At 38.7% G+C, this 144,179-nt stretch overlaps 2 protein-coding genes across 3 annotated transcripts; one reads left to right on the top strand and one right to left on the bottom strand.

Moving 5' to 3' along the window:
* The first annotated feature begins 39,455 nt into the window (after window positions 1–39,455).
* Window positions 39,456–78,146, top strand: grin3a (glutamate receptor, ionotropic, N-methyl-D-aspartate 3A). Its single transcript, XM_068335142.1, has 10 exons — window positions 39,456–40,208; window positions 52,311–53,047; window positions 62,366–63,035; window positions 63,707–64,090; window positions 64,897–65,042; window positions 66,801–66,916; window positions 67,649–67,800; window positions 72,161–72,322; window positions 72,596–72,666; window positions 77,564–78,146. The coding sequence occupies exons 1-10, from the start codon at window positions 39,456–39,458 to the stop codon at window positions 78,144–78,146; spliced, it is 3,774 nt and encodes a 1,257-aa protein (XP_068191243.1).
* A 3,085-nt stretch (window positions 78,147–81,231) lies between these two features.
* On the bottom strand, window positions 81,232–128,609 carry plppr1 (phospholipid phosphatase related 1). 2 transcript variants are annotated; one of them, XM_068334794.1, is made up of 9 exons: window positions 128,474–128,609; window positions 114,245–114,324; window positions 113,367–113,476; window positions 102,408–102,596; window positions 94,151–94,283; window positions 90,756–91,006; window positions 89,085–89,261; window positions 83,138–83,269; window positions 81,232–82,573 (listed from the first exon to the last, which is right to left on the bottom strand). In XM_068334794.1, the coding sequence occupies exons 3-9, from the start codon at window positions 113,424–113,426 to the stop codon at window positions 82,541–82,543; spliced, it is 975 nt and encodes a 324-aa protein (XP_068190895.1). In that variant the 5' UTR covers window positions 113,427–113,476; window positions 114,245–114,324; window positions 128,474–128,609; the 3' UTR covers window positions 81,232–82,540. The 2 variants fall into 2 exon arrangements, with proteins under 2 accessions (XP_068190895.1, XP_068190894.1); XM_068334793.1 differs by lacking the exon at window positions 114,245–114,324.
* Between the last annotated feature and the right edge of the window lie 15,570 nt (window positions 128,610–144,179).

Here is a 144,179-nt window from a genome sequence, read left to right as displayed (position 1 = left end):
ACTATAATCAGTAGGAGAGAAGCATTTAAGAGAAGTTCATTTTTCAGCAGTGGTGTCACCAAAATGCATCAGGGCTTAATATTTATCATTACTCTGAGCAGGGAAACAATTTGCAATCATTTCAGGCTTCAAAACCATTTGGCCTTGTTTCAAATCACCAGAGCACCCAACACCTCCAAAAAAGTACTTCCACAGTTCATTAGCATTGGCATTTTTACATGGAATCCTCTTTGCTTTGCAAACCAAATCCCACTTTAATAATTTCAACAATACACAGTCTTTTCATTGAAGAGTATTCATACTTAACATTTATCTTACTCCATACACTCTCTGATTGTGACCAGATGTGACTAGAATTCAGAGGATTAATGTCTCTATTTACAAAAATACAGCTACTAAATACAAAAGATATCACATGGGCACAAATAACTTAAAACCAAGCTTGTTAGACTATGCAGGTTATGTAAGATATTCCTTCTTTTCAGTTTTACATCATTATTCTTTCTGCTCATCTTCATCAAAATGAGTAGTTTGTTTGAATAAAATTGAGAATAAATTTCAGTGGAGGTTGCCATAGAATCCCAAAAGGAGCATTTTTAATTAATGATCACATTTGAAACGTCCAATATTAAAAAAAAAAAATCTTCACAATTTTCTTGTTTTTTCAGGTGTGAACAAACTTCAGGAATGCTATGACTAGTTCTATATATTAATTTATTTTACACGGAAGACAGCTGTAACCCAACAGAGATGTTACAGTCTGTACCAAGTGTTTAGGCATGACTTGATTTGTGAGGGCAACACTATTGTATGTAACAAACCAGACCATGGCAGTTTTCTCTGATCATTGACATTTTCTCTCTTGAGAATACTGTACCTTCTAATTAAAACCCAGGATTCAAAAGGGGTGTCTAGACCAGGTAAATATGGCCTATATATGCATGTAATTGATTAATTGTGTGCTTGAGTGTGCCACTAATTTCCCTTAATGTTGATATGTTTCTTTGTATGTTCCAGATTTCTGAATGTGCTTCTATCCCATTCTCTTTACCTTTGTCATTGCCTGATTATTTGTTTATTCGTTGCATAAAGCAACGTCTAGCTTCTTGTTCTATCATTCACTCCCCTACACATTGTCAGTCTTATTTTCCTGCACAAACATCATTTTTATTTGACGGTTTCATTAATTTGCCTCATCTATCCACTAGGACAGGGACTCACCTTCATGGTCAGCCCACCATCTTTGTGTTGTCTTTTTAAATATCCCTGACATTGTTTTGCACATCTTCCACCTCCCCATCACCACACAGTCAAGATTCAACAACTTTATCATTCATCAGCTTCATCGAAATAATCAGCTGCCACCATCAGTGTCTAAACTCCAAAGAGGAATATACTGTATATGTTGCTACTGCTCAGAACAGAAGCCCTTTGATCTCAGTCCCCCTGAAGAACAAATGCCAAAGAGTTTCTGACAAAGACTTTCAAAAATACTAATTATTACATTTATTGTCTCTAATAACTATTTTTAATTACTGTGACCATCAGGATGCGTTTAGACTGCAGGCATAAGGGATACCAATCAGATTTACTTCCATATCTGCTTTTTGGGGCTGACTGTCCACTCTGTTTTCAGCAAGTATCCAAATGCGACCTGGCACTGTTCAGACAGGACAACATTAATGGCCGATCTGTCAGGTTGCCAAAGCAACGACATTGGGACGGAGGCGTCGTTCAGCGCATGTCGTGTGTGAGGTCATATAATTGTGACGGCAGCAACAACAACAACAACGACAAGCATAAAGTTTTGTTTCCTTAGTGTAGTGTCGGTATCACTGTCTGGTAGAGGTGGAGAAAATTTATGACACACCAGATTTTGTCAACTTCTGCTTCCATTTTTGCTGCTCCGTAATACGCAATGCTCTTCCTTCTGGCGACTTGCTCTTGTGTCGCATATATGATGTCACGTCCATCATATCCGATGTGTTTGGAGCTGTTCAGACTGAGACAAATCTGTCCATATCCAATATGAAACAAACTTTGGAATGTGGTTTCAATCCAAAATTGGACTTCATGTACAGTAGTATGGGACTGTTCAGACTACAAAAGAGACATTCAATATCAATCTGGATGGGCTAAAAATCGGCGACCACTTTGAACAATGCCTTATTCTCCCCTGATATAAGTCCCATTTGCCTAAATCCTTCAGAAAAATTAAAAAGCTATGCATTAAAGTTTTTTAGAAGTGACATCTTCAAATTGCTTTTCTCTTCAGACAAAATATGAAAATCTATATGACAGTATCTTGATTTTACTCTCTGGTTAATTTTTTTAAAAATTTCTTTCTCTTCCACTCACTTGTTCATTACTCATCTGCCAGTGACTGTTACTTACTCAGAAGTGAGGAAGAGTGAAACCTTTTAAATTTTGATTTTGCCTGGTTCCTCCTTTGTTTCTTCTTGGGTGAAGTCTCATTTTTTCATGTTTACTCTTGCTACTCCTTGTCTTCTTTATCCTCCAACAGTTTACTCTCGCTCTATTTTATCATGTATATATCGAGTAACTTGTCTGCTGCCATATTTTTTTCCTCTCTCTGTCACTGACACATCCAATCTCTGTTTTCATTTTCCCACATGGTGGGGTGAAGACATTATATTTCTTTTTCCTGGTTAGTTATGGTTGAACCAAAGCCAAAAGATTACAAAGTCCCAGTTCATACTTTCTTCACCATCTTAAGAGAAAGTGATTTCCTATGCAGAATATTCTTTTCAAGAACATACCTGCAGGGAATTGCTCAAATCTCATTATACTATGTATAGTGACAATAAAAGGCTTTCTATTCTATTTCTATTCTATACCTGATGTTTTTTGTGCCAGTACAACTGACATTTAAAGTAATATCAATTAGATTTAATCAAATGCTTGAGGGATAAAATGTCAATGTCAAAAGCTTGTTTGTGCTGCTTTTCAGATTAGATTTTTTTTCTCCACTCATTGGGAGGGCACTTTCTGAAATGTGGTGCTTTCAGCAAATGAAACATTTCTATATGAACATTATCACAGTGTACTCGTACAACGTGTGGGCCTGGGGCTCTAAGTACAACTCTTCTTAGAATCACAGGTACGTGTACTAACTTGCATTGCAGTTAATTCACTTGTTGAATATTTCAGTGCAGACCAACTAAAAGTTTCAGATGGACACACATTGCTTAGAATTTCAATGGAAGTGTATTATAAAAATCACTCTTCCCAACCAGCACCAATAGGTACATAGACACCCAGAGAATGGGAGGTGAATTGAATGGACAATTCAGTTACATTCAAAAGACAAATTCACAAATACACATGACAAAATATAAATATTCTCTGTTACTGTCAAACTCTCATACATTACTTCGGTAAAACTCAGAAAGTGTGGAAGCAAACTCAATGCTGTGACATATCTATGTGGGCCAAGGTGAACATAAAATGGGGTCTAAACAAAATAACAATGTGAAAATAATGAGTGTTGCTTATCTGCTTTTTATTAGAAAGGAAAACAACGTATAAGTTATCTTTGTTCTTGCTTTCAGAAGGCTGGTTGTTTGTTCTCCGTGGGTTCTTTCTGGGTTTTCACTTCCTCCCACCTCTAAAAACATACAATTTAGGTGAAATGGTCACTCCAAATCGTTCCTATGTGTGAACGTGTGCGTAAGTGGTTGTCTGTCTCTGTGTGGCCCCAGGATGCACTGGTGACACTTCCAGTTAGAGAGCAAGTTGAATAGTTGGGTGGGTCCAGGTGGATGAGGCCCAACAGGAGGTGACAGACTGCTGGTAGAGGCAGACTGTTCTTTTGTAGTTGTTTAGCATAGGAAGATTGGATTTAATAAGTTGGCACTGCATAATTTAGTAGAATTAGACTACAAATCATCACAATTTTTTCTTCGACCTTCTCTCTTGCCGAGCTTCCTCTGGCAGGAACACATTTAAAATTTTATCAGCATTGACTCCCTCGTTTCAACCTTGCATATCATCTTCGCCATTCTTGTGCTCCTTTCACCTACTTCCCATTCCCCTTACATTAATAACAATTTAGTTTTAAAGGATGATGTAATTGTTACTTTGTCATCACTGCTAGTGTCCAATGTCTGTCCATTTTTTCCCAGAAAAAAATAGACATTCCTTTTATTTCTACAATCTCTTTTCATCTCATTCAACTCAAGAGTCAGTCAGTCAGTCAGTTGATACTGTTGGGAATCTCGGATTAAGCTGTTTTACTTCATTATCACCTTTTTCATTTCCCTCTCTCCACACCTTTCATAATACCAACATTTGTTTTTATTTTTACTTGATTTTATTTTTAACCCTGTGTCGTCACCCTTCCATCCCTCCATGGTCTCTCCACCCTGTGTTTGAATTTCATTCGACCACAGCTGCCTCCTCCCCACTCCTCCCATCTCCCCCATCCTCCTACTCCATCCTGATAGTGCCGAACAATCAGTTTAGAGTCTTGGAGCAGTGATCAGTGGAGCAGTTTAAGTTTTATTGTCCATTGAGAATTAATCTGGTCGATATGGGTCAGCACTGAGATGAAGCTGATAGCTGTGAGTCAGGACTGAGTCCAAATCAATAAAGCTCTAAACTTTATTACACCATAAAGCTCATGAGTACACACAGATATGGAGTCGCACTCAAGCTTTGGTATGATAAGTAAATGAATAAATAAATACCTGAGAGATGTGACAACTGAAACTGATTTTACACACACACACACACACACACACACACACACACACACACACACACACACACACACACACACACACACACACACACACACACACACACACACACAAAGATATGTGCATGCAGACATTTAATTAAACAGTAACTCGTGACTCATCCCATGAATCCAGTTAGTTATCTATATTCAAGCAAACCCAAAAATGCAATATGCCAACATTTATTATATGCATCTAAACAATTATGCAGGCACCCACATACAGACACACACACATACACACACTTGCTTGAAAATATCCCCTTCAACTTGTCTGCTACTTGAATGTCTGGGAAGCAGTGTGACTACAGACTCTTGCACTTGGAGGAGGTTTTAAGGATTAACAAGAGAAACAGCTGCTGTCGTGCTGAGATGTGGGAGGAAGAGGGACAGAGGAGAGTGCAGGGTGGAGGAGTCTCAGGAGGTGTGGAGGGATAGAAGCATGCCTAACTGGAAAATGCACTTTTTTGTTTTAAACATGTCATCCTGGCAGCTCAGCGCTTGGGAACAATCGGATATTTTTGTTTGCTCTCCATCTCAATGTCTTTGCAGCTGTTTTTGAAGGACGGTAACTATATGTGTCACTCTTCTGTTTATTCTGTTTGCCTGCTTTGTCATCTCTGATTGTTGGCTTGTTGGTCTTTGTGAATCTCCCTTACTCTGAGTTTTTGTCTGGTAGAATAAGAGCCATTCTGCCTGAGTGACAGCTTGGTATTCACCACAGCATATTTGAACATAAAAGTTATTGAATGTAATCCATTCACTTACCGACAAACTCTGTGTTTTCACTTGTATTCTTTATGTGTTTGTTAGGTCAAGTGCACAGGGCCTTGACTTATGTACTGCAAGGAGTCAGAGAGATGTATGACCACACACTTCTGTTATGGCAGCTAGCAATGAAAAAACAACTTCCCAGCTAGAGACCACCAGCCATCCATTCATGTGTCAAGCAGCACTTCACTTACATAGAATACACAGCAGGGAAGAGAACTGGAGTGGTGTTGAGGACAAAGAATACAATAAAAGTTCACAATTTTTTAGACTTGTGGCGTCTCACTTAAGCCTGTGTGTTTCCGGTCCCTTTTAATATATACTCTCTAGCATGGTCATTTCATCAATTATAAAAGCTTTCAAATCTTCTTTTCCTTTCAGCTTTCCCCTTCAGGGGTCGCCACAGCGAATCAATTGCCTCCATCTAACCCTGTCCTTTGTATCCTCTTCTCTCACACCAACTACCTTCATGTCCTCTTTCACTACATCCATAAACCTCCTCTTTGGTCTTCCTCTAGGCCTCCTGCCTGGCAGTTCAAAACTCAGCATCCTTCTACCAATATATTCACTAACTCTCCTCTGGACATGTCCAAACCATCTCAGTCTGGCCTCTCTGACTTTATCTCCAAAACCTCTAACATGTCCCTCTGATGTACTCATTCCTGATCCTATCCTTCCTGGTCACTCCCAGAGAGAACCTCAGCATCTTCATCTCTACTACCTCCAGCTCTGTCTCCTGTCTTTTCCTCAGTGACACTGTCTCTAGACCAAACAACATCGCTGGTCTCACCACAGTTTTGTACACCTTTCCTTTCATTTTAGCTGAAACTCTTCTATCACACATCACACCTGACACTTTTCTCCACCCATTCCATCCTGCCTGTACACGCTTCTTCACCTCTTTTCCACACTCTCCATTGCTCTGGACTGTTGACCCTAAGTACTTTAAATTCTCCACCTTCTTGATCTCTTCTCCCTGTAACCTCACTCTTCCATTTGGGTCCCTCTCATTCACACACATGTACTCTGTCTTACTGCAGCTAACCTTCATTCCTCTCCTTTCCAGGACAAACCTCCACCTGTCTATCTTCTCCTCCACCTGTTCCCTGCTCTCACTGCAGATCACAATGTCATCTGCAAACATCATAGTCCATAGAGATTCCTGTCTAACCTCGTCTGTCAGCCTGTCCATCACCATAGCGAACAAGAAGGGGCTCAGAGCCGATCCCTGATGCAGTCCCACCTCCACCTTGAACTCCTCTGTCTCACCTACAGCACACCTCACCACTGTCTTACAGTCCTCATACATGTCCTGCACTGCTCTAACATAATTCTCTGCCACTCCAGACTTCCTCATACAATACTACAGTTCTTCTCTGGGCACCCTGTCATAAGCTTTCTCCAGATCTACAAAAACACAATGGAGCTCCGTTTGGCCTTCTCTGTACTTCTCTATCATTATAAAAGCTTTCAAATAACCACAGCAAATTCTCAGAGCAAGGAGAAAAGTCTTATTAGTTTGTGAATGTCTCACAAACCAAAATGGGCAAATAAATGTGACCTACTCTGGGATTGTAAACAGTTGCAGTTTCCCTTCCTCAGTTATATTTATGAATTCTCACCTCATTGTTAAAACAAAAAGAATCATCGGTGTATTTAAATGGTTACACTCACATTATTGATGGAGAAAGAACCACTCCATGTAGCTAACGCATGCAGACCCCCAAGTTCTTTCACACCAGGTCATCAAGATCAATTTTATTTCAAATTCAAAATTTCAGTTCACATTCTGAAATTATTTTGCCCAACATGGGTCTTGAACCGGTCCCCAGCCCAAGACTCAGTAGACTGAGCTACTGTCGCCCCTAAAAATACTGAAAATGCTCAAGCATCTGTAATGAATTTGTAAACTGCAAAAAATTTGAATAAATGTAAGTTACTTTCCTGAATATTTTTATATTTAATATTTGAATTCAGTCATTAAATATAAAAAGGGCTTGAGCTGAGGTAGCATCTCAAAAAAACTCTTTCCAGGTATGCTGATGCATGGAGAGCTGTATATTTCATTGAATCAACAAACTGATTTTAAACTTGTGTAATATTAGCAATGGTCAGCTGTTTGAGTTAACTTGTGATAAAAATGCAAAAAAATAAGTGATGGTAATTATGTGCCACCGTGCCGCTTGTGATAGTAATTAGTTGATCTAAAAATAAAGTATCTGAAATTACAACATGAGACCAATTTGAATTCTGATGATTGCTAAAGTGGTGGCACAGTAGCACAGTAGTTAGCGCTGTCGCCGCACAGCAAGGCAGTTTCAGGTTTGCATCCCACTCTGTTCTTTCCGCGTCTGTGTGGGTTCTCTCTGGGTTCTCCAGCTTCCTCCCATCTCCAAAAACATGCGCTTCAGGTTAACAGGCCAGGCCCAAATTGTCCTTAGGAATGAGTGTATGCGTGCGTATTTTTCTGTGTCTCTGTGTGACTCCACGGTGCACTGGCGTAATGCCCAGAGTTTACCCCCCTGATGAATGAATGAATGAATGCTAAGGTGAAAATAAAGAATCCTGTGTGTGATTCATGGCAACTCATCCCACATAGTGGATGCTGAGAGGTACTTCTCAAACCCATAATCACGAGAGTGCTGGTGATCCTCTCCAAAGTCCTGCGTCATCCTTTGGGTACCATTAATGTCTGTAGGGAACTTTATGGCAATCTATCAGATGATGAGATGTTTAATTGTGGACCAAAGTGGTAGAAAGAAGCCATTCCTTCTAAAAGGCCCTAAATAACGTTTTATAATCCTCCAAAACAAGCAAGTTCAGGCACAAAGAATGACATACACTTTAATTCTCTCTCACACACACAAAAACGTGGCGCTCTAATGTCATTGGAGAGGATTAGTCACACATGGCAAAAAGATCAGATTGATGGAGAATCGGGAGTGAAAAGCACTGGAAATAGAGGAGAGGCACAAAGTGCTGATAAACATCGGGGAGAATAGAGATGGAGATAGAGATGTGGCCTTTCTCAAAAGATGGACAAAGAGGAAATTTGACTGGGAGCATCACTCTGATCCAAGATTTGCCTGAGACAGAAAGCGTGAATAAGAAAAATAAAGATCTATGAAGTGACTGCATCAGCCATAACCTGCTTCCATATATGTTTGTAAAAGCAGAAGGTTGATAATAAGCTGGTGATGCATTTTAGTGTTAAAAGTGTTTAATGATGCTTTCAAGGAGTGCTCAAGCGATGAGAGAACACACACATCAAATGCAAAAGTGCTCCCCAGACACATGCAAGAAACAACGCACAAAATAAAGATGATAGAAGTGAGCAATATATTCAGTAATTTACTTTCGTATAAACATAGTCACCCTGGAAAGAGTAAGTCTGTGCATATTTAAATGTGCCCTTCGGATAATGCAACAGCAGGAAAAATATTGTACTCACATTATGGGTGGTCTCTTGTTAATATAAGTTTGACACTTCAAAACACTGTCAATCAAATTTGTGGTCCATCAGCAGTGTGAACACCTGATTTATCCATCCAGCCAGAATCCCTTTCTCTATCTAATTCTGCCTATTGTGTCAGAGGGTCATGGCTCTGATCTCACGTCTCTTTTCTCCCAAGTTTGTACAGCTGAACTGTAGACTGAATGCTTGAATAGTGTCATGGTCCCAACATCATCTTCATTCAAACATTGGATTCCTTTCTCCATCAACAACGAATATATTTCTCAGGTAGCACGTGTTTCATTAACGATGATGAGGAAAGAACATTTCAATAAAACAACAATGTTGAAAATTTGAAAGAGCCACCGGCCATTGATTTTGAACATGTTGCTGTTGCCTGGAGCGACAGGAGCCTCATAGGAAGTTCATCTGGTGCAGGTTCACTTTTAATGAGGACACAAACTAATGACTGCAGCATGAACCTCCTGCTGCACATAAACTGTTTTATAAAACTAGATATGGATGCAATGATCTCTCCTGTGAAGCTATCAAATAACACAGCCGTCAAAATAAAAAGATAAGATTATGTGCCAAGTGTTTGCTGTCCTAAAAACAAACAACACAAAGATTAGTACATGCATTGTGGGAAGGATATTTCCAAAGCCCTAAAGTAAAGCAGCAACTTCAAAAATCATATTTGTTCCAAAAGATTAAGATGTTTGATAGCTTTCTATGTCAGAACCCTTTTCCAAACACACTACGTATGTGAACACAAGCACCCTGACAGGCTGGCTTCATGGGTAGCCGGGATGAATGGCTCAGTGGTTCCGTATTGACAGCAGGATTGATGTTGTCTTATTCCCAGGTGACTCATTTGACCTCTTCTCAATGCTCCACCGACTTACTGTTAGTGTGTACGTGTGTGTGTGCGTGTGTGTCTGTGTGTGGTTGTGTGTGTGAGTGAGAGAATGCATAACATGCCATGATAAGCATTCACTTGGTTTATTAGGAGGAATAAAAAGAGAGAGAGGAAGAGAAAAGCACTGAGGAACCACTAAAAAAGAGTGAGGCATTAGGAAAGAAAACGGTGTCTGTTTCTGAGTGTATTGTAGAAAGCTTAATATTTCTTAATTTTTAAATTATTTATAACAGAGAAACTCCTGAAGTAATTGTTTGCCACTGCCATTAGATATCAGACCAGAGCCCAATAATTGGCTGAAACACTGTCAGAAGAGGATGTGCCTTTGTCAAAGCGTAATAACCCTCGTGTCTGCCGAGTTTATCTGCACAGCAGTGAAACAATGATCAAATAATTAATTTGATCCTTTAGATTAAAGCACCACTTAATACAGACAAATAATCTCTTTAACAGAGAAATGTGTGACAGAGATGTGAGAGTGTTTTTTTTTACTCTTGTCCACATACACTCACCAGTCATATACATTTTATCTTGTTTATCACCATGCAATTTCATTTTCATAGCGAAATCATCAACATAAAAGTCGGGTGTGTTTGTAGAACCTAATAAGCAAATAAAGAAGGTACTCGTGAAATTAATAATATAAACCAACCATGTGACAATGCTCGCCATGTGTTTATGTAATATTGCAACAGCGACTACAGTGCTGCTAGAAAATAAAGACTATGCATAATTGATGTGAGAGTCTCCGGTTGCTTCCTACATATTTTAAACTCCATCTGTTGGTATGATCGAAACCACTGGGATGTTGAGATTAACAAGCATCTCAATAGGCATATTGCATGTTTTGCATATATTATTTTTTTTCTTTATCATTTTCTGCATAACTGATATCTGGCGAGGAGTTTTTCTGTACAAAAATACACTAAAGTTATTATTTCAGCAGAAAGCAATGAAAGTAAAGCTGTATTGTTTTTATTTACATGTGAAAAAACTTAAGTCTTTCTCTCAGCTTGAAATCACCTCTCATGGCTCTAATAAATGCTGCCACCCTTTGACCATTATTTTCTTCAACTACATATAACATACTTCTATCCTCTAACAATAGTCTCTGTCAGTGTGGAAAATGATGTGAAAATGATCTCCAGTGTCTCTCAAGTGTGAGAGAACATGGCTACCTGTCAGGTATTGTACAGCAGAGCAGAGAACTTGTTAGCACCAAGAGACAATGCCCACATATTAAACCAACCTGTTAAGATAAAATATGATACTGTATATTCAAAAAGTGACTATATCCATGAGTTAAATATCCTGTGGGAACCAGTGGCGACAGTCTTTGCATTTGCATTAATGTTGTTTAAAATCCATTTCATACACTAAATTTCGAAATTGCCTCTGGCTTCCCAATAGTCTGACCAGGGTTTTTTTTTTAAACAAGCTTTTGTTCTCTTCCTTGTCATATTCATTTAGTCACCCCCTCTCTTTTATCATTTCCAGTTTTCTTCTGTTGTTGTACAGTATGTCTTCATTTTTTCATTCTTAGAGGAGCATCATGGGAAATTTCAGCTCTTTGGGTTACCTGGTGTGCCTTAAACCGTCTCTCCCAAATAACCTCTTGTCAACACTCCTGTGCTTTTCAATTTCACAATCTCATAAAGTATTAATTATTTGCTGTTTGAGGCATGTGATTTGTTAAATTAGACAGGGAGATTCCTGGGCATAATTCAGATAACTTTTTTGAGAATAGCCAGTTTATGCCAATGAAGGAGTTTAATTAAGGACTTAGTTTTTCTGAACACCTGATAATTAAACTCACCACAGCATGTAAGCAGTCTGCCCATACTGCCTGCTGGGTTTGGAGAAGAAATCCCCAGGTTTTCTTAATGTTTGGCCTCCGAAAGTGTGGTGCTGGTCGTCCAGTAATGGGAGACTGAACGTACATTACAAGTGCTGGATTTCTTTAATAGTGACAGTTATTAATACCTTATTGATCTGTAACCTCGGTAAAGAAAATGATCTTCATTCGATCAAAAGATGACTTGCAGGTCTCACCTATATTCTTTGTATGATGCCAGCCTCTTTTGTTGTTTACAAAGGTGCAGAAGGCTGGAGGGAGGAGGTAGGAAGTGCTACCGGCTCTCTTGTGAGTTGCCGACAGACTTTCATGACCAGAGCACCTGCAGCACTGTTGTAAAAGTGGTTGGATTAGGAGGATTAAATTATCAGTGGGAGTGATGGCAGCTGGCATCAATCAAAGCCAATCAGATCAGATGCTTTCATCCCTTTTAAATGCAGGGCACACCTTCCTGTGTGTGAGTCCAGCACAGACAGACCTTTAATTTGCTATGTGCAGCTGGTTCCCTCACAGGGGGATGAGGTGGAGGTAAAATTTTTAAAGTTAACTTTCACTATTCACACCAGTAAACACTGTATGTCTCAACCTTGAGGCTTTGTATGTCTGTTGACATACAAGCAGGGCTGGTTTTCCCACATTTTATAGGCCTCTGTTAGTATGTTCAACATTTCTTTAGACAACAAATAGGTGAATGATGGGGAATCATGGGCAACATTGTGAAATGCATCATCATCTCTTTGATGAAAAACATTTAAGTGTCCTGTATGTATGTGGGAGTAAAGATATACAGCACTGCAACCTGTCTTGTATGGCAGGATACTTTTTTGATATATTACATTTGAAGTAATATTGAGTAATGATTAAATGTCTAAATTTGTAGGTGAAAGTTAAGCCATTGTAATTCTTCCAAACTTTCCTTTTTAATTTTTACTTGGTACTGAAAAAAATACCAGCCGTCAGCATGAGGATAGGTGAATAAGGCTTTGCTCAAATGTATTTTTAGATTTCTTTTACATCTTGAACTAATGCTAGTGTAATTTAAAAAAAAACATTTTAAATAACTCATATGACTTGTATATTTTGGTAAAAGCAATGTCACAAATACCGAAAGATGTCTGCTTGCAGCAAAAGTTACCCATGTGCTGGCACAAGGTCGATGAGCTCAATTTCCTCTGCCATGACAACTGGATGAACGACTGTCACGGTTTGTTCCCATACATTAAAAAAATAAAAAAAAATAAAAATCATTTTAAATTTCTCTCTTTCTTTGCATGCCTGTGTCCATGCTTGCCTATAGTACAATAAAAAGCTTGCATATAATGTATAGACACGGGGCATGAGTGCCCTCTTCTTTTGTTCTGCTGATGAAAGTGTTTGCATCCAGCAGGTTGGGGGACCACATCTGACCTGGATCGAGCCTGAGTACAGGGGTACACTGGTTTACAGGGGTGAGGTTAAAACCTCATAAAATGTGAGGTCAGTTATTTCAATCTGCCAGGCCACAGCCATTCTATTGGAATTCATTACTAAACAAAGTCACCCCAGTGCACCCTTCCCGCTCCAGCCCTACCTATTATTCTTGCATGGGTTCATATTTTCACATTTACACTTGGAGATTTTTTAGTCTGCCACAAGACACTGACATTATTTCTACAACTGGGATGAGCACTAGGTCACACACCCATGCAGAGAACCCACACTCATGCTGTCATGATGGACTTATTCACATGACCATAATATTTGAGAGAATCTACTCAAACCACTTCTCTGTTAAAAATCATATTCGGGCCATGCGTCAACCTTGCCTTAGGACATTTACATAACACTACAGAGAGTTACCAGTAACTAATGAGTGATACAGACAGCCTCTCGCCACAGATTAGAGCCTCTGGTGACGAGAAAGGACACGTTGTGATGACATCAAACAGCTTCCTCGTGTCCCTCTGGCTCCTCCTCAGTGCCAGCCTGCCAGCCCTAAACACACACAGACGCTGACATATGCTGCAACACACACACACACACACACACACACACACACACACACACACACACACACACACAAAGTGAGAGTGAAGGTTATTTAAATTAATTCGTTTATGAACAATTAACACCTGTACGTCCTTATATCCATTTTTACTGTCCTCTTCATATGATCGTCTTTGACTTTAATCCACTCACACACAGATCGCCTGATGGAATGCGTCCAAGTGCTATGTCTCGGATATGTTGAAGGTTATGTAAATGTAAGTGGTCCTCAACATAGAGTCACAATTGTTTCAGAAAGGTTGTTTGCAAGTTGAATTGTTTGTTGTTACGGTGTAACCGTCAAGTACAAGGAGTGGAGCAGAGCAGAGCCTGAAGAAATGTGCAACAGAAAAAAGAGAACATCTCCATGAAGAAAACCAAGTCCTTTCAAAGTAAAAAGTGTGTTTAGCATTGAAAAGCATGTGGAAAGACCATTATTAACATTTTAATCTACCATCTGGTCAAGGTAAATGAAAAGAGTTTTTACTAAAGATATATTCATTATGGGGCAAAAATCACAAATGTACTCAACAATTTGCACTGCAGTGTGTCTGCCAGTGTGATCAGTTCTGAGGTAGGATTTTATTTTGAGTATATTAGATTAAAAAAAAAAAGCACATTATTACAGCTATAGAAACATGTTGAATCTGATTATATGGAAACAATTTTCTAATTGTAAGTTACTTCCCACAGCAGCTTTCACACTCAGGATAGTGTTTTATATCTACACTTAATAAAACCTACTAAAAACAGTACTTTCTCCACGGTGTGTAATTTCCAATAAAAGCTTACACCAAACACAGTCTTGCCAACTAACTTGGATTTTTTCCACACACCGATAAAGCTGACAAATCCTTAGATCTATAGGTTATCCTTGTATAACCTAAAGACAAGAAAGAGCTGTTTTTTACATCATAAAGACAGTAGTATAATTTCACTGTGCATCTGCGGCTGATACCATTTATCTCAGTGTTTTAATAGAAAGCCCTCAATGGTCCTAAAAGAATTCGAGCCCAAAAAAAAAAGTTTGATGATAAAAAAAAAACAAATAAAAACTGGAGTTTCAGTTCAAAATGGAAAAGGAAGATACAGGAGAGTCTGCAGCAGCCGGACGAAACTAACAGCAGGCAGGAGGGGGGACTTGGAAATGAGTGTTAAAATGGAGAAGGAAACACAGAATCCAGAGTGCCTGCAAGAGGAGTCATTGGGACAGTTGATGAGGGACGTGCAGAAAGCCCACGGGTGAAAAAGGAAAAGAAGCGGTAATGTAGACTGCTATACAGAAAGACAGAAACATACAGATGCAAGCAGACACAGGCAGCTGCTGCAGGATATTAAAAGAATGTAAAGGTACTGTGGACTGTGTGTCAGCAGAGTTGTAATTGCAATCTCATGGTGGACGGTCCATGTGGTGAAAATGATTATGGAGAAGGAAGAGAAGGGAGAGAATCTGACAAAGATAAGGACAAGAGCAAGGACAAGCAGGGTGGCATGTCCATCAAGATTACAATCTGTGCTTTCTGAGCACATATATGGATACTAGTGTATTTAAGAGTTCACACACACACACGCACGCACGCACGCACACACACACACACACACACACACACACACACACACACACACACAAGAAAGAGAGAGAGAAAGACAGAGAGACAGGCAGACAAATAGATAGATGGAAAGACAGATAGATAGATAGACGGATGATGATTAGTTGATGATTTAAAACTTCACTTCACTCCTCCCACCACACAGCTAACAAAGCAAACAAACAGCAAACTCACAATCAGGCACATTTTTGGTGTTCCATTTATTGTGCCTCCCAAAACCTTTGAGCAAATTTCACATTTCTCATCCCATCCTTACTGCCTTTATCATTGGCATCACAGCAAGCGAATATGTAAATGCTTTGAAGCAATCTGGATACATGATATTTATGCATTTCTTTTGGAACAGTATCTATCTATTGTTTATACCTCTGAAAGCAAAGCAAGAATTTCTTGTGTTTGTACCACTACCTTATACCGCTTCACTTTTGGATTGGTATAAGGTAAATCTAAAACATTTTGCTTCCAGGGCTGTCTGGAGGGCCACGCACCCACTACCCCTTGAAGGAGGGTAACTGAGAATGGGCCTTCATAGTTAATTCATTCATTGCACATCCAGCACGGTTATACAGTAATTATTAGTACAAGTGATCTTGCAGGATTGCGGTTCATTTTACTGTGCTTGAAATAAATTATGAGGACTTACAACTGGAGCATGAGGTTAAACATGTGAGTTCTATGACTATAGACGGTAGTTTTGCACAGTCAGCAGTTTGAGTCTGTAGATGCAAAGTAAAGTAATTGACTGTTATATACTGTATGTAAATGCTGTATCAAAAAGCTTTGTTCTGTTAACATTGAAGCCCTGGTGTCCCATCCTGGTGGTACGTGGAGTTGTGCTGGAGCTTTTGAATTGATGAAACTGGCCAAGAAACATCTGAACAGGGCCAGCAAAAATCTAGCCATAGCAAAGCATGTACTTGGAACAGATGGCTGGCTCAGTGGGAAGGGACAGAGCCATTTCTTCCATTCCCTTTCTGAAACCTAATTCATAGCATTTCATTCATATCTTTGTCATCTACCACTTGGCAGTGAAGGGAGAGAAGTTTGACTGGGGAGAGAGAAACAGATAAATTGAATATACATTTAATCAGTTGTATATGAGCACTGTAAAACATCATGGACACTTCTTGGTATGCATTCAAATTAATCGGGTCATAATTATTTTTCTCAAGTAGATTTATTCCCTTTTTAATGAACTGGTCAAGATAATGAGCAGGTCAAGTTACACATTCACATTTTAGCTGCAACTCTGAATTAAATACAGATTAAGTCTGCAAATAGATCAAGTCAATAGATCAAGAAAAGTTGCATTTCAATTAGTTACATTAAATTGCAAATAAGAATGCACCTATGACTTTCATTGATTTTATAAATATGTGTCTCCAAGTATACAGTTGAGTAACAGATACTCCACAAATTATTTTTCATCTCTGGTCTTATGTAAAAACCCATGTGGCTTGGTTCTAGGTAAAACTTTGAGAAGTATAATATAATGAGACCACTGGAAGACCTTTAATATTCCTGATTCCCAGGCCACATTCAAATTCCAAATCTTGGACAGTACCTTGTTCAGGGACACAAATATACATCATTTCTTCTTTCTGGCATTTTCCTCAGCATTATTAGCAAAAATAAAAAAATGAAATGAAATGATTATTATTATTATTATTATTATTATTATTATTATTATTATTATTATTAGTAGTAGTAGTAGTAGTAGTAGCAGTAGTAGTAGTAGTAATAGTATTAGTAGTAGTATCATTATGATTACTATTTCACACTCATCACTTTGCAGATTCCTAGTAGAGATGTTTATATGTTATATTATTGAAATGTAAAGTATGCATATTTTAGCAGTGAAATGTATTTTTCCCATTTGAGCCCTTCTCAAAACCTTTTTTTCATTCCTGTAGTGAACTGATGTTAGTTTCTGGATGGATGATTTTCTTGCACATAAACTATAGTGTATATATACTATACAACTTGCTGACCTACAGTATGTCATCTTGACTTCATGAATTTCAGGTCTGTGAATGTTTGAACACAGATTGCTGAACACGCCAGAAATTATGTTGGGTTCATAGAACTTTTATTCCCTTTTGTATTTTAGAACTGAACATGTATTGACTGAAAACATTTTTGTTTTTGTTCTCTGTATCAACGCTTTGTCTCCACTGATGCAGATTTGTCTCTCCAGGAAGGTCCCAGTGCTCTCATCTATGTCATTGCTTTTTTCTGAATAGAAGACAGTTTGAGTCAACATTTGTTGTGGCTTCAAAACCATTTTAATGCTATATTCACTTGCAGTGGAGCAATTTATGCAACTAACTTCAACTCTGAAAATCATTGCATAAACCATATTATTCCCTAATCTCCTGTGTTTTGTTGTTGCTTTTTTAATGTAGGTTTGGATTCACTGATTACAGCACACCTATACCCTTAAATAAATAAAGAAATCTTTAAATATTGATTCAGTGGAAAAAATATATTTCATGGAGAGAAACTTGACATACAGTATTTGAATCAGAAATGGCAGCACGGTGGTGTAGTGGGTAGCGCTGTCGCCAAACAGCAAGACAGTTCTGGGTTTGAGTCCCGCTCTGTGCGGAGTTTGCATGTTTCCCCCTTGTCTTCGTGGGTTCTCTGCGGGTTCTCCGGCTTCCTCCGACCTTCAAAAACATGTGCTTCAGGTTAATCGGCCGGTTCCAAATTGACCGTAGGTGTGAGTGTGTGTGCGTGCTTGTCTGTGTCTCTGTGTGATTCCGCAGCGCACTGCCATCGCACCCAGAGTTTCCGTCGTCTCACGCCCTAAGCTAGCTGGGATAGGCCCCAGCTCCCCGTGACCCACGACGGTGGATAAAGCGGTGAAAGAGAATTGAATGAATGATTCACAAATGCATTATTTGTTGCTGAAGTAACTGCTAACTGAGGTTACACTGAAAGACAATGTAGATAAAATTGCTACCGGGCATCAGAAAGAGAAGAGCACAGATGTTATCAATAAGTATGATGCAGATTCGTACTGGCAATGTGAATAACCACGGTATGTCAGTGGTATAAAATGGGATGCCACTGCAAGACCGTTGGCACATAAATTCCTTCCTAGGACACTCACCATATCCATTGCTCTGTTGAAGAGCTGTGCCTTTTTTTTTAGCCCTTTCATGGGAAGTTTTAGTGCAGTTTATGGAGGTTGAAATAAAATGCCTCATCAGCTTGAAGTGCTACATTGAACTGCCAATAGACACTTAACCACCTGACTCTCCCCAGAAACGAGAAGGGAATTAAACAGAAACTAAGTTATGACCACCATAAATGAATGAAAGTCACTCACAAAAAAACAAGGCAAATCAAGTCCCATTGTAGTCTTATTTGTGGATGGTAATCCTTTCCTTTTGGGGTAGGGGTGATTTGGGGTGAACGTAGAAATTGTATGTCACAGTCGAATTTTATACACAGTTAATTTGCAGAGTGCCTCAGTGGAACCCCTCGAGTCTGAGTGCATCTTATCATTTCTTATTTTCTGACTATTTTGGAGAAGATTCATGTACACAAGTCATAATTAATAGGGTTTTTTGTGTTGCAGGCTGTCAAGGGTTTGCAGCCTACTGATGCCAGCTTTGTTGGACTTCCCTCTGCCTTTTAGAGGAAGTGAAAAACCATGGCTGTCCGCCATCAGGGTTGTGTTGCTTCTGCAAAAGGTGCTGCAGCCTCTGTAATGTAAAAGCTAGCTAAGCACTCAACCATATAATTTCAAAAAAGCAATTGATAAGCCATTGAGACAACAGGGTCCTGAAAGATATGATGAGTTTAAAACCCACATTCTGACTCATTGAAATCTTGGGATGCATGCATTCTGGACATTGTTTCATTTCCAGCAGAAGCAATTTGACTTTGTAAAGTACAACAAGGCTGTTATTTGAATGCCATGGGGCAGAGACTGGAGTACAGATTTAAGTAAATCAAGTTAAATCTTGTTAGAACACGACAATTGTGCAAAATTAAAAAACAAACAAACTACAAACAATAATTGTCCACAAGATTATAGGTGACAAAGAGCACTTAGATAGATAGATAGATAGATAGATAGATAGATAGATAGATAGATAGATAGATAGATAGATAGATAGATAGATAGATAGATAGACAGACAGACAGACAGACAGACAGACAGACAGACAGACAGACAGACAGACAGACAGACAGACACACACACACACACACACACACACACACACACACACACACACACACACACATGTATAATAGTGTACAAATTCTGTAATGTATAGTATATGCCTTTCCTCGAAAGCCAAGTATTTCACTGTATGTAATTCAATCATTTTTATCGTTGTTTGCATTTTAGTTTGTCAGACCTGTTTGGCTGTTTCTTTGTTTCTTTGTTTCTTGTAATTGATTTTTTTTTTTATTCACTAAACTTATTAAATTAATGCAAAACTCAAAGTAATTGTCTCTCATGCTGTAACCTTTCTTTTATTTCACAAGTCTTGGATGATACTCTAATAGCCAGTGTGATGAACGGAACAGGGAATGAAACAGTGAAGTGAAATATGAAGGTTATCTGTATTCTGAATACATCTGAGGTCTGCGTTATTAGTAAACAACGCTTTGAAGAAGCGTTGATTTTGTGTGTGAAACTATTTGAACTTGAGTCATGTTTGGGGTTATGGAAGAGGGAAGCTGCATCTAAATGAGAAAGTTTTACTTTTGTCTGCAATCAATCGTACAAATTCTCAGATTTAAATTTAGGGTTAGGGTAATAATGGGGTCACCTGGAAAAGTAAGTAAATAGAACGCTGGCCAAACAACAACAACAACAACAACAATTATGGAAATTTCACTGCTGTTAAACCAGTGTTAGGCGTTTTTGGGCCTGAGCCTAATTGACCTTGACAGTCACGTGGTGAGTACTGGTAGTCTAGTGATCAGAGCACTGCATTGTCAGTGTTTAATTCCTGCATTTTCCTGCATGCAGTTTGGCAAAAATGATCTAAAAAAGATCTTAAAATGCATTTTTCTTTGAAATGCAGTCACACTCCATCCATTCCTAAGAAGGCAGCTGGATAATGAGGAGCCAGAGGAGACAGATGAGAGGGGAAGAGTTTGGCAGTCAACGACAAAAATGGATGTTAAGCAGATGATGATAAAGCAAATGAACAAAACAACTGACAGAGGACCATATGTATCATAGACAAAAAGAAAATGAAAGAGTGTGCAGATGAAAACTGCTGTGTTATCAGGGTGACCCAGCCTTGGCAAATGTAATGCTGCTGTAGAGTAATGTGCAGTATTGTGGGAACAGTTGAACTCATGGAGAGCCAAAGAGACCAGGAATGTTGGGGTTTCCATGTGTTGGTCCTTCTGAGGACTTGCCACACGCTGTCTGGAGAAAGAGTTTTGTGAATTAAGTGGTGACATAGAGCAATAAGACAAAACTAATTGAAAATTAGAAAGGGAATGTATACTGATGAGCTCTAAGTCCTGTGTTTTTACAAAAAAACCACACACGCACACACATAAAAAGTACCCACCAATCTTCATTTACTTCACGACTGAGAGAAGAATACAGTCTCACTGAGTAAATAAGGGCTGAGAGCTTACCAAAGTTTTCCCATTACTGCCTGAGCTCTCTGAGGGTTGTCTCTGATGTTAAGGATGAACAGGCTCTGAGAGCAAATTAATAGAAGATGGAGTGTAGCTTAGAGAAACCCAAAGGGTGTAGATGAAGAAAAAATGCTTCACATGTTAATATATTCAAAAGTCATAGTTAGCAGTGTGAGATGGAGACTGTAAAAACGGAGGATTGATACATGATACTCTTTAAAAGACATGAGACTAGACTTGGCCTTTTCCATCAGTATGATCAGTAAAATGATGATTGTTTTGTTAACTGCTGCATCCATTATGCAAAAATTCCATTTGCACCTACTGACGGTTAGAAAATATGTTTAGCTCAACATCAGCTATCTATCGTTTGCTTGGTAGCATTGTTAACTCAGTTAGATTGGTGTTTGATGAACATTTAAAAATGATTGGAGTCTGGTGTGTCAGCATCAGCAGCCCTCCTCCCTCTCTAACCTTTTCTTTCTCTACATTTGCATGTCTCCAGGATGTGGCAGACTGATACTCGACCCCCTTTCTCATTTGATTACCTGCAGCGAATCTTCTCATCCACTCAGTTTCCGTTTTACTCTGGAAGTCCTATCTGGCTGTTCTGCTCTCTGCCCAGTCAACCTGCTTATTGTGTGTCTACACATTTTTTATTTTATTTTTATACTATTATTACTCCTTTGTCCACAAAATCCCTGTTAAACTTTTCACCTCATCTCAGCGTCCTGTCTTTTAACAATTTGGATACTAATTTTTGGGGAAATGTTGTGGTTTTATCCTATTAGAACATTTGAACATGTAAAACCTAAACCATGGTATAACTGCCAACTAAAATATTTTTAATGACGTTTTTAATGAACTTTCTGACAAATTTGTGTAAAGAAATGCATATATGAGCCATAATATGTACAAGTTTTGCTATATTTGGGACCTTTGCACTTGTAAAATTTAATAGGTTGTATACATCTGTGTTTTTTTAGGAAAAAAATATCAGTTATAATGTAGAAGTCTCAAAATCCTAAAATGCTATGTTTTTAAATATGAGACATATATGACAATGCATTAAAGGGTTAAAGCATCACACATATGTTTCAATCATTATTGATTTGTTTCTGGTATGTATTGGAAGCCTTTGTGGTGGGGTGGTCTGGAAATTATTTTTACTGATTGTTAGAGTTTCAGTGACCCTGGTGATGGCAGAGGTATCAACTTTGTGATTCTCTCTTAGCTTTTTGGAGTAAAATACATTTTGCTGGAGAGTACTGAGCAATAAAATTAAGAAAACGAGTTGTCAGAAACTGCATTTAACTTCTCTTGGTGAGTTACACTTAATTGCAAATAAAAACATTATTTGACAGAAGTAACAAGATGTGAAATCAGTAATTACTCAAACAAAATGAAACAGTTGAAATGATAAATGAGGAATTTATATTGGGTTCACACACACACAAGCACGCATGCACGCACGCACACACACACACACACACACACACAAACACACACACACACACACACACACACACACACACACAAACACACACACACACACACACACACACACACACACACACACACACACACACATACACACACATACCGCACAGGCTGGTGGTTAATTGCTGCATCATTAAGTACCAGAAAGTTTTTGATGACTCCATTACTGAAATAGACACAATGGGGCAATCAAACAGCAAGAGTGGAGACACTAAATAAACCCTTGTTCTTTCTCCCCCTCTTTGTTATGCCCTATACTGTGTGTCTGTGGATACATGAATGCATGGATGCATAGATGGATGGTGGAGCAGAACATGGGCGGTATAAATAGCATAATGGTAAGGTTGGGAGGTGTTTTATGATCAGAGATCATAAAAGATTAAGATTTTAATGGGTAATAAAAGAAAAAATAAATGGCAGCATAAATTTTAGAGATGTACAGTGACAGAGAACAATACAAAATAAAGAAAAGTTGTTAAACCAAAAAATAAATAAGTTAAATTTTTTAAGCAAGAAAGCCCCCCACCGAGCCAGGAATCTTCAGTCTCTATGCAAAGCCAAATGTAGAGGGAATTCTGAATAATTTACTCAATGCTGACTTGACAGGGTAATAATAATAGTGGTTTATTCAGTGGATTTAATAGATATAGGCTGATTCTAATGGGTTTGATCAAAACACATTTCTAGGTCTTAGCTGTTAGTGTCAGTTTTCAACCACACTGTCACACGTATGTACTGTACAGACATGGAGAGCACTTGCAGGACAAACTTTTGTACACATTTACAATCCAAACAAAGTTTTGCTCAGAAAACAAATGATTCCTAAAAGAAAGGGGGACCTGATTAGATCTGATTAGAATGTAGAGCACTTTGTGACATAACCTTGAATATTAATTAAGTAAAAAATATTTTGTTGGCACTCTTGTAAGTGTTAACTGTTTTGTGATGTAGTTTGTGTAAATACAACTTCTATTTCCTGTAATTAACTCATTACCCATTTCCGTAAGTGGTTATACTCAATGCAGTGTATCAGTATTATAATGTGACACCAAGCAGTAAAAAAAACAACATACAGTTGCTCAAATGTGTGCTGTGGATATGCATTGCCACTTGTAAAACTAAAGGAGGCAAAGGAGATGCTGCGGGTGATTAATCTGTTTGAGATCACTGCCATTTCATGGATGATTAACATTTGCCCTAAATTACTTTCAGCACTGAGGTTTGCTGAGTGTCTTTAGAATTTTGTGATGTTTGTCCATGAATGTCAAACAAGTAATTAAAAACAAAAGTAACAGTACAGTATTTTGTTTTTACAATGTTCAAAGTTTCAAGGAGAGGAAGAAACTGACTTCAGGTAAATTCATTCAGACTTGTTCAAGAAATATATTCGACAAGGAAATGTCTCTTTGTGATGCAGCATCCTTCCATATATAAGCAGTATAGTCACAAGCGTTTGAGAAGGTATAAAATAAATCTAAGTCTGTGCTTACAATACAAACGTGCTACAATACGTACTATACAAACGCTTCCCAGCAACTCTCATAAGATGTGAATTATTACTGTTAAGATGTTGTGTGTATTAGGTCTGCATATTTTTTTGAATGAAGGTGTGTCTGATTATGTATTAAGTGAGTTTTCAGCAGATTGGTATTTTTAGACCCACTGCTGAATTAAAAACCTGATCACTGTATGCAGTAAAGTGTGACAAACATTGTGTGGCTAATCTTCTACTGACTCCATCTGTTCTGTTGACTGATAGCTACCTGGTGGAGTTGAGAAAAGAATAGCGTTACTCAGCTGAAAGTCAAGTGTTCTCCAACTCACAGCACACATCGAATAAGTGCTACAGCGACAATAGCAAACTGGTACATTGCATTCCCAGGGAACTAGTTTTAAAACAAGAGGCTTAAAACTCACTCCTGGGTTAAATTGTATTCATAACGTACTACTTGGTTTTCTGTTTTTCTTTCTGACCTCGGTAACAATGAATTATCAGTGTTAGATTATCGTTCAAAATAACTTGAGTCAGACCTCAGTAGGATCAAGTTACTGCGGACACTCCTTTCATTCTACAGTATGTTGGCATCATGAATGATGTCACTGAAACTAAAACTAAAAATATATTATAACAAATGAATGCTTTCCCAAATAGTTTGCAGTAAATTGTGTAAAAAGGAAATGTAATAGTATAGTCTTATTTTTGGAAATAAGCTGGAATAAGCTGACTAACTCCACAACACAGACTTTCACATTGCCATTCATTTAAATTTTATCCATTTATCAATTTAAAACAAGCTGTTGGTAATTTGGTTTGAAATATTTACAAAAAATGTCATATTTACAGTCTACGTAGGGCCTTCTGACTGAGGTCTGTGACTCTGCCTTTGTCCAGATCATCAGTAATGTCCTCTTTGGAGATGGCAGGAATGGAGAAAGCAAGTCTGAAGATCCATTCTGTTTCCTCTTCCAGCCCATCATCCTCATAAGGTTTAACAGAAATAAATTGTAGGTATAAGACAGGTAACAGTGAGGAAGACAGGCACGTTGAAAGAAACATCAGAACAAAAACATGTTATGCAGCCACCATGACCTTATATGGTCTCTTTAATAATTTAACAACAGTGTGTTAATATTGGTAGCAAGCCAGATGAGAGAGTCTTTAGGTCTGCTGGACACTAACCTAAACTCATCTGGCTATGGGCAAGAGGCAGGGTACACCCCGGATGAGACGGCAACTCATCACAGGCCCAGTATAAACTGCCACACTCACTCTCTCATTCATATTTTTGGTATTTGTTTAGGTCATGAATTGGACATTTAAATTCAGGAGACAATCATGCAAAACACTGACAGGAAGCACAAACATAATAACTTTTCCCCAATCTGATTAAGATCATCATCATTCAGAAAGTCATCAAATTCTCTACAGCATACAATTCAAAGCAACTTCAACACATAAAAAGTTACTTCCAGACTAAACACAAAACATGTTTCCTTGCATTTATTGCATGAAAAAATGGAAAATTATATGCTAAGATTTAAATGTTAAGGGTTAATATTCCATTCACACTTTGTTTTGTTTCCCTTCTGATCTGACAGAGCTAGAAGGCTGGCAATGCACCTTTCTTTCTATTTTTCACCTTGACACTGACTGTTTCTCACCCCTTTTTCCAGGATAGCAATATGGTATCAATCTCCCCGTCTTACTGAGTAATTTTCAACCTATTGTCTCTTCTGCACCTTTTCATACACCACATACTACCTCTACCTCTCACACTAAGAAAAAAAAAGGAAACGCACTCATGCATCCATCCACTTTTCTCCTCTGCTGTTCCTTTGTCTCTCAGAATATCTCTTATTCTGTTTGGAACTACGCTGAAAAAATCTTTGCAGCCGCAAATAAATTCAAATTGAATCACAGTTGAATGTAATAAAAGATGATGTTGGTCAATCTCATCCCATACTCAAATAGTGCATGAATTACCATGATACCAACTGATTTTCAGACATCCCATTTTAAACAGTATTCACAAGTCGGATGTGAGATGAGCCTCATTGTTTTCTGCTGCTCATTTTCCACTGAGCGTCTGTGTTTCTATCTTTCACGAAGAGTTTAGGGGTTACCCTCACCTGATATGATATGCTGTTTCAATATCCAGAACAGTTCATGATCTCCTGTTATAATATGAACATGTTTGCAGCACAGATGAATATGTTCTTCATTTAAATTACACCCTCTTCAGGTGACAAATAGAAAAAAGAAATTGTATCATCACACCTCGATGGCTAGACAGTTTGTGTGCTTTATTTAAATATGTGTTACAGCCACACTAAAAAAAAATTAATTATTGTACTGTAAAAATGTGCATGCTTTTCATATTTTTTTAATTAATTTTTTTTTTATTTTGGGGAGAAGTTTTTGTTTATTATGTTTCCTGTTTTGTTTACGCACCTTTTATTCTCTGTTGCTGTTAGATCAGACATTACAAGACATTTTCTGGTCAACATTCAAGTCTAGAAATAGCCACTCAACAATCTATACATCCTGTATCAACTGACCATAAAATATTCAGATGAGAATAAGTGACTAAGCACTGCTGCTAGCTTTTGAACATCAGTAATCATTATTAACATTTGGCGTTGTTGAAATTAATTCACTGTGTTTCTGCAGTTACATGAAGCACCATTAAATTATTCATCTCCTTACCTTGTTTCTTAGGAGCATGTGGTGAGGAGGATTTCCTCCCTGCTCTTAACCAAGCCAATGAGGTTGAAGTGGATTTGAACAAGGCCGGTGCCCATCCACTCGCTTGGAGCAATTTTCAATTTGTCTGTGGTCTGACACCAAGTATGGCCACCTGCTTGTTGAAGTTATGCTATCATTCTTCTGTTGTTGAATTCTAAAATATGGTAACCTCTCTGCTCATTTGATAATGGTAGTTGTGGTCATTGTGAGTGTATTGCTTCTAAAGTTTAGGAACACTCCTCTGGAAAACAGTCTCACAGTGCACTGTGTGTGGCACTGAGGCTGGTTTTACACAACTGCGCCGGTTACATAATACTCAACACTGCATCGCTTGAGCAGCGGTTGGTGTCTTGCTGAGATCTTTTACATACTTGAACCAAGAGGTTTCCCACAAGGCACACATTTGCCATGCTGAGATCTTAAAAAAAAAATCCCAAACCTCTTGCACATCTGGACTTGGATGCCTATGCTGATTGGCTTGAGAGACTGCTCAGTGTGTGTGTTGTGAGTCTGACTCATTCCACTGCCAAAGTAACATATTTATACAACTTAAAAAACTCTACTGCAATACTCTTTTAAACCACTACAATGTATGTAGTCCAGATGTCAGCCATGCATCCATGTTCCACACGTAGTCCAGATATATCAGCGGGTTGGTTGCTTACTTCTCAAATTCTTGTGGTATGCATGTGGGGTGTACCTTGCCACTGGCCCTTAGCCAGCTGGGATAGGATCAAGCAACAACCATGTTACGGCCAGCTCCTAGGCCGCAACAAATGAGGGAGATGTTAACAAAAATGTATTAAACAAGATACAAGGCAAAAGAAAAGAAGAAAACTGCATGGCGTTAGGAAGGAATGACAAGAACACATCAGTGATAACATTTGCAAGCCCAATGTCTGGTACTGGAAGTGCCGCACCCTGGTGAATGGGCAGACAGGTTTAAGTAGCCTGGGATACTGACCAGGTGTTCCCAGTTACTTGATGGTCCTGAAAAACAGAGAGAAATGCATCCTGGAAGGGTGAAGGCTCTGGCGACGTGACAACCTGTGACACACAAAGCAGATCAAACAGTTGAAGACGACAATTAATTTATGAAGGATTGTCGTTTCTGATGAACAGACGGTACCTTACATGGTGTCCTCTGGTATCACTGTTTAAACATTTTTCTGAATGGGTGAATGCTGGCTTATAGTAGAGTCAAATTAGAAAGGAACTATAAAAGTACAATCTATTTACCATTTACTGTACATTTCTTATCTTTCTTTAGGTACATGGTAGCAAATAAAACTACTCTGTCTGTTACATCCGTGCAGAACTGAACTGCAGATATATAAATACAGTGCACCCTCATGCATTTGCGCATCAACAATTGCAACTTCACCTCATCGTGGATTTTTGGTCGATTTTTGGTCGGTATCACGTGATACCGTACGCGCATTCTATTGGCTGATGGCATCCGGAAGTGCGTTACGTTCTGTGAGTCTCGGACTTCCATGAGACACAAAAGTGCTTCAAACAGTCAATCACAGTGTGGGAAAAGGTAATACAGATAGAAGGTGGTTTAATATCAGTATAGGGAGTGTTCATAAAAGATTAAATTACTGTAAATAATAATATAAAGAGTTTGTCACTCCATCGCGGAATTTGTCAATTGCGTGTGGTTCCTGGAATGCATTATCCTCGAGAAAAGAGGGCGCACTGTACAGCAGATCACCAGGGCACCCAGAGAACCCCAAACTGAGGAGGTGTTCAACATGCTCACAAAAGAGGCTCCAGAGACTTTTTATATTGGAATGATTCTGCACATTGCAACACAGCACACATTTATTTGATCAGTTAAAGTTAATCGGATATCACCATATTATTCCTGTTATCATCAATAATCAATCAAGGAGCGCAGAAGTTGCAGCACATTCAAGGACTCATTAGCTCCAAAAGTGAAGCTCCAAAGGCCAGAGAGGTTGATGTATTTCCTCATCTTCTTGCAGGTATAGTCACCAGAGTTGTCAAGGTCATTTAAACAGTGTGTGAACCCAGTTAGATAATGATGTCAAATAATTCATGACTGCCAGATATCTCAGGGACAAATGGGTCAGACATTGTGACAAAAGGATCAATGCAAGTTGGCGATTGCTCGATACTGATAAATGTAATCATTAGGATTTCTGTTTCTTTCTTCCTTGATTTTTGTGTAATACCTAATGGTTCATCTGGACACATTGTTTTGTATGGAGTTATTGAAGAACACTCTACAATGTTGTCATCATTTATGTCTTGTTTGCCAATATGTATTCTGGAAGATCTTTAATTTACAAATGGACTCCAAAAACACTGCCTTCAGGTAAATCCAGATCAATCTGTGGAGTGTCACTTGATTGCAGCTCAAATGTAAGAAGGAAGTGTCCAAATGAAAACATAAACTGCAAGACAATAGCAGGCAGGGGCTGAAAGCTCTGACACGGTTGTGCAGTGTTTACCTGCTGGTTTATCCAGCAGATAGACAAAAGCACCTTCATTTGTTGGTCTCTAACATAACTTATTTGTGATGACTGCCTGAAAATGATTACATTCTGTGCCAACTTCTCTACCCTCAGTCACGACAGACTGGTCGGCATTCTCTCTGTACTCCTCCTCACACCTTAACTAGCAGGACAGTGTGAGCCTTGCAGCTTTTTCCTGAGCTAGTTGAGGTTTATATAGATCTTTCATTTACACCTGACCAGACTGCTGAGCAACAATCTAGGTGAGACATTACTAATGCCTTTGTCAAAGCTTTAGAAGTTAAATTGTATATCCCGGTAAGATTATTCTGGTATGATTAAAGGAAAAATGCTTTCCAATTGGTTAATGTATTTGATGATTTTTTTGTTCTAATCTGAAACCTAATAACTTTTCATCTGAAGGCCAATACCCTTGTGTTTAAGTCCTCACATGGACACAGACTTTCTTGATACCCTTCAAATGACGCCTGAAACTTGGCACCTAAACATGTCCCTATATGAAGACAATACGTCAGATACTGAACAGTTGAACAATTGATAAAATAATCATATATGTAAATTTGCACTGCATACAACAACAATCTATGACACACAACGTAAACAGAGAGGGAAGCAAATAACTGTTGGTCAGTTGCCTGAAAATCTCTGTATTTTTAAACTTAAAACAGTTCTCCATCCTCAATCCCATTCTTTTGTTTTTTAGCAATGCCTCCATCTTTGAATAAAGACAAATCATTTGGCATACACCAATATTAATATTTGTCTGTTTACCTGCTACCTCATTCCCACATTGTTATTTTGCTTTCAAAGCCACAAGGCACCTGTGTGAATGACTCATGGCTTGAAACAGAAATAGAAATTAATTTTTTTGTCTTACGGAGGTGCTCTGGAAGCACCAAAACGATGGGTAAACAACAGGAAGGAGCTGTCGGACGATAAGCTGCATGTAAGCTGTGAAAGCTGTCTACGAGGCAGCTAAATTACTTCATTTTAATGAGACAAATGTGGGCGTAACATGCCATATTAACACAGCGTAAGGAAAACCTGACAACACATCGTGGAGTCAAGCGGTTATTTACAGATATATCAAGAAGACGTGTTTGAAGTCATTTAAATTTAATCTGCTGAATGCTCTGCACAGGGTATAATGATCTCTTGATATTTGGGTCATGCAATTAAATATTCCCCAACTACGGAGTGATTGCAGTTGTAGGTGTTTGTTGATTCTGTGGTTGCAGGAGCAACAGCGAATTTAAACCAAGACCGTCACCAGGAAGCCTTGCTTGGGTGATTTATTGTAGGAGTTTGAAAGGAAACTTTCTATCATTAATTACACTATATGATCAGCATTAAAATAAAGACTTTTACACTTAACTGAGCTGCTCATGAGTCAGTCAGCAAACAAGGCAAAGACAATTTCTTTTGTCGGAGTGCTTCACAATGTGAAGCAAGTGAGTGTTTCTCAATCTGTTCTCAGGCCAGTTGAGGCTTATCCGTCTAACTAGGCCCCGTTTAAAGTATTATTTTAAATTCATAAATATTTTAAATTCACACAGAATGCAAACCATGAAACCATAATTGTAGTCAACATCTTTATCTTGCACACTCAAGAACATCAAACAACATGCAAAAAGCAACCAAGTTCTCGTCATAAGTCTACCCGGGTCTATTGTTGATGACTTTCCTTCAGTTTCAATTAATTAATCTTGAATGCAAGCTGGCTGAACCTACATCTCAAGAAGATAATCGACGTACAGAACTGTATATGCATTTCATTCAAGAATATTGTTTGTGTGGTGATGTCCCATCTCTACCCAAACAAGTTCCTGTCTGACAGCAGTGACTCTAAAATGTAATACAGATAAATCAGGGAAAGCACGACCATAGCACAGAAAACACACAGCGACACTAAAGGTACTGCTGACAGATTTACATCAAAATCCAGTCAACACTAAAATGTAAAACCATAACGTCTGACATAGCAAACAAAGGTCGTTTAGAACGGGGGCAGAGACACAGTCCAAAGTATAGGCATTGAGTCCATACATGCATATCTAAAAACTGAAAGGTAAATCCAAGATGACATATCAGAAGGGACATTAACTAACGGGAACAGAAGTCAAAAATAAGACACATAGAATGTACAAGGAATGCCAGGAATATTATCACATTATCATTAACAAAATACAGTTTTCTGATGTTTCAAATGTAAATTTCATTAGATAAAATTATCCAATTAATTTTCGTTTGATATTTGTAATATATTGCTGCTGGAAGACCTCCTCATCCCAAGGACTTGAACCTTCCTTCTTTCATAATAAGACAAAAATCTTTTCAAATATGAATGAGGGATAGCAGTGATGTTGCCAGCGCCATAAAGTCTCCTGTGTCACCCTCTTCCCTGTTTATTTTGGCAATGACTCAGCCCATATGCCCATAAACTTCTGATCCCCGCCACGAGTCTGTACTCTGACATTTATTTTTTATTTTTTCAAAGTGACTGCCTCCCACTTCTGTGAGAGGAACTCTTGACTCCATAGATATTTTTAATCAACATTATACCAATTATTGCGGGGGCAAAATGAAATTTAAACTTTCTTTACCTCTCATCCAAGAGATGATAGGTGAAATCTTTTTACCTAGTCAGTAAAAAATGTGGGCGTCATTTTAGACTCTGAGCTGAATTTTATTCCACATATTAAAAATATGACAAAAATATGTTTTTATCACCTTAAGAACATAGTCAGAGTACAGCTGTTTTTCTCTCAGGCCAGTATAGTTTTATCTCCTCTCGCTTAGATTATTGTAATACCCCGCTCTCTGGTCTTCCCCAAAAGAGTGTTCATATTGTGTCATTTTGTGTGTGTGTGTGTGTGTGTGTGTGTGTGTGTGTGTGTGTGTGTAACAGGATTGAATAGAGGGGGTTACATGTGCGTGCGTGGGTGCATGCACACACATATTAGTAAAACATTTTCACTTTTTTTTTTTATCGTCAGCAATATCCTCATGAGATTGATATCACAGGCCTCGCTTCTTGTCTGCATTTCCCAGTCTCTGTTATTGTCATCTGCTCGATGAATTAAAATAGACATGAGCTGAGTAAGGATATTGATTAAGTATGACCGAAGTTTGCTCAAGAAATTACCTGATGGAGTGTGTATCATAACACGCATCCAAAGATGAGACTGTTGATTTTTTAGATGCTTTACTTGAACATTTGATTGATTGGAGAAAACAGAAAATTAACTGCAGCATGAGATCACACACAGACACACACACACACACACGCATGCACGCACAAAAGTAAATTAAAGTACACATCAGACTTTTTTCATGTCATACATTCACAGTAAAGATATCTGTACAAAGACCATTGTGTAGTTTGTAAATCACATACTGGGTGCCTTCCAATTGCTCTTAAGTTTAATAAGAATACCGCCTTCCTGAGAAGGAATAAATAAATAAATAAATAAAAAAGCTCCTGGCTCCACAAGACTAATATCAGTATGGTTTGGTTTGAAAAAAATCTATAAAAATGGATAAATGTGTGCATACCTTCATGTTGAAAGTCGTCCCCTGACCCCATTTACTCACATCCCCTATCAATCAATACATTCAGGAGAAAGGGGAACCATTGTAATTCAATTGAATATATCAAACTGGATATTGTTTGGTTTTTTTGAAACTATTGCTTAGGAATAATGCTTGAATCATGCTTCTCTGAGAAGAGAAGCTTTGTTACCTAAACAAATAGTACCCCCAGATTGCAAAAGAAGATGATTTGATTCAAGGAGGAGACACTTTGGAATGGAAGCAGAAACTATTAAAGATTAAAAGTAGCCCCAAGAGACACTGTTCCATTTTAAGTGTGAAGTGCAGTGCTGAGACATCTGTCTCTAAAGGGAGAGGTGAAACGAAAACAAGCAAAGTTTTTTGTGTCAGGTGCAGCAAAATCAGTGCAAGAAATGGGCTGAAGCTGAAAGGCCCTACACTGTGCTCCTTCTATTTTCACAGACAATCTTTGAATCCATTCAGGCACTCAAATATCCTTGCAGTGTGAATGGGACACGAATCATTGGGCTCGTTCTTATTTTGTGAAGGTCAACCACTTTGCTTCTGCAACAGCCAGAGGTACATGCATTACATCCTACCATTGTCCTATCAAACAGACTCAAACCACCACCAGCAACCTTGTAACTTGTGTTCCTGCACCATCTTTCTGTTTATAATGTTTCCGTAGAGTGTAGAATTACCCTCCACAGTCTGAGCAAGGACATATAGAAGCAGGATGTGTCCCATGTCCATCACTTCCTGTTTTCAGACCACAACTTAACATCTCAAAATCCATTATTTTCATCATTACAACTTAAAATTACAGTCATTTTGTGAGTAGGGCATGTCTCAGGTTAAGGTGTCCAGAATGTATGTCCAATATTTGTTTCTTAAAATTGTAAGTACATATTTTCCATTTACTGAAGAAATGTCATTGAGTGTTTTGGAACTTTTGAACACAACTTTTTTAAAATCAAATATGCAATTAAAAATAATTGGTGTTAACAGCTATTTGTAACTATCTTTCTGCAGCAAAATGTTGGATCCTGAGTCCTGCTTGTTTTTATGTCCAATCATTTGGATGCAGTATTTGTAATATGAAGACTTTTTGTTGTTGTCTTCTTCTACACAATCACATTCCAGGTAAATATGGGAGTAAAATTGATAAATAGTTTGGAGGTTACATTAAAATGTAGGGAGGCAGCAACAGACATGCCCCCACATGGTTAGATAACACAGCATATATATTGTTCTCTTCAGAGATAGAGGGAGAGAGAGAGAGAGAGAGAGAGAGAGAGAGAGAGAGAGAGAGAGAGAGAGAGAGAGAGAGAGAGAGAGAGGGAGAGAGAGAGAGAGAGAGAGAGAGAGAGAGATTTGATTTGATTTGATTTTTAAAATCATATTTATTCATGAAGTCGATATTACAAGATAGTTACAGTAACAACATCTAAGAGAGATTCACTCAAACATGAACACACACCTAAAAAAAAAAGTATGAAATGTGGCCAAAATATACTTGAATTAAACTAAACAGTTACTGAACATGAGTTCCTCATTTAACACAGAGCATAAGACACTTTTGACACACCAAAGGTTCGTAAAAGTGTCTGAATCATTCATGGCTCTGAAATAGTTAAAATCGATTCTGATTCTTGTTTGACACATTGAGATTGAGAGAGAACTAGTAATTTTGCACTTTTAACATTCTCTCATTGGCCATGACATGCTGACATCTGTTGCTGTTCCTGCTATATGTTTAAACCTCTATCATATTTGTACAATTTCCTCTGGGATTAATAAAGTATATATCTATCTATCATATTTTGCTCACCTAAATTACACAGTCTCAACCAAAAGATGAGTCAAAACAAACTGATGTTCATCTATGAAACAAAATACCAAGCATTCCAACCTGTCATTTTATATGTATGTCTTTACATATTTTACATACCTTTCCTCTATAGATACCATTAATCTAGTACAGAGAACCTTTTGTCATTACTGCATTAAACTACATATCAACTTATAACAATGGATAAAAGACATTTTTAAAAGCATGGATATGATGTTTCTGTTATGGCAGCCTCTTTCTTCATTCTGGTTTCCTTTCTTTCAAGGGAAAGTTGGTTTTTCAGAGAAACGGGGTGATAACCAATGCATTTGTTTATTTCCATGCATAAGTCTGACTTCTGAAAAATGGTTCTTTCTCCTAATGCACACCTAATTATCAGTTTTAGGACAAACACCAGAAATCTGTCTTTGTTTTGCTTTCAAGCAGCTGCTGCATTGCTTGACTAAATCACTACATTTGACACTTAAGGGGGAAAAACAAAATGAGAAACATAAAATGTGTGTTTAGGTCTGTAATGTATTACAGGATATTTAGATATTTGTCACAATATATATATCCTGATACTCCTCCTAACAAAAGTGGTATTTAATAGAATAAATGACACTAAAAAAGTCACTTAAAATCATATGGGAGCAGCTTAATGATGACGAGATCAATGTATTACATCAGTGTTTAATTCCTTTGTGTTATTATTCTGGTCTTTTTTTTTGTTGCCTTGGGTTTCCTCTGTTCACAAGCTCTGCTCTTCTGTGGAGGAACTGAACCATGCAGGATTTTGGCTGGCAGGTGTAAGGGCCAAAGAGGTCTGCAGCATCACTACAGTGACCAGACTAACTAATGGACAGGCAGGCAGTTGCACAATGATGCTGACACGGTATGAAAATGAAATAGTGGGCAGATCAGAAAGAAGGCAGACAGGCGAGGAAAACAGCCAGCAACTCATCCAACCACAGCAAACACACACGCATGGAAAATATGCAGTCTGACAAGAGTCAGACAGATACACAGACAGGGACAAAAGTCAGGACAGGATGAGAGGTGTTCTAAAAAGGTGGGCAGACAGTCAAACATGATGACACAACATGTAGGAGGACAGCTGGAGGGAATGCAGAGAACCCAGTAAACATTAAGTTCAATGAAAAAGTCCAAAGTGAATGGCAGGACTAATGAGCAGCAAAGATGGAATACATGAATGCAACGTAACCTAATCATATAATGTGTTTAAGTTGATTTTTAGTAGTGTTTCAATTATATCTATGCAAAAAAAATATTTAAAATTTAAGAAAGCACACTTTCTAAAGCCACAAATCAAACAATCTTCCAGAACATTTTATTTTTGTCTCAAGAAAGACTGAATCAAAATGTGTTTTATTATGGTGAGCAAGTGGCATAGTGGGACAGTGGAGAGTGCTGTTTCCTCACAGTAAGAAGGTTCCAGGTTTGATTTCTTTGCAGATTCTCTTCAGGTTCTCTGGCTGCCTCCTTCCTCCAACCAACCTAGTTGAACTGGTCAGACCAAATTGTCCATAGGTGTGAATGTGAGACGGGGTGGTTGTTTGTCTTTCATGTGGCCCCGCAGCAAGCTGACATCTTCTCGGGGGTGTTATCTTCCATTCTCTCATAGCCAGTTGGGATAGGGGAGACAGTGAACTACAAGGTGGATAAGTAGCTTTAGAGAAAGAAAGTGAATGGATGAAAGGATGGTGAGTATTTCTCAAAATTCCACACTTCCTTTCATCATTTACATCCACTCGGGGAGAATGAGGAGTCAAAGATTTTGACATTAAAAAAAAAAAATAGTGAAGGTAGAGGAGGTAGTGGTGACCAATGCAGCAAATAAATAGGAGCAAATGCAGATGACCTACGTGGTCTGTGAGGTGATTAAACACGTCATTAAATGACGTTTCAAATGATTTCCAGCTGTTCCGTTCTGTTAACGTTGCACATAAACAGGCTTTAAGCAGGATTCTTACATTACACTTACTTTGGTTTTACACAAAGTGATAAAATCTCCCTTTATATTTTGAGATGACTGACCTTGAACATCCTTCGTCGTGTTTCTTTACAGATCTCTGATCTCGAGAACAAGTTGTTGATGTGTGAAGCTCAACTTGAATTACAAGCATATCTCTAACAGGGAATTCACAATTTTTAATTGGAAAACAGGTAAAATAGGATGTCAAAAATGAGTGCTTACTGTGAGCATCCTTCACTGAGTGTGATTAAACTGTATTGTAATCAAGCATCCCTGCTCTTCAACCTGTTTAAAAGCCCTATACAACACATAACTGTCTTGAATTTCATATCTCCACACACTGCAAAATGCACAGACTACAACAGAATAGCTTTTATGACAACTTTGATAAAGGTTTCAAAGATTCACTCTTAAATCTCCCCTTGATTATTTTTATTGCTAGATTTATTCAAATTTGTCTTCCTCTGTTTTTGTTTCAACTCCAGCAAAATATATTTTCTTGCATTAATGATGTGAATGATTTTGTTGCTGAGGAAACCTATTATTTTTCATGACATTCTACACATTGTTCCTTCATTTACCTGCTCTTCTCTTACTTCCTCTTCTTTCCTTTCTACATCAACTTCACTCCTTTCCTTCCGTCTCTGTCTTATCCTCTTCATGTCCCGTTCATCAACCGACACATATTCTCCTCCCATCAATTCTTCGTTCCATGCACCATTGTGCTTCTCCATCATATCTGCCTTCCTTTCAACATTCTTCCACATTCTCCTGTTGTCATCACCTCATCGTGCTTTTCTTCTTTTCCTGTCAAAAGCCCTCCAATCAGTTTCTCCATTTTTTTGTTACTTGAATTTTACTTTTTTTAAAATTCCCTTTACTGTTCTTTGAGGTCATGCAGTATTCAATCAATCAGAATCATTGATCTCCCAATATCCTCGTAGGCAGGGTTTTCATTTCAAGACAAACCATCAGCCAACAATTAATCTAGATAAAACAATTAGCCAATCATTAATCTGGGTTGTTATTAAATGTGAGACAGATGATTGAGTCACTGATGACCTCTGGCCTGTGAGTTACCACAGCAACACAGGTCACATTTGTTAAATTCCTTGTTTTCAGCATCATTGGATCTCCTTAGTTATGGGTAAATATAACATAAAGAGCAGGTTAATATCTGGCTTTGCTTAAACCAAATGAACATACCCCCCTAACCCTCACCCTCCCAAATAAACCCTCCATACATGAGAAGAGATGCTGTGTGCTGTGTATTGTCTTTAAAACATAACATAATATGGCAAATAAAATTAGCATTTCACATTAGTAAATGCTTCAACAGCTGTTTAGTGAAGTTGTAGACATCAGATTATGTTTGCATGAGCATTAAATCCATTTCTCTGGAACACCTGGCAGAAAAGCAGGTGCACAACACACTAGTAAAAGCACTTGCATGAAAGCATTCATTCTTTAAAATGTCAATTTTGGAAATGTTTGTTCAGCTTTTGCAACAGAAACGGTTTTGTTTTTTCCTTTTCTTTTTTTATCTGCATTTATTTTGACATTGTCCGGAGTCAGGTTGCAATCAAATACACTGTCAGGTGGATCAGCACGCAATCTATTTAGATGCATCTTGCATGTTTATGCAAAAGAGATTACGGGTCCACTAATAAATCAACACGTCTCTGACATTATTTATTACAGAGTTGTAGTGAATTACTTATGATGTTAGGAGTTCATGGCCTGTCACGTTTTACTAGACGTGCAGCACAAGCAGTAACTGTAAATTCAGACACAGAAGATGTGTGGTTCTACACAAACGTAATTCTGACGGTGAAGTTCGAAGCTGTTGGAAATCAGACCATCATCCGGATCCGAGCTTTGAGAAAGGATTTCACAAGGTCTTGTTTTCCACCCTCTTAATTATTTAATCTTTTTGACAGTATCTTCACCTGTATGTTTATTAATGCGTTGGTGACTCTCTCTGTTTTGCTTTATGTAACTTAGTACTAATACGCTATTTATTCCCCAGACGATGTTGAAGGGGTAAAGTGGGGGTAAAGAGAGGACTGGTTATCACTGGAATGTGCGCAGACGACCGCGCTCTCTTGCCTGAGGTCTCGTTGGTACTGGTGTCCGATCCAAGCAGTGGGCGCGCTCTGAGAAGCCGGTACTCCAGCCTTCAATAAAAGGGAAAGAAGCATTTTCCCGTCTTCTTGTATCTTTGGTTTTCCTATCTGGATTATAAAGAGGAAGAAATGTTTTGTTTTGTTTTTACTCTGCGCTATTGAAAGATAACGGGTTGGTTTCGTTTCGAAACTATCAAATGTGCCCACTGGTGGATTTCGCTGTTTTGGAATGTGTTTGATGCGCACTAACCTGTTTTCGACATTTCCTGCTTTGGACTTGCCTTTACACTCTGATTCGTGTTTCATCTGTCACTGGATTATTTTAGTCTTTTTTTTTTTTTTTCATTTCCATCCCACTACCTGTTTAGTAGCCCAATTAAAAGGTTCGAATGATGAAAATCTTTTGAGATGAAATACAGCACTTTGGGGGATTTTTTTGCTTGTGTACGACTGGTGCCTGATCTCTCGCCTCTTCAGCAGCCTGTTGTGTGTGTCCGTGGAGAAACGCACAACTTTCCCGCAACCTGGAGCCGGAGCAGGTGCAGGAGCAGGAACGAAGGCTGCAGGTGTTCTGAGAGCCGCACCAGGGCGACGAGGGGCCAGGAGGGTGACCAACGGAGCGGCCCCGGTGTTCGGCCGTTCTGTGGTTGTACGCGCCATCCGGTGCAGCTGTGGAGCGCGGATGATGAAGACGGTGGTGATGATGACGAATGGCCCAGCAGTTAGATCAGGCACTGGGGTCTCGCCACCATTATGCGCACTTCTGTGCGCTCTTGTGTTTCTCCTGCCGTGCGCCCACTCGCACCCGCAGCCGTGCCAGGTGCTGAAACGGATCGGCCACACGGTTCGAGTTGGAGCTCTACACGTTCATTCTCGCTTGTTGTCCGCCTCCGCCAGCAGCCTTTCTGAAGGATGGGACACCGGCCGAGGTCTGAGTGGAGAACGACGGATGGAGTTGGAAAAGCAGGATAAAACAGGTGCCGGTGCGCATGGTTATGGAAGTCTCAGGACTAGAGGAGCTGTTAATAATCAGCGGGGATCCAACAGGAGTAAGAGCCAGGCACGACAGAGGGAGGAGAGCACCTCCAGGGATAATCGGATGTTCTCACCCCGAGAGTCGATCATCATGGCTGTCGAGGCGCTTAACCGGGCCGGATTGTTGCCATACAATTTATCCCTGGAGCTCGTCATGGCTGTTGGCTCCGGGCTCGGGGAGCTGCCCGCGTTCCCCTCCTCTTCTGCGGCTAGCCCAGAGGACGAAGACCCCTTATCATTTGTGGAGAGTGTGTGTCACACCGTGATCGTGCAGGGGGTTTCAGCCATGATCGCCTTCCCACGGAACCGGGACGAGTTCGTCAAGTTGGAGTTCGTCTCGCTTGCGCTTCGGGTGCCGGTAGTCAGCGTTGTACAGAGGGAGTTTACGCGTCAAAGTGAGGTAAACTTATAAAGTTATTTATGAGTTCTTTTGAAGTAGACCACTAATAACTGTTGATTGTTAAATGCTGCTTTTGATCATAACTGTACAGCAGAAACGTGTTATACAGATGTCAGGAAAAAAAATGGTTTAGAATACCTGTTACAGACTAAAGTCCTGAGTATCGTGATTTAAACTCAACTAAATAACGTTTAACATATCAAGAAAAAGATGACTTTGTAAGCATTTTCTAAGACGACATCCTTCAGCAGCAGCCCAAACGACAAGTAAAAACAAACTTATTTTCCTGATTTGATTTCTTTCCCCCTGCTCAATGTAGCTGTTTTTTTTTCTTAGTTAGTTTGTTTTGTTTTTTCTTCATATAAAACTAATATTATTTCCAAATTGCATATGACCCTGGCTCTGTCCATGGTGCTGAAATCTATTGAACTTACTGTGCCTTTATCTTTTCATGTTCCATCATGTGTGTGCGTGTGTGTGTGTGTGTGTGTGTGTGTGTGTGTGTGTGTGTGTGTGCGTGTGTGTGTGTGTGTGTGTGTGTGTGTGTGACATGTTGCCGTGATGTATGTGTAAACGACTTTTTTACTATCACCAGACTGTGTGTGCTTACAGTAAGTGATGGAAATACATTCCCACGGTAAACTGAAGGACAATAATCAAGTTGGAACAAGCTTTACTTCATTTTGACAACTTATGAGTCAAATCTATCTGCTCAAGCCAACTTCAGTCATGTTACCATGAATCCATATTGATCTAACTCCTATCCTTACATCAGATACTTGGTAAGCAGCCCCTCCTTCAACCGGACCACCTATAATTAGCATATTTAATCATATTTTATGTTAAAACCTCAATCACAAGACTAATGCAAATGACCCTGAGCTTGCAGGGAGCAGCGCCATCAATCTGAGTTAAACCTCTGACCAGACGTTGGCCTGCTATTATGTCTGTACAATGAAAACACATTTTGTATAGTCACCACTAAGTTCTAGCAATAGGGATTTTGGCATCTCGGCTATTCTGAAGGTGAACGCACTCACAATCTAGAAGTCCTCTTTTCTTCTAACTTTCCCATAACTACAGTCTTTATTTTACCTAACAATACTTGGCAGAAATAAATCAATGATATAGTTGTATTATGATATGTACGGTACAAATGTACCGTATATATCATAATATGCGCTGGAATTCCTCTTACTATAACCATAGTAAATAATTTACTTGCTTGAAAAGACTATCCGTAATTCATCAGTTGTAAGCATGAAATGTTTTTAAGACTCAGTAGACCTTTCCATGCCCAAAAAAACATTAAAATGAGCTGATGTTAGTGATTGTGAGTCATCCATGTTACTGCTGTTGCTGTCCAAAACAAAACGATTCAATATTTTACAGTTTGTCTCTTTTCTTGATTGATGATTAGATAGCTACAATAACATGGTTTGGCTTGGAGACAAAAATAATCCTAAGAGTTTTACAGGTTTGATTGAGTCAACAAGAATAAGTTAACACTGTGGGATGATTCAACAATAATCATTCTTTGTGCGTGTCTTTGAGTTTGCATGCGGAGGTATGGACAGGTAGAAATGGTCGACACATACACAAAATGATTAAGTGTAATTACACACTGTGAAAGTTTAATTAGGCGGCGTTATCTGGTCATTTGCTGCATATCAATGAGTGCTCACTACCAGTTAAGTTCTGGTGTGTGTTTAAGGGGTGGAGAATCACTGTTTTTGTCAATACACTCTCACATACACACACATGCATACACACCCACACACACACACACACACACACACACACACACACACACACACACACACACACACACACACACACACACACACACGTGCACACACATGTGCACACACTATCCATTATTTTAAATAATGGGACATATGCCCATATGCCACATACTGGAGTATGGTAACATACTGTATGTGTGTGTCTCTAAGGTAATATCTGATTTTGTGGTGGATACACAAGAAAAGCCTTTTCTTTAAGGACTCAGCAGGCATTTGAAATACAAACTCCTTAAAGGCAAAATAACAGGTGAATGTAAAGCAACCAATGAAGAGTCACTGATTAATTGATTGGTGCAGGAATGGGTACGTGAGTGTTCGGATAGACATATAGATGGATTGGTAGGGTGGATGGAAGGATGACCCAGCAGAAAAAAGCCTTGCAAACAGATTGTGCAGTGATTGTGTGTGACTTTTAGAGAAACTGTTTAGCTTTCCTCTGACTCTTGCTTTGCTTGCAAATCACAACTTGAAGGTTGACAGCAGTTTTTCAGAATGTGAAAACTTTTTGAAAGCTGTTGGAGAACTTTGAGTTGACCTGTGCTGTATTCATACCAATAAATTGTAATATAGTAATGAAGATTGGAGAAAGTTTAATGCTACAGATTGTATGATATAATAAATCAGTTGCTGAGCTTTTTGCAGTGTGATCTGCAGTTCTTCCTGTCAATAGTGAAATAATTTGAGGGCCACGTGATAATACGCAGCTGATGGACCGGAGAAGAGAGTCACTCCACAGTGAAGGCAGGAGGTGAACTGGATGGGAATAGCTAGGAGTTTTGGCAGCAGCACAGTTGTTGATTTAGCATATGAAAGTTAATGGACTGAGAGACACCTGGGAAAAGGAAACTCCCTGGGAATTACTGTTTGAAGAAATACTTCACGTGATGGCAAACAAAAGAAAAGAGGAATGGAAAATAGATATAGTGTCTTGCTGTTACATCCAGTTTTCTACAAATATATGCTCTATGCTGCATAAATTTCTATGACATCAAAGACTGCCTGCGTAGAACTGTACTAAGTAGGGAGCCTTAAGACTTGTGATGAAAGAGTCATTAGGTGTCCATATGTGCTTGATTGATTGCTGCCAGTATCTATCAATCTCTTTATCCAACTGTACATTTAATCATCTAACTATCCATAATGTGAAGTGTTCATTCATATGCCATCCATCTATGCATTTTCTTTTAGGGTCTAAGGTCTGCTGGCTACGGATGACAGCCCAGGTCATCTCGGGGCCATGCTCACACTCACAATAAGGACAATTTTTTTGTGATCGGTTCACCTAAACTGCACGGTTTTGGAGATGACAGGAAGCTGAAGAACCCAGAGAGAGCCTAGGTAGATATGGGAAGAACAAACAAATTCAGCACAGAAAGATATAACACACGGGACCTTCTTGCAGAGGGGCACTAGCGCTACCCACTGTACCACCATTCCACCTTTACTCATATGCAGTTGATTAATTACTTTTACATGTAGTTTCAATTCGATCAGTCAGGAAGTTTTCACTACTATAGTTTTATTTACCACAGATGTAAAACGTTTGGTCAGGTTCCAACGTGTTAATTCTTCATAGTTTTCTAGTATTCCCCTCTGAGCACAACATGGAACTGGTAGTGCCTGCAGCTGCTGTTCTACACTGGATCAGTTCAGCATATGTCTGACCTTTTGAGTTCCTTGAGACAAGCAGACACCATTACCTTGTCCAGCTGAACCTCTTGAGTATCGCTGCAGTTGGACGAGCATGAATAGGCCCTTATGGAACCACTTTAGCGCTGTCTTTGTTAAGTTAATTGAAATGGCGCTTAATCCCAGCTTTTCTTTGAGTAAGTTGCAGAGCATGGTCCAGGTATTGAAGAATGGTATTATTTTGAAAAACTTGTCAGTATGTAATAAATAACTGAATTCTTTGCACCTCACAATGAGTGTAAGCTCAGGAAAAGCAGCTCCAGGAACTGAAGCAAGACAGAAGTCAGGAAAGATTTCTGCCATGACATTTCTACTAATATTAAAAGGAAGATTGGATCAGTCCTCAAAGCCTCTATCCAGTGATAACACATGGATGATAGAGCATATGCTAGGGGTAGGGGGTCTGTACTGTCATAAATAACAATACAATAATAACAGTGACATAAGCAGGCCAGTAGAATGGATGGCTAAGGTTGGTCTTTGTGGAGATAAGGATTGAGGCCACAGGGACTTAAAGCTGTGAAATGAACCAAAGTACCTAAGTGAGACCCCGCCCCCACTGAGATTTTGCAGCATTCACATTACTGTATGTGTGTATGCATTTGCCACAAAATCTGTCTTCTATTATATATTGCAAGAAGAGAACAGTGTTGTATGATTGAACATGAAAGCTTTTATTAGCGTTAAAAAAAATGTGCACACATTTCTCCACTTTTTCCACGATGAATCACCCAATCAAGAATAAATCAATAACCAAGTCATTACTAGTTCATTGGAAAACCAGTGCCTCAACATTCTCCCAGCCTGCGGTTGTAAGACACAAGGCTTGCAATTTTTTTGGCATGAAAACACACAAGAGAGAGGACTAATGTTCATGATGACATTGGAGTGTGAAATTGTTGATGCATTGAAAGCAGCAGCGTTTATGAGAAAGAGCACATAATCATGCTTTCTAGCAAGACCGTCTGTTTATTTATATGAGGAACAAAGAGAGGGTTACCGATTTATGGTGATCACAAAAAGTGCTGCTGCAGAAAAATAAATCCTGCAATCCTCTGGAGGGATGAGAAGAGGTGAGGGTCTGATGCCCTGTTGAATGCATTACCATTTCTTTCCCTCCAACAGGACTTCTAAACCTGCATTAAAACATGTAGCACTGTTTTCATTTATACTTTTCTTCACATCTACAATCTGCTCCTGTGAATGCTATTAGCAGATGAAGCTGATTAATTGTATAAATTAAATTAAGTGATAGACTATTCTGGTAAACATTTAGTGCAAAGCCTGTTTGAAAGCTGTAAGGTCAAGTAAACAGAGTTGCTTAAAGATATTTAAGTGCATGTGGTTCTACATAGGTTATGAATGAAAATTTAAAAAATGCATGACTAATTGATTGCCTGGTTGACGTTATGGTGTCAAGCTAATAAGATCAGGTTTGACCTTTACCAATGTTATTACATGGATGAATGTTGGACAGTCTCCAAAGTTTTTTTCCTTTACTATGGAAAAGCAAGTTTGCTTCAACAACTTGCGTTGCAAAAAACAAACTGTGTTGCATTCCTCATTAACTTTTAATGATTAGCTGATGAGCTTAATTTAATCAGTGATTAAGGAAACACACACACACACACACACACACACACACACACACACACACACACACACACACACACACACACTCGAGTTCTCAGGTGACACAAACACCTGACATCTTAAGGATTTATATTTTTCCACTATCAAAAGAATATTTTATCCAATAATAATGTCAAACACACATTGTTGTTGCATTGCAGTAGAATCTCATGGTGTCTTTTTCTTATAAGAAAACTTCTGTAAAAACAGCACTGAAATTCCCCAAATCAAAGTTACCAAGGACCTACAGCTTGCAGCTGTCAGTGGCTTGACCTTAGTTCATCTGCTGATATGTTGTTCCCTAACATCTTAATCACTGGTCTGAAAGACGGCACAACTGATGTGGTTCACTGTCCTTCTGTGTTGTGCTTTGGGATACCTCCTTATTTTTTTATTCTATTTTTTGGTATACCTAAGAATCTATTTTGAATCTCCTTTTATTAACTATACATGTATGTGCTACCTCTAGGCTAAATCATGCATAGCTATTGTATTTATTTCTACTACTATGCTGATGAAATCCAATAATACATCCTGTTATATCCTAATACAATGACACTCTGAAACATGCCCGGTTTCAGTAATATCAAAAAAATATATATCCAGACATCCTCAGCATTAACTAGTCTAAGTCCAAGGTAATTATAACAACCCCCTGTGGCCCCAGCACTATGAATATTACTAATTACTCTGTAGTCTAGTTTCTGTGTCTAGTAATATTTGGCAGGAGAACCGAAACCTAGGAGTTTTGTTTTCCTGTGATTTGTGTTTTGACTCAAGCAGTGTAGTCCTGCCTTTCACCGTTGGGACAGCCAACAAAATGAAGAATTGCTGTCATCTTCAGACTTGGAGAAGAGTTTCAGTGCTTTCATTTCCTTGAGACTAAATTACTGTAGTGCACTTTATTCAGGTATTAGTGTTCAAAACATTAAAAGACTACAGATGATCGAAAACTCTTCTCCCAGGCTTCTGACATGCATTAAGATTTTACTGCTTGTTTTCAAGGCTTTGAAGGGTCTAGCTTTCTTTTATATCACCTACTACTAACTCTTTGCGATCCTGACCTCTACTTGAGATCCTTTGGCATGTTGCACCTGTTTGTTCAGTCTCAACATCTGTCCTTTGCCATCTGATCCCCGCCAGTTGAGAAATTTGTTTCCTGGAGATGTGAAAGGTGCTTTATAAATAATGTTTTTATTTTTCATTTTAGAATTGTTAAATGAATGAAGTACCCTTTTTGGTGCTTATAGACAACTCACAGAGACTGGGTTTGAATAGCAACTGCCCCAATCAGTAATATACTGTAAATCCCAATGGTCTCCGGACACTGGTGGTGGTGGCAGATGAATACACTGTATGTTGAGACTGATGAAGCTGATGAAATGATGAATTTTCTAAATGAAATGTGAGGTTGAATGTGTGCTTAAGTGCAGCATGAATGAACAAGAGACATAGACAAGGAATCATGTTCAAATGACAGTAGCAAGATAAAACCTTAGTTATGAAGGTGTGTCACTGCGGTATTGAAAAGTTATGACCAGCTGGTTTTTGGCCTGTTACATGGGTCCATGGGTGTGGATCCCTACCTCGTGAGCTGGATCACGGACTATCTAACAGACAGACCCCAGTACGTCCGTATGGGGAACTGTCTGTCATCAGTGGTGACCAGCAGCACCGGGGCCCCGCAGGGAACGGTACTCTCCCCCCTTCTCTTCACCCTCTACACAACAGACTTCCAACACAACTCGGGTACGTGCCACATGCAGAAGTTCTCTGATGACACTGCAATTGTGGCATGTATCAGGGGGGGTGATGAGAGGGAGTACAGGAGAGTGGTGACGGACTTTGTGGGGTGGTGTCAGCGGAACGAGCTTCAGCTGAACATCTCCAAAACCAAGGAGATGGTGCTGGATTTCCGGCGGGCACCACCCTCCCCACAGCCAGTAGTCATCGGGGGTAAGGAGGTGGACGTTGTGGGGACTTATAAGTACCTGGGGCTGCAGCTGGACAGTAGACTGGACTGGTCGCACAACCTGGACTGTGTATACAAGAAGGGTCAGAGTAGGTTGTACTTCTTGAGGAGGCTGGCCTCCTTCAACGTCAGCTCTAATCTGCTCAGACTGTTTTACCAGTCCATTGTGTCCAGTGTGCTGTTTCACGCCATTGTGTGTTGGGGTGGTGGTGCCAGGAAACGGGACACAGAGAGAATCCACAGGCTCATCCGGAGGGCTAGCTCTGTGATCGGTCAGGATCTGGACTCGATACAGACTGTCCTAGAGAGGAGGACTATGTCCAGGTTTAGGTCGATCCTGGGTAACACCACCCACCCCCTGCACACCACCATCACCCAGCAGAGGAGCTCCTTCAGTGGCAGACTGCTGTCACCAAGCTCCTCCACTGAGAGACTCAGGACCTCCTTTGTGCCTCGTGCCATCAGGGGGCACAACCACTCTCTCAGGAGGAGGGGGTCTGAAGCCGCAGGGTCATCAAGGTCGGGTGAGAAGGGATAGACGTGGGGGGTCTGGGACGCACTGTGGATGCGCTGTGGGACACTTTGTGGGGGTCCTTAACCAGTTAACAGCTCGGCTCATTCACGTGTTACTCATCACACTTCATCGACTCCCAAAGCTCTTTCTTCTCTTCTTCTCCCATTTGCCTATGCTTCCTTCCTTTTATTTTATTTTAGGCTATTCTTTTTCCTGTTGTTATAATTATGTAACAGCATGTATATAATGTTACTTATACTTTCTGTCATGTGTGTATTTATTGTATTTATTGTATCTCTTGCGAGCAGATGTCACCTGAATTTCCCTTGGGATCATTAAAGTATATATCTATCTATCTATCTATCTACTGTAGTGTAAGATAGATGCAGTGCGAGCTGATACTTCAGTTAACAGTCCGAGACCATGACAGCACAGAAAATGAAGACTGAGCATGTATGAAAAGTGTGAATTACACAATAGTGTGACAAATTATAGCCCAACGGGTAGCAATCTCCCTAAATGGGGATAATCTAGAAATTTTTATTTCAAGTTTTGAATTTCATATTTATGAAAAAGATGTGTTTTTAAATCTCTTGTGTGTATCTGGGATTATAGTGGGTTTGTCTCTAAATGAATGGTCAAATGTATTGTGTTATTGTATATAATTATTTATTTCTAAAATATTGATTATTGGAGTATTAAGTTATGATATTTTCTTTGTTTAAATTACAGAACATTAAAGTGCCCTGTATAAATTCTCAAAACAATGGGTTCATATGATCCCGTTTTCTTTTTCAATACCTGTACCTTGGTCTTCTGTTTGCAGCCTTACTCAAGGATAGCATTAACTGTGACCTTAAGAATAAAGAAAGGTAATGATCTTTTCACTGTGGATTAGCTATCTCATAGGCAATTTAACATACTGAAATTAAGTGAAATCAACTGGAGCCTGAAATGTAGGAATGCAATATTTCAAAGGTGTTCTATAGTTTGGGAAGTGGTCTGCAGTAATATGAATAAATCAGCTTGTGTCTGAGGCTGATATATGTAACACCGCCTTTACAGTCAATAAACAGATTACATTTTTGTTTTCTTCTGAAGGTGATCTCGGTCAATTTAAAATATCATCAACAGGAAGTATTTTTCAAAATTACAAATCAACACACAGCCTCCTAAATAACCAAGCTACAGATGAGAAATTTAAGCTTATTTATTATGGAGTTCTATCATTATGTATAGTCCATCAAGAAATAACATGTGACATCCATATTATCTTTATACATAAATGCATATTGAATTTCAAAACATGATATCATGATGCCCCTCTTTCCAGTATTAGTCATGTCCCGGATCATCACAGCAATGTCAGACCAGACAATTTATCATTTCTGGTTAAGGTCTTCATCACACGTCTCTGTGGTAGCCATTGATCTGTACAGCCCTCATCAATTAACTGATCATATCTATAAAATGCCTATCAGAAGTGTGAAGTACATTATGTGGATAGGGCAGCATGCAAAAGACCCCTTTGAAATAGCACCCAGATGAGTTTCTTCATGTTTGAGATGTTTAAAATACGATTACAAATGAACATTAAATGTGGTGTGTTTCTTATGAAGTGAATAATGATATTCATGGGTGCAGGTAAGTGGAGGCTGAAATCTATTATATCCAACAGACGGTGTTCTTGAGGAACAAATTAGATTTTGAGATTTAAAAAAACCAACCTATTTTGTACTGTTAGATTTATATCCTCTCTGGAAGAAGGAGAGGAGGAACGTGTGATCGTAGGAAGAGAGAGAAGAGGAACACCAAGAGTATAGGACTGAGAGTAGGGATGTTGAATGTTGTAACTATGACAGGAAAAGGTAGAGAGTTGGTTTACATGATGCAGAGGAGGAAGATAGACATACTGTGTGTACAGGAGACCAGGTGGAAAGGTAAGAAGTTAGAAGTTTAGGAGCAGGGTTCAAGTTGTTCTATCATGGTGTAGATAGGAGGAGAAATGGAGTAGGAGTTATCTTGAAGGCGGAGTTTGTTAGGAATGTCCTGGAGGTAAAAAGAGTGTCGGATAGAGTGATGAGTCGGAAGCTAGAAATCGAAGGTGTAATGTTCAATGTTGTCAGTGGGTATGCTCCACAGGTAGGATGTGAGCTGAAGGAGAAGGAGAAATTCTGGTTGGACTTTGATGAAGTGATGCAGAACATGCCTAGAAGTGAGAGTTGTCATTGGTGCAGGATTCAATGGACATGTTGGTGCAGGAAACAGAGGTGCTTCAAGATGACTGGACAACTATACTGTATATACTCGAGTAATCCCCGAAGGGAAATTAGTGGCACACTCTAGTTAGTCCAAATCAAATCACGTTAGTTAGCATGTTAGTTAGTGTGTACAGGCCCTGAACCCACACACTCACAAGGGGCCTGTACTCATGCAGAGGAAGTAGAGTGGTGGGCAGCTTCTGATTGGTGTGCCCCAAAGGAGCAACTTGTAAGGGGGACGGCGCCTTGCTCAAGGGCGCCTCGGCAGTGCTCCGGAGGTGAGCTGACACCTCCCACTGTCAGCTCACCTCCGGGTGTTTTGGGCAGGAACGGGAATTGATCCCCCGATTTCAGATCATTGGAAGACCCGCTCTACCGCGCGCTCTACCACTGAGCTACTGCCACCCCTACAGCCATAGTGAGCCATACAATTAAGTTATGGGAAATAGTAGTTGAAGCTAGACTAAGGGCAGAAGTATTTGTGAGCAGCAGTGTGGTTTCATCCCAAAAAAGAGTACTAAAGATGCAGTATTTGCTCTGAGGATGTTGATAGACAAGTACAGAGAAGGCCAGATGGAGCTGTGTTGTGTTTTTGTAGATCTGGAGAAAGCTTATGACAGGGTGCCCAGAGAAGAACTGTGGTATTGTATGAGGAACTCTGAAGTGGCAAAGAAGTATGTTAGAGCAGTGCAGGACATGTATGAGGACTGTAAGACAGTGGTGAGGTGTGCTGTAAGTGTGACAGAGGAGTTCAAGGTGGAGGTGGGACTGCAACAGGGATCAGCTCTGAGCCCCTTCTTGTTTGCTATGGTGATGGACAGGCTGACAGACGAGGTTAGACAGGAATCTCCATGGACTATGATGTTTGCAGATGACATTGTGATCTGACATTGTGAGCTGACATAATGAGCAGGGAACAGGTGGAGGAGAAGCTAGAGAGGTGGATGTTTGTCCTGGAAAGGAAAGGAAGGAAGGTTAGCCGCAGTAAGACAGAGCACATGCGTGTGAATGAGAGGGACCCAAGTGGAAGAGTGAGGTCACAGGGAGACGAGATCAAGAAGGTGGAGGATTTTAAGTACTTAGGGTCAACAGTCCAGAGCAATGGAGAGTGTGGAAAGGAGTTGAAGAAGCGTGTGCAGGCAGGATGGAACGGGTGGAGGAAAGTGTCAGGTGTGATGTGTGATAGAAGAGTTTAAGCTAAAATGAAAGGAAAGGTGTACAAAACTGGGGAGACCAGTGATGTTGTTTGGTCTAGAGACAGTGTCACTGAGGAAAAGACAGGAGACAGAGCTGGAGGTAGCAGAGATGAGGAGGCTAAGGTTCTCTTTGGGAGTGACCAGGATGGATAGGATCAGGAATGAGTACATCAGAGGGACAGCACATGTTAGAGTTTTTGGAGATAAAGTCAGAGAGGCCAGCCTGAGATGGTTTGAACAAGTCCAGAGGAGAGATAGTGAAAATATTGGGAGAAGGATGCTGAATTTTGAACTGCCAGGCAGGAGGCCTAGAGGAAGACCAAAGAGGAGGTTAATGGATGTAGTGAAAGAGGACATGAAGGTAGTTGGTGTGAGAGAAGAGGATGCAGAAGACAGGGTTAGATGGAGGCAACTGATTTGCTGTGGAAACCCCTGAAGGGAACGATCGAAAGGAGAAGATTTATATCCTCTCTAACCTTTTCTTTCATTTTTTGTTCTCTACTCTCCACTTCATATATTTTTCCTTCACTGTGCCCCATCTTTCAATTCTTATTCTTCTCTAACATTCTCCACTCCTTCTTAATATGACACCTTGCGTCCTCCTCCATCATGCTTCAGTTGCCTTTCTCCATCTCATTTCTCACTTCTATATCCTTTCTTGTAATCTTCCGTTCATTCTAAAAAAAAAGCCTGTAATCCCCCATTTCATCTTCCACTTGTGAAATCCAACTGAAACCTCACCAATCATTTTCCTTTCCATTTCTACTTGTTTATAACTCCCATCACCCTTACATTTTCATTCCGTCTCTTCACTCCTATTTCCTTGTGAAACTATTTCTGTCCCACCTTTTCCATTTGCTATCATGTCTCTTTCACCACTTTCTCTCAATTTTTGCATCTCATCACTTTATTTCCTTCTTTCCTCTGTAAGTATACCTGTTATCTCCTCTTTCCCTCCTATCTGAATTTCTTTCTTTCTCTTCATTTAAACCTTGTTCAACCAATCCTCTCCTCTTTTACCTACTCTCCACAGAATCCTCTGCATTTCCAAATGGCGATGCGCACCGTGGAGGCCCCACCATCCCATCTTCTGTACTCCTTGCTGATGATGAATGGCTGGTGGGATATCAACATTCTTCTCTGTCAGGAATGGGACATAAGCGACTTCCTTGTTCTCATCAAGAACAACACCCGTTTCCACCTGGGCACTCTGGTCAATCTTACAACTGCCTCAACCTTACACCAGTCTTCATCTTCATTATCACACTCAGGAGTGCCAATGGGCAACACGACAGGAGCGGAGTCATCATCATCTCTACCTTACACTTACCCGGCTGCTTCATCTTCCACTGCTTCTTCATCGACTCCTTCCTCCAAATCAGACCAGCAGCAAGCTCTCATGCGGCAGTTGGAGGCCCTGAGAGAGCCTCCTTCCACAACAGGAGTCGTGACATTCGGGTGTGAGATTCGTGAAGTGCGTCGTCTGTGGGCGATGGCCACACGGATGGTACTCCCGGAGTTTCACTGGGTTTTGGGAGACAGCCAAAATGTGGCCGAGCTGAGAACTGATGGGTTGCCCCTGGGTTTATTGGCACATGGAGTCATGGCATCACCCTCACTGGATCACTATGTCCATGACTCGGTGGCGTTCGTTGCACGAGCGGTGGGCAGAGCAGCCAAAGAGAATCCTGCGCTTGCACTCATACCTGGGAGTACGAACTGTATGGATGTACAAAATAACAATGGCAGCACGGCAGAGTTCTTGGCAAGGTAGGAAATCAATGTGGATCCCAAAGCAATAACTAGACCCACACATTCTTGTAGAATGAAATGCATTGATCATAACCTCTGAGTTGCATGTTGTCAACATGAATCGGTGTTGCTCAAACACATTTAACTAATGCTGTACAGACTTTAACAGTCATGATCTAAAATGACCCTTTTGTGGATAAATGTCTTGTTTGCTTCACGGTCAGGTATTAAAAGGTAAATTTCCATATCTCTCACTCTCTCACTCCACTGAGCAGTTCACCATACCATTCTGCTTCACCTGTCCCTTTCAGCTCTTTTATAAACCATTTGTGGTGTGACAATGCACATGTCTCAAAGATGCACATACATTGCATGATTCAACACACACTATATAGGCTATAATGTGATCCAATAATGACTGTGATAAATTCCACTTAGCAGTGACAGTGTAATCTTTGACTCAAACAGTATTTTGCGGAGATGTGAATTGTGTGACACCCCACACCAGTGCATTATAAGAAGTATTTGACCTTTCTTAGTGAGATCCTCCTTTGAAACATCCGAATCAGCAGAATGATCATTCCAGGAAGGTAATTATTTGAGCATGAAACGACTATAAGGGAGATTTATGATTGTGTTGAGATTTATTTCATTCATTTAAACTATCTAATGAATTGTTGATCAGTATATTTGTGTTTTACAAAGAGCAGATGTATGTGACCTTGTGAAAACTGGGAGTTTATTTTCTCCATATTTGATGTTGCATAAAATTTCAGGTGGTACACTCATCTGAGATTCAGATAAGTTGGCCGTAAGTTAGTCATGTGTTTAGTTCATGGAAATATGTAGGTAGTCCATATTAGTATATAGAGTATAATAATAGAGCTAGCTGTGAATGTTTAGGAAAAAATGATATAGGAAATTATATATATATATATATATATATATATATATATATATACACACACACACACACACACACACACACACACATATATATGTATACATATATGTATGTATGTATATATATGTATATGATATTTCTGTCACAACAGGTGCCTAACCAATGTCTAACAGTGCTTCTGAGACAACTGCTGTGTTACAGCCCAACAAGAGGACTTAGGAAATAACGAAACAACCCAGATTTTAAAAAGAGGGAACATAAAACATTTATTGTGATTCTGACTCTAATGTACATGTGTCTGAAGATTTCAATTAAATTTTGAAGTGGCACTTGGACAATGAATGAAATGGTCAGAGTTGATTAGATCTGGATGAAAGTGAGATTTTTTTTTTCTAGTTGTCTTCTATTTCTTGCGCTGGTGATCTATGACGCACACACCATCGACCACTGACGCATGTACACACACACACACACACACACACACACACACACACACACACACACACACACACACACACACACACACACACACACACACACACACACACATATATTTGAATCTAAAAGATGGTGAGTCAGATCAAATAAAGTGTATTTTGAAAGCAATTTGGACTTCCTTTGCCTCAAGGCTGTTGGACACTTTGACCTAAGAACAACACCTCAATGTGATATAATGACAGTTAAGTCTGAGTTCACCTGAGGATGAGAATGAGTTAGATGAAAGTTTTGAGAAACAGATTCAACAGATTTTAGAGACTTTCTAAGTACCTGTAATTTGGTGCTGTCGTATCTTTTCATTAAATATTTAAGCTTCAGACCAGTACAGTATTTTCTATAAGGCACACCTTCAATGAATGGCCTATTCTAAAACGGTTTTCATATATGAGGTGCACTGGATTAGAAGGTGCACTGTCAGTTGAGAAAATTAAAGTCTTTTAGGTGCACCCTATAGTGCGGATACTATGTGTTTACATCCCGCTTCAAAGCGGTGATGTATTGTAATGTCAGTGTTTGTGTGTTCGTCCGTCCTTCCGTTCGTCCGTCCATCTGTCCTTAGTCCACCGAATATCTTCACAATCGTTGCAGATAGGAAGATGAAACAAAAAGAAAAAAATAGATGATGACCTTGACTTCGAAAAAACCAGGTCAAGCTCAAATTTCAACTTTTTTCACACTCAGGAACCAGATATGATCGAAAGACGAGAAGGCCAATGTGAGTATAACCATAGATCCAAGCTAGTGCTTTGATCAATGACAGTAGGTCAGAGCACAAGCTGTGATCTATTACCTATGCAAGTAGGTCAGGATAAAATTATGAATTCAGGGGTGTCGCAGGATGTTGCAGTCTGTGACTGCCTTGTTTTAAATGCAGTGATTTTCCATATGATTGTAATTTTCTTTTACCTGTTTCAACTATTAAACAGAGATATACCTCAGATCATATTGATGAAATTCATATTTGTGTATGAATTTGATCACTCCACCCACTCCATAGTGGATGGAGTGGTTGCCCCAAAGCAACCTTTCTGTGGAGTTTGCATGTGTTTTTCTTGTCTGTGTGGGTTCTCTGGCTTGCTCCCAACACCAGCAACATGCAGTAAAGGTTAACTGACTCTAAACTGACCATTGGCATGAACATGAGTGTGAATGGTTGTCTTTCTGCATAGCTTCTGTAAAAAACTTTTATCAACTAGTCAACCAGAAAAGGCTCCAAATTTAAATATTAAAGGCATAAAATATTGTGATCAATCTACAATGTATTCAAAAGTTGGTAATGAAATAATATATAGTTAACAAGGTAAAAACATCAACCCATAGAATAACCTTAAACGCACATTTTCAAAAAAAATTAAAGTGTCAACATATAGAAGTGCATGATAGCTAAATATTATTGATATTTGTGCCAAGTTAAATGCTATATATAGTCTGCTGTTAAGACTCACCTTAAAAATCCGGTTTCCATGAAAATAGCAAAGTAATTAAATAATAATTTAGGATGATATGGAATTAGCATACCTTGTTTAGAGAAATAAACACATCATTGTTTTCCGCTGTGGGATATGGCCAGAGTTCAAAGGCTGAGGGATTCCCGTTGAAATTCAGAACTGGCAGAGACCAGAGAAAAGGAGAATTGGATGGAATGTTTCTGTCTAAACAAAACAACTGAAAAGAGGTGGCAGTAGTAGCAGGTGACAGATGTTCAGTACAATTTATGCGCCTTCCCCACAGACTTGTTTTACTTTATAGGTGCTCTGCTGGAGGAGTGTGTAGAGCAGCACACAAGGAATGAGTTACTGCAAGGCTTCAGTAACTTCCAAATCTCCACCTGTTATCAGCAAATTGCCATGGTAGCAAATGGCTAATGCAACAAAGAAAGGCCCTTAAGTAATTAGAAATCATTAGAAAATGATCAATCCTGTTTCTCAAGCGCCATGTGATTTTTATTTTTGCTACAATATACTGAAGTTCACTGTGGACACAGTTGATGACATATATTTTGTTAATTGCTCTTCGCTCAAAAGGCTTTACAAATTTACTGTATAAGGAAATACATTAAACTGGTCTTTTGTTATGCATTCATCCATCTTCTTGAATACAATACATAACTCAAAATATGGGTTGCAGGCTATATTAGTGTCTATCCAAGCTACGAGTGAGACGGAGGGTACATCCTGGGTGAGGCGCCAGTTCATTGCGAGGCTATATAAACAACAACTCAGGCATAGATTCACTCCTAAAGGCCATTACACTTAAGTTGCATGCTTTTGGTGGTGGGAGGAGGTAAAAAATCCCGTACAGAGAACCCAAGCAGACAATGGGAGAACATACAAACTCTGCCCCAGGTTGAATTGAACCCAGGACTTTCTTGTTGTAAGGCAACAGCATTGCACCACTGCACCATCATACTGTGTTTTATGTTTTGATTCAATAGAAATAGAAGGAGCAAAGTCTTGAAAAAAACAGGATATTATAAAAATTATGATAAACATGTAAAGGTTTCTGGCTTCTGACTCAAGCATTTTTGTAGAGAGCAACCCTGTTGAGGTGAATGCATCATAAATGCATCATGAATCACAATATAGCATTGCTGCTGCAGATTGCCATTTCTGTGAGGCACCCAGGTCATGTTGGCATCCCATCATGTGATGCATGCCAGGTTTTAGGTGAGAGATTTTTAATGGGGTTATATCGCTTGTGCTTTTTATGATTTGGCTGCAGGAGTTATAATTTGCTAAAGCTTAAACATAATCCATCCTTAAACACCACAGTTATACATAGAAAATCAGCTTTTTTTTCTTTGCTAATGATGAAACCTAATTTCACATTTCTCTCTCAATTTGTGATACATTCAGAATCTGGGCTTACACCCCTCAAAAAATTCCCCCATGTACATAAACTATTAAAGCAGCATTGAGAAATAGGCACAACCATAAGGGAATAAACAAGTGAAAAAGAAACTACCCATGAAAGTGGTCATCATTTCCAGTAATGTAGCTAAATTTAGTTTAACAGTGCGTGAGAGACTTTGTATCTGGTGTTTGGTAGATGAACTGACCTAGAGGGAAATGCTGTCCCCAGAACACCGTTGAAGCCAAAGAGATCTGACAGGTGTGCAACAGAGGGTAGTAGCTCTCAAGCTGGACGCTGAAATCCTCTACAGGGTATGCTGCATAATTATAATGGATTTCTTGCAGGCTAGAGTCACTGGCCAAGTAATCAAATAGCCACATGGGAAAAAGGCTGATGATATGTAGTAGTGTTTATCAATAGAAGACTGTCACTGTACAGCATCGTATCTGTAGGGACCACTGGCTGCATGCTAAATGGTGTAACGAAGCAAATTGTAAGTACCAACTGTTTTTTGTTGATGAGAAAAAGCCAGATTACTAAAGGTCTCAGCTTTATCATTCATGGTAATCAAACTGCAAACCTTGTTAACGTCGTTATTCAATATGTTAAATAGTGGAAATGAAAATCCATAATTGATTATAGTGATCAGAACTGTAATCAACAAATACAATTTTGGATCAGGGTATTAATGGTTTGGATTATCACACTAAGCAAAGACAGGTGACAAAGTTCAGAGTGAAAACAGGCTTAGTGTAACATTTGGTCTGATTCTAAGCCAGGTGTTTTCCTTCAGGCTATATGATCAAACAGTGGAGCAGGTGTCAGATAAGGGACTTTCATAGGCTTGGTGAATGTCTAACAGATTAGATGACTCTGACATTCTCACTTGAAAAAAAAAAGGGTTATTCTCATTAATTTAAAAAAAAGTGTCAATACATGTTATTATATGAAAAAAATCAGTTTGTATCAGGCTCACTCACAAAAAAATAGAAAATACATAGGAAGAGACAAGTAAATGAAGTACAAATAAAGGTTAATGTAGCTCAAGATGTGAGCTATTTTCCAGTTATGTAAAAAGGTTTTGGCATTTGGATATTTTAAAACGATTGGGATAAACGGTCTGCAGCAGAAGACAAGACTGCCTCCCATGAGTTTCTATTCTGGTGGTGGTGGCTGATAACTTTGTCGAGACTGATGAAATGATTAATTTAGTGGTGGGAAGGCAGGGAACACATTATAGCAGCATATTAACTTGCGGTTCAGAGATTGTTGATGAAGTCATCAGTGAGATAATAGACTAATCATGAAGGTGTGTCACACTGCTCTTGGGTTGAAGGTGTGATGATTACAATCAGCTTGTCTATAAGAAGATGATTGAGAATGAAATAATGCGTCTTAGCCAGAGAAGGGGGCTTCATATTAAAGTTGTAACATTTTAAAGTCAAAATGTCATACCTAGAATGTGTTAAAAACATAAATTTTTCTTTGCAAGTACAATGTGCACATTTGAGTGCACATAGTACCTACAAATTCAAAATACCGTAGTTACTATGTTAATAGTACCTATTTTGAATTTAAAAATGCAAATTAACATTAATTTAAATATGTGATTGGTTGGCAGCCGGTTTTTAAATTTTCCTAGACATGATGCTTGTATAGTTTAAATACGATCCCTTTTTTTTTCCCTAAGACTAAAGACCAGGACAGTGCAGTGTTGGACTAAAGAATCTCTGTGCACACATGTGTAAGAGGGATTGACCAACCTGTATGAGGGATTGACAAGGGCACTGGACTGGGATGCTGAGGGACTAAAGTTACTGACTAGGTGGTAAAAGGTCATCAAAGCATCAGAGACAGTGCAGAACATAAGAAAAAAAAACACGCCGCAGACATACTAGGAAGCAATTCTTAGATATACTGTATATACATATTGATAAACAACAGGTGCAACCAGTCCTGTATTAACAGTAGCATACATTTTTGCAATTTATTTTTAGGATTGCTGGTAAAGACTTTTTCTCCTGATGCATGTAGCACAATGAAGTACCAGCCTTAAAAATATGACAAACTTAAAAGTGTATTTTGTAGGTTACATTGCATGTTCTATAGAAGACTGTTTTTGTTTAAAGAGGGAATTGTTGAATTAAACAGACTGCTGTTGTTAGACTCACTTAAGCTCCTTTTTGTGCCTCATAAGGTCATAACAGGAAGTAGCATGAAATAAGTTCCTGTCAAATTGGTGTATGTAGTCAGATGTTATCTTCACTTTCAAGGCCTTGTTTGACTAGCAACAACAAACATGCATGTCCTTACCCTTGCATCAAGTTGGTTATGGTTTTTGAAGCCTTTCAACAAACCTTTGATTCTTGCAACAAAAAAATAACAGTTGCAAAAAAAGCAAAAACAGACTGGGAGAAAGAAGTTACACAGCAGACATTTTCATAGCTGTCGTATGCTTTTATCATGTGCCTCATGGTAATTGCGGAATTTTCCTCTTTGTTAGTAGGGGTCGCAAACAGCTTGCAGTTGTATTACTGCCACCTACTAGTACTCAGGTTGCATTACTAACAGAAATCCTTTTTTCTTTCAAAACACATTTGTGTATAATAGTCCATGTTTTAAGGTAATTTATAGTCTGATGATGAAAATTGTATTTCATACTTTATATTTTTTTTAAATAATTCATAACAATTAACCTGGGTTCAAAGTTTTTTTAAAAAATCAATTACTTGAATTAGATTTTCAGTAATTAATGTGAATATAAACCTATGACTCAGTCAGGGAAAAAAGATATATTGCTCACAAATGACTGCATTAGTTTTCACAGGCTCCTAATTCTAGTGGCTATAAAAGATACTACTGTGCGAACTTTCACAAAAGCAACAAAAACAGCTTAACAGTTGTAAGAAACAAAGTGTTAGAAATGATTAAATAGTATTCCCTTACTTGATAATAGGGCTCTGACACTAAAACACTTTAACGTGTTATTTAAGTAGAAATTATTACTAAAGCTCCCTCATGGCTGTGTAGGTTCTCAGTCATCCAGGTCAAGAATATCAGGAAGCACAAAAAATAATCAACTGTACTTGCTTTAGGTTACTTGAAGACATTTCACCTCTCATCCAAGAGGCTTCTCCCATTCTGAACTGATCTTGCCTGACCATCACCGTTCAAAGTAATCTTTCCGCAACTTCAGATTTCAAATATGAAGCAGACCAATAAGCAACTGGTGTCATGTCTTATATGAAGTATTAATAAGTAATATCTTATTAAAACATGACATTTAAGCTTTAGCATGGAAAACATCTGTCTGGAATGTGTAAGAGCATGGCAAGTGCACAGGGAGCATGAAAGACAAAAAGACAATCTCTGACAGTAGCTTCAAAATCTACAAGCTTTTGCAAAGCCATTGACCTTCACGTAGACTAGTTCAGCTGTCAGCCTCACTTAACAGCAATTGAAGGTGTAGGAAAGTAGACAAAGTGATGGAAAGAGGAATTTTACAGCAAGCAAGGTAAGGTAGGATATTTCAGAAAAGGTCACATTATTTACATCATTACCTCCTGAAGGCATCTGGAAGAGGTGTGCATCTTCCTGCACAGAATGGATGCCTTCTTTTTTTTCACATCCCATTGTATCCATTCCAAAGGCAATTGTGCTTGTGAGAGTGTATGGGTCTACTCTGATAACTGACACCCTTCAGAAAGGATGGCTCAGAGAGAGAAGATAGTGTGATAACTCGACCATAGGCTCTTTGATTCTCACACATACATTCACATATGCATATACATTCAAAAGAACCACCAAGGTAATAAAGTAATCTCATATAAAACAATTGTTTCACATGTCATCTTTAAGAAGGAATATTATCTTTCATTACGCATAACGCGGCTATGAAACTGTCTTAACCTATACAACTTCAGCATTGTTAGCTTTCTTGCATTCAACAACTTATTTTTAAAAGTGCAAAAAGTTGGAAGCAGAGCAGCAATATGTCAAGTCTGTCAAGGTTGAGGCTCAGGTTACCCTAACTTGAGCTATAGGTCTGGTCAAAGGTTTCTGCCAGTTAAATTAGAGTGTTTATTTTCTCACCACTGTAACCTTACTCACAGGGCACTGAGTTTTTCGGATGAAGAATTTGGTCAATGGTCCTGTCAATTGAATAAGCAGTATCAAGTCTTTGACTTGATACTGTTAAAAAAATAATTTGAAAACAAATATCTATTTGACAATCAAACAGGGTTAGGGTTAGGGTTCAAATATGTTGATAAAATTCACCCTGCAAAAGAAGTCATGATCATGGCAATTGTGGACAACTAAAATTTAACCAAGGTATTTTCATGGCATCAGAAGTTCAACCATTCAAACTTTTTTCCACCTAATTCCAATACAATACAAGGGTGTTTTCTTAATCATACATTACTTTTGGCACTGGTAATTTTTCTTATATGGAGAATAGTAGAAAATACTGAGAAGAGTATTAAACCTCGCCTTTTGGTCTTTTTTTAAATCTTGTAAATAAAATAATTAGAAATTCCCTAACATTTCATTAATAATTGTGGAGGGTGTTCTTTGAGTGGGTTCCCTCTGGGTGCTTCAGCTGTCTCCAACAGTCCTAACACATGTAATATATGTGAATTAGTGATTCTAAACTACTCATAGGTATGATTGTAATGATGAATTATTGATTTTTCTCTGTATGTCACTGCTGGAGTGTCTTTCCCAGGATTTATCACATGTCTTGTCCCATGTGGCTTGAGCGTAAGCCATCTGACACTGCCAAGGAAGAGTAGTTAAAGAAAGTGGGTATTGTGGCATGTCTGCCAATCTAAAATGTCACCCTGTCAACTCTGCACAGGGAATATACAATATAAATAAATGCTGAAATCCGGATCCCAAGTTCAGCCTTTGCAAAGCAACATATGGACACCAAAAAAGGTTTTCTAAAGTTAATTAAGATAATGATTGTTTTGTGTTATAGGCTACTGTGTAGGTTTAACCTTTTTCATCTATCTTTCTCAGTCTATCTCCTCTCCATATCCGTGTCCTTTTCCCATAATTATTTCTTCTCTCCCATACAGATTTCTGTCCAACACATCTTTTGAGGGCCAGAGTGGTTTTATATCCAGGAACATTGACAGCCAGAATGTGATCTCAGAAGTCCACCACTACATCTGGTCCCTCCAGCTGGACCCCCTTGGTCAGCCAACCTGGACCCGCTTGGGACGCTGGCGCAGGGGGAAAGTTCTGATGGACCAGGGGGCCTGGCCAAGTCACCAGGGCTCTGCCGCAGGTGGTGACTGGCATAGATCAACACGGTTGCACATGCGTGTGGTGACACTTGTGGAGCACCCATTTGTATTTACCCGTGAGGTGGATGGGGATGGCTTGTGCCCCGCAGGTCAGTTATGCCTGGATCCACTCACCAATGAATCTTTGGTTTTGGAAAGACTTTTCCAGAACCTTGCAGCACCCAATGTTTCAGTTCCCACAGACTACAAGAAATGTTGTTATGGTTACTGTATTGACCTGCTTGAGAAACTGGCAGAGGACATGGATTTCACGTTCGACCTCTATATCGTGGGTGATGGGAAGTATGGGGGGTTCAAGAATGGTCGCTGGACAGGATTGGTTGGTGATCTGCTCAGTGGCGCCGCACATCTGGCAGTGACATCTTTTAGCATTAATTCAGCCAGAAGTCAAGTTATTGACTTCACATCACCCTTCTTTTCCACCAGCCTGGGAATTTTGGTCAGTGCTTCTCTTTTTCTTGTTCTTGTCATTTTTCCATATTTTATATTCTTTTATTTTTTTTACTAATTGTATATCTGACTTTAGTTATTCTTTGACCCATCCTTCCTTGTGTCAGTGGTCTTACTTCAACTCTTATGCTTTGCATGCTGGTCATCACAATCAATATGTCAGCCTTTTATGACTACAAGTCCTGCTTTATTGAATTGTAATGCAACTCCCTGTCTCTGGCTGCTAGACTGGTGACCGTATATGGTATCAACATATTGCTGCCATTAGTACACTGAGTCATCTGTCAGATGGTAGTAATCATTCTCTCCTCTCGCCATCCTCTCCGTTAAGCTTTGCAATAGGGATGTTTTGTTTTATTTACATGTCTGTCTCATTTATTATTTTTCCCATCTCCCATTTCACTATTTTCAACATTTTTTTCAACATATGCTGTTGTTGCAAAAAAAAAAAAATCCCACCTTTTTTTATATGACATTGAAACAATAGTACACTCTCAGCAACATGATGAATTTGTTTGTCAAATTAGTGCTATCAAAGTTTTGGCTTTCCACAACGTTGATTGTATTACCTGGTTTGGATTGCAAATATCAAAAAAAGTGAAAGATTAGAATTTCTCAATTTTATCATGTAATTTACAGAGATTTTCTAATCATGCCCAGGTTCGTACTCGTGACACAGCTGCACCCATTGGTGCCTTCATGTGGCCACTCCACTGGTCCATGTGGCTCGGCATCTTCGTTTCCCTCCATGTTACTGCCATCTTCCTCACCTTGTATGAGTGGCACAGTCCATTTGGTATGACGCCACGTGGACGCAACCGCGACCGGGTATTCTCCTTCTCCTCAGCGCTCAACGTATGCTACGCTATTCTCTTCGGGAGGACAGTGGCAATCAAACCACCAAAGTGCTGGACAGGTCGACTTCTGATGAACCTCTGGGCCATCTTTTGTCTGTTCTGTCTGTCAACCTACACCGCTAACTTAGCAGCTGTCATGGTTGGGGAGAAGACCTATGAACAACTGTCAGGGATACATGACCCAAAGGTACGCAAGCTTTCAGGGTTTGCCTACATGACAACAGTTTATCTCATATTAGTGTGTTCTCTGTATTGTGTTTGATTTTTTTTTTTTTTTTGTACATCATCATTGGTTAAAAGTGGGTAAGTCTCTTGAACTAAGGGGTAATGTCACATGAGTTTTTTTCACCCATCAGGATCTGGCATTCGCATTTTGGGTGGCTGTGTATCAAATCAAAACAAACAACACTCCCACTGTCCTGTTTGTGAGTTATAGAGAATTACACTTTTAATAATTGCAGAACGTAAGTTTTACCTTAGCATGTGATAAACATGTTATTTAAAGATGTTATTTAAAGTAGTATTTATTTTCCCTTGAGCACTTAAGACATTTTGGGACATATTCATGTTTTACGATTTTTGTGTTTTAAAGTTCATGATAACTAAAATAATTATGTAGCAATAAAATATGCCGACAATCTTTACTTGAAAAAACTTTCTTTCTTTTTTTTCCAATTTTTACAAGAGCCTCTCCCGTGAAAAGAACAATTTCTTAAGCATTAAGTCAGCAGGTTTAATCATTAATTAAACACTTTTAAGAGTAATTAATGTTTTCTCGTCATCCTCCTAACTGTTTTAAATTACAAAAGCACAGGAGTATTGATAATCTTTACAGAAAAGAAAAGAAAAAAGAAAAGAAAAAGTAAACAGGGATAAAGTTTCAGTCTTCTTTAATTTTAAAAAAAACATTTGACAAAGAGAAAATTATCAGTACTACTAAATGTTTCAGCTTTCAGAAGCCATTCTAAGCTGCAGCATCTTGCTTTCTTTCAGTTGCACCATCCCTCTCAGGGATTCCGATTTGCCACAGTCAGAGAAAGCAGCGCAGAGGACTATGTCAAGAAGAGTTTCCCCGAGATGCACGAGTACATGAGAAGATACAATGTCCCAGCAACGCCAGATGGCATACATCATCTAAAGTAAGACCGTGTTTTAAAAATGCAGCGTCTGCATGCATCGTAATCACTCATTAAATCATTCAACTAGGTTCCATTGTCATTTTTCCACTAATATTCCATAACTGGTCTTCACGTTTCCCTTTTTTTTTTGGTCTTGAATGTCGGCCTTTTTTTTCTACATAAAAGATAAAATGAGTGTTGAATGTCCAAGTAAAATCTAAATTTAAAGAAAAGAATTCCTGTCATTCTCCATTATTCTCTGCCTGCTGTTTGCATTCAAATGTCATCCTCCTCCGTACCGGGTTGTTGTGCCTCTGCTGTCAATCCAAACTGCCTCAACATTCAGCCAGCATCCCAGTGTAACACAGTACGGTGAGGAAAAGCAACTGGAATGACAGCCTAGATAGTGCAGTTGTCTATACATTTTATTTTACTGTGCTAAAATATTGATAATAGATTATAGGGTAAAATTTCATCTTTCAAAAACTAGGGAATTGGAACAACGTGGGACTAACCTGAACAACCCGCATATTCAGATAAAGTTTTTGCAACATGGAACTAAGATTTAGTTAATTTAATAGAAGACCGTCATTAATCTGTTAATAGATTTCTTTCCTTGGATGGATTTACTGTCATCAATCCAAAATCCATTCCATCATGAATGACTTTTTTTATTCATGTCATTAGGATGCATAAACATGATTCAGCTAGTTTAACTAGTATTGTTTATTGTTCAATGTCACGGCAGGGTAATCATTATAAAACACACAAATGCAATGCCACACAATAGCAGATGTAAACTGCAACCTCATGCAACCTGTAGTTTGAACTGCAACATTTCAAGAAGCTTAATAATAGAGATACCAGTGCCTGCAGCTGTCATAAAGACCTATTGAGTTGATTTATAAAAAGTTTCTGGGAGAGTGCTGCTCTCTAATGTTTTTACCTCTGTTGAACAGACCTGCAGCCAATACAAGAGGCTGTCACTTGACTGGCATATGGCCACTAAATGTATTGAAAAACCACAGCAAAAGCTTTCCTGAAGAAAAAAAATAAATAAAAAAAAAAATATATATATATATATATATATATATATATATATATATATATATATATATATATATGTGTGTGTGATTCAAACAAAGTAAAAGATGACAGATTTATTCAATCATTTGCATCCCGCTTTCAATGATTGATAACAATGACTGAAAGGCAAACAAGCTCAAAACAGAAGCACTTTTTCATCCATGCACCAAATGTGTTTCTATCTATTTCATAAAAAGACATCTAGCATATAAACCCTTGGGTTTTCTTCACACTCGTACTGTCTGTTCAGAGATGCAACACCAGGACAACACTGCCCTGTAGTGAGATGACAAAGTACCGTAATGTTCATTAAATGCCTGAAGAGATGGAAAAATTACATTTTTCATGCGAGGTTTGGAGGGATACTTTAAAATTGTATTGTCTCGGGTGGTTTTGCAGAATTTCTTTGTAATAACCATATGGGTATATTTGTCACCACAGTACATTTAAAAGAGTGGCCTATGGCTCCTTCTGTCTGTCATCCACAAAAACCATTTTAAAAATGCACGTATAATGAAATCAAACCTTCATCCTCGTTTCAGGCCACACTTGATCCCACACAATACCATGTATTGGTTGGTATTGTTAGTCTACACAACGCTTATAGTTGTATTTGGCAAATATAAGCTCTCACCATCCCAATAAGATCCCATCTTTGCCATAACACTGTCACTGCTTGGTGTGTTTTTGCAGGGCTGACCCTCAGAGGCTGGACGCATTCATCATGGACAAAGCTCTGCTGGACTATGAGGTCTCCATAGATGCAGACTGTAAAACACTAACAGTTGGAAAACCATTTGCCATCGAAGGTAACATCAAAACGCACTTTGTTTGATTCTTCAGGCCACAAAATTTGACCTATTTAAAATTTTCCGTATTGTCGGATTTATTGACATATTGATTATGAATTGACTGATATTTTGGCATTGCAACAACTTCTAAATATGTATAACTTTCTTATAACGATCACATTTTAAGAGGTCTTTCTGCTTGACTGCGGACAAACTAAGCATGAGAACTTAAGAAGGCCCTTGATATAAGGTTATTTAAATATAGTAGTAACCTAAGATTTGTACAGTATTTAATCTTTTGTCTTTCAACAGCTTAGATTCTTTACTGTTAATTTCTTGTCCATTTAGAAAGATCCTCCCTCCAACTATGAAAGTGTTCCCATGGTGGTACATTTCAGGCTACCATGTTCCCAGATTACACTGCTTTTAATTACTTAATGCACCCTTAAGCCTCCTGGATGCAATACAAATCAAACCGCATCTGTCCTACTGATACATGGTACTTCTATAATTGGCTATTGCTGGATTTGTCACACTTTAATGCCGTCTCAAGAATTTATGAGAATTACTTGTAATATTTATGCAACTGCTTCATTTTAGAGACACAGACATTATGTCTTTTTCCTACTTTCTCACACACATCTATAACCCAGAAAAAAGACTAGTGGTAGCACGTGGGGGATAGGTGAGAATGATTAAGCTATTGTATTGGATCAATAACAACTTTTCACCATGTGTTTCTACTGGCAGGATATGGGATTGGCCTCCCTCAGAACTCTCCGCTCACCTCCAACATTTCAGAGCTTGTTAGTCAGTACAAGTCAGACGGCTTCATGGACACGCTGCATGACAAATGGTACAAGGTTGTGCCCTGCGGGAAGCGCAGTTTCGCTGTGACTGAGGTAGGAGCAGAAGGACCTGTTACGCAGCAAAAGTTGACTGTGAGGAAGACTTTCAAATTAAATAGTTTTATTGCATTTTATGAGCAGCACCTTTGGCTGTATGAATATGTAATTTCTGGTTCAATATTTTAATTCTAACAAATCAAACGGCAATCCATAATGTGAAAATTCAGCTCAGTTCAGGTTAGTCGGCATCAATCAAATCATTATTTCTGTTTTCTGTACCACAACCCTTCTGTTTGCTCTTGGCCTGTCTGCGCCCGGGATGCTCTTATCGCTGCAGCAGCCAGATGTTTTTATGCTGCAGACAAACACTGGATAAGTCAACCAGCAACTGCTAGTTTGCTGGTTGCTGGTTTGACACAACTTTAGAAGCTGATGACACATCACTGCTGTACATACAGCTTATTCTACAAACAAAATAAAAAATGTCAGCAGAGTATTAAATTCAACTTCAATTAAACACAAAATGTATAAGAATCTTATGTCATATTCATAAAGAAAAATAAAATAAATGTATGCTTGCTTTTTAGTCCTCACAAATAAAACTAATGTTACCGCCACTTTATCAGCACATTTCTGTGCTCATGGGCTGATCATGAACTGATGATTTAAACTGTGCAAATACTGCACACACCACTAACCATCACAATCACTATCACCCTGTCACACACACACACACACACACACACACACACACACACACACACACATGCACAGACCACACATGCACAGACACAGAGGTTGCCACAATACTTAATCGACTCATCAGGAGTTAAAGCCACTCACATAAACAATTACACACCAATTGAACAGCCACTGAGATCATGTTGCTCTTATTTATTGCACCCAAGAACACTTCACCATGCAGACTATGTGAGTCGGCAGCCTTCAACTACTTGGACGGCCTTTATTATATATTCTGTTGAATTGTATACTTTACTGAAAATCAAAATATTTCTAATAATGTTTGTGCCTCAACAAATCTGGAGTTTAGACCATGACCCTCCAGCCCTCCAGCCTCTAACTGATAACAAAGCTCAGAAGAGCAGTTCTCTAAGCAGCTTGAATTCCATTTTCTTAAAAAACATATTTATTTGATAATTGTTTGAGGATTATAATGCACTCCATGTTTCTTTGAAAGACGCCCTATCTACTGACGTATAATTAAATGACCAACTTTCGCATTTAATTTGAGTGAGAGGATTAGACTACCATTTTCCCCTGTGTAGCAACTAGACAGTTGTCATGGTGGCACAGGCAATGTTGTCTCCCAGCAAAAAGGTTACAGGTTCAGTTCCTTTCTGTGGAGATTTTATGTTCTTCTTATGTCTGCAAGGGTTCTCTTAGGGTTCTCCAGCTTGGGTGAATTGGTTACACAAAATTGTATGTGAGTGATTGTTTGTGTTTTGCATGGCTCCCATGATGAACTGGCGTCTTATCAGGGAATACCCCACCTTTCATCTACAGCCAGAATAAAATCCATGATTAGTATTTTGCCTCATCTTTGAGTTATCTTAGAATAAAAATCATTTATTGCCAGTGCCGGTGTCACAGGACTATGGTCTGGGGAACATTTCAAAAATTCTATCATATCAACATCAAAGATGTTGTTGTGAAATTAGTAATGCATATCTGCATATTTAATGAATCTAAATTGAATGTCACTTGTACACACTGCTTCGTCACCCAAGTCTGAACATAAGCACTGTGTTTTGGCACAGTGACAGCATGCTGTCACAACATCTGCAGGAAGTTCAGGTGATATAAGCAATATGAATTACTGACTAGGCTGACTCAGATTTGTGCTGCTCAGCATTTCTTCAAGCAATCTTTTATTCAAATGAATGACTGCTGCACCCCCAGCAGCCGGCCTGGCATTCTAAAAAGATGAAATGTCTGATGGATCGACTCCAGTGAGCCGGGCTGGTGTTTGGCCAGCCCTCTGTCGTCCATGAAGAAGTCGATCCATTTAAAGTAATCAATACCAATAAATGACATACAGTATTATTCAATTACCTAACATTAAGAAGGCTGACCTTAACATTACCAAGAAATAATTAGTGATGAAAGACACCAACTTTAGAGTGCTGCTAACCTTTTTGAGGGTATTCATAGATTAGAAATATATGCAGGTGGTTTGCATAAGTGGTTGCACATAGAATGGAGACAAGAGATGTGCTTGTTGCCAAATCCTGGTGAAAAATAAGCTTAGAATGCATTAACTATGAGAAATGTTTGATTAGTCGATTGATGTACATTACCCTGCATATACACTGGAGCTGATATTGGATTGATGTCTCGGTTGTATTTCTGTTAAAGGATAATGCAGCTGTAGTTTCATCTTTATCTGGTAAAATCAATTCCCAGAGCCTTTAAAATGTCTCCCCCTGGAGACAGATTTGACAGTACTCTCTGAACTTTCACAACCAGCTTGCCAACTAACAATACTACAATAAAGAATTTAATCCATCATATCCTCCCAACACCCCCCCCCACACACACACACACACACACAACTTGACTTCATAATGCAATCACTGCAGCTGCAACTGTAGCAAACTGCTCCATAATCGACTGACAAAAGACTCACATCTGCAGAAGCTGCAACAGGTGCACGATTAAAAACATGTGGATTTGTGCAATATTAGATCTGCACACTTCTTCACAGTTACACATTAGAATTAGTGCAGTAAAATATCTATTGGTAAGGCAATTAAGGGCATTTTCTGAAGAAATCAGACAATAGTTAAAAGCCTCTCAGTAACATGAAACATGTTTTATTTTTCTTATAGACATATGATTTAATCTCTGCATCAATTTTTCTGTTTGCTTAAAGCTGTGTTGAAAGACCGTAAGTAGTGTACATGATTATTCAGTTTGGAGACTAGCCCTCCACTTCCCAGTCCGTTATGCTACTGTGTACTTGTGATAGGTGTTGAAAGTAAACCTGTGCCGTCGCCCCCACAGGCAATTTTTACTTATTTATTTTAAAGAAAGCTTTTGCGGCTGCATGTGTAGTGATTGTGGTGTCATAGAGTCAAGTTATGGAAAAAACAAAAAAATGCATAATGCATCAGGTTTGCTAATGCAGCGTTTTGCCTATGTGAGCTGTTTTTAGTTGAATTTTGACAACAATGGAAAGAGATGACTTATGGGATGTGGTTGGGCTTGCGGTGTTAAAAGACCCTACAGGGTTTTCTGGCTTTGGTGAATACATCAGTGAGTTTATGCATTTCATGAACAATAATGGCTAAAATAATACTAATATAATTATTCATGTTCTAGCACCAAAGTATTACCTGGAAAAATAATACACCCTAGCAAAAACTTCCTTGCTGGAAATCTGCTAGAGTAGGATAAGGTTTCAGTTATATTATTATTGTTTGTGTATTTATTATATATATATATATATATATATATATATATATATATATATATATATATATATATATATATATATATATATATATATATATATATATATATATATATATATACACATATATATACATATATATATATATTCATTTATTTATTTATTTATTTAAAACACAGAACATAGGTGAACAAGAAAATTTACTCACTGATTTTTAAACACAGTAAATAGTCTCTACACACACTCATTTGCAAATTAATTCCAAATGAACACACCCTCACCTCACAGGTACCTCAATTCATTCCACAACTGAGGCAACAGAGCAGGTGGTTTGAAGCTCTAGAATGACCAAATAACATGTTTCCAGCACAATCTCATTAAAAACCTGTGGGTAGATTGCGCATGAATGTGATAACATCAACGTCCCCCACAGACTCAGCAGCAGCTCCAGGCGTTTCTAAATAAACAGGATGACGACACTTGACCGGTTGTGCCAGTCCATGAGGAGAAGGATTACTGCCGCGGTTAAAGTTAAAGGGGGATACAATGATTACTGTGTAAATTGTTGTACACTCTGAACCCATCAGCTAAGATGTTTATCTCTCTTACATTTTTGGGGGTCGTTTAATCATGCTTTTTTTGTCTACTGATTAAATTAAGTAATAAGATGGAAGTTGAGAAAGAACAAAACAGCAGTTCCTTTAACCATATGATACAAACAACTCAAGCAATTTGAGTAGAAGCAAAAAGCAAATGTTAGAACACAATTATAGAGAATCCAGTGAATTTCCATGCTTTGTGTAAAGTGATGCATGTAGAAGTACATTGTTGTCTGTGCAAAACAATAGACCCAGGGGGACATATCATCATTTCTTATTATATTGTGAACAACTTCTTCCTTACTAACAACAGATGAATATTTTTGATTGTCTCTGATTATTATTTCTATCTTTCTTCCTTCTTTCCTGTCTTTCTTTGCAGACGCTACAGATGGGTATAAAGCATTTTTCCGGTCTGTTTGTGATGCTCTGTGTGGGCGTGGCCTTATCGCTTCTGACCACAATAGCAGAACACATCGTGTACAAGCTGGTGATCCCACGGGTTAAGGAGCCACGATTCAAATACTGGCTGCACACAAGCCAGGTACTCACACAAACATGCTCGCATAAAACACAAAACGGTCATGACATGGCGAAGAACCACACACACACACACACACACACACACACACACACACACACACACACACACACACACACACACATACACACACACACACACAGCACTCTAATCGTCATTAAACGCGGTCATTGAAACACACAGTTACTCAAATTCCCATTCTCCAACACACTTATCACAGAGGGAAAATAACTTACAGAAAGCATGTGACAGCTGGTGTGGTACTTGTTTTTCCAGAGATTACACCGGGCCCTCAACTCAGTCTTCACTGATGACAAACTTCAGACTGTTGCCAAGCCAGACAAAAGGTATCAAATTTGTTTATTATTTCAAGCATTTCTACTTCTCTTTCTTTATACTCAAGGTCAAATTGTTGTTTTTTTGTAGTATGTTGCTTGTTTACTATTTTAATTTTATTGTTACTCATCACAGGGTATTATCAAGCCACTCAAAACATTAGAATGTTCCACATATCGCATAGTGAAAATTTCATTTGCACAAAATAAGTAACTAAAGGGACGCCATTCCTTTATACTCAAATAACTCATCATTTAAATGTTCAAATTATAGTTAAGGAATCAGTTTTTATCAAGAAACTAAAGAGAAAAGTCAGAAAATAAATATCATAATCATCACCATCATTGTCATCGTCATTAATTATCAAAAGCTTTGACTATTGTTTAAGACAGCAGGTGAGTGGTAGATTTTGGGAACGATGAAACCATCTTATAGGTCACTTTCAATGTGATTTTAAAAGGTGAGGAAGCCAGATGATTATTACCTTCAGAGTCATTTAACACCACTATTATCATGGTTTTAAAGTGGGAGTTACAGAATATCCTCTTTTTTTTTTTTTTTTTACTTTATGGCTATTTGATTCCAGACATATTTCATTTCAAATGTCATCTTTTTTTTTATAAAAAGTGAGTTTTGTTTGACCATGAATGTCATATTATTACTTTTTTTGTAAGAAATATTCTTTAGCGTCCAGTTTCATATTTATTCCTACTAGGGAGTTCAGGTGAAGGAGACACTCGGGTGGAGCGCTCTAAGTAGGGATTAAACACACCTAATAATTACAGAGTGAAGGCCGTGCGAGTGATACCTATGGTAATGAGGATAGATTAAACTACCTACTGCTGCATAATAACGCTTATTCAATCAAGCTCTTATGCACCTTGCCAGCACACTGTCTAAAATTTGTGCCATCAAATTGTCAGTTTGCTGCAGAAACCCTGATCATTAGAACTGTCTACCTGATTTTGTGCTGAATGGTTCCAATTTGGACTTAGAGGAAAAATAAAACAAATACATTTTATGCATCTGGCATATCGTACAGAGAGTAACTCTATGCCTGTGTTTCATCATCATCATAAAAAAAGGCATTGTTTAACTGAAAGGAGCACAGGGGTAAAGATTTAATTGGCAAAATATGGTGATGGAACTATAACATATTTTATTTCCATACTAACAAGGTTGCAAAAGCCTAGAGGCAACAGTAAAGTGTTATGAGCTGTCTGTACGAAGCTGGAAAACTATCCAATTAAGATCTGTCATCCCATCAGGATCTTGTGATTTTGTATCAAAGGCAGTGTTAAGGTGGCATAGTTGGAGGAAATATGTTTAATATAATCTTCCCTTTGGTTCTTTGTCCGGAGAATTCCTCCATAGTTTAATATACGTGCTTTTTATGAATATACTGTATTAAACATGAAAAGTAGCTGCGACTTTTGATTTGGCTTTCCATGGAAAGATAGGGTAAAGGTCAGTCATCTTATTCATAGCATTTTTTTTCAAAAATCTATACAATAAGGGAGATGATTACTCTTGGTTTATTAATATTCCTAAATGTGTTCAATGTAAAACTAATATGTGACAGTTTTACATTATTTTTTGTACATAAGTTTTTGTATTTGTTTGTACACACCTTCTGTAATGGTTTTGGGTTACTTCGTCCTGTTTTCAAGAGAAGAATCATTCTCTCAATGTGCTTTATTCTTTTGTTTTATCTGCTACCTTAGTTGATTAGAATCCTGTTTGTTTAGTATTTGCATCTTCCTTCTTGAGGTATCAGTTTTTGTTGCCTGCATGTTTTTGTCTGCTGTGTGGCATTAAAGATTGCTTTTCAGTTCTGCATGCTTGCCTGTCCTTTGCCTTCACTGTGTGAACTGAACTTTATTTGAACTCACAACACATAGCAGATCCAGCAGAGTATTATTGTAAGATACTATGACGAGTAAATCATGCAATGTCTGGGATCTTTAGGAAACTAATATCGTCACTTACAGGGTACATGCATTTTCCCTATATGATTGAATTTTCTGGCCACAATAGAAACTCTGCAGGGTCGACAAAACTGGGAAAGATTTGGGCTTCCTGCCTCCCCTCACTCCAGCTGTGTAATTCTCCTTTAGCACCATCACTGCATTTTCAGGATAGTGTAATTACAACGGCTAGCAGTTACTGGAAAACAGCAAGGCGACCATATTTGAGGAAGGTGCTCAGGAGGTCATTTAATGCTACTCAGAGATGCATTTCCCCAAAAAGCTGGTGGGAAATATCTTACTCAAGGACACTTCAGGAGGGTGCGTATCTTTCTGGTGCACCTGTGTCATGCTTGTTTAAGAAAAGCTGTGATGTCTGGTGGCAACATCTGTATTGACAGACGGATTTGGGAAATACTGCTCAGCAGTGAAATATTTCATTCTATGGGTGTAGCATAAAGATCTGCTGCAGGTTAACACAAGCTATCCTGCCTTCAAAGGCTGTAGTGATTGACCCAGGACAAGAAAACCTTGTTGGACGTAAATAGTAAGAGCTAGGGATGAGCAAGTACACCACTTTCTGTATCTTTATCTGTATCTGTTCAACCATCTAAATTATCTGTATCCATATATGTACGGAATGGGCGGGACTTATACCGGAAGTGAGTGTATTTTGGCTGGAAATGGATGGGACTTAAATCGGTACATTATGTTAATTCTGAAATTGATATGGATTGATTGGATTGATAAGAAGTTGCTCTATTTATTTATTGTTTATTTTAAAACTATTTAACGAACAGCCTCAAAATTGAGCTTCCAATCGCTGTTTTTGATCACAAAAGTAAGAGAACTATTTACAGAACAAGTAAATTAACAGTCGGCCTCACAGAATTCTGCAAATTCTGAATTTTATGAAGTTTTATCAAGTTATCAAGTTATTATATCATGTATTTCATAAAAGAGATACAATACACAACTTTATAATAAAAAAATAATTGGAACAAATAGACTGGACAAGGCGTGCCTTTAGCAAAGCAAGCACACTAAACCCAGGATGACACCAGTGTTGTATAATATCCCCTATTTCATTTCAAATGCCACTTTCATTCTGCTTCCTTTCTGTTTTGTGCCGATGCTGTGCCGGGAAAAACACACTGCTTTGGGCAAGTCTTGATGTTACAGGTTTTTCTCATGGTCAGTGCATTCAAAGGGACGAATATGTCACCAAGTGGAACGACGCATTTCATAACCTTGTCTTTTTTAAAGTGTTAGTTGAAAATCTTTTGGAATACTTCTTTCTTCCGTACTTTGCTGTAAGTCTGCAGTACATGAAAAAATATTGTGCAGGATAGAATGACTAGAAGGAAGGACACCGATTGATGATCCGTCTTCTCTCCTGCCCAGCCCACAGCCCCACAAAGGGGATTTGTCAGGTGATGTATGTTTAAGCCTGCAGTAGAGACGACATTAGCGATGCTGTATCGAACTGACACCTCAATCCCCTGACCCATGTTACTGCAGCTAGTGCTCATTAGCTAAAGATGGAGGAAGACCTTTAGGTTGGATGGGAGAGGCTGTGGATTTCTGCTGGTACTGAAGTAAGCTAATTGAAACATGTTTCCCAGGGAGCCTTAGTTTCAATGTTTTTTTTTTAATACCTGATGTAAGTGCTGTTCATTAAAATAAATTAAAACACTTGCTCGATTTCAGTATTAAAGTGATTATGATTATATTAAGACAGAGCCCCTCCATCAATTTATCACTGGCTGCTTTACTGGTAGCCAAACACAATCCTGAACAAATGCTGCTCGATGATTCCTGAATGCACATCTTGCTCTTCAACTATGACCATTACCAACAAGGGAAGTTATTGTCTTGGCCATTAGGCATGGAAATAAAAATAGAAGAAAAACTGGGTGTGACAGCAAATAGTGATACTACTAACAAACACAACCATCTCAATCCATCAACATATCCATCTCAGTCCACCAGCTATTTATTAATCGATCTCCAAGCCCACATAAATAAAGATGTGCTGCTAATCTGATCATTATGGATGCCAAGACAATCGATAAAATAAATACATTAGTTCAACCCACATTAAATGCATTAGTTCAACCCTACCTAGTGCTGATTCCCTCACGAGGAAGGGAATCAGCACTAGGTAGGACTCATTACTCAAAAGACACAGTCATCACCATCCTTATGGACGAGTCACTTGTGTAGTTAAAATATAAAACATATCACACAATAGAGAGTAGAGCAATACACATTGGGACATATTTAAAGTTTTTTTTTTTTTTTTCATTTAATAAGACATTCAGGAAAAACACACACTTGTATTCCTCTAGGAAACTCAACATGACCTTCTTGACTGTAAAGTCTTGACCTTTTCCAACAAGCAGCTTGGGAAAATATTTAATTTGCAATTATTTTCCAGTTGTGTTTCTTCTTCCCTTTTGGTTTGACATACAGCAGGCATACCATTGTATTGTATGTGCAACAGAACTTACAGGGTTGACGTGATGTGTACGTGCAACAGTTCCAGAGGAAAACACGGCACTCAGAGACTGCAACATCCTGCGACATCATCACATTTTTGTGCCTCTGGCTTCCTGAAAATGTTGCGTTTGCTTTTGCGATTATATCTCATCAGGTTTTCGAGATGTGTACCTAAAAAGGTATAAAAGTGAAAATTTGAACTTGACCTAGTTTTTCAAGGTCAAGGTTGTGATTTCATTTTCATCCCATTAATAATAATGTAATGTGCTTTTTCTTTCATCTTTCTATCTGCAAAGGTTGTGAAGATATTTGGTGGACGGACACACAAACACTGACAATTACAATACATCACCACTTTGCGGGATGTAATAACCACTACTTTTAAAGACACACTATTTTCTTGAATTGACATTTGATGAAAACATTGTATTTTTTCTAGGTGCAATGAGGGAAGCAACCAGTCAGCATCCTGGAGTCCTTCAAAGTCCTCCCATTGCAACAGGCGCAGAGTCCTTCCAAAAGACATTCAGAATGACCTGGAATGTTCAACCTCCAGGAATCTTCCCTCTCAACCACCCTCATCTCCTTTGCCTCATCCACATACTCTTCCACTATTGGAGAAACACTTGCCCATTGTTACCAACTCTAATGGTCGCTCTGACCTGCTAGGGCGAGTTTTGGGCCGAGGCCTGGGACCAGAACATGGGGGTTCAGGGCAAGGTGTAACATCAGGACCGGGCCGGAGTTTGGATGCAGGTGACTGTGGCACCAGCCTGGGCATGGGCAGGATCCCGCTAGTACAGGAGCTGTCAGAACTGGAAGGTGAAATCCTTATAATAAAACAGCAACTGCAGTCAGCCATGAGGAGGAAGCGAGAGCTTGAACAGTTTCAATCAGAAAACCATCCAGCAAAACAGACAGAATCCAGCCAGCCCACAACACACCAGTCCAACCAGTTATCTCAGTATACCCAGCTCCACCAGCAAAATAACCAACATACAAACACACTCCCGGAGTACTGAACGTATTTCAGAAAAGGATGTCTGAGTTTTGAATCTTTACGAAGTTAAATCCTCCACTAATGCTCAGGCCTTCCTTTGAAAGTTAGACTGAAACACTATCAAAGACATCAAAGCCTGCTCTGTATTTCTGGAAGAGTATTACCTGATGTCTGGAACACGGGATTTACTCAGACAAGTGGTACTGGTCAACAGTGAACTGGTGATACTGAAGTAAATGTGTTCCCACCAGCTTGTTGCTGTCACTGAATACTGTACACGCCCTTAATTTCTTAACTTCCACTCTGTGATTCAGTCACCTCTTTTTCAACCCATCTTGTTCCCTTCATTGTTTCTTTTCACTTCCACTCCTGCTCCTCTCTAACCCTTCCTCCCCCCCCAGCCCCCACCTCTCTCATTGCTTTCTCTCTAATCCTTGTCTCTTCAAGGTTACAGGTTTGCTTGCCACGATGATAACTTTCATCACAGATATGAAGACTCTGGTATTTAAGCTTAATGGGCTAATTCACCTGGGTCTTACGCTGAGACTTACCAAGTGTAAATGACCTGGGGTTGAACCCAGCCAATCAAGTCTTTATGTCCTTGTATCTTGCTGAGATCTCATACCTTTAAGGTGGAATGTTAAAAAATGTGGCTGTTGTTGATGGGCTGGATACCAGTGACGACCTCATGTTTTTGGCCTTCGACAGTGCATTTATTTTGGCTCAGGTTATTTTTTTCTTTCTGGTGCACTTTTTGTGGATTGGTTGGGCAAATGTCACAAAAAAACAAAAAAAAAAAAAAGTAGAGAAACCTTCAGTAAGATACCTGTATATTTATCAAAAGATGTAGTTGGTGTCTGCTGGTGGATGATGGGGCAATTTCGGATATTTTGGTGATCACCATTTAATCTGTCCTGCCCTTCACAGATGCACTTGTAGTTTCTTAAAGAAAACTGCACCTTTAATTCATTGTTCAACTTGTCAGAGTTTGACTTGTGGTCTGTACATTTTTCTTCTTCATGATGTACTTGGGATTATAAATAACACAGGTTAGGAAAATATAAAACATCAAATGTCAATTTTTATCTTTTTTATTAAACCAAAACCTTCTTATGTCATACGAGAGAGAACCCACAGTGACGCCCGTGTAAACATGCCCATTAAATGTCCCTGTTCCATGTGGTCCACCTGGTTTGTGTTATAACCCACATAATTTTCTTTTAAGGATAAATAGGTGTGTGTTTTTATGGGTTAAAGACCTATTAATTATCACGTGATCTTGTAACACAAGACCTCCAGTTTCTAACAGAGGCCCGTTGCTGATATTAAATGTAACCATGAACCTAACACCACTTGTTGAACTCTGACATTTGATTTGAAATGATGATTCACAACAGAACACACTGAAGCAGTCCCTCTGTGATGAGACCTGTTTTCTTGCATCTTTTCTATTTGCATTTGGATGTGTTCCGTTATTAAAAAATGTACCTCTCTTCTTCGCACTTATTTCATTCTTTGTTTCAGTCTCCCAGAAGTGGTCTCAACCTAATATCAATAAATATTTTCGACAACATATTAGAGAGCATCACATTAGGTACTTTCTTTTAGTGTAAAATCCATTCCAGCTGTTAGCTAGGACCATTTTGAATTCTAAAAACTTTAATATTATTTAACAAAAGGATAAATTCAGTTGCTAACATCTGAATCTGACCGGCGGCTTTTTGAGTATACAATGCTCTTTGAGGCCAATCCCTCTATCTTTGAGGGATAGAGTTTGTTGCTTTCTAGAAAGACAAAAAATTAATAAATGAAACATGAGTAACAGATCGACTGACACTAAGGGGCACCAATGAAACTGTGCCTTAAGGATTTATCTATATTGTTAGCCACTTGACATTACTCATTTCCCTCCCAACTTTATGTACATACCGGTAATCACTCAGACAAATCTGTGCTGCACACCTTGTAACATTACAAGCCATTCACACACATATGCTTATACACAGACAACCTCACACACACAGAAGTTCCTATTTTTTTAACCACTGTGTCTGTACAAGTACAAGCTGTCACTACCAAAATGAACACCTAACAAAACACCTCGTAAAAGAGCAGAGTACTGGCTGAGCCATCAGCTTTCTTTATATGTGTACATATGTCTTGCTAAGTTATGATATATACATCAGCTATGCAACTGTATTCATCAAAGTATGAAACAACATTAAAAATTGATATGGCTCTGGTTTTACCATATTTCTAATCATTCTTATCACTTGTTCAGGTAACATGTCGTTCGACTGGGGTATTGTCTCATGAAGAAGTGAAATGCCTCTTTCCACGCATGTGGCACTGGCTACCTGGGACAAAAAAAATTACATTTTAGGGGGTGTCTTAACATTGGCTTATTCTAAAACACCATTAGTTCCTTACTTGTTCTTCCAGCATCATGCTTGAATATAGATGTGGGGGCCTTTCAAAGCTTTTTTATTATTCTCTTTAGAGAATCTGCTGAAACTTCTGTGGAAGCACTGATTTGTGATGTTTCTTAATGGTTAGGCCTTTTTATTTTCTGTTAGGACCTTATTCTAGTATCAGTCTACACACTGGTCGCATACATTTTACAGCTTATCTACACTCTGGTTAGTATTTATTTATATATTACTCATGCTGGAACCATGACATCACTTATAGGGCTGATTGCTATGGAGACTTTACTTTAACAGGGATCAACAGGGTCAATAACAGATAAGGAATAATTACTGCAGGATAAAGCTTAACTGAATGTAAAATAATAGCTCTTTAAATATTCAAACAAACCTGTTTTCCACTTCCAGGAAGTTAACTTTGAAAGACTAACTGTAAAGATGGGATCATACTTGGATCATAAATGAATTTCCCCAAGAGGGATAAATACAGTACAGATTATACTTTGAGCATTTTTAATTTGTAATTTAAAAAAAAAGACTTATTGTTTTTATGTATCTTACCTTGGGTGATTATTGACTTTAGTAGTGTTTTCAATTGTAAAGTTGTAATATAAAAAATCACGAAAAAGAACACATTGTCAATATTGACTAGTTAAGAAAGAAAAAAATTATGTAGCGTTTGAAATAATTTTTTTATTTCTTAAAGTAAAAGACAGTTATAATCACAATGATAATGAGTACAGTTCAAATCATGAACATCCATAAAACGTCTTGGCTTCTCTCTTCATGCTGGGTGTATCTTCCGATGGGAAATGGAGTCACAACATTTGCAGCACAATCCACTGGTGGGCTGGGGAGGGAGGAGGGATGCCTCGAGGAGGAAAAGTGAAGCAGGAGTCATCAGCCTGGTTCCCATTAAAAGGGCTAGCCAGGCTTTAATTGGGTCACTCAGATTCACTCCAAGAGCATGTCTGCTTCATTTTTTCCCCATTTATATTATAAATATTTTGACCACTGGGATATCACTTTCAGTATTTTTGTGAAACCTTAGCAGTGTAATCTTTTTCTAGATCTGGGACAGGCTAGCTACCCCCTTTTGGCCTCTTTATAGAAAAATCCCACTGAATCAGCGAACTGGGGTAAAATACACCCATTTTCAAAATTTCAATCAATTTCACTTTCACTACGGTGAATAAATCCACACGTTAAACCACGTCTTGTAACTTAGAGGATGTCACAGACTCCTCCTCGTTTCATCCAGAAGGGGGAGAGGGGTCATTCCCAGAAACACCTAAACTGATACCAAAACATATCCAGGTTTACAGCAGGCAAACAGGTCCAAACGGATCATAATAGTCATACAGATTGACAAAAATCTTTACAAAATATGACCTGACATGGTCGATTAATGTACAGACAGATAATAAAAAGAAGGATTCTGCCTTTTTTCTGTACAAATAACAAACACCACAGAACAACAACGTCAATATTTTTTTCCAAACCACATTTTTCAGACTGAGGCGCATAGATGTGGTTATCGATGAGGCAAGTCACCTGACAGGATGTGATATAGAACAGAGAGAGTCAGCTGACAGGGAGTGTGCAGGTTTAACACCGTCAGGGTGGACTACAGCACTCACTCATACAAAATGTACAAAACACTGTCCTCTAACTACAAATAGCACACCTTGGAGGGAAAAATGGTCCATGTTTCAAATGGTCTCAAGTATCTGGAGAAACAATCTGTGCTTAGGTTTGCCTTTTGATCATTTTGCAGGTGATGAAATCCGTGTGTGCGATGGCTGGTTGAATTGAGCATAGCCCAAATAGATGAGAACCATTGCAAACATGTATTTTGTCTCCTTGGTGAATTAAACAGATATTTCAGGAGTGCTTTTAGTAGGCATTCGGAGCCACGTGGCATGCGTCCTCGTCATTTTGTCTGGAAGTGCTGTGGAGACGCAAACGTGACCCGGTGCTGCCCCCTTAGTCATGTGACCTCCGTCATCGAAGCCGAGTGGTTCTGAAAATGGATGTGGGAGAAGGGATGGAGTGTGGTGTGGGGATTGAGAGGGATAACAAATAAACCAAAAGGAAAAGGGGAAAGAGAGCAAAAAGGTGTGGAAATAAAAAAGGTAGAGGAAATCATTGTCAGGCTATATCAGGAGTGTTCTTTGTGAGGTTCTGTCTTTATTTCTGTGCATTTATTGAGGAAGGAAGTGTTGCAGTGCAAAATAGCATGCCTATATGCTCTTTAGAACTGCTTCATGAAAGAAAGAAAGAAATTAAGAAAGAAAGATAATAAACTAAATATGTGGTTGGTAAACCCTGTCTTTAGATAGATAATGAATTTAATCTCATTCTCTATGGGGACACTGACAAATTACTTGCATACCAGGACATGAAAACATATTACAACATGTTACAGTCACAGCATATTACAGCACAAAACAAAATACAACAGTTGTCTGTAGGAAGATATCTGTTTTAAGTTCACAGTCTTTGGGGAGATCTGCCAGTTGCCAGTTATTGGAGAAAGATACTGTGCATTATTTTGTAGGATGCCGGGTTAAGTGTTTTAAGATACCTGTGCGCTGAGGGTCTCCAGGGGGCTCTCTACACGAGGGAAAGTCATCAGAGGCAGACCACGGTAGTCTTCAGTTTTCTGTTTAGTTGCTGAACCGTGGACCCCTTTGAAGTTGTTGACGACACAAACACCCTGTGCAGAATGAGGAATGTTCACAGTTAATGGGCTTCTTTCAAAAAGCAGGTTTAGTTGAAAACCTGGATAACTTAACCCTAAAATCAGGGAAAACCAGAGTTTTCAGTTTCACAAAGGGAGGTAACTTAACCCAGAGTTAAGAGCAGAATCCGTTAATGCTTCATTGGAGGCTAAATGTCACTCTGTATTGCACCAGAATGGGAACAGAACAATCAGTAACATACAATATTCGACCACATTTGTTTTCTTCAATTTCTTGTTAATTTCTTTTTCTTCTTATCAATTAGTAACTCCTGTGAGCGTCATGTGACTAAAACAGACAGAAAATAAAACCTGAAATACCTTAAAGCGGTTATAAGCAGTACAATGCCACAGATATTAATGTAAGAACTAAAGCAGTCTTTTGGCTATTATCAAGGAAAACATGCAAAAGAGCTAGGTGCCAGCTCTTGATTTCAGTTCTTACATAATATTGGTATATACAATGGTATGAATGTTCCTGTCAGCTGTTTTTGTACCGTGCATATATCGATTTACTGTTTAATTTACATAACATTCAAACGTTTCAATAGGTTTCATTATTTAACAGACATTGATATAGATGAGAGAACGGTTATGTGCGTGAAAAGAGCATTTTGTTGGCAAAAAAACAACTGTACAGTCGAACGTCCACTTAATATTTACTGTACAATATCAAACATAATGAGGAAGAAGAGGATCCCTAACGAGATGATGCAGAAGTCTGACCTCTGTGAACGATGTTTTTATATTTCATTCTCAGATGCTGACGTGCACTTCTCCCCCGCTGGATTGCACCTAAATAAAATGAATTAATAAACTATTATTCAAGCCGTTTACCTACGTAATTTTACCGTGAGTGCAACGGGCTACGTTTAAACTTAAGTAGTGACTTGAGCAGCATGTAATCTCCCTCTTCTTTGTAGCTGCAACGGTGTTCCTGTTTCTTCATAAAATGACCTCATAAGTCTTCATATGCATGAATTAAAATCTGTACTTCGACTGCCGTAAAGTGCTGCTGTGCACGTCTCGTCCGTCGTCATGGTGAATCGTCGAATCGGGTCTCCATTGATGATGGCGTTAAACTGCAGGTTAACTTACTCTGGGTTAACAAAACTAACCCTGAAAAGCGTTTGTGAAACCAAAATCCCAAGGTTTTCCGAGTTCAGTGTAAGTCAACCCAGAACCACAGGTTTACCTCAGGGTTGGTTAACCCTGCCTCTGTGAAACGGGCCCAATATCAAGGTAGGATCAAAATGACACAGGTCAACCATGCCCTGAGGCAACTGGTTCACTGATGGAGGATGATCAAGGATTTATTGTTCATGTTGCTTCATCGAGTGCTTCTCTAGTGCACCCAAAATCAAACACATGAATCATAACTGCTGAACAAGAATCCAAGTTACACAGTTTAACATGAACATAAGAATTCTTCAGAATAAAAAACAAACTGCTAACATTATATCAAGGGTGAGTTAAAATGTTCAAAATGTTAAACTTTTTTTGTTAGTTCTCCAAAGAGACTGTGTCGTTGTTCTCACATAGCTGCTCCTATTTTTTAAAGATACGTTTCACAAGGTTTCTGTTTTTCCCTAACTAATGTTTTTTTCCCAAAGACCATGGAAAACTGCTTCTTTTCCATTTTTATATCTGGTTACCCACGCAAACACAGACTCAGGCCAACCTGCCATCAATCGCTCGAGGTGACTAAAGCGAAATTTGCTCATTGCCATGGTGATGATGAAATCTATGTTAAAAGTCTTTTTGTGGTTGTTGTTGTGGTTGTCGTTGTTTGATTTAAAATTAAACACTGAAAAAATGTGTCTGGACTGAAGTGACTCAATCATTTTCTTGGTTTTCAGATCAGTGTAAAATGTCTTTTTACGTGACGAATTCTAAGTGCCTTAAAAGACTCAAAATAAATCTTCAACTCAAAAGAAATGTCACAAAAGCAGAGTTAGATCTTTGCTTAAAATTATTGTCTATTACAAACCCTTGCAAACTTTATGAAGCCCCCAGGTCAACCTCTGCAGTTTGTATTACATATTAAATCTGGTGTATGAAGCAACTAAAACATAGCAAAGAGTTTGGTTGGAAAATCAAACAAACAAAATGCTGCAGGTTTCAAGGGGCTGTGCTTCTGTAAGACTTCAGCATGATCCTTTACTTTGTCTTAGATCAAGTGGACCCTTCTGCGTCCTGTTAGGATTCGATCGCCTCTCCTTGACTGCACATAACACTGATTCCTCAATCTGCTGGCAGAGGACAAATCTCTTGTAAGGCCAAAGGCGGTTGCTCTTTGATGAGTCCATTCCAATCCCCTGTCTGTGCTCACTGATAGCACACGGATTTGAGCTATACCTGCTTTCTACTTGCCTTGTACCCATCTATTTCACTCATGATAGCAGTCCATCACATCTCCTCAGTCTTCAGATGACAACACCTTGATAGGCCTCCTCAGAATCGTTTGGTAAATGTGCAGTAGAGAGACTCAGGTCCTGCTTTGCTAGTAAGCAGCAGGAAAAGAGCAGGTTTGAAGCTGCCGTCACAATGATTAACTTTCTTCTTTTCATTTTTCCCTCGAGAGCACTGACTCAGTGCACGTCAGTTTTTATAGGTCGGTCATTATAAGCTTATATTCTTCATTAAGTGTTTCCTCCTCTGCGTCATGCACCAAGGACAACTTGCTTAATGTTGACCACCACTGGAGGCACATCAATGGCTTTTATCTTCAAGCCAAATACAAAAGCATACATATAATGGCAGCAGATCTCAGAAGACTAAACTTGCCATTATTTTCACCTCATTTGTAGTTCTGCTTTAACATTCAAATACTAACTATACAATATCTGGTCTCCTCCTTTCTACCCTGTAGAGCTGTCTGTGAACCTGTTTTCTATATCACTATTTATTGTTTCATCATTTCTGAACTCCTACTAGACAATATCATAACTAGTCATACGACACACTGGATATAGCCCATTTCTATGTTCAGGTTCCTTGTGAAGATAGAGAGGGTCTATCTTCAGAAGGAGCCTGAAGAAGCACAATGTTTGCTGCATCGTGCTTCATTGTTCACCTGTATCGCCAACCACAACGTCCCACAGAGCTGGGAAATGTGTGTCTCAGGGCTCCATTAGTGGCAACTGTTGTTAGAAGAGTTGTACCTTCATCCCAAAATCCTTGATGTGTGCAACTAGTTGGCTCACTACTGTGTGTTTTCCTTGAAGGCTGGTATTCAGCGCATTCAGATGTTATGTCAACCCAATAAAAAACCCAAGTCTGCCATCTATTCAGTGTTTGACAGTTGTTGCATCAATTTTCCCTTTACAGACAAAAACTGTCCAAGTTCCGCATTAAGAGAAAAAAATACCAGCACTGAGGTTTTCCTGCAGAGCCTTCTCACATCTCCACACTCAGTCTGTATTTGAGTCGTTTCAATTTCTCAACATGTCAGCTTTTGTATAGCTGTTTAGATGTATTAGCATGTAAAAGTATTAACAGTATTAGTATTATCAAGGAAACAATCTTATGCTAAATCAGGCAGACAGTTATTACAGACTTCCGAGTAAAATATTGTTAATTTCCGCTTTTCTTGGAAGCTGCTGTTTCAGTATCAAACTTCCAGTTGAAGGGTCAGAGCAAACATCATTCGCACAGCTAAGGGTGGGCTGCGAACAACTGCAGAGCTCCCTGGAGTGACGACCCCTCCCAAGCAAGTGTACCAGCGTCAGCAAGCACTGTGATTCGTCCATTATTCAAGTTTATGGCAGTTGACAGACTTGTTGCATGTACTGCATGCTCAATCTGTGTACTGTCTGGTGGGCAAAATATAACACATTTTTGGACATAAAGTAAGGGTTTTATAAAAACCAACCTCGGACCATAACTGGCCCGTGGACCTGACTGTGGTCTGTGGTCTAGACTTCCCTGGTCTACATTTACTGGCTCTAACTTTCAACCTGACCTACATTGTTGGCAGTCTCAATGTTCACCAACATCCCCATACACTTAAATACATTTAAGTTTACAGTGATTAGAATAAAAGAAAGACAAAACACTGCAGATGACCCGTCAACTGGAAAGCCATGTGAAAGCTGACGTCAGAGCAAACTGTTCACTTAGTCTTATATTTGTTGAGTTATTTGACATGACGTGAAATAATAGTCTATGAGATGTTAATGTGACACTGCTTGGTGGAGGTTGCAGCAGAAAGTGGAACTAAAGTATTCGGACATGGTGGCACGCGGTTGTTTGTATGTACAAATGTTCATAAGTCAGATGTTCATATCTTGAGGACTATCTGTGCTGGGTTTAGTTCTGTCTGCTTAACAATCCAGACCTGCCTGTGTCATCCACGGTAACTAGGAGAAAGTGTTTAGAATTTTTTATCCTGTATTTTTATTGTAAATATTATTTTTCTGTTTTTGTTACACTGAAAAAAGTTCAATATCCATATTAAATTTGTTATTTTCCAGATGACTTAGTTGTAGTTCAACCACATATGAGGTTTTGTTATCATGTATACTAGCATGTAGTGTGTCTGTCGCTGGTGTGAGCTCCAAAACAACCTTCAAATTTTTCACCATGTTTGATCACAGTAGTGAAAGTACATCTGAGGAGTTTCCATTTAAATGCATTTTTGCAAGGCAGTTTCTATTTGTGAGAATCAAAGGGCTATGAAATCAGTCACCAGCAGCCACTGAATGAATATCAATCCTTTCTTTCACACCCATTCCTGCTTTGAGGCTAGAGGCCCAGCGGAGATTACGTGTAATGAAGACTGTTGAATACATCTTATTTGATTTTTGGGAGTTTTTCTTCACCTTCCATTCTCCTTGGTAGACTTTCTGCCTCAGTCCCTAAAACCTCTAGGGGGTTCCATCTACAACATAACTTCAATCCCAGAAAAATCTGATGTTGATAAAACCATTTAACGCAGAGCCAGAATATCCTGTTGTTTATTTTAGTAAGACACAGACAAAGATTCCTACCGTTCCTTTGGAGACCAGAACTGTAGGTGACATTGTAACTGTGGTTCTCTGAGTGAAGAGACTATCTATCTACCCATTGACATATTCTGTGTGAACAGAGATCACCCCGATGTTTCCTGGCCTCCTTGTCGGCAGGGCCAGTGATGCTCTGATTAGCATCTTGTGGCCAAGCACACAGTGGTAGCTGATGGATTCCAGCCGACTCACCTCAGTCTCATGCTTGGGCGGGTTGTATGTATTGTATATTTGTAGGGAGTTTGATTCTGGCACAGACTGAAGACATTCCATGTTCTTGACGTCAGAGTCTAGATTCAATGGTGAACTGTAGGTTGCATTGCAACTGTTGCTCTCTGAGGGAAGAGACTCGCTCTCTCTCATCCTCAGGATCAGGTGTTAATCTTAGAAAAAATGTGTAATAAGACAAACCTGTGTCTTACATAGACTTTGTATGTGCCTAGAGCTACTGCAGCTGTTGCCAGTTAGCTAGGGGTGATACTTTTGTCAAAGGCCTACATGTATGTACTGTATATTGCTGGGTACACCTACGGTGTGAATTTATCAGAACACTGCTTCCTTTCTGTGGTTCTCTCCATTATTTCAGACAAAAACACAAACACCTGTTAAAACTAGTGTTTCCCTCAACTTGTCTCTAAATTTTGGTCCTTCCTCTCTGTGCTTGTTAATTATTAATTGGTGGATTGGATCAGTTCCAAAATAAAGTCTTGACCAGAATGGCCATAAATGAAACATTTTTTCTTCTCCACTCCTGCCTCTTAAACTTTTCACTCCATTTTTCTCACCAGAAACAGAGCGACGGCTGATCCCAGTATAAAACCAGCCACCACGTCTGAGCAGTGGTTTCGGTACTCTGACACTCGGTTGAGACCGGTGAGGAAAGCTGAACAGAGCGTTCCCAAACAGAGTACAGGCTTGGCCAGGCGACTGGACTTGGTCTTGATGGTGCTGGTGATGTACATCTGGAAGGGTGCACAGAAAGCATTTAAAATATAACCAGAAAACAATGCAAAGCCTAGTTCTTCTTTAGTGTCTCCCTAAGGTTTAGCAAAAGTCTATTTACTTCTCTTTAAGGAGACAAAATGATGCAATCTCATGCAGAGAAACTAGAGATGTTCCCACAGAAATTTTACATTTTCATGAAAGCAAAGAGGGTCCATTGCATACCAAAACATTTAAAGAAAGATGTCAAAAGGTTACATCATATGACTAACATAACCCTGAAGAACAGTTACTTTTCCCCCTAAAAGCTGAACCTAATAAAAGATTACCTATTTGAAAGTGAAAGTCTGTCAGTTTAATATACACTCTCAAATTGTTCTACAAATGTTCTTAATAACCTTGTACTTTCTTACAAGACAACCGAAGAGCTGTTTAGCATGTTTTTTCTATATTCATCTTCCTCCACTCCTCTCTGTCTTTCACAATTCTCATGAAAAAACCCCAAAAAACATTCTTATCAAACCCACAACACACTTTACAACACACTTTTAAATAGAAGGTGATACATGAATCCACTCTTGTAAAATTCTCAATTAAAGCCTAATGTAGCCACTCTCTACAACCATTATTCCTCCTTAATCATTTTTTTTAAAACTGCAAATCTAGTGAAAAACATTTAATCATTCCAGGTTAAAAAGGTCTATTTATCTTTAAGTGTGTGAGTGTCGTTTCCACCAAGATGTAAACAAATTACCTTCAATCCCAAAAGTAAGTCTGGTGCCAGAAGTACATTTAAAAATTGATTTCTAATTAACTGTGCTCGGGTTGAGTCGGAGAAAATCTGAAAATCTGTTTCAAAATGAGTTTCATTATTTGTTTTCTCAATCCATGTTTTAAAAAATATGTTTGCTGACGAAAATGCTATATTGAATATATTAAATACACACACGCACGCACTCATGCACGTACGCGCACACATCCATTTATTTTAATCAACATTGCCTGAAACCACCGGTTTAATACACAGATACCTGCCATCAGTAAAAAAATACAATTAACTGTTGCAGACAGACAACAACGTATATCATGTAAATGTGAGCAAAGACTTAACAATTAAAATTCAAATAGGTCTTAAACTCCATAAATGTGTAAATTGAAGGACCCATCTAAAGGGCCCCAAAATGCATGTGCGAAGATTAACTTAATTGCATACTATTTACCACTTTCTTTTAGATAGACTACACACTACACATGTAAAGAGAGGAAACATAACAACCTTGGCAGGGAATAAAAATGTCCTCATTCCTTGATTACTTATGTTAAGGCCTGATGTTACATAATGATAATTTCATAATAACATATGGTAACCAAACTATAGTCAAATGTCTTACAGTATACTGTATGATAACAGTGAATAAGAGTGGGGTTATGTGGTGTTTTGCCCATTGTTTACAGCTTATTACATGTCAGCACTGCGTAAATTGTGATCAGTTACCATGTATTATCAGTCTCACCGTTAGGTAAACAGCAGAGTAAACACTCAGTGAAGAGTCCTTGGACGGGAACGACCGGCGTGCATTCTCCACGATAACAGGGTTCCCAGTGCAGATGTTCCCATTGACAATAAATTGGCGATTTAAACGACACTCTGCACCAGTGTAGTTGGGCTTGCAGACAGACAGGAAGTAGGGCGAGAGACCTCCTGTCACTACCTGACCTGCGTTGACGAAGATGTCCGTGGCAAACAGGCCAAATGCAAACACACCTAGGGGTGAGGGTTCACAATGAGAATAAGAAACATCAGCAAAGAAAGCTTTACATGTTTAAATGTTGATGGCTACGCTGTCATCCATGATGGACAACGACTCAAACTGCCTGCAGGGCACTTTGACAGCATTGAAGAGCTCCTTCAGCATTTGGCTGCTTCCTTCAAAGTGTGTGAAGAAATGTTATTGTAGGTTATTCCTTCCTGCAGCTGTCAACTTCAAAGAATTTAAAATTCCTAATTTTAAAATTATGTACATTACTTCTCTACTTCTTATTATTATTTATCTTATTTGTTGAGTGTCCATCCTTCCATTTCTCTGTGAATATCTGTGGAAATTTCTGTTATCTTATCTTATCCTATCCTATCCTATCCTATCCTATCCTATCCTATCCTATCCTATGCTACCTTACCTTACCTTACCTTACCTTACCTTACCTTACTTTACCTTACCTCATCTCATCTAATCTCATCTCCTCATCTCATCTCATCTCATCTTATCTTATCTTATCTTATCCTATCCTATCCTATCTTATCTTACAATGGTCGGATCATCTTATATCGGTTGTTAAGGCAGGCTGCAGCTGTCCAGCACTGAAGGTCCCAACTGTCATTACGCTGAACTCCAGAATATGCAATTTTTCCATTAGTGGGAAACTACTTTGAATGCAAAGTCTATTGATTTTGTACTGCCATTATTTAACCCCTGCTTTTAATCCCAAATGACGGTTTACATAAATAAAAAACCCCCAAAACAAAACATACCCCGACCTTTTCCTTTTTTTGTACTTATCAATCTGATGTGATATCGACATGAGACAAAAACAAAAATATTGAAGTCATATTAAGTGAAATTGGAAGGACAAGGGCAAACAATCTAATATAAGCACAATGAGAAAAAAATGTTTTATATGAATGATTGCACTGACACTGTCAGCCCACCAAGCCAGACCCGTGTCTGCATCTGTATTCCTTTTTGCTGTCAAATATGGCTGCTGATTATCTGGCCTGCTTAGCCATGAAATTACTCTCCTTTGTATTTTCATTCAGAGAGGGGAGGGCTGCAGAGTCTTGGGGTGAGGGGGTTGGGTGTGGGGTTGCCCGTGAGGGTTAAAGGGATGCGATCGTGTGAAGGGCATTGAGGGGAACTAGAGGGAGGGAATTAGGGTGAGTGGTGGGGAGAATGGAGGCCGCAAGAGAGCAGGAAACTAAAAGCCTCAATGATCCTACCAATTTGCAAGGCTGTTCAGGAGCAGAAGGAAATATAAATCATGTGAACTGCCAAATGAATTCCTGATGAGTTCGCCATAAATTGAATGGATATTATTTAAAAATGTTCAATGTGGTTCTGATTGTGCCAGGAGAGTCCAGCACATGACCCTTTCTGCTGCTGATAGCTGATAGCTGGTCAGTTTGCCCAGGTCTAGTCAAGCCAAGTGGAAAAGGGAAAAGGATATAGATACTGTATATACAAATATATTTCCTGTCTGTCTGGTGTTAATTGAGTTATTCATTTTTTCTTCTCTCTTACATCTTACACTCAAGACTGAACCAACTGAAGTACATAAATGTCATTGTGAACAGAGATGTGATAACGCTCTCAAGTGATCCAGTTATCCGATTGCCCTAAACTGGGTGGAATGATCCCAGTTAAAAAAATGATTTTTCGATTGACTGCAGATACACGACGGAAGCATCAGTGGGTTGTATTGAATACATAGATAAACTGAAGATTGAAGTGCATGTAGATGACATGAAGTATGAGGACATCGGAGATGACAATATGTACACCAGTATTCTAAGGATGACCCCAATCCTAAAAAATATTTTCTTTTTTTTTCATTTTAATCAACTGTATCGATCCCTGTAAAGAAATTATTAGTCTACTCTAGTACAGACTGGTTATTAGTTACATGCAGTATATATAGTAGGTACACACAGGAGGCCTGTAGGCATGCAGGTGATGGGGAGGTAGAGTGACGGGCAGCTCCTTCGTCATGCACCCCCAATGAGAATCTTATAAGAGGTTTACCTCCCGAGCACCTTGACAGTGCTCGGGAGGTAAACTGACACCTCCCACTGTCAGTTCACACTCTAACTCCAACCCGACACGGATCTTGAACCGACGGCTACTGATCCCCAGTCCAAGACTTAGTGGACAGAGCTACTGCCGCCCAAAAAAACAACAGTTAGGTTCAACCAAGATTGGAAGTCAGATCGCTGGATTCAGAGTCCAGAGTGCTAACCATTATACCATGGAACTTGTTATTATACAGTATTTTTATAGGTGTTTTATTACTGAAGTTTGCAATTTCTCCAATTTCTATGATGACTTTACTGTGACAAAATGGGTTTAGAATGTCAAACCACTGCATATTGATTGTTTGATTAAAAGACTTAATTCTCTCTTACTGTACTTTAAAAAAAAAAAATTAAATTAAATTAAATTAAAAATAAAATTATATATATATATATATATATATATATATATATATATATATATATATATATATATATATATATATATATATATATATATATATATATATTTGTACATTTTTATTGCTGCCTGTCCCCACATTTATTGTCTAAGAACACTGCATTGTGTTGTAAATTATGACAGGTGGTTCTGCCTTTTTAACAGGGTCACCCTTGTAAAATAGATCCTTAATCTCAATGGGTTTTGGAAAGATAACAAAAAACATGATTATATGTATCGCAATAAACATAAAAGTGACAGTAATCTTGCAAAATAGGTTAATTATAGATTCTGAATTGACCATAGATGTGAATTAGGGTGAGAATGGATTTGCTGTTTTCAAGATGGGATATACCCAGGTCGTCATTGTAACTGAGAATTAGTTCACAATTGACTTGGTTAAAAGGTTAAATAAAATTGTGTATAATATTAAATTTAGAGAATATTAAATACCCAAATCAAAAATGTAATGAAAAAAAAAGAAACAGTTTGAAATCTGTCTGCTAATTGAGAACCAGCACAGATTGATTATCATCTTGCACATTTATACTGCTATTTTTTTCATAGTCTTGGTGGAAGTAATTTGTACAAACCTCAGTTGTATTAAGGCACTATGAGTAAGACAGAAAAAAAAACCAACATTAAGCCAAATAAAGCCTTCTTACCTATGAAGCGCACAATGCGGCGGATGAGAGGGTTGAGGTAACAACAGTCTCCTGTAAGAATAGTTTTCTCTTGGGCCAGGAGAGCTTCTCTCGTTGACTTCATCATATACATGGACACCTCTCCAATGAAAATCTACACATGTGCACAAATGCATACAGAAAAATTCAAACGAGAAAAAATAGAAGTCAAGAGACACAGACGAATAATGGAAACAAACCAAGAATGAGAGAAAAAGGACAAACAAGGACAAGAAAGTGGAGAAAATATAATGTTAGACATGAGAATTTAGGGCAGAGGACCATTTTCCCCCGTCTTCCTGTCTCTATAAACAACTGTGTCTTATTTCGAGATTTCTCCAGGCCCATTATAGTGTGGATATTACATCAGGTCTAATGGAAAAACTGCTGCTGGACACAAAAATGAAACTCATTGCCACCTGCCATAGGTGATAAGAAGCTGCCTCGAAAACATGTGACTGTGCGCAGTCCACGGGCATGTTAACATGCTGTTTTGATCATTATTTTGTTTGTATGTGTGTGTGTGCGCGCATGTGTGTATGTGTGTGTTTGTGTGTGACAAAACCCCTGTATTTTGGCATTGCCTGATGGTATGATGTTGGGAAAAAAAAGGGTGAATGACAAAAAGAAATAGAAACAGAAGTCCCACAAATCAGTGTTGAAGTCTTTTAAGGCTGTGCATTGGATTCAGTCAAGTTTAGATTTGTACTGTATGCATGAAGGAAAATAAATTAGGATTAAGAAACACTTTTTCCAAGGCATGATATATAAATAAGATGTGCAAATAGCAAAGGAAATGTCATTAAAGACATCATGACAGAAATATATAATTTCAGACACACAAGAAAAAAAAAAAAATAGACATCTATCTTCAAAGGAAAGAAAACAAAATGGAGCTTAATCTTCAAAAAGAAAACTGGAAAAATTTGGTTACACACTATCAGTTGTGAAAAATCAAAACAAATTTTGGAACAAGGATATAACAGTTTAGCATTGTGAATGTTAAATGAGATGACAGCCCACATGATGTAAATAGACCTCTGCTGCTCTGGAACACGTAGGCAGACCTATGTACCAATCAGTCTGTTATCAGCATCCATTTAGAGCAACTTGTTTAACTCAATTACTAGGTCCCTGACAGATAGCTCCTTATAGAACCTTTCCCTAATACGTGTCTTATATAATGACTATCATATTTTTTCACAAAACACTAATTGCCTTGAAGTATTTGTCCCCTGATGGTCTGCCTCAATAATGAAAAGGTTAGTTACCACTGACTGATTGCCTTCCTTCAACTCGTGCTGTGAACTTCACTTTCCTAAATAATAAAACTACTCTGTGGAGACTGAAAACAACAATTTCCAAATATATAGGTAGTCCTCAACCTATGAACACAACAGGTTCCGAGAGACTCTTTTTTTAAGTTGTTATTTATTAACTTTCAATCTGTAATCGCAATTTGGGGTCATTTAGTCACTTAGGACCAAACTCTGCATGTGACGCGCCAACAGGAAAGTTGAAAGGGCCACATGAAGACCAACATCAGAGCAAACTGTTCACTTCACCTTATATTTTAACATGGAATTTGCAGTCTTAATCTATGGGATGCTAATGTCACGCTGCTCGCCGTGGCTTTCGGCAGAAAGGGAACCACAGTTGTCAGATATGGTTTTTCGAATCTATGAATGTTTGTAAATTGAATGTTTGTATCTCCAGTACCATCTGTATCACATTTTAGAACTGAGAAACAACTAGGCATTAAACAGTGGCTATCATCTGAGCGGACACTAATACATTTATATCTTCAACAGGGAGCCTGCTTTTTCGAAACAATGTGCCTGATGTAAAATAATAAGAACAGATTCAAGTTCATCTGCTCTCATAAAACCACTGACCCATGACAGATTTATTAGAGCAATACCATTGAAAGTCCGTAAAACACGTCACCTGTGACATTGCAATGACAGATAGTAACTGTCCAGAGTATTTAGGAGTAGGTTTCTTGAATAATTTTCACCCTGTTCAACTTTTTTAATTCATGCTCTACCTGAGAAACCTGTCCTCTGTTGAAAATAATTCATTAGGCTGTTAATTAAATATGTAGAAGTGCAGAGTACCGCTTGGAAACTAATTAAGCATACACTTTGACTGCTAAAATCTTCAAGCTGGGGCAGTACGGTGGCGCACTGGGCATCGCTGTCGCCTCAAAGCTAGACGGTTCCGGGTTTGAATTCTTAATGTGCCGACTTTGTTTGTTTTCTTCGTGTAGTGTGGGTTCTCTCTTCCTCCCACCTCCAAAAAACATGCGACTTTGGTGAATTGATTCTTCCAAATTGCCTGTAGGTGTGCATGTGAGCGTGACTGGTTGTTTGTCCTTCGTGTGTCTCCACAGTGCACTAGCGTTGTACTAAAAGCGTCAGCTGCCTCTCGCCCGTAAATGAGCTGGGATCAGCTCCAGCAACCCTCGTGACCCTCAAAAAGCAGTAGAAGGGGTCAAGACGATGAGTGAATTTTTAAGCTGATTAAGCAGAAAACGCAATTTGTGGAAAAAACAAAAAACATCTTGCAAACAAAAGTGTTTGCCACCTTTACGTTATCCATCAGTCATCTACTTTCATTTGTTGATAAGTTTTTTTAACATCTTTTTCCCTTCTACCCCAAACAGTCTGAGTGCTGCCCACCTTAAATGTTGGATGTGCTCAAAGGTTTTTGCTCATAAAAGGAAGATCTTTTTAGTGCCGCAGTGGCTCAGTGGGTTGTGACTTGGGTTAGGAAACGAAAGGTTGGTTAAAGTTTTATCCCAGAAAAAAATACCAGTGTGGACTGGTGGCTGTACAGCAAGGTAATGACCTCCCAACCGCTCCAATAACGCCAACCATGGTGGTAACCTCACCCCTATGCTCTCTCCATGCATCTTTTCCCTTCCTCACCACTTTCATCAAGTGCCTGCTCATGGGGGATTGTTGGGTCTGTGCAATAAAGAGTTGACATAGGCCAGTTTTCTAAAATGCCTTGATATAACTTGCGGTGTGATCTCCTAACCTATATATTTGAATAAGCTCACTTGAAAACCTCACACTGTCACGCTTTTTAACTCCACCCACTACCTGTCAATCAAGCTCCCAACCAATCATGGTGCATCTGCCAGTAGGAATCATGTGAACAAAAGCTCCTGAATTTGAGAAACATCTGTCACCACAAAAAATTAAAAAAATATTTTCTGTTTAATGTGCATTTACATATAATGCAAACAGAGTTTTGGCCGGTGTCTACCCGGAAGTTCGGGTCGCTAGCTGAGTTAGCTCTGGTCTTAACATTTGTCCATGTCTCTCACTTAGGGAGCTGTTTTGGCCTTGTCAAACATAGCGGTTTATATTCTTTGATAATGACGGACCTCATGTTGTCGTATGGGGAACATCGGGGTTCCCCACACCAGGACCAAACTCACGAACCCGGCATCTACCCGAATGGCCGGACCGTAACACCGTAGCGGCCTTCTTCTTTGCTATCGTCCATCCCACACACATGGAGCCGTTACGGCTTTGTTGGACACAGGGGTTTGTGACAGCGAAGAAAATAAAGAAAAAAAACAAACTCTGATATTATTGTTTTATCGTAGAATTTCCACAGGTTTTATCCACAGTATTAATTAAAGGAAAAAAAGTATCAAATTACACTGAATTGTATTCCATCCAACAATAAGAAATGACCCATCTCAAGTTCCCAGAGAGACAATACTATCAATAACTCAAAGGTGATACATTTAGAATGATGGGAAATTGAAAAAAAACATTGTATTTATTTTTCTGATTATGTCATCGGAGAACCACAATCTGAAAGCTCAATTGTTATTAGGCAGTGAAAACCGCCCAACTCTCTGCACTTATCAATATTTGACTGAGTCTAATATGAAAAACAACAAACCCATAGAGAATTATCCAGCCATTCTTTGTTCAGCTTTAGTGTTTTTCAGCTCTATGATTTGGCCACCATATTACATTGGAATCTTTTGCTGCAGGAGGTAACTCTTTTCAAGACATGCTCTGCATGTTCCCAGCTTCACAATGAACGATTGACTGACGTTGATATTTAATATTTGAATATGAATATTTAACAGACAATGAGCCAGTTATTGCCCTTGGGAGTAATGATAAACAGGGGGCTAAAGGGGTAATAACAAATGACTAGGTGTCAACAAACACAATCCCAAATGAATCCTAAATCTTTTCCGTTTGGCACTAAAGAAGATTTTTTTTTTTTTTCATTTCCCCCATTTGGAAATTGTGTTTCTGCCTTTAACACATCACCGAGGAGCAGCTGTTCAGCAGATTGCAGGAGATGGGAGTCGACAGTCTGACAGTCCTGTAAGTGGATGACCGCTCCTCCACTGAGTCACTTTAAGTTCCTCAATGAGCACCTGTCTGCTGATGTCACGAGACAATAAATTGTAAAGATGTGTTTACAGCTTGTTCTAGAACCCGAAGAGGAAAAAAATGTCTTAATCAATGCTCCTCAAATATTTTCTTAATGAGATGGTTTTCACATCAATGCAAAGCCATAAACACAGTGAAGTAGAATTAACTATCAACAAAATTTTAGACTTGGATTCCACTTAAGAATTTTTTTCTTGGAGAATCTGTTCAGTCTTCACTACTGCTGATTTCCTACCCATGTGCCGCCATCTGTTACTGTTTGAACCAGACAAGACAAAACACAAATCTGTCAACATTTTGGATTAAAAATAAAGGATCCATCTATAGCCAAATGGTTCATAGTCCATTGCATGAATACCCCTCATCTAACCTCCACAGTCTCTTCAGCCATGAGGAGAATTCTGAACAAATGACTACCTCTTTGCTAATTTACTGGCATTCCATCCATGCCATCATTAATTCAGAGTAGCTTCTCCTCTGTTTTATGATGCATGTGTGCCATATACACCGTCAAATTTAAGCACCTGACACAGCACTCTCAAAAGGGACAATTAAAAAGTTTAGGGTAGCATATGGACCGATGGATAGAAAGAGACTGAAAAATAAAGGCCACACATGGGAAGGGACAGAGATAGAGAGATAGAGAGATGAGAGAGAGAGAGAGAGAGAGAGAGAGAGAGAGAGAGAGAGAGAGAGAGAGAGAGAGAGAGAGAGAGAGAGAGAGAGAGAGAGAGAGAGAGAGAGAGAGAGAGAGAGAGAGAGAGAGAGAGAGAGAGAGAGAGAGAGAGAGAGAGAGAGAGAGAGAGAGAGAGCAATTTCAGGAAATTTTATGTGAATTTACACACAAGAAATAAAACTATATGACAATAACAGGATAAAACTGATATTAAATGTTAATATGGAATGAACAAAAGATTATTTTATTTACTAGGAGTAAAAAAAACTACAAAGAAGACACACAAACATACAAATATTATAATTAATTATTACACAAATAATGTTGTGTAATAAGAATTATAAAAATGCTGGTATATACTGACACTTTTTTGTCGGTACATACTAACATTTCATTTTTTTTCCCCCTTCATTTGAAGTAACGCTAAAGGAAAGTTTTTCAAAAACACATCAGCTTTATGTAATACAAAATAATAATACAGTATAAGAAAAAATAAAACAAAATGAAACCCATTGATTTTATTTTATATATATGTGTGTGTTTGTGTGTGTGTGTGTGTGTGTGTGTGTGTGTGTGTGTGTGTGTGTGTTTGTGTGTGTGTGTGTGTGTGTGTGTGTGTGTGTGTGTGTGTGTGTGTGTGTGTGTGTGTGCACTCACATGTGTGTACAATACTGATGTGCTTCCACACTAATTAGCGACGGAAAGGAAGATGCAGTCTAAAGGTTGCAATTTATTTTTTCAATAAAAGCGACAATACCTCCACCCGAAAGCAAAAGAATGGAATGTCCAAAATTCTAAACACAAAACACAGGAGACACAAAGTCGCATAAGAGGCAGCAGAACAATAATATCTCATTGCAATTTAAAGCATGGCTTGTGTCCAGGAGAACAGAACAGGAAGATGTGTGTTTGGCAACAGATACAATGATGGGACACAGACCGGATACTGCAAAAGTCTTCATAGCATCCTATAGAGACAGCTTTAAATACAAAAATCCCAAAATGACATTTAGATCTTAAAGCATGTCATAGGCTGCTCTTCTGTTTCCCGTAGGATATGCCGGCACAAAAACTACCAAAATATGAGCGGCAATTCAGTATACACTCTTAAGTTTAAGTTTGCCAATCTGCACTAAAATACTTTACGATTTGGTATTTTTCAGTTGTTTTACTTATTTGGAGATTACATAATAACCCACATGACATTAGCAACAGTTAAAACTGTAATGAATCCTTTACAGCTAATCTTCATCGCAAAATTGCTGTGATGCACCTCAGCAGGGCTTGATTTATGAACAGCATACTGAAGTCTGTGTCTGACCATGAACAGACTATAGATGTGTCTCACTTCATCCTTGAAGGCTGTATCTGAAGGCGGAATGTCTCAAAGTGAAAAAAAACCCCACAAAAAAACAACAAAATAGATAGAACTTATCTTTCAAAACGCAGCACATGCCTTGATTCACTGCACACCAATTAATTTTTCTTTTTGCTAAATCAGTATACCAGACTATTTTCTAATGCAAATTATACTAACACCACTACTACTATTACCACCATCGCAACAGCTTTAATTACTGCTGTCGGCAGTACATTTCTGCTACTGCTCCTCCACTTCCATTACAGCAACTTCACAACCCCTTATCAACTAATCAACACCAGGCATCAGGGTTGGCACCTCACAATGAGCCTATAAGCCTAAAGGGAGGCGTTACAGTAGTCCTCATTAAAACTCTCCGTAGATCAGAATGCCTAGTTTGAAGCCACATTGGTGGCCTACAAAATCCCACCTCCACAGAGGTTCCCATATTTGGTACAGTGTATTAGTCTACTCTGGGATTGGCTGATTCATTCTTTCACATTTGGTCCATTTCAAATGTGAAAAAAAAAGTTAATTATAACATTAAGCAGATACGTGCTAGTACTCCTCATGAGGTGGAGTGAACATCTTGAGCATACATTTAATAATGAATAGAAACCAAAGGTCCAGAGACAAATGCTGTCTGATTAGCTCTGGTGGGGATAGAGTCCACAAACACGGAGTGACACTGACCCCTGCTGGTCATACAGCTTTATAACGCATTCAATGTCATACAGATTGTAGCTGTTTACTGAAAAAGTTGGAAAAAGTTGAACTGCAGGCAGGTCTTTTTACGAACCAGAATTGTTTAAAACATAACCATTCTTTTGCAATATATGTAGAATGTAGTTCAATATTGTCAAAAGGGACGGAAACCTTCCCTGATGATTGTTTTGACTTCCTTGGCAGAATATGTTGCTCTCTTGAATACATGGCTCAGTATTAATGCCAGCTTCCTAAAAATACATGTGACTCATGCCATATGCACTAATGCATCATCACACTATCACAGGTACCGGCTTTTGAACTGTGCACTGATAACATACCTCCTATTTATTACAAAGAAACAAACGAATAATCGGATGAACAAACAAATGTACTGGAATCATATTGCATTAAATATGATGTTCAAATATATTTCAAATCTTCTTCTTCTTTTCTTTTCGGCTTTTCCCTTCAGGGGTCCCCACAGCAAATCAGTTGCCTCCATCTAACCCTGTCTTTTGCATCCTCTTCTCTTACACCAAATCATTAATTTTTTTAAAGTGTTTTACAGAGCATTTTATCATTTTAGGAAATGGGGTTTATATCATCAGTCTGACAATGTTATGGTGCTTTTCTTTTCATCTAAATCTTTAAAAAGGCACAGTGGGAAGCCCTCTCACTTCACAGCTAGAAGGTACTCAGTTCAATCTTTTCTGTGGGAACTTTCTATGTTCTCCCCTTTGGTTTCCAGGTTCCTTGGCTTCCTCCCACATCCAAAAAAACACAGGTTAGGTGAAGTGGTTATTCCAAATTACCAAATTTTTATGGGGTGACAGTGGCAGTCGAGAAGTGGAATGAATGAATATAAAAACCTGTCTGTTGTGTAAATACGAAATATATTCTGATTGAGTTTCTGGCTCCAGGGTTGTTAGAATAAACACCATTGATACATTCTAACTGGACGAGTACTGCTTTTTATATTTAATCATATCACATAAAGTAAAAGAAAAGAATAAGTGTTTGAAACAATACTGTGAAATAAAGATGAAAAAGGTTTTTACTCACTACAGCGGTGGGAACAGCAGCTACCACACAGTACAGGATGAGAGGTGGTACGAAACTCGACTCCTCTGTCCCAGGGTATGGCTTCATCAGTTCCGCATCATTACAGAAGAAACCCTGCACATGCACACTGAACAAGTTTGTGCACTCCATGTAGTAGGCCAACAACACCGTGCCGGACATGATGACAAGCTGAAAGAAAAACATGATGGACCGAGACAGAGAAACAGAGTAGAGAAAGTTGGAAAAGAGGAGAAGGAGAAGAAAAATGAGAAGGGAATAGAGCGACTTGTGAGTTGTAAATCCAGTTCACTGAATGCTCTCTGACTAAATAAAGATGATTCCCTTGAACAAATTGTTTTGTGGCTGATCCCAGAACATCACATCACACCGTCTCTCATCTGTGACGTGTCTCATAGGTTTTAATACATGCTGCTGCATAAATCCCCTCAACCCCCCACCCCCTCTCTCTTTCTGTTTTATTCTCTCTCCCGCTCTTGTATACTCATCATGTTAAAGCAACCCCCCACCAGCACCAGCAACATCACTTACCACCTCCTCTCCTCTGTCATCCTTTAATGCCTCTAGCATCATCTTTTGTCTCTATCCTCCTTTCACTCTTCTTCTTGAAACAACTCTAGGCAATTTTGTTTATTGCAGTTTTGTTTATTGTTTATACTTTATATACACACACACACACACACACACACACACACACACACACACACACACACACACACACACACACACACACACAACCTTTAATGCGGCGCATCAGATGCTTTTTCTTATGCACTCACTAATGTGCATACACTCAATCTAGCCAACCAGCTGGCACAGATTCTTACATCAAAGGAAAGTGAAGAGATACTGGAGAAAGCTGCCAGATTAAATAAAGACCCTGTTAAGTCACCCTTACTGGGAAAAATTGGGATATCTTAGTCAGGAAAACATATCTGTGGATAAAATAAGCATGAGTCAGTACAATTTTCAACAGAGTGGTTGAGTTTCAGCTACTCAGTTATGTTTTGATCTCAGTGAACAGCCGTCTCTCTATGGGTTTGAAAGATGACTAAAATTAGATGTTTAACTGGCAGAAGTTGACAATTCAGACAGTTGTTTGACTCCTATTGTAATACTTATCTCTACCACCAGGTGTCCCTGTCCCACTGCAGCTGGATCCATGGTCGTTACTAACAAGTGATATACAGTACAGTACTAGAGATTCAGTGTGAAACGGAGATTATTAGATCACCAACAACTCCAGCCGTCAAATATCAAACATACATTTACATTCAAGATAGATATTTAGGTATATCAGCTCAACATAACTAAAATAACAAAAGCTTAAGCACTCTGGCTAGTGGTAAAACAATTCTTGTCAAAATTAAATTAGTATTTATATGGGTTATTCTACCCAATTTTTGCAAATTGCTGTCCCACAATAAAAAATAAAAAAAAACTTAACAAAGCAATTAAGAACTCAGACTTTTAATACTGTAACTAAATAGTAATTAAACTAAATATTTACAAAATCATCATTCATGCTAACTTCCTAGGTACTTTCTATTGAGAAGTAGTTGTCCCAATCTCCAATCCCTAAATTTCAAATCCCTGAAAATGATACTTGAAACGATTTTTTTCATTTTTAAAAAATACTAATGCAAGGCATTAATAAATGAAATCTGACTGCACCTTTTCTAGATATGTACCATAAAAACATGGCAAAATTTATGTATGGACAAGTTTTATGGGAAAAAAAACAACTAAAAATGTGTCTCCAACTCTGAACTTTCAAAAATTCGGTAGCATGGCCAATATACAAATATAACAAGCACCAGCTTTATAAAATTACAGTTTAAATGTGTCATTTATTTATTATAGTATGAAATAAATGAAACACATTTAAATATATTTCAGGCTACAGAAATATATTTTGATGACGGTTTGAGTTCTATTTTAGAGATACTTCATTCTAATTGTATGGGAGCACAGCTCAGACAGTTTTTTTGAGTGTGACATTGTATGTCGGTAGTAAATGCTGTCCAGTCCTATTGTTTAACCAATGCTCACTGTTTCACTGCAGAATACAGAGGGTATGTGAACACAGACTGGACAATATGGCCAACGGAATTCAGACAGTGAAGGCAGGCTGTGTTTACAGAGAGAAATGCTGGCAGCCCTCGTCCAGCCACAGATGGCCATGCTGGGATGTTAACTTTAGTGTGTGTGTGTGTGTGTGTGTGTGTGTGTGTGTGTGTGTGTGTGTGTGTGTGTGTGTGTGTGTGTGTGTGTGTGTGTGTGTGTGTGTGTGTGCGTGCGTGCGTGCGTGTGTGTGGTTTCTATGAGCTAGTTAGCAATATTTTTTCTTCACCTTTTTATTCCATAGGCTCCCTGCTGTGAAGCATTAATATGCACTTTATCTGGCCGCATACCACTTCACCACATTGTGGTTATTACAAAGTTAAAACATTCACAGGAAAATAAATGTCATTTTCTATGCTTCACATTCTCAAATCCTCCTGCTGCCATGTCTCAAACCTACTTCTTAGCAAGACAGAGAGAAAAAGAATAATTTAAGATTGTTCCACAAACAAATTCCAGCAGGATAATCTCCTAAATCATTATTCATACGTCTCCTTTGAAAACATGTTAATTCCTTCACTTGCTAAAATGCCATGTAATTCCTGGTGGGATCCCATATTTGAGGATGTCAGGCTTACGATGAAATAAAAACAGGCTCATGAATAAGAGGCGTGAACAAAAATGGCTAGATTCACACATCATCAATTTTTCCATTCATCCAATTTGCATTTGAAGGAAGGTTTACACGCTAAAAACAACCATGTTTGCTTGTTTGCCTGCCTGCATTGGCTTAAAATAGTTAAGACTGCAAGTAGCAACTTTTTAGTTGACTGGGAGAACCAAGTAGTCCTTCAACAACATCCCAATCAGAATCTCTATTGGGTTTATAGAAGTTCTTCTTGGCCTCACCCCACCATGCACCTTCTTCATGCTATAAATCATATAAAGCCACAAACAACCATTCGACATGGTCTGAGTAATCGGGCCATGGATAATCACCAAAACAGGTTATAAGACTCAAGCAAAGTCCCCGACTCCTCCTGTAGTCTATAACAAGCCTCACCATTTTATTAAGATGTCAGAGTGCGCCAACAAAGCACTGAAATTAATAGCATGGTGGAGAGTAATCCCCAGAGGTTGGCTTCCATTTCTGTGACTTCTCAAGCGCTGGCTTTTGTGTGACAGTTCTACACCTGGACAAATTTTCTTTTTCTGTAAAGCATAACTTGTGGCTCAATTACTTCCAATGCCCAGCCAGCGTCATGCAGCATTAGCAGTGTGAAGGGCAGACTGACAGGGCTGGCTGTCATAAAATGGTTCCGTGAAACTGGTGCAGCGTGGCATTGTCCTTCTCACACGGAGGGTGCAATTCACTTACTCTGGCAGGACATTCCAGTGCAGCCATCTTCATCTTTTGAGTTTTAATATGTCCTTGTATGAATCAATTATCTAGCGAGGTAAAATCTCCTTCTCTGAAGACCATACATAGTGTTCTCTGATTAACATTGTATCATAAGTGCTGCTGAACACAAAATGATCATCCAACTACTCTTCTCTTCTCCAATTAACCAACAGATTTATTTATGATCACTTGTCTGCCCTCAGCAACCTTCCTTTCATGTGCCAGCTGATTTAATCTCCAATGAGACTAAATGCAGACAACACATTTTATTTATGAAAATTACCAACTCCTCACAGCATTTGTATTGTCTTTAATGTGTTTCGCTGTTAATGACCAGATTCTTCTCTCTTCTGCTGTGGTGTTCCTAACATGGCTTGGCTGACAGGAACAGATTAAAAATAATTTATGAACAATAACCTGCCTATTCACAGAAAAAAATTGCTAGAATACAGGATCATATTTCACTATGTGCTTTGTCCATTATAAAAGCCCCGCACCCCCAACCCCCAAATAATAAAGCCCAGCAGAAACACCAGAGAATGAAGGATTTTTCATTTAAATGTTCATTCAGGTGGACAAAACATGGCTCCAACTGCATGTTAATATTGCTCAGTCTCTGCCTGAAAGTTTCATACAAGCCTCACAGATTCCTAACATCATACTTGTGAATGATTATAACTTTGTTTTTAATGCTTTTTAAAACAATGATGCAGTATCTAATCTCCATCCATCCATCCATCCATCCATCCATCCTTCCATCCATCCACCCATCCACCCATCCATCCACAGAGGCTAGCGTGAGCTACTGGCATGGAGAGACTGTCATACTGTTGAATCATTAAAATTGCAAAGTCTGCTGTTCACCAACTAGTAGTCAGCATTTGCTTGTGACCACAATGTCCACTGTTTATCAAAGTTACTGTAAGGTAGCCTGATTTCAGCTACCAAATTTCATTATAAATTTATGTAGGACAAAGAGTGACAGATATGAGCATGTTAGTCTGTCGTCTCAGGATTTTGATCATGCGATCAGACTTCAGCAATTAAATATTTCACACAAAGAGAAAGACTTGTTTCTGTTGTTTCTAACATTCAAAAAGCTGCTCACACTGACAGGCAGTCAACTGTTGACTTTGAACCTGGGCCCCAAAACGAGACATTACATTAGCACAGGAGCCAAAAGAAAAAGAAATACAGCTTTACCTAAAAAAACATCCTGCTGTGTTTAATCTCTTGACTGCAGCTCCTTATCGCCTTTAGAGGTCTTGTGTCATTAAAGGCTTTCAGGAAGGGCCATCCAGTGCATTTTCTAAGGATTTTGTGCGTGTTTTAGGACATAAATAGATACATCCAGTGAAATATAGAGAGTCTTTACTGTATAAGAAGAAAGATCTGATTAAAGTTGTTGTCTTCAAAAGTATTTGCAAAGACATTTAAGAGAATTAACAAAGAATGATTTAGTGGGTTCACACAACTTGAGACAACCAGTTTTTGAAATTTCCGCCTCTGGTAAACAGGCATCAGCAAAGAGAAAATGAGAATCACAAGCAAAGTTATGATGAGAAAAGGAATCTGATGAAAAAAATTTCCATCAGTAGAGATGTTGTGATTTTATTATCACATGGCACAATTACCAAGAGAGCTGTACGAAAAGGTGAGTGCTGAGTGGGAGTTGAGAGGAGTTCTGGATTGTTGCTTGTCAAGGCTGGATGCCGAAATGAAGCTCGCCAAAAGAAGTCCGTGATTGTCATCCTTGCCCACATTACACGACACCGGGGGTGTCACGGTATTAAATACAGTATAATTATAATAATTTGTAATATCCAATATTAGATCTTATGTAATCTAATTAATTAGACCAATATTACTGTTTTCTGAACCATTTTACATTCTAACTTAGTGAGTGCCAGGTGTCCAGCCAATGATGCGATAAAGGTCATTGACGTTATGCAGCCAATACATTGACGGTGCTGCATGTGCGCACTGCTACACTCACCATGCAGGATAGCTGGTTAACAACTGGAAATGAACAGGCAGCGACACACCCACTCACCAAGCCAAAGTAAGAAAGAAATGTGGTTCTTTTAAGAAGGAATGAGTGTCAGAGAACATATGTAGCTGCAAATAGAAGAACAAGCTGTGAAACAGGAAGCAGGCAAAGCTTTTAACCTGGACAAAGTGTACAACCACATGAAATAAAGTCAAATTAAGTCATACTTGTGCATATTCTAGTGACATTTATTAAGATTTTTTCATTAAATGCTGTTACTACTATATAATTTATGGTAGAAGAAACGCTAATAAAAAAGGAGTAATTGGATATTTTACAGACAAAGAATTAAGGGATTTACACTGCATCACAAGCAACAGCAAACATAATTGCGCAAAATGTGAATGTTTTCATGTGACCAAAATGTTATGTCTGAAAGGTGTATATGCATAATTTCTTCCAGAACAGAACCCTAAGCCAGGCCACAACTGGACCTCACCTCGGCCAAAGGAGCTATCTTCCAATGGTCAAAGCAGGACCCTCATTTATACCGGTAACAGACTACACATCTCATGAAGAACAAAATTTTTGTGTTTTTCATTTCAAGTGAGCCAAATCACTTATATTAAAGGTAAACTAATGAAAATTGCTACTTTAGTTTGATTCTTTTAATAAGCCATCTAACTTGCTATAATCCAAGGTTTTGAACAAGTGTGATACTGGTGTGAGGCCACAGCATGCACATCTGATGTTTCTCACAGTGGTCCTCAGTGGACTTGTGCGTTTGCCCAGGCATATGGAAAAATTAGAGGGAACTTTGTCAGTTACATTCCTTGGTTGTTCATTCCTTTTTGTCTTTCTTTATAACAATTATATTTTTCCAGAATAACTATAAAACAGGAAACAATAATAAAACAATTCATGTCACAAATTCACATTAAGCAATGCTGCAAACCAAAAAACACAAGTCTATTTAGATGATTGTTTTTATCTGGTGTGGGCCCACAACATCTCTCAATGTTAAAGAAACACAAAATCATTGCACATAAATAGGAGTCTCTCTCCTTGGCTTTCAAAATCTGTGTACAATCCCATGGTGCAAGTCTGTTTCCTGGCTAAACATAAATAAAACTATTAGGTTTAATTAGGAGTGTGTGTTGTCCCAAATCTGAATATAAAATACGATTTTGAGATAAAACCTGCTGTAAATAATTCCCAAGATGATGTCTAAAAACATCACTGCAGCCAAGACACAGAACAGCCTCAAAAAGACCAAGATACCAAGATGTTTCTTTATAGAAAACATTATTTATTGATTGATATTTTTGGCAATAAAGACAGCTTAGGATATTATTACTTCATACTGGTGAAAGACATTGTTGGTCAGAAGCAGTGTCAAAAGTTTGCTCAATCCTGCACACAGTGGTTCAGGTAATGTTTTTAAAAGACTTTTCTACAATTAAAGCAGCCAGGTTTACATTTTTATACACACAACCCCAAAAGTCTATCTAGTTTTATGTAGATTACTGTAAAACCACGGGACTCTGCATATTACATAACCTCATCCCCAGGGAGGTAGGGGATGGATTTATTCTCTCCTCTTTACATACTGTTCACCTCTACCACTCTACCTTTTTAATTACTATCTCAGCACTTTTGCAAGCCTTTTCTTCATCTTCTCTATTTCATCTTTCCTTCTCCACCCTTGTGTCCCATTTTCCTGTCACACTCCTTACCAGTATTCTCATCCGAGAACTATTTTTATTCCCTTTCATCCCATCATTCTGTTCAGTTTGTCAAATGGCAACAGCAACATGATCATCTTTAGGTTAAGTAAGGAATGAAATGAAGCAAAAGTTTTATGATTAAGAAAAATCAACATAAGTGATCCAAAATCCTCTGCATCGCGCTGCCTCTGGCACTGAACTATTGGCTTCACCCAGTTCACTTTGTTTCAGTCAGGTGGCAGTAATTCTAGAGGAGAATGAGAGAACGGGTGAAATGTGGGAAAAAGAAACAAACTAGAAAGGGGCAGTGTAATGGAGCCCTGCAGAGCAGAAGAAAGGAAGAAAGAGCTCCTGTGACACCATGAGAAATGTGAAGAGATGATGGAGAGAACGCAGTACAAGAGAGACAGACATCAAAGCTGAAGAGACAGGCAGAATGGGGAAAGGCAGACAGACAGCTGGAGGACAGAGTGCCTTTGAGAGCTGCATGTAAAGATGAGAGGAGTTTTCGAAAAAACACAAATGAAATGTAAAGAAAGCTTTGTCTGCTCTGCTGCATTACTGGGACAACATACATCATGTGACAGGGGAGTTTTGAAAGGAAAAACCTGAGTTAACTGAAATTTAAATTCAAAGTCAAACAAGGCAATCACAGACTGCAACATTCCGCGAAAGGTAAGTAAGGGTACCCTGAAAGTAGTATCTGACAAATGCATAGATTTGACCTTTCAGGGTCAAACCTATGCATGGATGGATGGATGGATGGATGGATGGATGGATGGATGGATGGATACTTTATTAATCCCGGAGGAAATTGTATATATCCACTGCTCAGGCATTACATAATACTGGATAAACACCAGGAGAAAAAGGAACACTGACATCACAGGACATACCGTGAGACATACACTACACTAACAGACACATGCAGCACTAACAGGACTTATATACTAAACTATAACTAAAATATAAACAGTATAAAATTAAAATATAAACAGTATAAAATTCAAATAAAAACAGTATAAAATTAAATTAAAATATAAAACAGTATAAAATTTAAAAATATAAACAGTATAAAATTATATTAAATTACATTAAATCCATTCAACCGCGTGCTGACCTCGCCACCTCCCCCCCGCTCCTTCTGAGAGAGTCATTGTACCCCCTGATGGTACCGTGCACGAAGGAGGACCTCAGCCTCTCTGTGGAGGCGCTGTGTGACAGCAGTCTGCTGCTGAAGGTGCTTCTCTGCTGGGAGAAGGTGGTGTGTAGGGGGTGGCTGGTGTTGTTCATGGTAGCCTAAACTTTAAACATGGTCCTGCTCTCCAGAAGCGTATCCACAGAGTCCAGGCTCAGCCCGACCACTGAGCCTGCTCTGTGGATGAGTCTGTTCAGACGGTCCATATCTCTTTTCCTGGGTAGGTCAAAGCTATGCACTAGCTTTGACCATATATCAAAGCTAGTGCACTAGCTTTGATCTATGGTCTTACTCACTCCAGCCTTCTCCCTCATCTTTCTATCTTATCTGGTTCCTGAGTGTACAAAAGTTGAAATTTGACCTTAACATAGGTTTTTCAAGGTCAAGGTCATCATTTCATTTTCATCCCTTTTGCTGTCCGAGTAATCTGCTTTTTGTTTCCCCTTTCTATCTGCAACGGTTGCAAAGATATTTGGTGGACATACAAATGATAATGTGTCTACCAGTCCAGAAAAGTGGAGATTATTACTGAACCACAATGGTGTTGTCAGTGTCTAATCATTTTGTTAAGCTGAGGGTTTTTTTTAAAATGCATGACTGTCTAATTTGGGTGGTAAAATAGGTTTTAAAACAAGATTGATATGTGGAATGTTCAGCTCACACTCAATTTTTATTTCATGTAAAATTACTAAAATCCAGCAGAATACACTGTGTATTCTTTAATATATTTTGCATTGCTGTGATTTTTAAAGCAACACACGTGTTACCTGTTCATTTGAAATTGTTACAGGGATTCTTGTGTACTGACTTTGAAACAGTGTCAAATTGAAATCTGCATGTGATCTGTTACCTGCTCAGTTATGTTTCTCTTTCTGCCCTTTGCGGTCATGTCAGTGTTGACTGATTAGTGTACAGTAATTTATATATGAATATTTCTAAAGAGGACTTTCTACAGCCTATAGGCATTTAAGACAATTTAATACATACTTAAGTTCTCAGCATCTGCCGGGGATGAAACCTGTGAGCTCTTTCAAGTGTAAAGTGAACTCGTGAATCCATAGAATAGGAATTACTGGTATGTATAAAGATCTGAAGTCCCACATGACATCATCAAACAGCCAAATCTCCTGATGGGCATTTATCAGTAAAAGCATTCCAGTTTAAGCAGCTTGATACACAGGTTCCTATGGGAACAGTAAAATCCCAAAGACGTTCAACAAGTCTGGAAAATTTAAACTTTTTTAACAAGATAATAATCATATCATATGATGATCAAATATGATGATCAAAATCTGAAATAATAACCGCATCTCTGGGAAAAAAATAGATAAAAATTAGATGATTGGCACATTCACAAAATTTAAATCAAAGAATTGATCTGTGTCCAGAAAGAAGCCAATGAGCCACCACACTCAGATCAGCTTGTTGATCTGTAGCCCTCACCAACATTAAAGAGTGCCACCCACTAAAACCCTCTTTAGATACACATTCTAATTAAAACTAATTGTACAGCCATGATTAAGCAATGTCCAACTGAGCATTTCCATGAGTTCCAGCCAAAACATGGGCAAATGGGCAAATTACTGAACAACAATGGCAAGCTGTGTGACAGATTGACTTTCTACAGAAGCCGTGATAATTGTGTGTCACAAACCAGAGCAGTGGGCGGTGATTGAAATTTGTCTGTGTTCAATATTGATTTGTTTTAATAGATGTAGTAGATGACCTGACTTAAAGCCTGGCTGTGTGGGAGTCAAAATGACATTTCAAGTGCTGCTGATGGTTTTAATTTAGGTTTGAAAATCATGACATATACTGTATATGTGGTTGATTTTGAAAAACAATAAGCACAGATTGTGTAAATGTTTTCAGCTCATTTCTTATATTATAATGTTAACGACTTTAACATTTTAATATCAAACAAAACATTTTTCAAAGCAAAGTTGAAGTCACACTCTACTTTTTCGATGACACAGAGCTCCATTTACATTACTGATATCTGACTGATCATGAACGGAATAGCCTTGAGTGAACACTGTGACACCACAGTATATAAAGCACAGTTAAATTATTCTTACATAAGAGGTATGGGGGCAAAAATAGACTGCAGCTTCTAATTCATCAAAGTTGAGAGTCAACTGGATGTAACACAGAATATTTCCTCTGAGTAGGGTGTTTGTGAGAGAGAGAGTTGAAAAGGAAAAGAGAAGAGAGAGCAATGTAAGGCGCCGTGAGACATCTTTCTGATTAAGGACTTTCAGCTGACTTGGTAATTAAATATGGAGGAGTGACACAAATTGTACACACACAGACACACACACACACACACACACACACACACACACACACACACACACACACACACACACACACACACACACACACACACACACACACACACACACACACACACACACACACACACACAGATGCACACACAAATGCACACACAAACTTCTAACTCATTCCATCATGATCTCTCTCACTCTGCATAATTTAACCAAAGAGGTAATTTGTTAATGATTAAATTGTCAACCCTGCACACACAGCCATCTCTCACCTCTACAAAGATGAAACATGGGATGATGGAGTAGCTGCGGAGAGTGTTGTTGGACGCCATCTTGTCTCCTGTCAGGAGACGTGTCCTCTCAGGATTTATGGCAGCTCACTCTGCAAAGACAATAACATCAAGTGTCAGAGTTCATCTGATGTTCACAAGAATGACCAGATACCATTTCTACCTAGGAGACTTTAGATCCATGTTGTTACCACGTGGGATGTTGGTATTGATGGATTAGCTATAGCTGCGAGGGTCAATAACCATCAGAGATTACTATGTTTGATTTAACAATATCTATACATCTTAAAATATCTATATCTTAAAATAAATAAAGAAGGATCATCTGATGTTTTCTTTATGATCACAGCCACATTAACACATTAGCTGTCATTTGCTCTGTACACAGAAAAAAAATATATTTTCTGTCATCAGTACATTTCAGAAGCGGAGTTTAAAAGTCAGCTTCTGGCCAATCATCCAACCATCCATACTTGAGCTGTTTTTCTTGTATCCCAGAGGCATACAGTACAAGGGTAAGCGGAGAAGCAAAAATGACCCAAGAACTCACAGAGCAGAAACAAAAGTTTTTGTGATGTGTTTTTGATCTTCTCTTGGGTCTCTTGGAAGGTAGAATCTGTCATGAGAATGGCCTGAGTAGACGTAAAGTCAAATGGTAAATGTCTCATAAAGTTCTTGTGGCCCGAAGTGATGTTTTCAAATCTCTTCACCAAAGATCCAAAACGAAACTCAATGATAATTTAAAAGTTCAAATCCCTCATTCCGAAGAGGTAATTTAAAAAATACTTTGGAAAAAGAAAGATTTGATATATTCATTCATTTACAAGTCAATGGACCAATCAGTAGACTTTACAACATACCTACGAACAACAATGTGGTAGGCAATTCCCTCTAGGAACCCCGCCTCCTCCCCTCATAAAGTCAGGGTCTTAGACGGAACCTGGGCACACACAAAGAGGAAGGAGGGAAACCAGGAGTATCGGACACAGACACCACCTAGATGAACTCAGTATCCACAAGGCTCACGAGACAAGGCATCCACAACTACATTGTCTCGTCCTTTAATGTGTACAATTGGAGAAACAGAGCCCGTCGAACGAGCCTTTGGTTGAGATTCTAAAATGAACTGAGGAAGGTCAAAGGATTACGATCAGTGAAGACCATGACAGGCACAGAAGGAACATACACGTTCAAATGTTGTAAGGCTAGAATCAAGGTCAGGGTCTCTTTCTCAATAACTGAGTAGTTCAACTGGTGTTCATTGAACTTCTTTTGAGAAGAAACACATAGGTTTATCCACCCCCAAATTGTCAGATCTGCAACAACACTGTGCCTGCCCCAACATGACTAGCATCGATCTCATGCTTGAGTGCCTTATCCCACTGTGGCACAGCCAAAACCAGGGCATTACAAGTCAACCTTTTAACAGTCTGAAAGGCTCTCAGTCTGGAGACCACACATACTTGACTTTAGTCTTCAACGAATCTGTGAGAAGGGCCACAACAGTAGAGGAATTCCTGCAAAAATATCTGCAGTATCCCACTAATCCCAAAACCCTCATGGGCGCCTTTTCAGTCGGTGGCAGAGCATACTCATAAATAGCCTGCACCTTAGTCAAACACTGGTCAAATACTACTTTGCCCTATCCCCACACAAGAAAAACAACCTAAAAATGTGATGGTGATAAACAGCTGCCGAATTTGGTCAAGGGGGTTATCCCAGTCATCTGAAAGCTTCACCACATCATCTAGGTACACCAAGCAGCCTTCCAAAACCCAGACAACTAAATTCATCAGACGCTGAAAAGTCGCTGATGAATTCCTCAATCCAAAAGACATCACTGTATATGAAAACAACCCATTGGAAGTAGTGAATGATGCTATCTTGCGAGTCCTGTCTGTCAGTGGGACTTGCCAATAGCCCTTTAACAGGTCAAACTTTATTAATATATTCATTAATTTGGCTGACCCAACCTCATCAACAAAATATTTTTTCATGATTTTATTTACCTATTTGCTGTCCCTGAATGTAATGCTGCTATTTGTTTTGAATAGTCATTGTTAAAATAAACTTTTTAATTTTCTGAGCCACCTGCTGTTCATCTCCCTTACTTTGTTAGGGTCTACGAGTCGGGCGTAACAGTTGAGAATCATCACACTCCATAAAAAAAATAACAGTTAAAATAATGTCCATCCAATGCCAACTGAAATGTTAGGGTCCAGGGTACTCAGCTGTGTATCATGTAAAATATGAAACAAACAATCAGGTTGCAATCTCAGGTCCTTAATGTTGGAGGACTTCCATATACAGCTGCGTCTTGAGATACGAGCTGCTTGACATATGAGTTGTCGCACTGTCCATATTTTTGTTTTACATACAGGCAAAATCTGAGACATGAGCTCTGATTCAGGACACCACAGCTATTTGGCGGATGGATACAACATCAGCTGAGACCAGATCTTGTTCTTTCCTTCTTGTTGGCGGATGGATACAACATCAGCTGTGACCGTATCTCATTCTCATTCGCAAAGACTTTTGACTTTTGCATTTCATTTCATACGTCATCATTATTAAGTAACATACATAATTAATTATTCACAGGTAGTATGCACAAGTATGCATGTCTATTTGTCATATGAATTCATGGTCAACTGATCGCTATTCACTTTCCACCTCAAGGACACCTCAAGAGGGTGTGTAGCTGTCAGACAAGGTTGAACTGAAGTTTGCAGTTGATGGATGGTCTCACAGTTCATTCAAAGTGTAGGCACTCATATGAAAAGTTTTACAGGGAATATAAAATTAATTGCTTTCAGTAAATCTTTAAAAAAAATCTGACTCAGGGTACAAGACAGGAGAATTGGCCTCCAGTGCCTCTCTATATTTTAATAATAAGGTGGGGAGTCACAGCTACAGAGAAGTGGAATATTTGTGCTTGTAATATGGTGGGGTGTAAATATGATGAGTAAAATAATAAAGACATAGCAATAAATCACATTCACAATCTCATACATCCAAAACTCCGAGATACATTAGGTGGTGTAATTTTTGAACCTCCCCTGAACCATCAAGCTAATCAATAATTTGTTGATACACTGAAATCTAATGTTACCAAGCCAGACAAATGGAAATATAGCCACTGTGATTTTTCTGTCAGATCAAAAATTCAATAGAAATAATTTGATGTAATAACCCGCACAATTCTCTGTACATAAAACAGTAATGAACAACAATTCTAAAAAAGGAGATTTGAAAACGGATCAAATCATTTTCTGTAAGGTTTAAAAGGTCCGCTGATATACCATACAGGAGGCACGAATGCTCTCAAAGTTGTGCACATACAAAAGAAAGTAGCATCTTGATGTGTTTCAAATATGGCTGTGGTGTGGAGTAAGAGCAACAGATCAAGACCTTTTTAGAAGACAGACAAGATTACAGAAAAACTCAAAAGCCAAACAGGTGTTGACCATTGTCAAGGAAGCAATAACTTTATGAAAAATTATATTATGTTTATACGTATTCTAATGCAATTCTTTGCCTTCATATCACTGGAAATTCAAGAAATGAAACAGAGGGTGAAAGAACAGGGGGAACAAAATCATCTACTAATTCACTGAACTTTCCTTTCCATGTTTATGGTGTTTGTGCCTGTTGTAGAATTTTTCAGACACATTTTGTTCAGATAATGGTTTGCTCAGTGACAACCTCTTTATCCATTTTTGAATCAGTTACGCCCTACATACATGATGTCAGCCGAAGCCACCACACTGAATTTTGCAGCCAGTCCTTAGAAACTTAAATATAGCCATCATTTAAACAAATTATATAAAGTTGAAAAATTGTGTATTTATCACTGGTTTAGTGCAATCATGGAGGCATATTATATTGCACTGATTCCATGAAGTTGTTTCAGTACAAGAAGACATCCTTCATTATGTAGTATATTACATGGAACGGTGACCTGAAATTTGCGTCAAATAACTTTTCAAGCATCTTTTGTCTTTTTGATAGTCAAAGTGGACTTCAGGCTCGATCTGTTTTCAGATATACAGTTAAGCTTTGTGAAAAATGCAGAAATTTACAGGCTAAGCTTGTATTTACATCCCGCGAAGCTGTGATGTATTGTAATTGTCAGTGTTTGTGTGTCTGCCTGTCCGTCCGTCCCTTCGTCTACCAAATATCTTCACAACCGATGCAGATTGAAAGATAAAACAATATGCACATTACTCGGGTGGTAAAGGGGATGAAAATCAGATGAAAGCCTTGACCTTGACCTTCAGGGTCAGATTTCAACTTTTGTACACTCAGGAACCGGATAAGATAGAAAGACTAGGGAGAAGGCCAGTCTGAGCACGACCATAGATCAATTAGATATTTTCTATCCTGAGATATTTTTACATCTATTTCAGAAACCTGATAAGATAGAAAGACGAAACAAAAGACATTATATGCAGGGAGGCAAGGAAAATTAGATCACAAACTTGACCTTGAAAAAATAGGTCAAGGTCACATTTTCACTTTCATACCTTTTTAGGTACACATATCTGAAACCTCGTGACAAATAAAATGCACCAGTTACATGTTGGATCATGGGTCTTTTATATGATCCTGACCTATGACAGTAGGTCAGGGTAAAATGTTGAATTGAGCGGTGTCATGAGATGTTGAAGTCTCTGACTGCTGTCTCTGTCTTGGTCTGTGGGAAACACATCTGACAAATGCTATTTGACAGTTGGACTAAGAGCTTACTGACTGACTGGAGGCTCTGTGACAGATGATTTGAATCAGAAGATATAAGGGTATTGCACTCAATTTCAAAGAGTTGACACTACTGTTCATTTGTTTCTCACTCAGCAGAACAGCCTTGCAGCTCTGAAGAGTCAGAGAATCCCAACAATTAAATTTAAGTCAAAGTAAAGTCTCAATGCACTTCCCCGTCTTCCTGAACCTAAGGACTTCATCATTTCAAAAGACCATAACCAAGGAGCATTTTCCTTACAGTTCAAGAGCCACTTAATTATCGTCAGATGAAAGGCGGATCATAAAACCAGCAGCCTATAGACCTAGTCAGGATTCATCAGCATCTCTTTCCACTATGTCATTTGGGAATGACTTTGTATGTATTTGGTTGTTCAGACTGTGATATAGTGCTGTGAAATGTTGACCCCAAAAATATCATCTGAACAGCCATCTCTTGCTTCCAGCTGACTTGTTCTGCCTGCCTGCGATGTCTGTCAGAATGTGGCTAAACTGTCAGAGTGACTGAGTTGGTGATAAAACTGGAAGTCAAAATGAAATATTCACTATCATGGCTAGCGAGGTAGTGATGCAGACCTGTGCCCTTCTCTTCTCTACACTTGACCAGACGGGCATTGGTTATTAAAGTCTGGGAAAATCTCAGTATTTTATAGCTGTATTTGTACTGTAATGGTTTGGAGCCTTTGACCGGAAATGGAAAGTTTACATGACAAAAAACTGAACATTGAACAGTGCATGATCTTTCCTTTCTTTTTTTTCTTTTTTTTGGGGTTTATTTAAGCACATCATGACGTCAGTCAAACAAACAAAAAAGGCCACAGATTTAGCTGGTCAACTCTTGTGTTTCAACAAAATGTGATGCTTTTTAATAAAACGACTGTATCCCTTTCATTTGGAAGCCTAATGTCACCTTCAGACTTCAAGCAACAAGCAGAGACTTGAGAGAGAATGTGTTCATGCCATTCCAAGAATTTGTCTTAAACATCCTTAAAAGACAACTTATTAGATAAAATGTTTAAGCTTGATCTCCATATTATTTTTTATACTTCCAACTGCATTCAGGCTTTACAGTATTAGCAGCATCCCAATGCTAATGATTGCTAAAAGTAGCTCTAATGTTAATGTGAAGAGTAGAGAGTGATGTTAGTCTTCTAATAACTCAACTTGGGAATGAATAGGCATTTAACAAAAATATCAAAGTAGTCTCTACTGCTTTGAGGAAAAAAAATCACAAGCTATAATAAATTACAACATGGGAAACTTCATATTATTTTGCAGAGACTAACTAGGGTGTTTTTGCATTGAAAAAAAAAAACTGTTTTGATGGAGTATTCTGAATCACCAACCACTCTCTGTGCAAACCTAACCTTTGAGTTTTCACATTTGCCAAATAACTTAAACTCATTTTCTTTCTTAAAACTAAGGATTTTCATCTCATTTTGAAGTCCTCATCTGCTGCATGCAAATTATTTTAGACTGAGCAAGAGTGGTCCCATTGCGACCACTCTTGCCAACAGTGCATCTTTGGTTCTATATATAGTCCGTGTTCAGTCATCCCTTGTGTCTCCTTAAAAGCTACAGTATTTATGAGAATGTTTCCTTCTTGTGCAGGGAACAAAAAATGGCTTTTCTCACAAAGCATTTGTTATTACATCAGTTCTGTCAATGGATAATAAGTGCATTCTCTCAATGTTAAAGAGTCTGAAGATCATGCCAGAGTGGAATCTTCCATTACATCACCTGTCAGGAAGTAACTTACTCTATCCTACACACACAGTTACAACTGTGTGTTAACATGAAGTAACATCATTCTTCCTCTCTCATCTCCTCTCAGAGTTCATTCTCAGACAAGACAGCAAGTCACAGCAGATAGAGTAGTAGGTATGACAGAGTGAGAAACAGCGAGGCAAAAAACACACAAGAAAGACAAACAGAGGAGAAGAAACCATAAGGTGAAGCTTAACTCATGTTTAAAAAGATGGTGCAGTGGGAAGAGAGTTCTTTCCCCTGTTCTGGGACATACTACTTGTCATTCTCACCAAGATTTGTAAGAAAGTCTTTCCCCTCTGTTGGATCACCGGCAACCACAGTTCTAAGAACTGTATTTCTTTTTTTCAAAAGAAAGCAATTCTCATATCAGTTAAGATTTATAGAATAATTAATTCATTTTCTTTACAAGCAAAATAAGGATTAAATTTCAAGAATTTTTTTTTCCCCTGAAGGACAGAAAAATACTCATCAATTTACTCTCTATGATGTGACTGAGCTTTTTCTTTTTACTTAATGAAAGCATTAGCGACATTCGGGATCACATCCAGTTAACTCTCTGTAAAGCCATCATTGATTCCCAAAACGACTCATGTTTAAATTGATCTTGCATTCCAAGAACAATTACTAACATCCATCATATGTGTAAGGTAAGTCTTAAGTGATCAGGTCCTGAGCGTCACAAGTCAGATAATAAAATAAATTGTCTACTCATGGAAGCATTGTGAGCAATATCCTGAACTTGAAGGTCACATCACAAGATACTTTAGAAATCAAAAAGAAGTCAAAGGCCATGATTGCTTAAAGACATTGACATAAATAACAATTGAGATTAATACAGTCAAACCTGGCCTAGTGACCAACTCCACAAGGCAATCCCCTGCTCACAAATCCATTTTCCATGAGCCACTTGAGTGGTCTTCTTAGACAGGTTTTACAGGATTTAATGCCTAAGTCGAAATAGTCAAATTTTTTGTTTAATTTTAAAATCTGTGTCCCAGTTACAGTACAAAATAACTTGTGATTTTGGGTAGATACTTGACTGAAAGTGCTAAAGAAATAATTATTTCCATTACCAATTCAAATGCAACTACATGTTTGGCATCAACAGATCATGTAGAGGATATGAAAATGCCAACTACAGAGGCAAATTAAGCTGAGACCAGAAACAGTGAAAAGTTGCGTGTAAACACACAGTTGTAACTGTGTGTGTAGATAGGAACTTCCAGAAGTTCTCAAACTACTGTAAGAAAAAAGTAACATTCCCGAGAGACAGATCTTATAATACATGAGAAAGAGAAGTCAGAACGTGGAGAAGCAGCAGAGGAGCTTAAGGAGCATTGCTTTTGTTCTTCTGATGGAGTTTCACCAATAGAGATAGTAGATATTTCAAACATGTCTCGTATCAAGGGTTTGATTTAACTGCTGGTCCAACTTTCATCTTCATGTTTTTTGCCGATGAAGCAAAGCGGTATTATCAGGGAAGCTCATTTTAGCTCAATCTGCAGCCTGGATTGTGTTGGGGGCTTTTTTTGCCTCTCAGATGGATTTTTTTGTCTCAAGATTCACCGTCAATAAAAATTTTGACATGAGATCTTAAAAAGGCGATTGCTTTTATTACATTTTCATTCGAGCATCATTTTCCATGCACACTGTTCTTTCTTGAATCCTAAGAGGTTTACGATCCAAAGACATCGAATTACATTTGTTTATTGTACATCTGCAATAATAGATGTCTATAATAGATTTCTAAAATATAAATAAAATAACTATCCTATTCAGAATAAACAACTGCATACAGCAGCAATGATGAATGCTCCATTTCATCACAACAAATGCCATTGGTGAACGACTGTAGATGCTCCAGGTATATCTGCATATGTACAAATGTAAATATCTACATTTCAAAAACGCTTTTACACAAATGCTCCAAGGTTTCTCTAAATGCATGTGTGCATGCGAGTGTATTCGATATTGACTGATGCTGTGCAAGTTGTTTTTTCTCTGCTGTCTTGTCACATCTCCAAATATTCAGTCTATTTTTATATCAAAGAAGCTGTGCTCTGAGTATTCAGATATTTTTCAGCCCAATAACAACCCTCAGAATCATCACAGCTCAATCCTCTAGATCCAGAAAGAGATAAAGAAATGTTTTATGTTCTTCTTATGCTCTGAAATAACAACTTTGTGGTACCTTTCATCAGTTCGAGTAGTCGTCAAGATATTAACATTCAACTTTCGAACATTTGTAAATACAAACAACCTCACACAATGTCTGACTACAGTAGTTCACCTTTCTGCCACAACCCACACCAAGCAGCATAACTTTAACACACAGATTAAGATTTCACATGTCATGGATTGTAAACACCTTTTACTGAGGAACAGCAGACTGCATCCCCCATTAGATTAGTCCCTTCATCTTGTTCGCCAACGATCTCTCATTGGCTCTGATGATTGTCGGAGAACACAGCTTTTATTATTTCCTTTCCATACTCACGCATAGTCTCCTCCACTTATTTCTTTCCCTTTGCAAGCACTGCGTTTTTCTCTACAAATATTCTGAGATGTTTACCGGTTTACCGGTCGTTTTCAATCCGATCAGCTAATTTAGTGTTCACACAGTTACGTCAGCCAACTGACAAAGTAGTTCCAAGATTACCGTAGACAAAGTAACAGTTGTATGATGAAAAATAAGAGTGAAAAATAAGAGAGAAATACATACTAACAAAGTTCCGAAAAGTAAAAGCGACCATATGTGTGTGCACAGTGACACATGTGCACCACATCAACGGGGTCATGTAGCAGGCGTTGACAGAGGGAGCTCACTAACATTTAATGGCCAGTCTGGGGAAAGAGAGAGTTCGCCAGGGAGTTCATTTTAGCATTTTTTAATAGAAAACTTTAAAGACAGATTAGGTTGGGGCATTCATTCATTCATTCCCGCTCCAGGGTTACTGGAGCATATCTCAGCGAACTTACGGTAGAGAGGCAGGGAGCACTCAGAGTGCGACGCCAGTGCACTGCAAAGCCACATGAAAGTCAAACAACCACTAACACACCACTCACATCTACAGATAAGTTGGAACAATCAGTTCACCTGAAGCGCATGTTTTTGGAGGTGGAAAGAAGCTGGAAAAGCAAAGAGAGAACCCACATAGGGAGAACAAACAAACTCCGCAGAGAAAGGGCCTGGTACCTTCTTGCAGTGCGGCAACAGCGCTATTAACTGTCCCACCGTGCCGCAGTGGGGGCAATATATTTCAAATACAGTGCAGTTAAAACATCTGGCAGCTGTGTGAAATTAATTAAAAGAGTATCATATTGGAAATTTAATATAATAAAACTGTTTAAGAGTTTTATCTTTTGACCCATTATTAATGTATCACCCTTATTTGTTCAAGTCTGCCTGAAATGACAAAGGTGAGGTCTTTTTACTTCTGAGAATGTGATGACAGAATGCTGAACACCGTACACAGTTCCAAAAAGATGACCAGTTGACCATGTATGTTGCTAGTATTTAAGAGCCCTAAAAAACAATCCATTAATTGTTACACCAGTGCACAACAACCACCAAGTCTGTGCCTTTTCCATGACAGAATTCACTTGAATTCAAAGAATTCACTGTCATCTGACATGTACTGTGATGTGGAAAAATAATTTCCTGTTTGGGTACAATAAATCTGTGTTTACACCCTATTTTTCTGATCAGCCTGATTGCCATGTCAGGCTTACATGTCCAGAAAGACTCAACAGGTCGAGCTAAAGTTTAGTAGTGTATTTATCAATCCGTATTAATTCAAAATTCTACAAAGATACCAGTGAGACTGATTCAAAATGACACTCTGAGATTGCATTCCTCTTATGTCACTCCACCTAAAATCTATAGTCCCTTGACATTCTGACCCTTACAAGATGACTCCTTGACCATGAAAACCTATCCCTAGAATTTGGAATAGCTTTGGTGTCAATAACAGTTTGAAAAGAAAAATATTTATTAATGGTGACTATCTTCAGCATCTTACTCAATTACTTTCGAAAATTCGCTGGCTCCAAACTGAATCACAGTCTCAGATACAATTTTATGTCAGCCTGTTGCATTATTTGTTATTGTTGTTCTTATGTATTTCCTGTTATTGTGAACCCTGCGGCTGAAACAACAATGCAGCTACTGTATAGATTTTTACAGGCTAACAGCCTCCAGGGGACACTTTAGCAAGGGGATGTTGGTTTTCTGCCATGTTAAACACACAGTTCTGTAAAAAATTAAAGATACAAATTTTCAAAATATTTCTGTGTACCATCTTTCTGTTTAAATATCTCATGTTACAACACCTCGACACCTGATGCTTATAGAGACGTGTGGCCTATATGCTGTATTTACAGTTTTTCTTTCCTCTTAAAATTTTGTTGGTGCAGCTTATATTCAGGTGCACTCATAGTCTGGAATTTACACACAAACGAACACGCAGAAACAGACAGACACAGACACAGACACACACACGCACACACACACACACACACACACACACACACACACACACACACACACACACACATACACACACACACACACACATACATGTATATACATCCGAGTAGTGCTTCAGGACACCCTCACTAGTTGGATACAACGTCAGCTGAGACCGGATCTTGTTCTCTTTCACGGAGGAAAGACAAAGTGTGTGTAAGTGTGTGTGCTTGTCACTTTACGTTTATTTTCTTACTTATATATGATTAATTGTGCACAATCAAAGTATGCATGTCTATTGATTAAAAAAATATTTTTTTACAAGGCCGGAATGAATTAAAATACTTTTAGGGGAAAACATTTTTGAGTTGTTTGAAGAGGTACTGCTGTGTATGTGAGTGTATGTTTTTTTTGTTTTGCTTTGTTCAAAATACACACACACTTACACACACACAAACAAACAAATAGACAAACAGACAAACAAACAAACAAACAAGCACACATACACACACACACAAACTCACACACACATACACATACACATACTCACTCACCACCCGATCTGGAATGTCTGAAAACATGTTGTATTGGCCCCATCCAACAACGAAAAAGAATACTTTCAAAAAAGCTGGCTCCAGATGCTGATCCAGATCACCACCAACATTTAACGTACCTCAACTCTCCAAACAATATGACCAAACTCCAGTCCGAATTTCTGGCTATAGTCATGCTAATAGACAAACACACTGCAAAAAATGCTAGTGGAAATGTAACCTACTTGAGAAACATAACAAATGTCAAACCTGCAATGTAATACTCTGCAGATTGCTAATGTACGATCACTCCTGACCAAAAAAAGAAAATACAATGTTTCCTGTTCTGAATAAACAAATACATTAGCAATCCAAATGACTCTTTATTAAGTCTTTTACCACGGATTTAAAGAAAAACATCGGGGGCTCTCAGCCAGCATTGATTTTTGGCAGCAATTTCAAGTATTCTCAATTAGCCCTCATTCCCATTATGACTAATTACATACACACAAGATTGGGTCGAGTAGTTAGAGCTGCATTCTGGCACACCACACATACTTGATGCATTTATGCGTTTGAGCCAACAACAACACAGTTACCTAATATTTCTAAATTATCTAAATACGGGCAGCCAAAGTAATTGTTCTGTGACTGTCTTGTCATTGGTGCTCCTCTCTAACATATCACCTGTATGCATCGTCCTTCTCAGAGATATGGAGGGAATGCTCAGCCTCCAAAGACAGAACTAATATCACCTCAGGGCTACTCACTCTCAGGAGATGCCATGATGACAAATCTATCTCCCAATCAGGATGCCCTCTGCTCCACTACTAGAGCTAATCAAATAGCTTCTGGTGCTGTGTATGGCAGTCTGAACACGTGTATGTCTGCATATGATCAACAAGGAGTCTCTAGTGCAGCAGAATGGCAGAGTTATATTTCAGACGTGAGGTCAGAGGTCAATCCTTCCTGTAGCCTCATTACTATAGGCCCATGTGGTGAGACATCTGCTGGCATCTCCCTGTGATTATTTGAATCTGTAATACAGTACATTTGAGAAAACCGGATCGTAGCTATGACTTTTTACTTTTTTTTCCCTGTTTGTCAAGAGGACAGAAGCAGCTTTTTGTGCAGCAAAAAAAATAAAAATAACTTCAGTGGGTCTATCCTCAACAGACAGAGATAACACAAGTTTGTGTATCCACTATATTAAGCACTCACTTACAGATGCTCTGGAGACACGCGACTTTCCACTTGCACGGTCATGATTTATTACTAGCTGTGTGAAGAGGTAATCATATATGAGGGTTCAATTTCAATTTGACAAATCTCACGGGATGCTCTGCTCCTTCACAAAAAAAATCTTCTCATCCTTCAGTCAGAGATCTAGGATGATAAAACAATTGTGTTTGTGCCGTAAAATCTTCCACGTTGCAGCTTTATTGTAAAATCTGGGTTTGTAAGGCGAAATGGAGATGAGCTACAACCACAAAGACAGAACAGAGATATAGCAGATACTGTATATCAAGCAGTCAACGACAGACAGCATATTCTTTGAAACAAAATAACAGTAATGATGAGAAATAGCTCAAAGAGCAGGTGAATACAGCAGGTTGGACATCTAGAGATGTCAGTTTTAGAATTAGACGGTGTGTACCACAATCTTAAACAGGTAAAGATGACAATCAGCCAATTATCCTGGAAATACATTTCTACAAGAATCCATGACTTATAATGAAATGTCATCAAGTGTAACAAAATACTATCAGCTGTTGTCAGCTAAAACCAAAATAAAATATTTCAACAGAATAAATGTTGACCCAAATTACAAAATAGTTATAATAAAAAGCTCTAGCTCTAAAACAAAAGTGATGTTTGATGAATATTGACAACAAAATCAATCCTGATTAGTTAAATCCACCACACTGCAAGAACTACCACATCATTACTCATGCAGCTCATTATATCAGGGGCTAACATCATCCTAACATCATTGGCAGGCATGATGATGTCATTGTGGCATCAGCCTGTTTTGACATTGCATTGGCTGGAAGTGACACATGTTTTTGAGAAAGGACAAAAACTTGCCTACTATAAAAATAAACAAACAAACCCACAAAAAAAAAAAAAGGTTCCAAGCATGAGCAACATAGAATTATAACTTTTACACATTCACTCGTGTGTGTGAGATGTAGTTCGAGAGTCACACCTGCAACATACACTCACAAACACGTTCTGGATTCACACTTATGTATAACAGCGTGGTGAACTAGCTCAAAACCAAGGAAAGGCTCACCTGATACCTAGCCACCTGCCACGTGTCCTTCTGCTGAATACACTGTTACTACAGAAACAGTCATGAACGCACATGCCTGATTTAAATAAACACACCAAAAAATAAAGGTTCCAAAGAGAAACATGCACATGGATTAACCAAAAACAATCAAAGCAATAACAGATATAAATGAGAAATAGGCCAACTAATACCAACTAATGGTGAGCAGATGCTTGAAAAGTATCAATAAATATATAAAGCATGGACTTGTTCCACACTGAGGGTCCAGAAAGCATTTGGTTTATGGAGTACAGTATTTCAGCTCCTCTGCCTCTTGACTTGCAGCAGCATCTTGGATCCAAGAGTAAGATTAGGCTCTATTCATCATGTATTTCTGACCCTAATAGATACCATAGCATCTGTTTCATTAGTAAGACATCATCCATTTAACACAAAGGACCCATACCTTGACACTTGCATCAAAAATAACTTGATGCAAGTGTCATCCATTATATTCTTATTGAGGTGGTTTATTCTATTCTATTTGGTTTTCTTTCTTCTATTCGACTCTCATCTTGAAGCCAAGGCCGTGGCTGTGAATCTATGCTGCCGTTTTCTGAGCAATGATGATAGGAGAAGCAATCCGGAGAAGATGATGACACTGCTGTGCAAAATTAATTTCAAGGTTACGCTAACTCTCATCAAGCCTCTTAATAAGCATGGGATTTCAGTCTTTCTGCGCCGTGCGTGTCTTAGTGACTGGTGGGGCAGCAATCCGCCCTCTGATATGGGGTGGGGGGGGACGGCAGGGGTGAATGGAGGGGTTTGGGGGGGGGGGTACATTTTTCTAGCAGGACTGAGATACGTTTTCTCAGCAACGAGGGCGCATTCATGCAGATCTTCACCTATTCAAAAATAAAAGGCGCACAACACTGACACATATAATATTTGCACAATTCTTATTTGTAGAGACGTAATTACGCGCCAGAGGGCGGTCACTGTTGCTAGTAGAGACAGGTGTCTGTCTTAAATGCCCATATCGATTCTTGACAATCATTATAAACACTAATTCTCCTCGCACTGGCTGTGAAATCCATCCATTGTTGTCTCCGCGATCACCGATTCCTTACGCGGAATGCGACCCCCGCGTTACGACTTTACGAAGGTCCGAACTTGCCTCAGCAGAAGACAATAGCTGCACAGTCCCGTTTATTTCTCCCAGGCGTCACACACACACAAACACACACACACACACACACACACACACACACACACATACACTCACCGTGATGGGATGGAGCAGAGCAACAGAGAAAAGGAGACTCCATGAAAGGAAGAGGAGCTGAAAGGGATCGAGAGGAAGCAGGGATCAGTCCCACTACTCCTCCTCCATCGGTTCGACGGAGCGGCCGTCGGTTTGTGATGAGGATCACGCAGCGTGTGAGAATGGATGCTGGGCTTTGTCAGGGGGGGGGGGGCGGGGGGGGGCGGGGACAAGACGCGTACTCAGGTCCAGTGGAGCGTACGAAATTTTGTGTAGGGATGTTGCGTTACAAGACGGCAGTCTAATAAAGTATCTGTCAGCTCCCTCTCTAGGCTGCTAGGTCTGACAGGATCTCTCCAGTTTCTGCTTTTACATCCCTCCAATCTTCAGCCCTGGTCCCGTCCGTGGAGCTCCATCCACGCGTTCCCGCGGAAGGATGACGCTTTGATGAGTTGAGGCTTCTGCTTTTGCAGATGATGATATAGGTGTGTGGAGATTCTTGTATTTGTAAAAGGCCAAATACGAATGCATTGTTCAAATACATTCGAATTTCGTCAGTCTATTTATTTAATATCTATCTATCTATCTATCTATCTATCTATCTATCTATCTATCTATCTATCTATCTATCTATCTATCTATCTATCTATCTATCTATCTATCTATATATCTATCTATTTATCTATCTATCTATCTATCTATCTATCTATCTATCTATCTATCTATCTATCTATCTATCTATCTATCTATCTATCTATCTATTTATCCATCCATCCATCCATCCATCCATCCATCCATCCATCCATCCATCCATCCATCCATCCATCCATCCATCCATCCATCCATCCATCCATCCATCCATCCATCCATCCATCCATCCATCCATCCATCCATCCATCCATCTGTAACAGACCTTAACTGGCCCGTTACATTTATAATGACAGCGACGGCTTTATGATTGTGGGGAATGGTTGCAGAACAGGAGGAGACGCAGAGCAGATTTTTTTCTTTCTTTCCTGTAACATAAAAAGTGGGGCACATCATGTGGGGGCTTGGGTAACACTGGCATCCCCCTCTCTCCAGACCTCCAGCACGAGGATCCCCTCAATCATTTTCCCACCGAAACACAACCAAATCGCTGAATCCCAAACAACGTAACAATGAAATTTGGGGGAAGTTCATTAAAAAAAAAAAAAAAAGTAAAAAAAATTATTTATAAACTGTTAGCAGCACTCAGCGGGTCGTCCAATGTTCCAAGATCGGCGGTTTGATTCCTGCTCCCGCCCAAAAACACCCAGAGTGTGAGCTGACAGTGGAAGGTATCAGCTCACCTCCAAAGCACTGCCAAGGGACCCTTGAGGAAGGCAAGCTCACAAGCTGCTCATTTGGGCGCTCCACAAAGGCGGCTGTCCGCCAGTCTACCTCCCATTGCATGTTTGTAGGACCCCTTTTGTGTGGTTGTGTGTATTACAGGGGCTTGTACACACTAATTTGTGATTGACTTAACATGTGCATTCTTAATGTCCCTTTGGGGATTATAACACCATATGAAATTAAAAATATATATAAATGTATGCTTTATGTATTCATCTATCTATTTTTTTTAAGTTTATCTAGGATTGTTCTTACTAAGGCGGTAAAGGTTCCATATTTAATATATCTGGGCCGAGTGTGTATTTCTTTATACAGTCTGGTGTAAACATTTCATTCTTTGTTTGCCATTAGCTTTGTACCATAAAGAAAAGACATAAGTAGGTTGACAAATAACAGGGAAGTTTTTTTTTCAAGCACAATGTGTACATCAATAAATAGGAAATGTATATACATAACTTCCATTTGAATTGACTTTAAAATGAAAGACATGACTTTAAAACAGGTAACCTATATCATTATTACGTATAGTACAACAGATGATGTACTGTATATAATTAGAAGATGTAGCGTATTAGTACAGTTTAAGATGGGAAAGCAGTCAGCTCAGCCACTGAGGTGAGGGCATCCTGAGATGAAGGACAGTTACTGCATTTTTTTTAAATTAATAATAATAATAATAAATAATAAATAAATAATAAAATATAAAAATAATAAAAATAATAAAATAAAATAATAAAAATAAATAAATAATAAATAATAATCTGTGGGCATATCTGTTTGTTTGTTTCTTTGTTTCATTATCTGCTAGTGATGTTTTGGATTGTGATAGACATATTTTACTACATGCAAAAAAATGGTATGCACATCTGTTATATAGATCTAATACCACACACATCTTATCTCAGAGATCTACGTCTACAGTCTGTCTTTTGTGACCCAAGAAGTTGTGTCTTCAGCACTGTGAGAGCACTGCTGCAAAAAATGGGGCAGACACTCTAAAGTGAAACCAGTGTGCCCAGCTTTCCTACAAGACATTACAGAAGCAACACTGGTGTGTTCAGTGATCTAGATTTATGGAGCACGCTACATTACACTCTGCACTCAGGCTCCCCCTCTTCAAATCCTGGGCACCTTCATCCCAGTTCTTTCCCTCTCGTTTTCCCTCATCTCTCATCTATAGCCCTCAGTCACATTAACCAAACAGCAGAAAAACTGATGTTACTGTGAAATCAAGATATGTCCACTCAGCATCATTTACAAGTGGTGATAGTGCTGAATGAGTGTGGAAATGAGGTGGATAATTGTTGTGGTAACTGCAGGGGCTTCCATCGGCTCTTAAAATCCCAGTGGTATCCCAGAGCACCTGGGCTAGGATTAGAAGGTTGTGGGGTATAAATGTAGTAATTGTCAAATGCAGGTTAAAAAGGTACCAAAGTACTGTTGAGCAACGCATTTAACTTCTGCTTATCCAGCCAATCTATGAAGTTGCTGGTGCTGTGATGGTGGTAACGTTTCTGTCAGTGCTGTATGCAGTATGTTATAATGACATTATAAGAGTAAGTATTCAATTTTAGTAAAGATAGAAAATCATTTTTGACATAAGCATCTTGTTATCTTTTCTGTATCTGTTTTATTTTATTCATTCACAAACATTTTCAATAGTCATTTTTGTGTTAATGATATACTGATAAGTTATTTTTTTTATAGATTAGTTTTCTCTTGATTCTACTTTTACCTTTTCCTCTGGACCTGACATGTGAGAACCAAGCCTGTTGTCTGAATTATTACTTGAGAGCATTATGGTGTCATAGTCTAGTCCATCAGCTAGAAACACTAGAATAATTTGAATTAATTATTAAGCAGCAGATAAGATTAACATCTTTTTTTTTTTCCTCTATCATATCATTTTTTCAATTGCTGAAGTGAAATTAAAAGAGAACCACTTTGACGAAATGAAATAGAACATCATCACTTGAATCGGTTTTGTTAGCATGGTGTTTTTTGACCATGTGGAAAATCCAAATGTGTCTGCTGGGAAGTAGTGATGATTTATGGAGGGGCTTCCATTATTCATTCTGCTCCCATTCTAACCACTAACAGTTTAGTCTGCTTGTGTGTCTTTCAGTGATGACTTATTGTTAGAGGTTTCTTTTTGATTCAAATTCTACTTGTGTTCGTGACAGATGTGATTGATGACAATTGTTCATGGTCAGTGTGCCTTGTGGTGTCAGATAAAAATCACTTTGTCCTGAGTTAGCTGTAAAGGTAGAGCAAATTCTTTGCATTATTACACCCATTTTACACTCTCAGTGTACTCCTGAAAAAAGCACACAAAAAACCCGTGATCATCATGCTGTTTGTTATTTCATAAAGTAAGAAATCTGTTCTTCACAACTCTGGCTACATTAACATAAATCTCAATGCTTGTTGAGTTTTATAAGGAATTCCACCGTATTCTATTTTTATGTCAGCACTGTTTAGTTTTTCTCAGAGAAGGAGCAGCAGTGAATGATGGCTCATCGGGGTCATGGAAGCAAAGTGTAGCTGCTCTAGCTCCCAAGATTCTTCTTCTTGAAAGTCTGTCATGGGAAACAGATGGAAATGAAGATGTAAATATGTTGTTCATATTTTACTTTCCTTACTGATATTAATGTTAAATATACACAATTAACAAGTTGGTAATAGATCTTAGAGGATATGAATGACAGTCGCCATTGCCAAAAGTGTGACATTTAAAGATGGGGTTCAGCGGTTATGACCTCAAGAGAAACGTGACATGCAGTGAAGCATTTAGTTCATTAAACTGAAGAATTACACTGAGCAGATAGGCAGCTTGTCAGTCGATCATATGTACATAGGCCCTCGGGTCTATATGTACTGTATGTAGATAGAGAGGAACTTTTGGTCTTTCATTACATCACACAACTTGCCATGCTTTGTTATTCTGTCACACAAACTTCACACAGACTCATTGATAATGTCAATTTTCCTCACAATATATTTACAACAAAATCATGTTGGGAAGGAAATGATCAGAGCAGCACAAACCAACATGTTTAATTATTGTTTCATGTGGTATACAGTAGTGACATGCGGTCAGGGGAGGCGGGTGAGGCACAGCCTCACTTGCCATCATAAAAAAAAAGGAAAATGGAAGACATAAATTAAATGATTATATTTATCCAGTGATGTGTACAATACAGTTATTTTCCATTCAATGGAATTTCAATTTAGATTATTTTTACTCAATATCACCAAATATTCATATTTACTGAGAAGAGACCTGTGTTGAGGCACCAGCCAGTCGAGCGTGGATTGCGTAATGACTTGGCTAGCTGTGCTGGTAGCTGAACAGTGAGACTGTAAGGCTATCTCTCTATATGTCGCTACTAAAATGTTCAAACACGTTTGCTCTCTGAAATAAATTTCAAGAGTTTAGTTAATGTAAAGTATATAATGTGCAGTGTTTTTTTTCCCAACAATTGTGTGTGTGTAACGTTTGACTTGAGTTGAGCGATTGAACTGAGTAAGACACGCAGTTCTCCCGCCTCAGGGTAGAGGGGGCTGGTGATCTCAGGGATTCTTCAGGACTCCTCAGACACACACACACACACACACACATGCATACATACATACAGTATATACACACACATATGTAAAATATTAAAATATTTTATATTCCGCGCATGATGACATTGATGAGAAGTGTCAATTCAAAATACCGGTACTTCAAAAAATGAATACTCCAATCATACATATCATTAAAGGATCTGGTGACAGATAGAATTAGCATGCAATTTTAAAAGTTGAAAGGATATTCTAGGAATTGTATGGACTACCGATAACATGAAAATAGCCAACAGTTTAACTGTGAGTTTTTTCCCTCATTATATCTGTTATAAAACTCACTGACAAAAATTATGATTCACCCAAAAATATCACTTTGAACTGATAAAATGTGTTTGGATTCCTGTGACAAACTGTTAAAAGTGATGTGTCACACTGTTCCCACACAATCGTATAAATGTCTGATAAAGGCAAACCCTACATTATTAATGCAGACGGTGTGTGCTCTGTCTTCCTGCCTGCCTGGTAATTTCACTACATTTCTACATTTTGCGAAGCGAGTCATACTCACACTCTAGACCTCCCTCTTCAGCAGATTCACAGCAGCCATGACTTCTGTCTGCAGCACTCTTTTAAGTGCCTCAGTGGGTTTCTAAAGACTCTTTCTCACTCATTCTCCTCACTATAGTCTATTTGAGTAAGTGGCAGTATTTGTGCCACCATCTACCTATTAATGGAGTTTCAGCTTTCTGCTGAGGCTGCTTCTCTCTCTGTGTGTGTGTGTGTGTGTGTGTGTGTGTGTGTGTGTGTGTGTGTGTGTGTGTGTGTGTGTGTGTGTGTGTGTGTGTGTGTGTGTGTGTGTGTGTGTGTGTGTGTGTGTGTGTGTGTGTGTGTGTGTGTGTGTGTGTGTGTGTGTGTGTGTGTGTGTGTGTGTGTGTGTGTGTGGTTGTGTGTTTGTGTCTGCGGCCCCATTATTAAAGGAGCTTATTGATCGGACGGTGTTTGGTTTCTCTGTGGCTCCTAAGTGGTGTGCTCGTTTCTATGGTAACATAACAGGCCATGAAGCATTAGCCTTGACTGATATCAGTTTTGATAAGTTTCAACCTGCCATTCACATACATTTAAACACACACACACAGCCTGAAGGTCAGACAATGGAGTCGTTTCAAATGCATTACTGTCTGTCTGTTCCAAAGCCGCCCAGAGAATCACACTTTAACTGGCAAGACTAAATGTGATGAACATGCTGACAAATGCAGCTTGAAGTGATCTCACCTTATTTCTCAAAATGTTCAGACTGACCTTACACATGTCACAGTACATTCTCTCGAAGGATAGTTTGAAGGATGTCACCGTAAGGAGCATCACAATAAAAGAATTTGGCCTTCGTCCTGGAATCTCATGCTTTCTTCATTAAAAAATAGAGAATCCACACCTTGGGATTTCAGTATGACAAAGGGTTTCATTCACATTGAATAGATAGGTCTGGTGTGTGTTAGGTTGGTGCAGGAGTAATTGTGGAGTGAGGATGTACGATTCCACTTAAAGAGGATACATTTGCCTCCTGGTAACATTTTTTTCGCCATGCTCCATGTTGTATCAATTTGGATGGTGTTTAAATGTTAGCCACAGATTTTAAGGAAGGGCAACAAAGTGGATGGAACTGTGGAAGAGCGTTCTGTGCAATCTGCCTTTCGGACCCGTGGTGCACTGGCGTTGTGCCCGGAGTTTCCCCCGCTTCACGCCCCCAGTCAACTGGGATAGGCTCCAGCTCCCCGCGACCCCCCACAGCAGATGAAGTGATAGAAAATGAATGAAAGAATGACTGTCTTTGGGGCTATGCAAAAATAATGGTCAGTAAATACCTCCAGAAAGACTTAGCATCTGTGATTTAATGTGATTAAATGCAGACATCTGGAAGTGGAAACATAATGAAGCATTAATTTAGATCCATTAATTAATATTTTTATGTAAGTTCATACATATGGTTGAGATTGAGCAAATGAGCACTAAAAACAGCAACAATTAGAAAAAAAATGTCCACACACAGCCTGTATTCGGTGGGAGTCAGGATGATCTGCTGCTATAAATAACTTGGCTCAGGAGGTTGTCGTGGCAACCAGCAAACTGATGCCAGAGTGAGAATGCTCAACTCCTTGAAGAGGAAAATGCATCCAATAGAGGGATGATGCAAAATACAGGATAGGACTAAGGCAGAAAAGGAGGAGAAATAATTATATTGAGGAATAATGTGAAGAGGAGTAAAGCATTAAATGATAAGATAGAAGAGTGAAGGTTTTGGTGCATAAATAAAAATCACCAGTAGTGATAAAATAAGAATGAAGGAAGTAAAGAAATGGGGTGAAAAAAGAATTAGAATAAAATCAAGGAGCATGGCTTGATGAGGGAAGGACCAACGAGGGGAAGGAGGGCATGCAGCAGTAGAATGGCTAAGGAGGACACAGGAAGGAAGAACAGAGGGGAAGATTGAGGGAAGATGATATGAAAAAGAAAAATGCACAGAGGCAGTATCCGTTACCTCCTGCCTTGTTTTGCTCAACGTTCTTCACACTGAATACACATGAAGCCAATAGTGTTAAATTTACTTTAATTGCGTTGCGGACGGTCCATGGCTCCATTGTGAAGCCTGTTAAAGAAATTTTTGGTGTCAAAGGACTTGACTGACTGGATATCTCCAAAACAAGTCTGATTGTCCAATATCAGCGGCCATTTACACTTATGCTTCGTTGACTGTTTGGCCATTTGCACAAGGTAAAGTGGATATGGTACAGTTTTGTCTCTGCAAGCAAGCTTTGCATGACCGATCAGTGGGTTTGTTATTAATTTATCAACTTCAGCTGATCACAGTCATGATGTTAAACCAGGGATGAAATCAGGTGAGGTAAGAAATTCTGCAAAAATATGGAAGTAAGAATACGCAACACCAATTTTTGTTTTGACTCAGAGTTATGTTTACTGACCGAAAGTATTTAGCTTTGGTCGTGTTTGAATTTGTAACTTTTAAATAATGTACAAATGTATTTAAAACCCAACAATGACATTCTCCTGAACAAAGTCATGGTAATTGATTTATTCAGCTGTTTAAATATGAGGATGCAAGTCCCTACAGTCAAGTGATAAATTATAGCAGCACATTAATCAAAATCTTGGACTTTGTGCCTGCATATTTTTTCTTGAAATGCTCTTAAGGGTTATCTACGATTATATTCATTTTATTAAAAAACAAAACAAAACAAAAATAAAAACAGTTTATATAAAAGCATCCTCTGACCCCTTGGTCAAGCTGGACTGATGCTCCATCAGCCTCCATCTCCTGGACTCCCTAAAAGGCTGTCTGGTGTAATATGTGGCACACTGCTGTGCGCATTGACACTAATGCTGACATGAAGCCTTAACAGGATCACAGGGAGAGGAGGAGGTGGGTCATGGCTGGGAAGCAAGAGAAAGCAGAGATTGGGATTGATGTGCGGAAGGGGGTGAAAGGGGAGAAGGAAACGTTCAAATGAGTGGAAAATATCACCGAGGAGAGGTGAGAGGGGATTGAAGGCCAGAAATAAGGTGCATTTGAAGGTAAAATAGAAGAAAAGGGAGATATGTGAGACAACAGAGGGATGGTGGGAAAACACAGACATCCAGGGAGGATGTGGGCTTGGTGAAGAAAGGGAACGGGGTGCTGGGTGGATTAGTGAGGCAAGACAAATGCCCAGTGTTGCAGACAGAACAGAAGCTTTTCATCTTTACCAGCCATAAATCATCCCTCCCTCTCGGCTGTTTTTTTTTTTCCCTCTCTGTCTTGCTTTATCCATTTGATCATAAACACAGTTGGTGGAAAATCCTCTCTGTTGTTGTTGCATCTGCTTATATATCTCTCTTCATCTGTCATTTTCTTTCCATTTCTTCAGCTACTCCTCAGCTTGTCTACAGCATCGCTTCGGCTCTCCACCTCCATCTTTTGTTGTATACATCCATTTGAAGATAGTGAAATGGGGATTCCCAAAACAGATCTCACAAGAATGAACAATGCAGAATTAGGCAGTGAACCTTGTTTCTATATCTGTTCAAACTTCTTGCTGAAGTGAAGTATGGGAACACGATGCTATTAAGTCTTCCCACTGGTTGCTAAACTTGCACTTCATCATAACGTAATGAGTCTGAGGGCAAAGCTGAGATCCCAGGGTGATATAATGTGAGCTACATCCTATGGGTGGTAGCTTCACATATGCAGACTGGTTTGGATTAAAGTTCAGTGTCCTTTTACAATATAAGTGATCACAAAAGCCATTAGCCATGCCACACACTGCAGTGCACACACAAGGATAACAAGTTAACTATGAGGAGAATTAGTTTCTGGAAAATATTCTCTTTAGATTGCAGCTTCATTACAGTTGCTGTGGATGGTGAATAAAAGACTAATTTGACACATAACAGCCAATTCTGAAACATGAATTCCAGTTTGTTGTGATGAGGGCACATTTTTAAACCTCACTAAATATCATACAAAATGAAATTGAGGATGCAGCCCATTTACATTCAGTTATACAAGAATACTGATGCTACAACCAGATGGGGCTTTCTTCACTGCCGAAGAAGTCCTCGAAATATAGAGAAATGGACTTTGTTTATTAATGCCTATTAAGGACTATGATGTGATTATTGGATGTAAAAGGGGACACTTGTTTCCTCATGAATTATTTTTGTCTTTTGCAGATTTTAGCCTCACAGACTCATTGACGAAGCTCCAGCATAAAAATTAAAGTGAGCACAAATTTTAAATACTATATAGTGAAGTATAGTGATGCACAAATAATGAACCCGACCCTTTTTCTGACCATCGTTATAACACAACTTGCCTTGATAAAAACAAAAATATGCATCAACCTAATTTCTACTCTTTAACATTAAGCAAGTTCATCATAATTCTAATCTCATCTGAAAACCTACAGCCTGACCTGAAAGCAAAAGGAGCACCAAAAAGGTCATCCAACCTTTTCCTAATGGGACTAAACAAGTAATATCAGCAATTTCTCATGCAGACCTGAGGGTGCACTCCGAGAAAGTCAGCTGTTGGCTGGCCTAAACATTTACAAGGAAACACACACGCGCGCACACAAACACACACACACACACACACACACACACACACACACACACACACACACACACACACACACACACACACACAAGCAAATATATACAGCATACAAACTGAACACAGACAAAGATGAGCTCAGCTGCTTATTTGTGTGATTAAGTCAGTTTAAGGTGAAGCAGCCAGAATTCATCTCCATTATACGTAGACTCAGAGGGCTAAAGCTGGAGGGAACACCGTGACTCAGACACACACACACACACACACACACACACACACACACACACACACACACACACACACACACACACACACACACACACACACACACACACACACACACACACACACACACACACACACAGGGGATGGAGAAAAACAAACATATAAGCAATGGAGTTCACTCAGGGCACGGAAGTGTCCAAAAGGAAAATATAAAAATTTCTGTAAGTACAAATACTACAAAACTTTATATAATTTGGTTTGAGATTGAATGTACACAATGGGTACACATAATCCCCACACAGAAGAATTGAACCATGATTTTTTTTTTAAAAGAAAGAAATGCATGAGCCACAGGAATCAATAATTGAGACGTAAACGTGCAAGAGAGATAAATAAAATATTTTTGTTTTTCTTTCACCCTCACTGTTTTTTTACCTCCTCCTTCTCTTGTCATTTGTCTCCTCTCCAACCAGTTTCACAGGCCAGTAAGCACAGTGCAAATGCCGTGCAAATCTGACATCCAACTACCGTATTTGTACATAAATATCTTCCATGCCATGACATTCACATGCTAAAGGGCTCTTTTATAGTTTGATTGGTTCTGATGCTGCAAAGGTCACTAATGTCTTACCAGCAGACTGTCATCACAGGCTGCTTTGTTGATCCCATCAAAGTGACCCCATTCAAAGACATACTGTGAGTTTATTTTCCAACATCGGGTCCATAAAATTACCAATTGAAAAGACCACTCATGGTAAATCAGCAGATTATACATTTTACAAAATCCAAAATTTAGTGTTGGTTTTGGACATAAAATATATTAGCATCACAGGTTGGTGGCTTTTGATGATTTTCTTTTGTGTCATTCTGTGTGTTAACACTGAATTGACCCATAGTACACTGACTGGGTTTTATTTCAGTTCATTCTGTCAATAATTTTCTACTGATGGTTATCTTCATCACTGTATCGTTATGTGATCGATTGCCTCAGATGCTAACTTTACACACTCCTGTCAAATTAGACCTTACAATTCAGACCACGAGAGTACAATGGAAGTCAGTCTGAAAAAAAAAAAAAAAAGTGGGAACCATTACAGTTCAAGGGGTCTTCAACAGCAGCAAAGAAATAAACTGTAAGATCAACAGTAGTTGTTAGCTTACATAACCTAATTGCTTGACTCATTCATTCTGTCATACTGTTTTATTGGGACAGTGGAATTATGCATCAAGATACACGTCACATCATGCTGCCTTCTTGTCTTCTCTTCTTCCTTTCCTTTCAGAATGTTTACAGGTTTATTCATACACTCGAATGTGCAAAACACAAATGAGATTGATCCTTTCTTTTTAGAGCTGTGTAAATACAGAGATTAATTTTAATACATACAGTAAAACAGCTTTTCCTTTATTCCAAGCTAGTCCTTCAAGGGTGATACATATGACAGAAGGAATATGCGCTGACTCAGTTCACAGCCCCTTGTATTTCATGGTTTTACCAAAGCTAACAAATAAAGTCCTATATTTGTGATTAGTTTTGGAAATGAGAGTGGACTTTATTTCATGACAGAAACTGTGAAAGACATGTACAAAGAAATCAAATTTAAGTCCTCCTTAATGTTTAATAACTCTGAATTTATTACTTATTCAAGTTACAAACGTTACAGTTGAACAAAAAAAAAAGTTTGCTTCTCTGTTATAAATTACTTTAATTTGTCAAGTTATGTAACTCACATAAGTCTATCAATCAAGGGTCAAACTATCCAAGTGAATAAATAAAACAACATCAAACATAAGTTCGGAAATTAACTTTGTTCAAAACGCTTTTGCAAATATTAAAATGGGTTTAATTACTCTATTGTGGGAATGTAGTTTTTAGTCAAAGCACACTTTTAACGTTCCTATTTTTAGACACTTTGACATTTTATACTAAAAAAATGATGTGGCAGGCCATATTTTAGCCCCCGGGCCATGAGTTTGACACGTGTGCTCTAAACAATACAAATTGTAATGATGGCTACCATGACTGATGCCACCAATTTAATAGGCTGAGATTTTTAAATGTAGTGATACAACAAAAATATACAGATATGTAGATACAAGTTTACTCTCATGGGAACACACCAGCAGCATCATATGGGTAAAGGGTAAAGCTGTGTAAGACACTTCACTTTGGTCTTCATAGTCAGTTGGCGGCATTATATTTATCACATAGATTGTAGTTCCAACAAATATATGCATTTATCTTTAAGGTAAAAGGATTTATTTAAAATACATTTCACAATTAATAAAACAAAGGCATTCATTCATTGAGGGAGAGCTTCTGGGATGAAGGGAAGATAATCTAAGAGGAGAGGGAAATGATGAAAAAGTAGATATAAAGGCAAGAGGATGCAGACTGAGAAAGGCATTATGCAGGAAGCATAGCAGCAGTATTGTGAACCTATACTTTCACAGAAGCGGCCTCCGGCAACAGCATGAATCTATTAGGCTGAACACAAGTCTGGTCAGTCGATTGTGGAACACACACAGAGACATAGAGAAGCTGAGTTCTACAAACTGCATAGATATAAGTCACAGTCACAAAAAAAGCTCATGTTAAGTCAAACTTGGATTGAATTCATTTTCTCTCAAAGTGGAATAAACATGGAAGTCAGCTGGAAACCAAGCTCTAAGCCCTGAGGGTTTCTGTAACATATAGTTTAACCTTCCTTCATAGCAGCATGGACTGATTACCCCCTCTAAAACATTGAACACACAAACCAACATATTGGTGCCTGAAGCATTCCTCAACCATCAGATGCACAAAACCATTGATGTAAATCAACAGGATGAATACATTATACATAAGCGGAAGAGTCCAAACATCCGATGTAATAGATTCATTCCAAGGTGAGATGTGACCTGCAGTTCTGATCTGCAATTCTCAGAGAAATATTTAAAACTTGGAAAATACGAAGGAGCTGCATCTTCTGTTCAGTCTGTTATAGTGTTGTTGTTCTGTTGCTAGATCTTCTGGAGTCTTCAAGATACGAACATTCAACTTATGAGCATTCATAGATACAAACAACCGCGTGCCTCCTTGTCCAACTACTGTAGTTCCCCTTTTCAGCAACAACCCATGCTGAGCATTGTAAAATTAACTTCTCTGGATTAAGATTTCAAATGTCATGTCAAAATAACCCAGCAAATATAACACTAAGAGAGCGGTTTGCTATGATGATGGACTTCATGTGACCTTTCTGGCTTTCCTGTTGGCACGTCATCTTCAGCGTTTCGATTTCTGAATTTCTGAATCGGGAACAAATCCACAATATATTTATGTGCATGGGGATGTTTGCGAACATTGAGATGGCAGAGAATTGGTGGCAGGTTGAAAGTTAGTTCCAGCAATGAAGACCATAGACTATCTGTAACAACATGCCTGTTATTTCACATCTTTTTTAAATTACTGATGGGATTGTCCCTTTTTTGTCCTAAGCCACTTGTTTCTCTTACGCAGAAGGCATTGACTGACACTAACGCTGAATGCTGAACTCTGAATGATTTGCTATTTGATGTAAGTTATTTTTTGAGTTAACTGAAAAAAATTAATGGAAACAAAACTGTGTAATCAAGCACAAAATGGCGTGTCGGACTTTTGGAAGCGCATCAGTTCGTCATTCGCGTTAGTGTCGTGGAATACCTCAGTGGCTTAAAACTTGGCAACACAAACATGACGGAGAGAGAGCAAGATACAGAGACAAAGACAGAGACAGAGAGAGACAAAGACGTTCATAAGTACATAATCTCTCTCTGTGTAAATATGCTGTCGGGTCCAGTTATTTCTTTTTCTACTGCATAATGTTTTCATATTGTTCCAGTGCTATAAACACAAACACACACCTGAGCCTAAAGGAACTACAACTCTTTTACTGCGATTTTGATGATTCATTTGTTAAGTGGCATGTTTGAATGTACCAGTCCCATCCCTCATTTGATAACCACCACAACTGTGTGCGTGCGTGCTCACACTGGTGTGTGTGTGAGATTGTCTTGTTGAGTGTGTGTGTGTGTGTGTGTGTGTGTGTGTGTGTGTGTGTGTGTGTGTGTGTGTGTGTGTGTGTGTGTGAAAGAGAGCATGCGTGCACACGTGTGCCTGTGTGTGTATGCACAGGCATGCAGTGGTGCACTGCTCTACATTTTAATGGCAATTCCAACAGACCCTTTCCCACCTCCCCGTTGTCATGGCAACCAAACGGGTAAGCGGCCACATTTGTCTCGGGGGCCCTAGCCTTCTTCCGCATGGTGCAACTGCACACACACACACACACACACACACACACACACACACACACACACACACACACACACACACACACACACACACACACACACACACACACCCAAACAAATCACATTACAAATACCATAAACGCACAAAATAAACATATACTCCTCAATACACACACAGGCAACACTACATTCTCTGTGCACACACAGCACCACCCCTTCATCCTTTGAGCAAAGGATTCTCCCCAAAATCACCCCCCTCCCCCTCTTAACTACTGCCTAGGATTTCCCAGTAAAATGCAATGAGGGTTTTCCCAACTCCCAACTGCACGCACACACACACACACACACACACACACACACACACACACACACACACACACACACACACACACACACACACACACACACACACACACACACACACACACACACACACACACACACACACACACACACACACTCTAACAGAGTAATCTAAAGTGAGCTACAATGGACCAGAACTCTCTCCTTTTGTGTTTTATTCACACCACTCAAATGTAGAACAATGTTGCGCTCAGTTGGATGACAATGAATATGACCTCGCACCACACTTGGCCCTGCCTCACCCTCGCAAAGCTGGGCTTAGCAAAAGGGAAGGAAAACAGGTATGAAGAGTCAACTGAGTGAAGCAGCTATTAACTGAACCCGGACGGAGATTTGTGAGACATTTTTAACACGACATCTCTTCAATCGTGTGGTCAGTCACATAATCGAGACTTAATGGCTATAGGAGGAATCTTTCATGGAATCTTACAGGTCTCAAGAAAGGATTTTGACAAAGTCAAACCCTGTATTGTTCATGAAATTATGCCATCCGACCCTCCTTCCGTGGTCGAGTCAAATATGAATGTTCTACAAGTTTTTCACTCGAAAAGAAAATTGTCAGAATTTGTCATTAGTTTCAATAACTGTTCACACATGGTATCTGAGCACACAAAATAGATTTTGAGAATTTTTATGAATTTTCCAATTATTAGAAACACCAGTTCCTGACTTCCATGACAATCTCTCGAATATTTTTTTTTTTACAGCATGGCAACCACACTTGTTGGCATTGGTCAAAAACAACCACACTTTTGTTTCAATGATAACTTTGCTACACCTCCGGTGTGTGTAGTGTTTTTAAGTACTTGCTCGCAG

The sequence above is a fragment of the Antennarius striatus genome, chromosome 15, assembly GCF_040054535.1.
Source record: "Antennarius striatus isolate MH-2024 chromosome 15, ASM4005453v1, whole genome shotgun sequence".
Taxonomy (NCBI): Eukaryota; Metazoa; Chordata; class Actinopteri; order Lophiiformes; family Antennariidae; genus Antennarius; species Antennarius striatus.
Note: the sequence above shows the minus strand (reverse complement) of the source record. Positions and strands in the feature narration are given on the sequence as shown.

Bases quoted from the DNA above. Each gene is read 5' to 3' on its own strand.
- grin3a (XM_068335142.1), top strand. From the start codon at position 39,456: ATGATGAAGACGGTGGTGATGATGACGAATGGCCCAGCAGTTAGATCA. The intron at 40,209-52,310 runs GTAAACTTATAA...TACTCTCCACAG, and splicing joins AGTTTACGCGTCAAAGTGAG to AATCCTCTGCATTTCCAAAT. The intron at 53,048-62,365 runs GTAGGAAATCAA...TCTCCCATACAG, and splicing joins ACGGCAGAGTTCTTGGCAAG to ATTTCTGTCCAACACATCTT.
- plppr1 (XM_068334794.1), bottom strand. From the start codon at position 113,426: ATGGCGTCCAACAACACTCTCCGCAGCTACTCCATCATCCCATGTTTC. The intron at 94,284-102,407 runs GTGAGTAAAAAC...GCACATGTGTAG, and splicing joins CTGCTGTTCCCACCGCTGTA to ATTTTCATTGGAGAGGTGTC. The intron at 83,270-89,084 runs GTGAGAAAAATG...CATTCTGCACAG, and splicing joins CAGCCGTCGCTCTGTTTCTG to GGTGTTTGTGTCGTCAACAA.